The sequence below is a fragment of the Dermacentor andersoni genome, chromosome 6 (assembly GCF_023375885.2).
Source record: "Dermacentor andersoni chromosome 6, qqDerAnde1_hic_scaffold, whole genome shotgun sequence".
In the NCBI taxonomy this organism is placed as follows: domain Eukaryota; kingdom Metazoa; phylum Arthropoda; class Arachnida; order Ixodida; family Ixodidae; genus Dermacentor; species Dermacentor andersoni.
In genome coordinates this window covers 112,449,176-112,574,494 of record NC_092819.1, presented here as the reverse complement: position 1 = coordinate 112,574,494, position 125,319 = coordinate 112,449,176, and the positions used below count along the sequence as shown (strand labels likewise).

Sequence of the window (125,319 nt, the reverse complement as noted above, 5' to 3'; positions counted from 1 at the left end):
GCGGATTTTAATTACACAAGGGTTATGCGTAGACTTAGATTAGACTTAGATCATGGATATATTGCAATCAACTGTTGCTTGAGCACAACATGCGTGGAACCGTGATGTCATTGGCGCCTTCGAGAACGTATCTTATGTATTTGAGTCAAAATAGCGGCATCATTAACAGTTTGGTCCTTCCTTACATTGCTTTCGCCTCTACGGTTATGTATGTGTGTCTGTTTCGAAACAAAAGTTATGGATGAAAGCGCGGAGTCTGTCAGCTCCTGTTCTCCTGTTTTCCTTCAGTCTATTCGAATCGCATGCCGTTATCACGTACAGGCACTTTAGAGGGAAATTAAAGATAAAAATTATTTCTTCTGCATCAGTAAATTACCTTTCTATGACACCAAAAACACCATTCTTAACACGATAAGACGCTTGGTAAACCAGAAAAAACGCAAGAACGAAAGACGGGTGGTGACGCCTCCTTGAAACCCCGCACCTGGTCGCTGTGACGTCATGGATTTTGATGGCATCTTCTAGGGCCTACTTAATTATGTAGCGGTACAGACAGACCACATTGTGTTCCAAAGGAACCAAATATTAAACATGGCAAGTTTCGGGAACCTTTACGCAGCCAACGCGGCCCAAATGTGAAAACATACTTTGGAATCCCTGAGGTCACACTGACGTACCAGCGTCGGCGTTTCGGCGCGAAATTCAAATACTGATATTTCGAAGAAGGTGACTAACTTGACGGCGATGAATGGAACTTAAATGGAATATTCGAAAGAGCAGACATCTTGGCGCCGCTGAAAGCCGAACCCACAACCGTCCGCACGACACTTCCGATGATCTGCCAGTTGAGCTAGAATGGCGCTTGTCTTCCCATCTACCCTCTCGCGTACTTATGCTGCAAAGGCTGCAAAAGGCCACGAAAGCTCTACTGTGATTTCTGAAGGCTATTGGGCTGGGCGACTGACTGTGGTACGGAGCAGACCACTGTTGAACCTGCTGGCGTAGTGAAACTTATATGTCTATTCTTCTCTTAGTATCTGCTTAATATCTGCTTAATAGCTGCTGAACTGGTAGCCCTGCGTGCGGCTCTTCATTCATTCAGGAGGAACCACCCCACGCATGGTCAGTCTTCTGTGATTCCAAGGCAGCCCTACAGAGTGTACTCTCAGCACTGCGCCATGGATCACATGAGCAGCTCGTCGCAGAGATCAGAGAAGTCCGCCATCGACTAGTTGACGAAGGACACGATATAATATATCAGTCGTTGTCTAGTCACTGTAGCATACATGGTAATGATCGAGCAGACGCAGCTGCCCGATCTGCCCCTGACGGCGTCGAGTGCGTTGCCATTCCTCTTTCGAGAGCCCACGCAGCGAAAAGCTTTCCGCACTTGCGCGTGACCTGACATTAGCCCAATGGAATTCATCCGATTTCACAAGTGCACGCCTTAATACCCTGGACCCTAATTTACAGCTCCATATTCCACCCGAGCTTCGACGACGTGACTGCACCCTTCTAGTCCGTCTATGGCTTGGAGTAGCATTTTCAGATGCCTACTCTTTCCTTATCGGAATGGCCAGCAGCCCACTTCGTGACTTCTGCGGGTGCAATGAAACAATCGAGCATCTTCTTTGACAGTGCTCTCGTTTTAACCCACAGAGACCGGTCCTCTCAGCCACCCTAGGCAAACTGGACAAGAGCCCAATGTCAGAAAACAAGATCCTTGGAAACTGGGCTACGCGAACATCAGCGTGATCTGCTATGAAGGCGCTGCTGCGATACTTGGAAAACACGGGATTTTCTGACAAATTGTGACTGTACACTGTGGGACGTAGGACTGTACGGTGACACTGCGTAAGACTAGGAACGCCTTTGCGGGCTGCATGATAGTGCCCACAGAAACAGTTCTTGTGTACGCGCGTGTGTGTGTTTAGGTTTTTCTTCTCTTCTATTTATCCTTCTCTCTCTCACCTATTGCATCCCCTTGCCCCTCCTCCAGTACAGGGTAGCCAACCGGAGATAATCTCGGTTTAACCTCCCTGTCTTTCCTTTGCCTTTGTCTCTCTCTCTTTCCTCCGCCTTCCACTTTCCTCAATGCAGAGTAGCCAACCGGGCGCTGTCAAGATTAGCCTCCCTGCGTTTCATTTGGCGTTCTTTTCTCATTCTCTTTATTTCTTGTGCATGTGCACAAAACCAAGGCCTGGGACTGTTAGCCAGTGCCACTGGGGGCCACGTCGTCACAGGTGGAACATCCTTTCCCCTATATGCTTTCCTTAGCGCAATGTCTGCTGGCTTCATATCGTCATTGCTAACTGAAAATTGCGCTCCTTGGTTCTCCTGATTCTTCTCGCTGACTGCTGTACAGCGAATGTCTAAAATATGACCCTCACGTAGCGCACCTCAACCATACTGTCCAGTTAGAATCCATTGCTCCAGTCGTGTAGGTCAGTTATTGACTCGTTGGAGATTTCTAGTATAATAAGCAATGCGCGACATATACGGTTCAAAGGACATTCCAGGCCCAGTTCGTCTCCACCTGAAGTTCTACATCAACAGCAGCTAATTTTCCATAATCCTACCTTTGCTTTCTTTCTAGTGATCACCCCTCATATGGTTCCTACTATTTCAATAACTCTTCTTCCTAACTTATATATTAACACGACAGCGTTAAGGAGCTCGTGTCGCAGAAAAGCCGGTGTCGTCGGTGTCGGTGGCGTTGGCCGTGAGCCATAAATCCCGAGAGGCACTTCATGAATAAAAAACAACTTACAAGATGGGCTGGGTGGGAATCGAACCAGGGTCTCCGGAGCTTAGAACGACAGAAAGCTGAGCTAGTTGGTAAGGATTCATTATGCAAAATAGAAGTGAGGCGTGCAGACAGGACACAAGAGTAGAGAAGTGGACAACACGAACGCCGTTGGTAAGGATTCATTATGCAAAATAGAAGTGAGGCGTGCAGACAGGACACAAGAGTAGAGAAGTGGACAACACGAACGCCGTGTTGCTCACTTCTCTACTCTTGTGTCCTGTCTGCACGCCTCACTTCTATTTTGCATAATGGTCTCCGGAGTGTGAGACGGAGACGCTACCACTCAGCCACGAGTTCGATGCTTCAAAGCGGTACAAAAGCGCCTCTAGTGAATGCGGTGTTGTCTTAGAAACGCGCCGCAGAAAGTTATACTTTGTGTATATCGGTATTTATGAGCATGTGACTTACAGAAGACGCAGTTACACGAGTAGCGAAGTACGTTTCCGCTACATTTCTTCTGCGCTTTGCGCACACGCAGAGCCATCTTGCGGCAAACACAGAAGATCCCCTCCTCGCAATGTGCGGCGATGCCCCGACACGTGGCGCGCCACTCGCCCGCTTCTCCCCTTCGGGCCATGCGGGGACCGGTGCGAGGATGCCCCACTACCCTTGCGTTTAATACGTTTTCTCGCTCTCTCCCCTTCCAACTTCACTCGTCACTGGCACCCTCGCGTTTTGGCGACGTGGCTCCTCTTTCCGCTCACAGCGCGATTCCTTGGTGCAGCGTCCGATTCGGGACGCCTCTGACCTGATCGCTGCGCCGTAGCGCGTCTGGTGGGAAAGCGTCCCCAGCGATGTGTGCCGAGCTGCTTCCGAGGAGTCATGCGTCTGCGTGGTGCTCCCAAGCGAGATAGAGGACGATACCATCGAGGCGTCAGCCCGGCTTTCCGTGCTGATCACGACGTTTGGCTCGCGTAGATAATTTCTCCCTCCGAGACACCGAGTTGTTTGGTTCGTTCCGCTTGCTCAGGCGCACGTTTCGTTGCCGCGCCGAACGCTGCGTTGCACGGCGTTCACCGCGTGATTGGTGGGTGCAAAGTCCGATGCAGGGCGCCTCACAAGTGATCGCTGCGCCGTAGCGCAATGTCTTACACCCCTTGGCGGGTCGACGGGAACGCTATCGCGTTCCACTCTTGAAGGCGAAGCTTAAGCGTCCTCCAATGTTATATCAACAACTGTTTGATAAGTCTACTGCAGGAAGTAAATTCGTGTAGTTAACCGAACTAGTTCTGTGTATCTTCTTTAATACCCTTCTGCCTGGCAAAAGGCCAATGCCTTATCTTCAGGAAGTCTTTACTACCCGGTTGTCCCAAAATAAATGAGATAGCTGCCTCCGACAAAACAGATGGCAAAGCCTCTACCAAACAGGCAAATTTAAAAGTAGTACCAATTTTACTATAGGAAACAACGTCGGCGCAACTATTTGCCACTGAGGCACACCAGTATGACATGCTTAAAGTTACAGGTATCCTTCGCAATGAATTATTTGAATCCGGTCAGGAAATGTTTATTGAACCCAGTAACTGAATGTTTCTAGGTTGGCTAGTATTGCCTTACGTATACGTCAAGTTAAAAGAGACGTCCTACGTATCGCGAGCTCACGACCAGCACAGGCAGTCACGAGCAGCACAAATTCACGGTCAATAAGAAGTGCGTCAGTTCGTATTTATCGAGACCTTAAGTGAGACGATCGGTTCTTTTGAGTGCATGTGAATTCCATCGTTATAAAATGTCCTAGAGTGAACTTAACTGAACACGACATACTATCTAATATGACCACAGCAGAAGACCATGTTCCCTTGATAAAATAATTTGTTTACATTTGTTACAAAGTAATAACGCGAATTCACCGGGGAACATGTAAATAATCGATAACAGAATTATCGCAATGATGGCAGTGCAACCGAGAAAGTAAGTGCTCCTATAGGGCTAGGCCGCCATGCACGTGTAACGACGCTGTGTATTAAGCGGTACACAAAAGAAGTACAATTTAACCACTCAAACGCTAAAACAAGGCATATGTAGGAAGGTCGCAGAAAACTTCCCACGCATGAGCTGATGCTGTTCGGTAACCGCTTCGTGTAACCATCTACAAATTTCCCTGCAATGAAAAATACTGCTACACTCGGTAAAAAGATTGTAGATGTGCTCGCGTCGGCCCCGTGTTCGTGAAATGATTTTGCAGCATTTACTTGCGAATTGTGGCCTAATTTTTGCACCAGTCGATCCGTGAACACAGCAGGACTCCGTAGACACCTCATTCTCAGGTGGGACACTCCGTTTTCCTGTGCTACGAACATGTTTGTGAATCGCCCACGTCGCCGCCGCGCGTGCACGCCAGGTGCACCGGCTGCGAGGCGCGCACTCGCGCGAGCTCCGTTTCGGCGATCAAGTTCTCTGCCCCAGCAACGAGCATGGATCTCGAAGTGACCGCCGAGATGGGCTGGCGAACAACTCGCCTTCGCCAAACGGCGAAGCTGAGTGACGACTCTTCACCCCAAACGGACTCCACCCAAACCTCAAGCACTCGTTCTCGCTCCAAGACCAGGCCACCAGTCAAAGCACAAGATCTCAAGGCTGGACGCATACCTCCGCTACCTTCCAACCAAATCAAGAGTATCATTCTCCCAAAGGGACCCCTCAACATCGCCAAAATTGGTTGTCCTACCGTGACTACAGCCGTATTCTAAGCCGCGCAGCTCAGCCCAGCAGATATTCAACAAGACACCGTGTGCCCCAACAAAACATTGTCGTTGTCAGTACGCCAAGTCTGCAGAACGCCGACCGGTATGTCTGCATAAAATCTATTCAAATCAATGGCGTCACGCACGATGTTAACGCGTATGAGGCGGCCGCCGAAAACACCACGAAGAGAGCCATCCGCAGAATCTCCCTCTCCGATACCCCACAGCAAATCAACGCGAATATCGTCAATACCCGCAACCCCCTCGCACTAGCCGCAAAACACATTGGAACGACAACAACCGTTGTTATCACCTTCAGTGGCCCCGACGTACCATATCTGATGCGTTACGGAGCCACCCTAATCCCATGCTCATTATACAGCAAGCAAATAGAAATTTCCTACCAATGCGGCCGCCTGGGACACCGCATGGATGTCTGCCCTTTTCCCAATAACAAGATCTGCCGAGATTGCGGAGTCCGCAACCCACCTCCCGATCACACGTGTAACCCCAAATGCTCATTGTGCGGCGGCCCTCATCTAACGACGGACAAATCGTGTACAGTTCTCTACAAGACACCATACGTTATTCGCAAACGCATTGGGGAACGCCGAGCTGCAATGCAAGCCATCCTTCAAGAAAACGACTTCCCGCGCTTGAACTCAAAGCCCCGCTCTACATCCTGGTCTCCATCACGCTCGAGGCATCATTGTTTCCGGACCCCTTCACGTTCGAGACAGTGCCATTCCCGATCCAGATCCACCTCTACTCCACCCGCCAACTCCAACCGCCAAGGTGAGCTTCGCAGAAGCCCTTACGGACGCCTCGCGATAGGGTCGCAACGCACCTTCCCCATAGCCCACGAACACCAAGTATAACGCAGAAATAGCTCACCTCAAAAAAGAAAATGCAATTATGCGCGACCGAATTCACAGACTCTCGCAAGAGGCTCGCGATCTTAAACAATCCAAGACACCCGCTCCTACACCGCCCGCCGAAGCGCCCCTCTCCTCTAGCCGCGACGTTCCACTGACACTGGCCCTCAAAAAGCTGGCCCTCCAAGAGGGAGCCGCGGGTGCGCTCAGAGGTTAGGGACATGCTAGTCTCACTTCAAAGCACGATGGACACACTCTAGAACGCAGACAACACTAATCCATACAAAACGCGCTTCTCGCCCTGGCACAGCGCGTCACAAACATTGAAACCCACCTACAAACTCTCCCCATGCCCGCTCCTCCTGCCCACGAAACCCCGGCACTGCCCATGATGGCTTCCCCAATCCCCATCATGGCCCACACTAACAGTGATACACTTATCTGGCAGTGGAACTGCCGAGGTTATCTCCGCAAACAACCAGTCATCCGTCAACACCTTCGTACCCTCACCCGGCAACCGGACGTCATCATGATTCAGGAAACCCATATCGATTCGGTCACCCTACCACGTTACCAACCTTTCATCCCGTCACATGCTTCTGGTCGCCTCTGCACTTTCGTCCGCAAGAGATTTAGCGCCATTGAACACAATCTCCACTACCGAAGCATCGAACACCTTCTCGGTGAACTTGTACCCGCCTGGAAACGTAAGAAAAGTATTTTTCTCCTTAATGTGTACAGCCACCCCTCTGCCAAAGCTCGAAGCCGTTTTCTCACCCTCTTCAAGAAGGCCTTCAAGGTAGCTGGCACCAACCACTTCGTTATCGGTGGAGACTTCAACCTCCCCTACACGGTATGGGGATATGGCTACTCGAAGACGGCGGCTCAAAACCTCTGGAAATACTCCCAGGACCTCGGCCTCACTTTCATTACAGACCCCACGTTCCCCACACGCCTCGGTAACTCCACTTCCCGCGACACGACCCCTGACCTGACATTTACCAAGAACGTCACCAACGCCCAACGGAGCAACACACAACGTGATCTCGGTAGTGACCATTCCATCATTGCCAGACGTATCCCTCGGATAGCTCAGTTACCACCAAACCCCGTGAGTTCACCTGGGTTGACTGGGATGCATTTCGCAAGCATCGATCCGCTGACCAGCACGCAAAACGCATAGCGGACATTGATGCATGGACCCGAAATCTCCACTCCGATACCAAGGCAACCACGCACACCGTTACCACCGATGCTCCCGTCGAGCGCATGGACAGCAGACTGGCCCGTCTCCTTGCGGCTAAAACATCCATCCTATCCCGCTGGAAAGGGCAACGTCTCAACAGGCGCCTCCGCGCTAAAATAGCCCTCCTCAACAAGGAAATCGAAGCTCATTGCCTCACTCTGAGCTGTCAACCGTCGATTGAACTGTGCAATACTGCTGACGGACACATCCACCGTCCCTGTTCTCGGAAGCTTCTCAAACACCTCCTCGATAGTCAAGTCACCCTCTCTTCCCAACAAGATCGCCTCACTAAACTTCTCTATGCAGAAACGAAGAAACAGGGCCGCGCCCAAGCCTTAGGCTACCTCACTAACAAGTGTCTCCCCGTGGGCCCAATGCAACCTCCCGGCTCCTACACCGGGGCCCCCAACCCCCCACTGGACGAAGACTCTAATGTCGCTGAGATCCAAGCCACCCTGTATAAATTAAACAGCCGCTCTGCCCCTGGCCCCGATGGGGTCACTAACACAGCCCTCCGTAACCTGGGTGATGCCTCCGTCACCAACCTCAGATTATATCAATGACTTCTGGCGTGATGGTGCCGTTCCCCCAGCCTGGAAAACAGCAAAGGTCATCCTTATTCCCAAACCTGGCAAACCTTCTAGCCTCGATCATCTTCGCCCCATCTCACTAACCTCATGTGTGCGAAAGGTTAGAGAGCACGCTTTCCTCACCCGAATTAACACCCACCTGGAAGACACCGTAGCGCATCCTCACTCGGTCATTGGCTTCCGGACCCACCTGTCGACCCAAGACGTCATGCTACAACTTAAGCACCTTCTACTAGAAGGTAGTGCAATAGAAGTCGGTGGTAACTGCGTTAGACAGGATATCAGTAAGCTATCCCATGAGACGAAAGATCTTACCAAGAAACACCAATGTATGAAAGCATATAACCCTACAGCTAGAATAGAACTGGCAGAACTTTCCAAGTTAATGAAGAAGCGTAACACAGCTGACATAAGAAAGTATAATATGGATAGAATTGAACATGCTCTCAGGAACGGAGGAAGCCTAAAAACAGTGAAGGAACTAGGAATAGACAAGAATCAGATGTATGCGTTAGGAGACAGCCGGCAATATTATTACTAATATGGATGGGATAGTTCAAGTGGCTGAGGAGTTCTATAGACATTTATACAGTAACAGTGGCACCGATGACGATAATGGAAGAGAGAATAGTCTAGAGGAATTTGAAATCCCACAAGTAACGCCAGAAGGAGTAAAGAAAGGCTTGGGAACTATGCAAAGAGGGAAGGCAGCTGGGGAGGATCAGGTAACAGCATATTTGTTGAAGGATGGTGGCCAGATTGTTCTAGAAAAACCGGCCAACCTGTATAGGCAATGCCTCATGACCTCGAGCGTACCGGAATCTTGGAAGAATGGTAACATAATCCTAATCCATATACGCCAAAGACTTGAAAAATTATAGACCGATCGACCTACTGCCCGTTGCCTACAAAGTATTCACCTAGGTAATCGCAAATAGAATCAGCAACACCTTAGACTTCTGTCAACTAAAGGACCAGGCAGGATTCCGTAAAGGCTACTCAACAATAGACCCTATTCACACTATCAATCAGGTGATAGAGAAATATGCGGAATATAACCAATCCTTATATATAGCTTTCATTGATTACGAGAAAGCGTTTGATTCAGTCGAAACCTCAGCAGTCATGCAGGCAAAACGGAATCAGGGTGTAGACGAGCCGTATGTAAAAATACTGAACGATATCTATAGCGGCTCCACAGCCACCGTAGTCCTCCACAAAGAAAGCAACAAAATCCCAATAAAGAGAGGCGTCAGGCTGGGAAATACAATCTCTCCAATGCTATTCACAGCGTGTTTACAAGAGGTATTCAGAGAACTGGATTGGGAAGAATTAGCGATAAGAGTTAATGGAGAATACCTTAGTAACTTGCGATTCGCTAATGATATTGCCTTGCTTAGTATCTCAGGGGAACAATTGAAATGCGTGCTCACTGACCTGGAGAGGCAAATCAGAAAAATCAGAAGGGTGGGTCTAAAAATTAATCTGCAGAAAACGAAAGTAATGTTTAGCGGTCTAGGAAGAGAACAGCAGTTTACGATAGGCAGCGAGGCACTGGAAGTGGTAAGGGAATACATCTACTTAGGACAGGTAGTGACCGCGGATCCGAATCATGAGAATGCAATAATCAGAAGAATAGGAATGGGCTGGGGTGCGTTTGGCAGGCATTCTCAGATCATGAACAGCAGGTTGCTATTATCCCTCAAGAGAAAAGTGTATAACAGCTGTGTATTACCAGTCCTCACGGCCGGGGCAGAAACCTGGAGGCTTACGAAAAGGGTTCTACTTAAGTTGGGGACGACGTAACGAGCTATGGAAAGAAGAATGATAGGTGTAACAGGGTAGATGTAAGGGATAGGAACAGAGCAGATTGGGTGAGGGAACAAACTCAAGTTAATGACATCTTAGTTGAAATCAAGAAAAAGAAATGGCCATGGGCAGGACATGTAATGAGGAGGGAAGATCACCGATGGTCATTAAGGGTTACGGACTTGATTCCAAGGGAAGGGAAGCGTAGCAGGGGGCGGCAGAGATTTAGGTGGGGTGATGATATTAAGAAGTTTGCAGGGACAACATGGCCCCAATTAGTACATGACTGGGGTAGTGGAGAAGTATGGGAGAGGCCTTTGCCCTGCAGTGGGCGTAACCAGGCTTGCGATGATTATGAGGATGATGATGATGACTAGAAGGTAGAACACGTACTACTAAAGCTAAACTAGGCTTCGACCTCGAAAAAGTCTTAAGCCTTTGACAGCATAGCGCATCCCACCATTCTTGACCGCATCTCACACCATAATCTCAGTGCGCATGCTTATAATTACGTCAGAGACTTTCTCTCTAATTGCACGGCCTTCCTTTCGGTGGGGGATCTCCGCTCCGACGCCGACTCTGGGCAGCGTGGGAACCCCCCAGGGCTCCGTTATCTCCCCAATGCTCGTTAATCTCGTCATGATCGATCTTGCCAAGCAGATCCTGCAAGTGGACGGTGTCACCCACACCATCTACGCTGATGATATAACCATCTGGGCCCACCAAGGCAGTGAGGGCCAAATAGAAACGGCACTACAATCCGCCATTGAAACAGTTGCGACCTATTTCCAAGGCACGGGACTTTGCTGCTCCCCTGCGAAGTCCGAACTCCTCCTCTACAGGCCTACTCTCCTTGGCCGCCGTCCGAAATACTCCTCTGCTAAACGCCATTACGAAGGCAATGCGCTTCATCTCACGGATGGCAGCCCCATACCCCTCGTCACTAATATCTATGTGCTCGGCATGCTCATAGAGGCGAACGAAGCGAATGACATGGCCCTCGCCAAAATCTAGATGAATACAGACAACACCACGAGACTTTTGAAGCGGGTCTCCAACAGCCGTGAGGTTATGAAAGAGGAGAATCTCCTCCGATTAATCCAGTCATTTGTAATTTGTGACATCACCGACGTTGTTTCGTATCTAAACTGGCACAAGGCTGAACAAACCAAGCTCAACATCATCCTACACGGTGTCTATAAACAAGCCATCGGCCTCTCCCGTTGCACCAGCACTGACCTCCTCCTTCAACTAATCGTCCATAACACACGGGACGAGCTCATCGAGGCCCAACGCCGCTCTCAGCTGGAGAGACTCACTCTCACAGCGACGGGCCGCCTTATTCTCACCTCGCTCGGTATCACCTACCACCATCAACACGGCCATAAACACCAGATACCCTCCACCATACGAGCCTAGATTCACGCCGAACCTATCCCCAGAAACATGCACCCCGAATACAACCCGCACGCCGCACAGCACGTGCCACGACTCTCACCAAATCCCTTGCTCGCCACGACCGTGTGAGTTTCGTCGACGCCGCCGAATATCCCCACGGTACCCGCTTTGCAGCCGTCACCACGCGTGAAGGCTCTCTCCACCATGCTATCATCCTAGTATTCCCCCACACGTTGAGGAAGCTGAAGAAGTAGCCATCGCGCTAGCCACACTGGATCTACATCGCCTCTGACTCCCGCTCCGCCGTTGTCAACTATATCAACGGCCGTATTTCAAACCAAGCCTCGCGCATCTTGCAACAAGCCCCCCGCTCAACCGATCATCAGGTTACACTCACCTGGTTACCAGCTCACGTAGGCACCATCCACCCGCACCTCCCCAACCTCAACGAGGTTACCCACTCCCTAGCGCGAGACCTAGTTAACCGCCCGGGTGACGGGGAGGCTGCCCCCACCGGTAGAGATCGCCTGACACACTACAATGATCTTATGAAGTCCTTCTGCTTAGAGCGTAGAGCCTCCCCGGCCCACACAACAAACTATCCCGAGCGCAGGGTACAACTCTCCGCCTGCTACAAACCAATACTTACCCCTCGTTACGACGTTACAAGATATACCCAGACATTTACCCCTATCCCACGTGCCATATCTGCAAGACACAGCCAGCCACACTTCCACACATGCTTTCGGACTCTACACAACAATACCCCGACACTAACCCCACGACCCTCTCCTCGAGATGGCACGCTGCCCCGCGTAGCTCCAACCTTGACGACCAACTCTGGGAGACCCAGCAAGCCTGCGAGGCTGCGAAGAGGCAACACCTCGACGTCCCTACGTGGGAGGCATAAGCCCAGCTACCACCTCTTGCTGGTTTTAATAAAGTTTATTAAGAAATTGAAGTACGTATGGGGGCGTAGCCCTAAAGGCGTGCTTCTTTCCCTGGTTACATTGTCGTTGTCTTCGTCATACCTGTATTGCTCAATCCCCGGTGAAATGCACACTTATATTTACTTCCAGCTATGTGTAAACTGTATTCCAAATTTTGCCATATACGTGTTTAATACCGCTTCGCCACTCTTTCAGTCTTCTGTAGGCTTTCAAGAAACTAAACTATATTGCTGGAAGAAGAGAGCAGAGACAACACCTGTCCATTAGGCCGACTGTTCTATTCTGTGCCTCGCCGTCTTCCCTTCGTGCTCGCTTGCGAGCTTCCTCGGCCAAGTGCACTTCGTCGTCACACTCGGCCACGCTGCATGCTTTTGGCGCGGCCTCAACCACACAACTTAGCATGCAGGAAACTTAACCAGGGAATGTAGTCGTCACTGGTGAGCCGTCCAGCGCGCATCCAGCTTCTCTGGCGGGCGGCACTGGCTGGTGCGCGCTAGTGCAGGTCTCGCCGGCGATTGTGCCGCTGCTCAGCATTGTCTATTTGAGCCGAATTTGAGGAGATTCTCCTAAAGGGTGCTCCGTTGGTTACTGTGTGTGGTGAGACTGCTACCACTGTTCACCGCTTCTTCTCAGGTTTTCGAGGACTATCACAGGAAGAGTTGGAGAGGCTGTCCACCGATGGTGATGCTCTGAATGACTGAACGGCACAGTCGGAGCCATTCTGAAGCGGCGCTGCCGTGCTTGCCACATGGCTGGAACTAGCAGCAACTGACTGTATAGCGCACCATGCCGGCCTCGCTTCTTGTCAAGCCTTCAGGGGCTGTTGTCGGAACAAGAAGATGGCGACACATTGTCTGAGGATGTATATCGGAACATACTGAGCAGCACGGGTGTCAGGGCCATCGGCTACCCTTCGTTGCGGTCGCCACCATGCCTTGGGCGCCGCATTGACTCTGAAGGGAGCACCTTGGCACTCGCGTAGATGCTGCGCTTAACGGACAGCGCCGAGAGGTGCAGCAGGAGGATTCTCGGAATTAGGGGGCCGTGGTAATGGATGGTTCTTGTAAATGGCCTCGTCGGCCGCTGACGTTTGCTGGAACGTCAAACTCTGCCCTGTGGGAGCAGGAATCGTAACTCAAGGACTACCACAACCACTGCTGCTGGGACCACGAGGGGTTGGTGCTGGTTGCTGCTGAACACTAGAAGATACCGAAGTGCTGCTACTGCTCCCTTCGTGCAGTGGTGGCTTCGGGAAACAGGCATCATACAGTGAAGGCTGTCTTGTGATGCCTCCGTTACGAGTTGTTATAACTGCCACTACGGAAGACGAGGACGACGACGCCACCGGGTAGAGGGTGCCTGCACGCGGCTGCTACTGCAGCCCAGGGAGTAGGAGTACAGAGCTCTGGGTCATTCGGTACAAGCCCTGGTCCGGATCTCGCTACTTGACACGCAAGTCGAACGCCGCCTCGTAGGTGTGCCGCTGGCGGGCCATCTCATCGGAATACGGGGGCCCTTCCCCCCCCTTCCCCCTTGCGGCAGGGGTCGTGTGTGCCGGAGTTGGGCTCTCGTTGCGCTGCTCTTCGGTCCTCAGCAGCCGCAGAGCCACGGCGGCTGGGTCAGTGGCCTAAGCGTCGCTGTACTGCACATCGCTCGTGTCTTCGTCGCATGTCTCTGCTGCCGACTCTGCTTCCGATGTAGCTTCATCCGCTGTCTTGGAGGCCTCGCTGACGGGTTCGCTATGGATGGCGGAGGACGCCGACGTGGAGCTTGAACCGGAGGCCTGCGACTGATGCGATGGCGGCTGGGGCTCCACTTGCTGCCACTGTTGCTGAACCATTGGTTCTCGGCCGCGATCTTCGAAGACTACGAGCCGCAGCTGGTGCTCGGGGAAGTAGGGACCATGTAGGCATGAGGAAGCGGGCTGAAAGCAGCTATCAGAGCTACACTCCATTCAAGCCAGGACCCCCTGCTTAATGCCTGCGTAGTTGTCCCATGCCTTGGTGGCGCGGCAAAGTCGTTGTGCTGCAACCAGCCATGTTTTTGCTCTCGCCAAACACGACGATAACCCAAGGCATTGATAGCGTGAACCCAAAGGATGCGCATTAATGAAAACAACTATGTAACGCGTCATGAAATTTTTAATACACAAAGATCCAATCAAAAAAATATTTTCCTGGCGACACGTCAGTTGAGAAGATATAAGGCAATATGTATAGAGATTACACAATATATAATAATTTCTGAATACAAATGACCAGAATTATTAGCATAAACCAATGTAACTCCATAACGCAACAGTTTAATTGCTTGTCAAAGCATGCGTTATGTCATTGGTTTCATTTATTTCCCGGCGGCGGAATAAAGGATTAGTGAGCAATAAGTTCCAGGCGCGCAAGTAGCCGTATTAGCGAATAAATTAATCGATGAATAGTACAACGCGATATCTCAAAAGCACGAAAGGACACGAGAGCAAGTAGGAAAAGTGTGTATTGCGTTTCTCGAGCAGCTAATGCCACAAATGACGATTAAAAATTAATACGGAAAAATGCGCAGCATAGACTAGGGAGTTTTACAAATAACGCAACCAAGCGTCTTTGCCAACCCGAAAGGCCTCACCCTGCTTGCGCTGTAATGTACCTCGTTTTCGTTCCTTTGTATAACTTTCTGTGTTGCTTTCTAAGCGAGATGGTTTGCTTTGACTTGTAAGTTGGCGTCTTTCTCTTTCCTAATAATGACATGAGCTCGTTGTCTGATGTGTTCCTTTCACCATCAGTTTAAAAGTGTTCATTCGGGCACTTGATCTGGCAATGAACTTGTCGACAATCTTATTGAAATGGCTTTCGTGGGAGAGTAGTTTGTGTTCGCGCAAAAATGGCAGATGGTTCAAACGAGCTTGACCAGTCGTCGACCGCAAGTGCGTTTTCAGCCGCTGAAGATAAGAAAAGGAACTCTCGGGTGTTCTCGACGAGTCCGGTATGCTCAACGTAATTTTTTTAGCTTGGCTATTTCCGGCAAAACGTTTCGCAAGTATTTGTCCATGTCTCCCGATAACACATGCAGGACGTCCTCGAATGTGTGCAATGGTTCCGAGTTTTTCTGGCTTACAATGTCAATCGCATACCTCGGTACGAAATCAGGCGTCCTGTTTCAAAGCCGTCGCCGTTGAACTTTGTTATACAGGGTGTCCCAGCGATCAGGCACCAATAAGTTAAAAATATGCACATATTTAGAAATATTTTTTCCCAATGCTCAATGTGTGACATATGCTGCCCCATCCCATGTAGATACCTGTTAACGAAGACAGCACGGTGTCAAGTACTTTGTAGTACCTCTGGCGGTACGCGTCTTTCGCTGATCGGAACACGTGAGCTAAGTACAAGCGCTGCTCCGCATGGCTGTTGTTGGCGCCTAGGGCGCAACCACTGATTGATGCGAAGGCGTTCGTCATAACCACCAGCTGTTCTGCCAGAATGGCGATGGCTTGGACAAGATCACCACTAGAGTCGTGCCCTAGAGCCGCCTAGGAGGCGTGGACGCATTCCCCGGGTAGGTGCTTGCGACGGTGATAGGGTTGCCGGCTCGATAACCGAGGAAGCGTGTACCGCATCCTGGGACAGGAGGGACCTGGCAGATCGAAGAACCGCGAGGACACACTTAAGGATGCAACGCCTTACGGCAGGTTCGTTGTCATATAGACTGAGTCATTGCAAAGGAGAGAACAGAGACAACACCCGTTCACTGGGCCGGCTGTGCTATTTTCTGTCTCGTAGTCTTCCCTTCGCACTCGCTTGCGAGTGCCCACGGCCTAATGCACTTCGTCTTCACCGTAATCGATTCGATGTATTAAATCTGGGTATTCCATTCGAAAATTCTACTAGTCTAATACGCCTGCAAAGTTTAAAATATTTGTAAATCATTGTCTTGCACAGTGTTGATACTGGATAACACTTTATGTTGAGCTAAGCATGCTCAAGGGTCCGCACATCGATCAGACAGCGCCCAAATTGCCATCCTCGCCTTATGGCTGGTCTCCCCAACGCTAAATCATGAAGGTCATGAGCAGTCGCATGGCATCTGCTCAAGGTCACCAATCGTGCTGCTCAACGCTTCAACGCTCTGTAACCACAATAAGATGGGGGAAATGAAATGCTTAGTGCCAAAACGCCCTGGAAACTCCCAGCTCACCACTCGTGCGAGAGGCAAAGTGGCAGCAAGCAGGCGAGCAAGCACGCGAGACATGAAACACTGCAGAACCCTTCTCGGGATGACTGTCGATAGTCGTGCGATTAGCATTCGAGCAATGTAGCCACAGGTCGTATTTCTAAAGTCAAGTTCGTTCATAGCCACAGGTTTATCGGTAGTTGTCATTGTGAGACTTCCGTTGCGTCAGGAAAAACGACGAAGTGTCTTCTTGGCAGAGCACTTGTTTTTGTTCTCTGTGAATTTTTGGTGAAATCTTCGCATTTCGAGGTGCCTCGCCTCCCCGTCTTGCGGCAATGGACGCGGAGCATGCCAGAGGCCCGCCTGGCCGAAGGAAGAACCGCAAGGAAGCGAGTTGGCTCCCCCAGTGACACCGAAGACACCGAGCTGTACTTTATGTCGGAAGGCGACTCATCCGACGAGAGCTTCATACCCTTCCGTAGTAAGAGGGCGAAGAGAAAGATCGTCAACACAGCGCCGTCAACTCCTGCAAGTACAACGACTATGAAGTCAAGGCCTGCGCGCTGGCCAGATGTCATCTTTATGCCCGAAGAACCCTCAAGCAACCTGCGCTTGCTGAACAGGCAAGCCCCATCCAATTTTCTAGAATATGTGGTGCCGGATCAAATTAAAGACATCAGAATAAATCCACGCAAGAATATACTTGCCATAGACGTGTACAACGCGAGTGCGCTTGGAAAACTTCAGGAAATCACGGAGCTAGGCAGAATCAAAATGCGCCTCTTTATCCCGATCGACGGTACATCCATAGCTGGTGTAATTTACGACATTGACATTGCCATTCCCAATGATTACTTACCTAGCCTCATCAAGCCGGCAAACGAGGGCATGATCATTTCGCAAGTGCGCCGCCTTGGAAATACGGGCTGCGTAGAAGTAATTTTCAAGCGGGATTGTATACCATACCACGTTAAAGTCGGACATTTCCAACATCCAGTTCGACCTTTCCTCTAGAAGCCGCTTCAATGTCATCAGTGTTTCAGGCTAGGACACGTCAAGGGCATGTATCCCAACTCGCTAATGTGTCCCCATTGCGCTGAACCTCATGCAGAAGAGAGCTGCGGTGCCACGGTTCTGAAGTGTGCCAACTGTAGCGGCTTCGTCGAAAGACTGTCCCCGCATCAAGAAGGAGCGCGCGGTTCTCAAGCAAATGGCCAAAGACAATTCGGCCCACAGAGAGGGAGCCGAAGTAGTCCGGCGTCGGCGTCGGCACCATCGTACGTCTTCAAAGAAGGCGCATGCGCGAAGTGATAGTACCCACTCCACTGCGGCACCACTTAGTCGGACCACGAAAGGGCCCACCACTTCCACGAAGGAAGTAGATAAGACTCTTTCTTTAGAGAAATTGCCTATACGCCACCGAGCCGCTCCCTTGCTAAGGAACCTCAGAAGGTCGCGGCCCCACCGGAGCCTTCTCCGGCCATGGATGATTCACCTAAAACAGATCGTCAAGTCATCTCGCTGCTACGTTCCCTCATGGAAGCCATCTGAGCGATCTTAGTGGACATTGGGACAACGCCTGCTCGAAGCGCACTCAAAGTGCTGGACGCCTTAAGCCCAGTGCATGAATCCCTCAACTAAAAAGATGGCTACCCATACCCCCAGTGGCGTAGCTACGTCGTCTGGCACCCGGGGCCCATAGGTCTTCTGTCACCCCCCCCCCCCCCTGGGTGTAGCCGGTGGAAAGAGGGGTGTCTTCAGACGTATATGACGCCCCCCCCCCCCCCCTTCACAGGCCCCTTGCACCCGGGGCCCACGGCCCCCCGGCCCCCCCTATTGCTACGCCACTGCATACCCCATCCTTCTGAAAAGAAGTCAAGGCAGCGTCCGTGATCCAGTGGAACGCCAGAGAGCTAAAATCACGTCTTTCAGATTTTCGTCAGTCTGTGTACACCAATGTGTTTCCACTCATCGTTATATGTGAGCCCAACTTGTCGAAACCAATCAGACTGTCAGGGTACAAAATTATCATATCTTCAACAAATGGTGCATGCAGCAAAATCATTGTTTTTGTTCATCGTGAACTCACCAATGTTTTGCAACCAATTGCGCCCCACGACGACAATCAATATATATGCATCACATTTAAAAAGAACAAACTCTTGTTTACTCTCATAGAAGTGTATATATCGCCTTCAAGCAATTTCGATACTAAAAGATTAGCGGATATCTTGAGTGTTTGTCCCGCCACAGGGGTCATCATAGGAGATTTCAATGCACACCATCCAGCATGGGGAAGTACAAGGACAAATGCAATAGGACGAAGATTCGCAAGCATCGCCTACAACTATGGCCTTACTCTCCTCAACGATGGTAGCCCCACCTTTCTTTGAGGCGTGACATACGGCAGCTGCCTCGACCTTGCTTTCGTCTCCAGCTCTCTCGCCAGATGTGTGAAGTGGTTACCAGATATTGAGACACGTGGAAGGGATCACATTCCCAGCTATCTGAACATCAAAAGCTTGTCATCTAAATCTGGTCCACGGAATACCATTCGGACGATTCAATGGGCCAACTTCAATTCTGATATGGAAGATGCCTGCCGCGAGGGCCTACCCTCTGGGTTAGAGCAAGCAATTAAAAATACGACGCAAAACATCACTCGCATGATGACGATCTCTTCCACGCGAAACGACTTCGACATGGAATTAGAGTGACTTAGAGCACTTCGTCGTCGGGCGGAACGTCGATATCGGCGTACAAAATCAATCCATGACCTTAGGGCTGCCAGGAGGATGCAAAAGAAGATTCAGCGTCGTATGGATAGATTGGCGTCGGAATGTTGGCCAACGTTTTGTCAGACGCTAGACCCCCGCAAGCCACTGTCTCACATTTGGAAAACGGTGCAAGGTCTGCGTTGCCTTCCAGAACAGCATTTTCCATTCAAGGCGCGAGCGCTTTTCCAAGGACGGCAAAACATCGATATCGCAGAAGACTTTTGTGCGCGGATGGCAGACCAAGCGACTCGTCCAGATCCTCCAGCCCGACGTGACGTCCTTCATTCCCGTGATTGACACATGGACCTTTCTTTTACAATTGAGGAGCTCGAGGTCGAGCTAACGCCGACGGTGGCGCTAGCTTTTCCAGTGGTAGAGCTTGCCCCCAATCATGTCCCCAATATTCAAGGAGAAAAAGCCCCCACAGCGCCTGCGCACAAACGGCTGGCGATCCCTCAAATGAACGTCTCGTCGGATAATCACGTTTGCCAACAATAAAGAAAGGCTTTATGGGTCAGAATGAAGACAAATCGTAATTGTCATATCACTGGCGCCCGCGCAGTAAGAAAGCAGGTCGTTTTCTAATACACTTTTAAGCAAAATTACACCCTTTTGCCACACAAAGATAATCGTCATCTGTCATGGGCATGCCCGTTATCAGCATGCAGAGCATTCTCGACAGGAAAGTAGCGAGCGCAGCGTTTTCAAGGAAGGAAACACAAGCAAGTGTGGGGATGCGCGACTCTCACGCATCCCCTGATATGCTGTTTTCCCGCACGGCTCGCGTGGCCTGGCGCCCGCGGCGCTCGGAGTGGTACAAGCGCGGTGCGAGAGATGGCGCGACCGTCGCGGCGGGGTTACTCGGGCGCCGAGGGACAAGGCGCTGGCTCTTTCCCGGCGGGTCGGGCGACAACGTGGACATTCCGCGCGCGCTGCGACCATGCTTCTGCGAGACCGCCTCGCGTGGCCGCCTTCGAACGCACGACCGTTGGCGTGACCGAACACGCGAACGACCAGGCGTTGGGATCCAGCATGGGGCGAACATATTCGCTCGCAATGCGGTCGCGGTAAGTCGGACTTCTAGATTTGTCGCGCGCCCATCGACATGTTTTGGGGATAGCAACTCGGCTAGCAGGCATTGATCTATGAAAGGTGCAATAAATGCCCTTGTGATTGTTTGCACTACTGTGTTGTCGTTCCTTTGTCCCCAAGAGTACGGAGGAGGAACCACTTATCTCCCACATCTGGCGCCCAACGTGGGGCTCTTGGGGCATCGGACGATAATTTTAAGTGTTGCTTCGTTCAAGACCTTTGTTTGAACCGAAGCGTAGGCCTAGCGTGGATTTTGATCGCTAGCGTCGGCGGCGTGCTTTCTTGAGCGAGGCGGCGGTGGCTGTAGTGTGTTTGAACATGTCAATATGCTAAGCCTTTTCGCAAGTGTTTTCTTTAATGACATTCGTCAGTACGAGAGCCACGTGGTCTGCATCCTGGGAGAGCGAGGCTGAGCGCCCGCGGAGCAGTGGCAAGCCTGAAGCGAGTGAGTACGGAAGCCTCGTGGGTGGTCCGAATTTCTTGTGTAAATAGCTTTTTCTATCTCTTTGACTCGGATGAAGTCGCGGCTCTGGGAGCCGGGTGGCCGCGGGCCACGGGTGCCACGACGGGCTGACTGGTATTGCGGCCTGGCACCGGGCGCTCCGACACCGTCTGGGACGGTGGGCGCAGTCAACTCGGATGCTGTGTGCACCGAGCGGAGTAGGACCACCTCACAGAGCTAACGTCTCCTCGCGGCTGCCTGTTTTGCGCTCATTTTGAGTGTTGTTTTTGGATGCCGGTTGTTGTCAGAGTAGCGACGCTTTAGGCCTAAGGCTTTACGAAGCTGCCTGTCGCACGTGGAGGGACACAACCTGGTGGACCGTGGCGTTGAGGTGTTGCAAGTTGCTTCCCTCATTCTAGTTAGCCTCGCACGAATTGAAATTACTCGTTCGACTCAAGAAAGCGAGCTTCGTTCACGTGAACTTAGCATCTGAGTAGCTGCCCGATCTTTTGCTAGCCGAGTTGAATATCGTACCACGTGGGCGATGCGCATGCAGAATTCCTCTCCCTTGCACTACTTTAGTGTTTGCCGAGTGTTTTGAGTGTACGCAGCGTGATTGGAGTCACCCCTGGCTGGCTGTCACCTGCACATCGTCTGCGCTGCTGCCCCGGACTACGATCGAGTCACCCCGGGCGATGGTGATGCTGTGGCCAGTTCGGCGCAGCGACTTCGGCGGCCTCCTGCATCCAGCTCACAACCCTCGGCGGCGGACGAAGGAGCCAGCGGTCACCGACAGCTACGGCGGCTCTTGCCAGCAGGGCGCGTCGGCGCGAGCGACGCTTGCTCGTACCGACTACTGCGTCGTCGTCTCCGGAGTCCTGGCCTGGGATCGTGCCGTCGAGTCGCAAAGCTGCTGCGGTGACCGGCGGACGCCAGCGGTGTACCCCAAGGACAGTCGGCTCGCATGTTATGGACAGCGTGTGGACATTTCCCCGGCGCGGCCACTGTTGCATGTACCACATTGTTCGCGAAGCACGTGTTGATGTTAGACTGTGTGAAATGTTTCGCCGGAATATGTAGTGATTTAAGGTTGGGGGGATGTGGGGATGCGCGACTCTCACGCATCCCCTGATATGCTGTTTTCCCGCACGGCTCGCGTGGCCTGGCGCCCGCGGCGCTCGGAGTGGTACAAGCGCGGTGCGAGAGATGGCGCGACCGTCGCGGCGGGGTTACTCGGGCGCCGAGGGACAAGGCGCTGGCTCTTTCCCGGCGGGTCGGGCGACAACGTGGACATTCCGCGCGCGCTGCGACCATGCTTCTGCGAGACCGCCTCGCGTGGCCGCCTTCGAACGCACGACCGTTGGCGTGACCGAACACGCGAACGACCAGGCGTTGGGATCCAGCATGGGGCGAACATCATCATCATCATCATCATCAGCCTGATTACGCCCACTGCAGGGCAAAGGCCTCTCCCATACTTCTCCAACTACCCCGGTCATGTACTAATTGTGGCCATGTTGACCCTCCAAACTTCCTAATCTCATCTGCCCACCTAACTTTCTGTCGCCCCCTGCTACGCTTCCCTTCCCTCGGAATCCAGTCCGTAACCCTTAATGACCATCGGTTATCTTCCCTCCTCATTACATGTCCTGCCCATGCCCATTTCTTTTTCTTGATTTCAACTAAGATGTCATTAACGCGCGTTTGTTCCCTCACCCAATCTGCTCTTTTCTTATCCCTTAACGTTACACCTATCATTCTTCTTTCCATAGCTCGTTGCGTCGTCCTCAATTTAAGTAGAACCCTTTTCGTAAGCCTCCAGGTTTCTGCCCCGTACGTGAGTACTGGTAAGACACAGCTGTTATACACTTTTCTCTTGAGGGATAATGGCAACCTGCTGTTCATGATCTGCGAATGCCTGCCAAACGCACCCCAGCCCATTCTTATTCTTCTGATTATTTCACTCTCATGATCTGGATCAGCAGTCACTACCTGTCCTAAGTAGATGTATTCTCTTACCACTTCCAGTGCCTCGCTACCTATCGTAAACGGCGATAGGTAGCGGCGAACATATTCGCTCGCAATGCGGCCGCGGTAAGTCGGACTTCTAGATTTGTCGCGCGCCCATCGGCATGTTTTGGGGATAGCAACTCGGCTAGCAGGCATTGATCTATGAAAGGTGCAATAAATGCCCTTGTGATTGTTTGCACTACTGTGTTGTCGTTCCTTTGTCCCCAAGAGTACGGAGGAGGAACCACTTATCTCCCACACAAGACAGATGACAATTATCGTTGTGTGGCAAATATACACCACCAAGGGTGTACACTTGTTTCAGGGTGTCGGTGCCTGGAGATCAGCGTCACTGACACGCTATTTAATTTTCGTGTGGATTCAAGGCCGCCCACAGCCAAAGCAGTACTGCACGCCGTAGCACCTACGACGACTTTTGTGAAGCTGATTTTGGGCAACATATGACTGTCGAGCTTCAATGTTGCAAATGCAATATCGCCTCTAAAATCGCTGATTAAAACTTTATAAAAAAAATTATGCAGATCCCACGCACTGTAGGAATCGATGCAAGCGAAGCTTTCCGTGCTGAATGCTTTGATTGACGATAATTAGCAGTGATGTTTACGGCTAAAGCTTAATTTCTTTAACGTTTACACTAACACGAGTGGTGAGTTGACGTTAAACGTTACCTTGCGTGCACCAGGGCTGTTTGTCTGCGTAGTACATAGAACACGCAGCGAGTGGTATTTGCTTAAGGCGTTGTTGTGCGTCATATTTCATAACCTCTGAGAGGGTTGAGCATTGTCATTGCCTATCATGGCACATCCCACCGTGGCAGAAGCATTAAACTTGAATTGGATTATGGGACTGGTACGTACCAGAACCACCGTCGGTTCATGAGGCACGCCGTAGTTGCGGACTCCGGATTTATTTTGATACCTTGATGTGCACGTGCGTTTTCTATTTTGCCCTCGTCGAAGTGCGGCTTCCGCGGTTGGGTTCAAATCCGCGACCTCTAGCGCTGCTTCTGCACGCCCTGCGTTGTTTGTCAACTTGACATATTTGCATTGTGCTTACTTTTCAGAAATAGCTGCAACGTACTGTACCATACCTTGAACTTTAGCTTATATCCAGTTTCCCCGCAACCGCTGTCGTGTTTATAGTAGTAGCGTTTCATTGCGTACTCACGTCGCCTTTCTCCGATCCCCCCCCCCCCCCCCTCACCCTTGTATGGGAACTGCGAGCTATGGGGGCACTCCTTTCGCGTCTCCGACGGTTCCACCCATTCTCTGCATCCTCTCCCCCTCCTCTATGCCATTCTATCTGCGCGGTAGCCAAGACAGCTGTGCTGGCGCTGAAACATCAACCCCCCTACCCTCCCCGGAAAATTTTCTGGGATATCCTCGCCTTCCTGACTACATACAGGGGGGAGGGGGGGAGGCTCTTATACACTCTTATATGCTTGCGAGTGCAAGCATATAAGAGTGTGAACGACGCTTCGAACAAACATGAATTTGAACTTTCCCGCTTGTACCATCGACTCTCGCTTGTTTTCTCGATGGCAGTCCTGCCTGCCTTCATAGATCATGACAAGCCCCACAGCAGCCAGCGTCGGTCGCAGCCAAAACGAGCCAAAACACGCGGGCCGCGGGCTCTTCATGCACTCCGAAGAGCGCGAAGACGAAGAGCCAGCTTTTGCAAATTTTGTCTTTGTGTGCAGTGATCGCGTTTGCTCGTGCTCACGTATGTGAACCTAAGTTGTGGATAATCATAGAGGACCAAGTTACATGTGGACTTCATAATTTGGAACTACTGCTTCTTTTCCTCACCTGCGATGTCGGACTCCGACCTAGGCGACCAAGTCGCGAGCGCGAGCTCTTCGACAAAACATACCCGACATCCTCGGCTAGTGTATCCGTCCGATCACTCGGATGACTCTCCCGACGACATCGTAAGCTCTACAACTTCGTCATCTTCCACTTGCGCGCTGCATTTGTTCTGTGCGCTTTAAGAACCACGCTAGCAGTATCTTGTAGTAACTGACTTGAAATGGATGTTTCTCCCAAACTTTGATCTTTTATGACTGAATCACTGTTTTGTAAGAATATCGAAGACCTTGGAAAGAGTTCCTCTCGAACGTGCGCTCTTTTCATTTCTTTAACTTGGCACGCATTCAACGCCTTTCGCACGAGCGAATAAACACAAAACAAACGGACCCCGCACATGTGTCAGCGAAGAGCGCCTGTTGCCGCTGTTGCCTGCGACACAGCGTCCTCGCGCGAGCGGTGCATACGTCGTCGAACTGCTAATCTCTCGGCGACCTAATCAGTGCCTGCGCGCTTGAACGAGCCCAGCTGCGGTGTTGGAGGCGTCACGCGAGGCGTTTTCTCCTTTGTACATACCTGTAGCGGCTCCACGCTGGGAGATACGACTCATGTTAAGCGAGCTGGTATCCGCGCGAAAATGGTAACAGTCATCTTGTATCCTTTCGCGAAAGCTCGCTTTTCGCTTGTTGATGTGCACGGGCTACGCCGGCACTAATGTTGTGCGGCACCTTTTGAACAGCGGAATCCAGTGAAGCAGGCGCAGAGTGAGCGTCCATCAAAAGTAGCGCGACCTGTGTTTCAGCGTCGTAAAGCATGATCGACCGTCGCGCGTCCTTGCATTTAAATGTTTCCTTACGCCGTTCTGTGGAACGCTGTAAAGATCCACCATTGCATTTAATGCTTTCCAGAGAGATGGGACATCTCGCGTTGTTTGCGCTCAGTTCCGGTTTCAGTACAGGCGCTACGTGCGGCGTTCTTCGGAATTGGCTCACTTGATGTGAGCGATCTGGGCGCTTAAAATCGCTTGCTTTGACAGAGGTGGTAAGTTCGACAGTCAAGTACTTATTAAAGCCTTCCATTTATGATGGCACTTTAAATATTGCAAATCGTTTCTGTGGAACTCTGTGGAGGTAGTTTAATGAAAGGGAGAAGTTATCCAATCCGCAATTTTCATCAGAGAAGTTAAACCCGTTAAGATTATTGTGACTCTCTTCTATTGTATGTTTGTGATTCCCTTATATTGAGAAACAAAATTTATGCTGATACAGTATTTTGTGAATTTATTAAAGCATGGGGTGTGCCGCAGCTTTTAGGGCATGTTTCCTTTCTTTAGGGCTTTTTTTTAATAATCTTTCTCTATGCAATAATGTCCACAGATGCAACTTACTCAACTGGGCAAAGTTAAGACTTAAAGTTGCAGAATGGCTTAATTTTTGGGAAAGAACGAGTTGAGCTTCAACTCTTAGCATAGCCATTAGGCAGTCGTAACAGTGATCTGTACTGAATCAACCAGCTCCGTAAATGGGACCTGACATATATTGCAGCCAAAGCTGTTCTCACGATTGAGTTTCTGTACACATACATACTTTGCACTTCAAATCAAATGGCCTCCTAAATCAGTTCCTCCAAGCATGGTTCATAATGCTTGGATTCCTTGAGAGTGTTGAATATGGTTTATGTGTGAATCACTGTAATAGTCTGCTGTTGGCCGTTGTCAGATAAGGAGAGCGCATGAGACGTTTGGCAAGGAAACAGCAATGACATGACCATGTGACATTGCATCCTATGGATTTATTCAGACCAAATCGAAAATATGACACAGGGTTTTATTCAACAGGATGCATCTTTTCGAATTCTTCGGTGCACTCCAACGTTGGAAACCTCAGTACCACCCGTCGTGGTAGCGTAGTAGCTATGGCAGTCGCTACTAAGCCTGAAAGTGCAGGATCGAATCTTGACCGCGGCAGCCGCACTTTGGTGGGGGTGAAATGCAAAAGCACTCGTGTACTATGCATTCGATGCACATTTAAGTTTGCTCTGCAGTCCCTCACTACGACCTGCCTCATAATCAAATCGTGTGGTTTTGGCATGTAAAACCACAGAATTTAATTTTGAAGCAAAGCTTTCTTTGCCTCTTTCTTCGACTTTTCCACTGCTGCTGCTGCGGTTCTGTCTTGCATGCCCCATCGGGGGTGGTCGAGAACACCTGGGCACAGCAGGTGGTCTGTGAGACCTTTTCGACAAGAACTCCTTGGCCATCGACACAATGCCCTCTTGACAGCTGTAATTCTGCGTGAGGCCCCCGCAAAAGTATTTCAGAAGCTGCAGTGCTCACCTTTGTACTCATGCACAGCAGCCCACAGGGGAAATAGGAAAAGAGAAAGAAGAGACCTAGAATGCGTAAAGCCAACACCGTGACGAAACGGGGAACCGACAGCATGGGAGGATTGTGGGAAAAGAGAAAGGTAGCATCAGAAAGCATGCTTCATTTGGTGCTTTGCCAATACAAAAAAAGAATGCCAGTAAAGGATATGGCAAGAGTTGCGGACGAACTGTAAACGTTTAAACTCAAAGTACGGTATAGCACATCTGCTATTTCTAAAGGATAAGCACCGTACAAAGTTTGACTATTCAGACAGCTGACACGGGTCATGCCTGTGCAAAGCCGCATTGAAGCACTGCATAGTCAAGATGACAATACGCAAGTGGCCTTCCAGCAAATTAACACTTCAGCTACAATGACGCGGTGATCTTTGTGAGGGAATGACTGTGCTAATGTTCTCGCCGGCTATGAACACAACAATACCTCAACTAAACACAACTCGCTGTGTGTTCCGTGTACTACGTGAACAAACACAAGTGGTGGACGCAAGGTAGCATCTAACATCAGATCACGACTATCGTAGGCTGTCAACATCACTGCCAAATATTCTGAATGAATGTAAACAGCACAGAAAGCTTCGCTTACATCGATTCCCACAGTGCGTGGGATCTGCATAATTTATTCTTCTACACAACAATACTAGAGCAAGGCTCGCAGATAGTGCAGACTTAGCAAGCTATATACCCCCTGTGCGGAGTGAATTGGAAAGCCTTTCACATCAAATCTTGTCTACAATGGTAGGCGCTAAATTTCATAAGTGAAATTATGCTTCGTTGTGTTATAGACAAACAAAGGTGGTGCACGCAAGGTAGCATCTAACGTCACATCACGGCTGTTGTATGCCATCAACACGATGGGCAAATATCGTCAATATGTATGTATATAATATATAATAAGATATCATCAGAAAACTTCCCTTACATCAATCACCAAGGTGTGTGAGATCTGCACAATCTTTTTTTTTTCAACCTCAATACTGTATGCACCTGTTTTCAGTGATCAACTACAGGCGAGATAAAGATAACCTCACATGCAATTATTATGCATAAAATAAAAAAGGATGTCAAAACACTCACGAAGGTGCAGGCAGGGAAAAAATAATGCAGGATCTGTAGGCACGTGCCAAACTGCATTCTTGCGCGCCCTGATGAAGCGAGTGCCTGTGTCGAGACATAGCACAGCGCATGCACGTCCTTTAATGCCCATGCGGCTGCCAATATGCCCACTTCTAGCTAGCCCGCTGTCGAAATTGCGATGATGTACGACAGTACAATGCACTCTTTGCCGGTTGAAAAGGCAGTTTGCCATGGGCTAGCAGATCCCGTATTATTTTGATCCTTCCTTTACATTCTTGTTTAAATAAGCTTTCCTTTTTTTCTTCCAGAACATCTTCCATTCTTTAGTAGCTTGGCAAAGTCCTGCATTAGCTCTTTTTTTTTTTTCTGTTTATGACATTGTGCCCAGAAACTGGTGGGGGATGAAAGCATCGAGAAATAATGCAGATTTTTTTTCTTTTCAGAAAAGTGTTTGGCAGCTATAAGGTTAAACCATTTTTCGTGACAGTTTATAGAGTGGACACTGCAGCTCGCATGGTGGTTCATGATCACTGAAATTGCGGCTGACCCTCTAATTCCTACCTCCCCCCATTTCTTCCCGTCCCATAGGACGAAACGTCGAGCGTCGGGAGCGCATCAACGGCAGACAACACGTCGCGCAGCGACACGCCCACAAACCAAGGTCGCCGAGGCCGCCGTCGCAAAAGCAAGTCAAAGCGCTGCAAGCTGGCCTACAAGTGTTCCACATTTGTCAAGGTGAGAACAGCCACAACAGAGAAAGCGTGAGAAAAAAAAGAGATCTTTAATGAAAGAAAGGGGGAGTGGTCAGCTGATGAAGCTTAAGTGCTTGTCCGACGGGCAAATTTAATGACACTTTGAATAAATTGGTGTTAGTGTCATTTTGAAGGCTGTCGCACGAGAAAGCGTAGTGACACTGACAGCAGAGGGGTGCACCCAGAGTGTGTTCAACAAATACATAATTCAGCTTGTTTGTTTTACTTCCAGCATTTATAGCACTTAAAAAGCACAGACTGAGCAGCATTCAGGCAAACTACTTCGAAGTTCAGCTTCGTTTCTGTTCAAGCACATATCTGTTAAGATCACCTAGCTTCCTCAAGAGGTGCATAGTCATGGCAACAACAGTCAACAGAAATGGAATGAAATGTAGAGCATAATATTTTTTGCAGCACCATTATTCTGACAGTGTGTGTCTCAATTGACGAAAAAAAAAAGATTTCGGGCTTCCCATGCTTAATTTCAGCAGCTGCCGCTATTGCATCTTGCTCTGCATTTATTGCAGTGCATTAGAAAACAGCAGTGGTATACAATGCTGTTGCTTTCTAAGCAGTTTCCATGGATGCCATAAGAACTGTTTAGAAGCTTGGAATTGATATACTCCATGGAAACTTCATGACACAACAAAAACTTCGCAGTTATGATCTTTGTCCTGGTACTAATAGAAGAAAAAGAAGCGCTTTTATTTTTGTAATGTACAGAAAATCGAAATAATAATCATTTCAGATTCTTTCTGTAACACTCAAATGTCACTGTTACTGCGAGTCATACTTTGTTTTCCCATGTAGCACTAAGCTGCCAAAAATGGCACTCCACAAATTGCAGTGCATGCACTCAAAGTGACACCGAATTCACGATTCTAGCTGCACTCTTAAGTTTCTGGCTTGCTACTCCATGTAGTGGGGAGGTGAATGGAGAAGGAAAAAGGGATACAAGATGGTGTCAATAACTAGTGGAGAGAGCTGTTTACAGTGTGCCACAAAAGCTTACAGGACATGGGGCCCATAGCAAATGTGAACGTGTGCTCAGTTTGGGGATGGCGCTTCAAATTTAATTCATTCTTTGCCGCGCTATGCTCCGAAATTTTGACCAAAAATGGCCAAATTATTTTTGAAGACCCCAGTTGCCAACATGTCTTACCCCCTCAGAAAAAATAATGCTTCTGCCTACGCTGTGCCATGAATTATGTGCTACCCTCTACCAAAAGCACGACTAACTGCTGAGACAAAACAAGGCTTGTCTATGGCATTGCTAGGAAATGCAAAGCACCAAGCTAAGCTCATCCTTGGCCGGTTTCACCTGAAATGCATGAACAAACCCAGCTCGGGGAAGGCATGGAAACAGTTAATGAACCACGATGCAGGTCATGTAAACTACTACAGTCATAAACCTTCAGTTTGAGGTTATGTGCCCATGCTTTAGCTTTCTCGCGAATACCTTGTCCTGTCATCTTTTTTTGAACAAGTGCACTCATACTATGTACAGCGCTTTGTATAAGTATGCGCTATGTACATACTAGGAACAAACATGGTTTCGGATGCATGAAAAACACAGCCATCACTGTCATCTGCCTCTCTGAATGGCCGAAAACAACCATGCTAAAGAAAGCATGTTGTGCATACTATGAGCATAAATGCACCGACTATGGTGGAGCAGTCTCAACAGATCTACAGGGCCACCACAAGGTCTGCTCTTGACCTGACATTGGAACATATGCCATGCACTCTCCCAAAACTGCCGTTGGAACGTAGTCAATCAGAAAGAGCTGAACATATTGCTCTGGAAGTTCCCTGAACCTGCCACTGGAAATTAGCCCCAGATAATTGAGATGCCAGCACCTGGCATTGTAGTTTTTCTGACGTCATGAAAAGTAAATGGATTCCACACCAGTGTGACCTCAGCATTCCTGATGACTGCAAACCATACCAGTGACGCAATATGACATTACCTTTGACAAGTGCAAACATCTGGTAAATTGGTGGGATTTGGCTTCCTAAAGCTGTGCTGTAGAATACAAGAGGTGCCATAGTGAAGAGCTTGAGAATTACTGGGTTCTTTAATGGGCACTGCGATCTTAATGCACAAATGTTCTTGCATTGTGCTACCATTGAAATGCAGCTGCCATAGCCAGGACTCAATCCCATGGCTTCGTGCTCATAAGCTAAATGAAAAAAACCACTGAGCCCTGATGGTTGGAGAAAGCATTTGCTTGTCACTGCTTAAGTAGTTCAGCAAATAAATTTTGATTGAACGGCACTGGTTATCATGTCAGTGCTTAAAGTAGCTATGTTAGTACTTCATGGTCAAATTGTACAAACAGATGGAAGGTTAGGAAAGGACCCACACAAAAGTGCTTACTCACTACAGAAGCTTTAATTTGATAAGGTGATGCAACACTCCAGAGCCTTTAATTAACAGCAATCTCCACTGATGTGTGTGCAGTTCATGCCACATCCTTTCTCGGGTAAATAGCAGTCACCAACAATCAGCAGGGGGGCCATGCACTCAAAATTTATATGTGTGCTCCATTGGCGGAAAGCTTTCATTTTTCCAGGGAGGGGGGGTGGGGGGCTGGCCAGCTTTCCTAACACAATATATATATATATATATATATATATATATATATATATATATATTTCTTGCACTTGAACAAACTTCGTGTGACCTCAAAGAATTATTCACTGAAGTGACAGCCTTATACGGGAATTTACAAGACCTCATAGTAGGAGACAGTTCAATTTCACAGCCTGAGTTCTCTTGCACCACCAAGAATCTGGTGTCTCCCCATGGCGTAATCGGAGGACGGATGCATTAACATCTCTGCCTCGATTAAAACAGCACGCACCGATGTGGCTGAAGGGGTCGCATTAGCCCTAGCAGTGGCGCACGCGGCTGCGGATTCTACCATTACAGAGATCTGCACCGATTCCCAAAGGGCTTACCATTACTTCCTTCAGGGCGTAGCACCTAAGACGGTCACACACATTCTGCAAAACATTCCTTCGCTTCCCCACCAGGTGACTATCACGTGGGTACCTGGGCATGAGTGTGTCTCCGGGAACGAGCGCGTTAATGCGCATGTCCGAGGTCTTTCCCTCCGGACCCTGGACGACCAGCCACCAAACCCCATGGAAAAACCAGGAGAGGGTATCTGCACCTACCACCAGATTACCACGTATTACAGGAATGGTAGACGAGATTTACCTCCCCCTCACCATTCCCCTACCGCCCATCAGAGTTCAATCTGCCACCAGATCCAGACTAAAGCATTTATTTCTTCCTATCTGGCACATGTATTTTACCCTGGTCTTCATCATCCACAATGTACCACCTGCTGAACACCCCGGGTAGATCTTTTCTGTGTTTGTGGAGCTGCCCTACGCCCATGGTGGTAGAGCCTATTCCCAACCCTTCCTTTTCCTCTTGGGAGGCCGCTCTTCGGGCCACTTGCTTGGATGACCAGCTCTGGCTGGTGGACCATGCTTGCCTAGAGATGTTGGCCAGGGGGCTTCCGGACGTCTAGCGGCCCAACGACATTTAAATTGATACAATAAAGTTTTATTCTCCTCCTCCTTCCTTCCTGTAATTGTCGTGTACTTCGCTATCACTAATACTGCTTTGCCCTTCCAGCAAAACTGCTTCCTCTCTCTCTTTCTCTTTTTTTTTTCTTTTTCTGTGAGTCTGAGTATAAGCGCTGCTGCGCATGACTGCTGTTGATTCTGATTTCGAGTGAATCCGGCTTGCCCTCATTTCGGTTACTGAGTGAATTATGCAGTGTTCTCCAATTGCCATGCACCAAGGCTTTAAAAGAGAGCAGTTGCGTTACTCTAAGAAAACCTAATGCACATTGTTTCCAGTACAGTGGAGTACCCGCCTGTAATTCTTTCGTTATTGAGATTTAATTCAGTAATTGCAATTGAGTATCTAACTCAATAATTACTCTCCTGATTAGGAAAGTGTCAATAAGGCATTTGTAGGCACCCCCAAATGATATCTAACTGCAGTGTTTTCAGCGGCGTACTAATTGCGTACAATTTTTTCGGACTGGCAATGAAACCTCACGAAATATGAAAAATACCACGTGACTGTGCTCTCGCCCGCATCCATAAACTAGCGCCCTAAAATAAGCTCATTGAAAGCAACTGCATTGCCTATCACAGACCCGAAGAGACAGGACATCACTTAGGAAAGGAGCACCAATAGCAGGTTTCGTGGCTTTGCAGCGATTCCTTCCTCTCATTTCTATGTCACACTTATTATCCGTCTCTGAAGGCTGACTGATCATATTGATAACAAAACCCCCTTGATAATTCAGCCGAAGCACTGCTCTGACCACGCACGAAATGCGAAAAGCAACGTAATAGGCATGCAATGTTTCAAAATCCCGGCTTTGTTCATACCACATTGACAGAGTGCACACACAGCTATATTTCGTTCCAGAAACTTGCTTCAGACGAAAGCCAAATTAAAGTGACGTTCTTATATTTTATGAGAGTGTATGCGTGCTGCAAAAACAGGTTCGTGGCCAGGAAGCGACCAACGCGTAGAGAAAAGGCAAAACCGATGCATTCAAAAGCGTAAATATACCACTTCTAAATGAGGCCATTTGTCAATTGGAACGTCTGCACAAAAGAGAAAAAGAACATCAGGTTTCAGTGTGTCTTTATTCTCTATGAATTCGAAACTGCCATTGAAGACCGGCTGCTGTCTAGACGACATGTCCGAGTAGGTCTCCTTCTACAACTACGCAGTACTGAGTCCGCTTCATAACATCTTCAGTGGCTTTCTTGATGACTGACGCTGGAAATCTGCGACAGAGATCCGTTATCCTGGCCTTGAGCTAATCTGACATCCATTTTGATCATGTAAGCACAATATTTCATATAACTGCATAGAAAGAAACCAAGTGGAGAGAGGTCAGGTAACCTACCCAGCTAATTTGCAGGCCTGCACCTTCCGATCTGTTGCGCATGAACAGTCGCATCCAGCCAGTTTCGTGCTCGGCTGCTGTGTGGTGGTGCTGCATCTTGCTGATACCACAGAAGTGGAAGATGTGGCAGCGGGACTTCGCTGAGAAACTCATCCAGAACTCCATCAAGGATTTCATCCATGTTACTCTGTCCAGTCAGTGTGTGATCAAAGAAGCTGGGACCGATTAGCACCGGCACAAATTCCACACCACACATTTAACGACGACTGGTTATGATGCTGATTGCGCTTTGCCCAGTGTGGATTGGAGTCACTCCAATAGTGTGCATTATGCTAACTTACCTGGGCGTTTCTGTGAAAATTCGCTTCATCTGTACACGGGATGTTCCTCAAAAAGTTCAGTGACTTATCGGCTTTTGTGAGGACCCAGTTTGAGAAATCTAGACAATTCTACAGGTCCTTATCTTCTAAGCATTGGTGCTGGTTTAGGTGGTACGGATGAAAGGCCGAGTCATTTAGAATCCTCCAAACTGATGACTTGGAAATTGGTCGATTTGTCTCAGGTTTTCATAATTTCTGGTGATAGTACAGTCAAACCCGGCTATATCGAACTCGCAAAAAAACGCCTATCAGTTCGATATAGAGCATAATTCGATATAAGCCTGCTAAATAATTGGATTTCATAAAAGCACATATGATTTATAAAATCACTTTATTGATGAAACTAGCTTAGTTTCGCATAAATTAGTCCTGCATTTTCTTCTGCTTGGGCAATTTCGCTGCCTGCGACGCACGCACTTCCCCACGTTGTCTAAGGAGTCCGAGCAGCTGAGGCCGCAACCTTCCGCATTTGCGCAGAAGCACCGGACTAATGCGAGTGCACCAATCACTTCGGAGGATGTGGGCAAAGGACCGTAGTTGCTTTCCTCAACGTGCCTAATTTCATTTGTGCTTGGTACGATGTCGGCGATGTAGTCTTCGTTTCGGGATCTACCGTCGTCGCGACACCATCATCTGCACTCACAAACTCGTCCACCGTTGATTCAAATGTCCCGGAAATTTTGACAGCTCGCTCCAAACTTCGGCAACACCGGCAACGGCTTCGTCGCATTCATCAGAATTTACAGTCATCACCGAGCACGCGGAAACCGGCACGTATGAAGAACGCCTCGTACACGGCCGTGCGTACGTGTCGGGCGCCATGGGCACCGGGTTGCGAGTCTGACCACTTTAGCCCTAATCGTGCTGAGAGTGCTCCTCGGAATCTTGCATGCTGCGGGGATATCGCGTTCGACGCGATTTATGATTTCGATCTTCACGACGAAAGGCGAATTCTGCCGCTTCATCACGGCAACACTGCGGGAGAAGGCCCACAAGACGCAAACACGATAAACCAGAGAAGCAGCCAGACAACTCGCACTTTCGCCATCTTGCACGAAGAGCGCACAAGAGCCTATGATTGGCTGTCTGAGCAAGCGCTGTAGGCGGGCCAGGATCATTTTTTGCTGGGGAGTGTCGATAGATAGTGATCTAAAGAAAGGGGAGAGAGAAGGAGATTCTTGTTGATGGGAAGGAAAGGTTGGAGAAGAAAGTGCAGCGCAGTAACTGTCTCTCAGCAGAGGACACCTCAACCGCGCTGCACAGGGGGTAGGGAATGAAAGTCGAGGGAGAGAAAGTGCACCAGAAATAGCAGCACGCCGCGGAAATGCGATGGAGCTAAAGGCGGTCGGCGAGGCCGACAGCCTCGGCGAATGTCAGGAGCGCACGTAGTAGTGTCCTGTGTCGTGAAGGGCATAAAGAAAGGAAGGACGCTTGATTCTGCAACCCGTGCGGGAGCACGGCGAAGCGTCGTCGAGGGAGTGGGAAGTGAAAGATGATAGAGAAAGAGGGAGGATAATAGACTTCACTATGCGCGACAGGGGGAGTGGCGACGGCTCGCCTGAACAGCCCTTGCAGCGCGGTCACGGTAGGGAGAGCGGTTGGATGGAGCCGCGCCGTCGGGTTTCCCCGCTACCGCGAGGGAAAGCCAAATTCTGGGGGCACTTTTCCGCCGCTTGACGTTCGATATATCGGGAGTCACTGCAATATTTGTTCGATGTAAGCGTAATTTTTGCTATATATACTCATTGTAACTATACCACGACCAGAAATTGTTCGATATATAGAATAATTCGATGTAAACGGGTTCGATATAGTCGGGTTCGACTATAGATGCATTCAGTCTACCGCCACACTTCCATAACTGATATACAGGTTGTTTCACATAACTTGAGCCAAAGCTTTAAAAATGAAAGGCACTCCGGACGTGCGTTGAACCAAATGCATAATGTTGGCACTGGCCTAGAGTTACTCCGGCAATATTTTATTTTACCCTTAACTAATGGATTAGTTATGTTCAATTAGTTAGTTAGCGGTAAGAGGGAAAATAGAGGAATTCCGGGTCAAGCTACAGAACAGGTATTCGGATTTAACTCAAGAAGAGGACCTTAGTTTTGAAGATATGAACGACAATCTTATGGGCATCATTAAGGAGTGTGCAATAGAAGTCAGTGGTAACTCCGTTAGACAGGATGCCAGTGAGCTATTGCAGGAGACAAAAGATCTGATCAAGAAACGCCAATGTATGAAAGCCTCTAACCCTATAGCTAGAATACAACTGGCAGAACTTTCCAAGTTAATCAACAAGCGTAAGACAGCTGACATAAGGAAGTATAATATGGATAGAATTGAACAAGCTCTCAGGAACGGAGGAAGCCTAAAAGCAGAGAAGAAGAAACTAGGAATTGGCAAGAATCAGATGTATGCGTTAAGAGACAAAGCCGGCAATATCATTACTAATATGGATGAGATAGTTCAGGTGGCTGAGGAGTTCTATAGAGATCTATACAGTACGAGTGGAACCCACGATGATAATGGAAGAGAGAATAATCTAGAGGAATTCGAAATCCCACAAGTAACGCCGGAAGATGTAAGGAAATCCTTGGGAGCTATGCAAAGGGGGACGGCAGCTGGGGAGGATCAGGTAACAACAGATTTGTTGAAGAATGGTGGGCAGATTGTTCTAGAAAAACTGGCCACCCTCTATACGCAATGCCCCATGACCTCGAGTGTACTGGAATCTTGGAAGAACGCCAACATAATCCTAATCCATAAGGAAGGGGACGCCAAAGACTTGAAAAATTATAGACCAATCAGCTTACTGTTTGTTGCCTACAAAGTATTTACTAAGGTAATCGCAAATAGAATCAGGAACACCTTAGACTTCTGTCAACCAAAGGACAAGGCAGGATTTTGTAGAGGCTACTCAACAATAGACCATATTCACACTATCAATCAGGTGATAGAGAAATGTGGGGAATATAACCAACCCTTATATATAGCTTTCATTAATTACGAGAAAGCATTTGATTCAGTCGAAACCTCAGCAGTCATGGAGGCATTACGGAATCAGGGTGTAGACGAGCCATATGTAAAAATACTGAAAGATATCTATAGCGGCTCCACAGCCACCGTAGTCCTCCATAAAGAAAGCAACAAAATCCCAATAAAGAAAGGTGTCAGGCAGGGAGATACGATCTCTCCAGTGCTATTCACAGCGTGTTTACAGAAGGTATTCAGATACCTGGATTGGGAAGAATTGGGGATAAAAGTTAATGGAGAATACCTTAGTAACTTGCGATTCGCTGATGATATTGCCTTGCTTAGTAGCTCAGGAGACCAATTGCAATGCATGCTCACTGAACTGGAGAGGCAAAGCAGAAGGGTGGGTCTAAAAATTATTCTGCAGAAAACTAAAGTAATGTTTAACAGTCTCGGAAGAGAACAGCAGTTTAAGATAGGTAGCGAGGCACTGGAAGTGGTAAGGGAATACATCTACTTAGGACAGGTAGATCCGGATCATGAGACTGAAATAATCAGAAGAATAAGGATGGGCTGGGGGGGCGTTTGGCAGGCATTCTCAGATCATGAGCAGCAGGTTGCCATTATGCCTCAAGAGAAAAGTGTATAACAGCTGAGTCTTACCAGTGCTCACGTACGGGGCAGAAACCTGGAGGCTTACGAAAAGGGTTCTACTTAAAATGAGGACGACGCAACGAGCTATGGAAAGAAGAATGATAGGTGTAACATTAAGGGATAAGAAAAGAGCAGATTGGGTGAGGGAACAAACACGGGTTAATGACACCTTAGTTGAAATCAAGAAAAAGAAATGGGCATGGGCAGTACATGTAATGAGGAGGGAAGATAACTGATGGTCATTAAGGGTTACGGACTGGATTCCAAGGGAAGGGAAGCATAGCAGGGGGTGGCAGGAAGTTAGGTGGGCGGATGAGATCAAGAAGTTTGCAGGGACGACATGGCCACAATTAGTACATGACCGGGGTAGTTGGAGAAGTATGGGAGAGGCCTTTGCCCTGCAGTGGGGGTAACCAGGCTGATGATGATGATGTTCAATTAATCAACTTTTTAAGTATTGGCTGCTGACCCGAACTGTGATATGCAAAGTTGTAGAGCACCTTGAGGAACCTCTCAATAAATTGTTTCCAACACGATATAGCTCACTTGGCCCTTTTTTCCGCATTCCAAAGAAAGCCCGCAAAATATGAAAAAATACCACGTGACGGGGCGCTTGTGCACTGTTATTGTGCTGCTATCAAGTGTGCGATGGATGAACAAGGCCTGCTGCAGCGAGACTGGCCCGCGTAAGGGTGTTATGCCTGGTGTGGGTATCTGGGCATGTGGCTTTTATCGCATGTCTATATGACTATCGCATGACATGACTATCATATAACAGTTAAGCTATTTCAACGCTGGCATCCAGATACGCGTCCAAGCTCAATGATGATTATGCGTGCATATGAAACGCTGAGATAGACTGGGACTTTTATGAAGACATGACATAAATCTTCAATCCTGGGTGAGGACGTGGAGACAGATATTCTGTCAAAAGTTTTCTTCAGACCCACATGTAAGTGTTCAAAGTGTAGATGCTGAAGCTGGAGTGTCAAAATCTGCAGCATGAAGAGGCAACTTCATCCGTACCACATGCAGCTGCACCTGATGTTGGAGCCCCACGATTTCCGAAATCGAACGGACTTTGCAAACTGGATTATAATCAAGATTGAAGGGGACCCAGGTTTTGTGAACAAAATACTCTGAACCGATGAAGCTACCTTCTCAGGTAATGCCAAGTGCACATCCACAACGCTCACTATTGGAGTGACAAAAACCCTCATTATGTTTTGAAGACACATCACCAATATCAGTGGTCGGTTGATGTGGGGTGTGGAATTTACGGTGAAACTATCATTGGCCCCTTATTTTTTGATAACACACTTACAGGCGACACATACAGGCGACAGATTTTCTTCGCGAAGTTCCATTGGCTAGGATCAAGGATATTTGGTATCAGCATGATGGTGCTCCCGCGCACGGCAGCAGCAAAGTTTGCAAATGGCTGCATGAAGTATTCCCACAGCAGTGGATTAGATGGCATGGGCCCGTTGCTTGGCCAGCACAGTCGCGAGATTTAACTCCCCTCGATTTCTTTCTCTGGGGCTACATCAAGGATCAAATATATCGGACACTAACCACATCAGAGAACCTAACAGAAAAAATAGGACAAGTCTGCAACTCCATTTCTGATACCATGATCAAGAATGCCTCAGAAAATGTGCCTATGAGATGCCAAATGTGTAATGCAGCAAATGGTGACCTCTTCGAAGAGGCATTATTATCAAAGGGCGCTTATTGGATTGAAGGTCACTGGAAAATTATTCCAGCCCTAACGCCGCCAGACTGCCAGCACTTGCCCATTTCAAGCATAAAAAAATAAAGCTATGTTCTTGTTCTCTTTCTTCTCCTTAGACGCTTTATCGCTGCAGCACCACTCGGCCAGTAGCACGCATTTGTGCCGTCATGAGATAAAAGCCACATGCCCAGATACCTCCACCAGACATAATGCCCTGTCGCAGGCCAGTCTCGCTGCAGCCGACTTTATTTTTCCATTACACGTTGAGAGCAGCACAATAACAGTGCGCAATCGCCCCGTCACATGGTATTTTTTTCATATTTCGTGAGCTTTCATTGGAACGCGGAAGAAAGGACCACATGAGATGTATCGTGTTGGAAACAATTTAGTGAGAGGTTTCTCAAGGGGCTCTACAACTTTACGTATCACACTTGGGGTCTGCAGCCAATACTTCAAAAGTTGATTAATTAAACATTACTAATCTGTGAGTTAAGGGGAAAATAAAATATAGCCTGAGTAACTCTAGGCCAGTGCCAACATTATGCATTTGGTTCAACTCGCATCCGGAGTGCCTGTCATTTTTAAAACTTTGGCACAAGTGATGCGGGACAATCTATATATTTGCGGCGTTCCTCTTGTTGCCATTTGCAGCTCCCAAGGCAAAGATCATGTTTATCTTCTGTTCATTAGAGAGACATGGCGACTGGGACAAAACAAAATGCACCTTTAGACCTTTGCACTGATATCAATTCGCTTTTGTGGCGATAGGTTTTCTCTAAAAGAAAAAAGAGAAAAATACCATCCGTGCACTTTATCTATGCCAAGACAGTCATCACAGCTTGTTTCCAACTAACACCAAACGCGACATGTTACTTCAGCCAGGGCTTAAACGAGAAGAAAGGGGGTTAACCGTGGGGCCCGATTTTTTATTAGTCATATCATAAGAAGCCAACAAACACTGACACCAAGGACAACATAGGGGAAATTACTTGTGCTTAATAAATGAAATAAAAAAACTATAAATTAATGGTAATTGAAGTGGATAAAACAACAACTTGCCGCAAGTGGGAACCGAACCCACAACCTTTGCATTTCGCGTGCGATGCTCTACCAATTGAGCTACCGCGGCGCCGTTTTCCCATCCACTTTCTTGGGTATTTATGTGCCCTAGTAGAACCCTGGGAGTGTTAGCCAGCGCCACCACTCAGAGACCTTGGTGGCGGACGTGGAACGTCCTTGGTGTCAGTGTTTGTTGGCTTCTTATGATTCAGCCAGGGCTTGGCAGATAAGGAACTAGCTCAATCACATTGTTTTTCTTTATTTCCTTTATTTCTTTCTGGCTAACTCGGAAGGATCCTGTACAAGGGCGCTGCTTTATGATGCGGGTAGGAGTGCAGTCACGTGGTATTTTCCGTATTTCACGGGGTTTATTTATCAGTTGGGAGATTTAGTACACAGTTTGTATGTCACTGAAAACTGCAGTTAGATGTCCCTTGTTTGTGCCTACAAATGCCTCATTGACACTTTGATAATTATTCGATTTATTCAAAAGAACCTTACAGGCCCTAGGGCAGGGCATAAAGTAAGGGGGGCATATTAAACAGTAAAGGTATAAAGTGCAAATTTCCAACAGGATCAGTGCTATAAAAAGATTACTGTGTTACACAATATTGAAGGCACTAGGAATACAAAGCAATATCTGAAGGCACACGAACACTTGTTACTGTTAACAGTGCAAAGGAATACCGTTTATGAAAATGACATACAACATGGCAAAAATGCACGATAACATACACTAGATTGGTCACTCGTGAACGGTATTAAATGGGAAAAGCATGAGTAACTGAGAGCGGAACGTGTCGGGATTAGATATGGAGGCTATGTTATCGGGGAGGTCATTCCAGAGACGAATGGCACGTGGTAGTGCAGATGAATTAAATGCATTTGTTTTGCCGTATATGCGCATGAAACTGAACTGATTATGTAATCTGCGTGAAAAAGAGTGGGGTGTTTGTAGTTGTAACCAGGTTCGTTTATTAGTGTAAATATATTTGTGGAATAAGCAGAGAAGAGCGATGTTGCGGCGGATATCTAAAGGCGGCAACAGTAGGTCTAGTTTAATTTGTGTAATGCTTGAGTTTATGCTGTAGTTACGGGATATGAACCGGGCTGCTCTGTTTTGTATCATTTCCATCATATTTATTAGATAATTTTGATGAGGAGACCAAATTGGGGAGGCGAATTCTAACTGCGGCAAAATGAATGTTTGGAAAGCGAGTTTTCGAATGTTTGGCGGGGAATTTCGCAAGTTGCGTCGTAGATAGCCAAGAGAACGTGATGCTTTCGCGCATGTAGAAGTGATGTGTGGGGCCCATGAAAGATTATCTGTAAGAACAACACCAAGGTACTTATATGATGAAGTGTGGGTAAGCATAGTGTTATTAAGGTGATACGAATATTTAGAATTTACACATTTTCTACTGAAGCACATCACCTCGCACTTTGTAAAGTTTAGTGTCATGAGCCATTTGTTACACCAGTTAGCGATAAGGTTAAGATCTGCTTGAAGTTTCAAGTGATCGTCAGTCGTGTGAATAGGACGATAGATTATGCAGTCATCGGCAAAAAGGCGCATGCAGGAAGTAATCTGGGTGGGTAAGTCGTTAATGTAGATTAAGAAGAGTAAGGGGCCGAGGACGCTGCCTTGTGGCACACCAGAGCTAACAGAAGAAGACGGGGAAGAGAAATTGTTAACAACAGTAAACTGTTTTCGAAAAGAAAGAAAATTACGAATCCAGGATAATGTTAAAGAGTCAAGTCGTAGGGCAGATAATTTAGAAATTAGGCGACAGTGGGGCACGCGGTCAAAAGCTTTAGAAATACAATTAGAATAATATGTCTTGAGTTAGATAATTATTTGCAGTTACCTAATTTAATCTCAGTAACGAAAACATTACCAGCAGCTACTCCACTGTACTGGAAACAATATGCGCTAGGTTTTCTCCGTGTAATGCATTGCTCTTTTTTTTAAATCTTGGTGCATGACAGGTAATTGGGACACCCTGTATATATATTTATGACCTCTGCATGCAAGAGACAATGCTTCCATCCCTAATAAATGTAGTGAATTATTAGAAGCATTTTTTCTTTCATGAGTTGTTGGCATTGCTTACTGAAAAAAGAAGCAATGCTAAGACCCATATCGTTCATATGCATTTCACATGCCGTTGATAAAAGACTCTGTTGAAGGGGTCACTGAAGTCTAGTTTCTTTCCATGGTCAAAAAAGCATGCAAAGCAGTTTGAAGCGAGGTGAACATACAGAAACATATTCATTCTCTAGGCATAAGCTATTTATACCTTTCGATATATTTGTTAATTGGCTACCTCCTTCTCTTTCAAAAATATAATAAACATTACCCTCTCCATATATTTGAATATATTGTTTATGTGTATGGCGTTTACAGTGGAAATTTAAAACAATCTTAAAGTGAGAAAATAGAGATGAGGCAGCCACTGCTGATGCTTCTAATGCGCTTGTCCTTCTAATGTCGGGATTTGCAGAAATAATGCGAAAGTGTGAATTAAAAGCTGCGCACGTTCGCGCCAACAGTGAAGCAATAAGCTATTAGCCACAATAATATTTTAAGTGGAAAGGTCGAGGCAACTCAAAAGAAATCTCAGGTTATGTGGGTGACAAAACTCTGGTCATGACACTTTAGGTGTGTGTGGGGAAGGGGGGGATGTTGGCATCGGCGCAGACACGCTTCTACAGTTATCATTCGAGCCGCCTAATGTAGCAGCTTGTCTGTTGTGCTTATTTAGGTGTTTTTCTAACCTTCTGTGGTGGGCGCAGTACGTCTAGAATCACAGTTTCCTGCGCCAATGTGGTTGTACGCAGCTGACGGCCTCACATCGTTACGTAACTTCCCAAATAACAATACGAGTCGGTTGTGGCACTTAACTTCTTAGAGCAGTAAATGAGGCATCCAGAAGTACTGTGATTGTTCCGCAAATATATATTTCTGTATAATTCTTCCAGAGCTAATTCAAGAAACGCCACTGTAGTCGGATACAACTTAAGTGTGCAATGAAGCCCCGCTCACGCCCTCATAACCGCCAGCCACTGTTCCTCCGCGAGGCTGCAAATAATTCGTACTTGAAACTTTTTCTGTTACCCAAATGAGGCAGTAAATACAAAAATAAAATTATTAGTGCGTAATTTTATACCTTTTCCCTGGCCTATTTCAGTGGAATGGCGAATGCCTAATTCTTTATTGAACTGAAATACCTAACATGCTGGCGTCGCCATAACTATTTGTTGTGAAGTTTCACTTCAGTTGGCAGTGAAGTTTCATGAGTAAAATGAGTGCAGCAATGAAATTAACTGCACCGCAGACTTTTGAAGAGTGAAATGCTCAGACTCCATGCATTTGGTCCATGTCTGTTGCACATCTCGTTGCTTCTGCAGATGAAAAGACTCTTCAAGAACAGCAGACAGTAGGTATCAAGTACGAGGCATTTTGAAAAAGCCGCGTAACGACGATTTTGTTTGCTTCTGTGATTGGCTGGCGCAGTAACCCAACTTCGCGCGATCCGTGTGCCTTTGTTGCTAACTGCTGCTTCTTCAAGTTCTATTCTACCAAAGTAGTCTTTATATTACACTTTTACTTCTTTACTTGTTCTTGGCAGTGTTCTTCCTGCGCTTCTTTCCTGCATGAGTCCATTTGATGTGGTTCTTTGTTTGCCAAGTAAAGGAGAGGTGTATCGCACAGGCGTACCTGTAAAATACACCTTATTTCATTTCTCTTTTGTGGGTTTACTCGTTTTTAGGGCGAATGGTGGGCGTTATCTACATGTGTACTAGTAAAAGGTACCCCCCTCATTTGCATAGAAAAGTTTCTTTGGGCTGCCCCCCCCCCCCCCCCCCGAAAAAAAATCCCGGGTACGTGCCTGCATCGGCAGAAGGGGGCTCAGGCCCCGGAGCCTCCCGTAGTCGGCACCTATGGTGTGCTCCCATTATGAACCATTTATGAGTAAAGTGTGACTTCTAACTGACCTGTCCAGTTTTCTGTATTGGTCAATGTTAGTTTAGATAGTTTGAGATGTCCAAATGAGCTTGTTGTTTGTTGTGTTCATCCATAGAAGTAAATCAACTTTGTCTTGTCACCTATGTTCTTTCGCCTCTCAATAGTGGAAAGTAGCGTGTAGGCAGTCTAGTTTATGATGTTCAAGAATCCAAGAATGATTATGAATATGTGCTACTTCCTGATTAAGTGTAGCCAACCAAGCAACTGCTCATTTACTTGTTAGGAATTCAAAGAACTTGTGATTAAAGAAAGAAGTAGCATTGTTAATTTTAAAAGAGTGCTCTTTCATAATATTGTTTTCCTGTCATAGATCACTCAGTGGTCGGATGAACCTTGCATACACTGATCACTTGTATTTGGCCGTCCAGGAGGACCATGGCCAGCCCCTTTTTGGAGTCCAGTTTAACCCGCACCTCAAGGGTGGCCTGTACATCTTTGCCGCTGTTGGCAGCAACAGGGTGAGTGTTATGCATTTAACCCTTGAGGAATGTGTATTACAGTCAAAGGTCAATTTTTCGGACTACCTGGGGGCCGCGGAAACGTCCGAAAAATCGGGCAGTCCAAAAAAAAAATTAATCTATGCCATTTATTTCCCCAAAGGGCTCAAATCGCCACAGGCAACTCTTACATAGCTCTGAAGGCCTGCCAGTACACTTAATAGGTGAATCGGTGTTCGTACTGTGACATGAGATGGCGGGTACACACGTGTGTAATTAAGGAATACATACTGTGTCCAGTGAACATTGCCCATTCCCACTCTTGATATGCTTCACCGCAATATTTATTGTACGCTTCACCGCGCAACACTGCTTTATTGAGGCGAAGGTGACTTTCAGAAACCAGCACTGTGCAATGCATCGCTCTTTTCGAGTTTCGAAGCCATTGGCGAGGGTCACAAAGGTGGAGACAGCGTGATTGCTGGTAGCGGGTAATCCTTTCAGTGAAAAACATGGCACCGAACAGCAAGAAGCTTGGGCACGAATGTCGAAGTAAGTAGACCTAGTGTTGACGCGGTAGTGGCTAGGGCTGCCAGAGGATCTGTGTGCGAGAGCTCCTATTCGTGAAGACGGGATAATCGAAATGGCGGTGGTGGTGGCTTCGGTAACATCGTTTCGGACCAGCGGTCATGGCAAAAAATCCAGAAAATCATACTTTGAATTTATCAGGTGCTGCAAAGGCATCAGAAAAATCGGGCGTCCAGAAAATTGGTCGTTGACTGTATCTACCTTATAGTAATGTACACATTTCTTATCTTCATTTATGTACTACATTTTAGCAACTCGAGCATAATTCTGAACATTGTACTATCTTGTATATTGTTCGTTGTGTTTTTACTAGATGGGAACGTCGTTTCTGTTAATTGTACAGTAGACATCCATTAATTTGACTAGTTAATTCAATCCCGAGCGAAAGTCCCGGCTAGCGCCCATTCATTTCTATGGACTGTTTCATTATTTCGATGCTAAAATTGGCCTTCTCTAGATAATTCAGATTTTACCAGTCAGCATGCACGTGCCTGACCCCTATGGTGATCCCCTTTAGTCTGTCTCGGCAGAGCTTAGGGGACTGGATGCGTTTCATGCACATCAAACCTCCTGTGGAAAATGCCTATTTTCGGCCTGCCCTAGGAATATTTTCAAGCAATGACCGAAGATCACGATGTCTCATTACAGTAAATACCCGATTTTAACGCACAGCTTTTCATTTCTTTTTTTTTTGGAAAATTGGGCTGGAAATTGCCTGCGTAGTGCAGTCCGATACAAAAACGAAACAGCGTTCTCTGCGTTTGTATGCTTTACCGCATAACCTAGCTGTACTGCGGCGAAGCTGACTTAAGACAATCGGCCACCATTGTGCAACACACGAGACCCTTGTCCATTTCTTTGATAAAAATCGGGTGCACATTAGATTTCGACGTTGTTTAGGCTTTAGTGTCATTCTACGTTGGTCTTCTACTTTTAATACTTAGAAAGCAGACATGTACTTCATTCGGAAGTGCATTACAATCGGCAACATGCTGCCAAATGAATCAGCGGTGTTTTTGCGTATTTTTCTGCATGTAGTTTAATTTTATCCCCTGGATAATTTGATCAGTTTTGTCAATCCTGTCGGGGTCGAATTAACGTAGGTAGATTGTATCTTAAAAAATATTTGACATTTGCCTCCGAACATGCCACAGATGTGTACATATGCCCATCCGGCAGTATTGTAGCAGTAGCACCTGTGTATAATTTAGTTTCCGCATATCCCTTTCACCCCAAAACACTGTATTTGCCTTTGGTGAAACCTACAGCAGGTTGAAAGCAAAGTATTTTTGTGCAAGTTTTTTTTTTGTTAATGCACTTACGTCTGCATCATTCTTGATTCACATTTGAGTTTTTATATGGTGCACAGATGGGTCAGTCAAACTAGATTTATAAGAAGTTAAAAAGAATTCTTAAAGTAAAGCTGTTGGGGGGCCTAACAGCAAGCATAAAGAATACACATGCAAGCATCACATACAGATTGCAAGCGAAATGAAAATAAATCCCATTAGTTATGTACTCCTCTACATCTAAGCAAAATCAATCGAACGTTGAAATTAGCACTAAACATTTCTTTTTGTTCTACATTTTGCTATTTTGTTTATTAAAAGGCTGTTTGTAACAAATTTTACACAGTTATCAAACAAACCTGCATAGACAATTACATGATTTCGTATTAGGGAGAAGCAAGTTCCAATGGATATGGCAGTGAAAATGTCAGTAAATTTTCTTTTGATTTCACTCTTGGTGACTGCTGCATCTCTTGTTGTTTTTTCAAACATCCACATGTCTTCCTGCTTTAAGGTGACTTTGTACGAGTGCCTGGAGAATGGAAGCATCAAGCTTCTGCAGTCATACTGCGATCCTGATGTATCCTTTGCCTCTGTGTTCCACCATGAAGTGTGCAGGCTTGGTCCTTTTTTCTGCAGCCCACTAAGCAGGTGCGACCATGTCCAATGACAGCTTGCAAAAGAAAGAAACAGTGCATACTGTACATTGGGAACTGTAGCGAACTGGGGGAATGGGTATCAGCTCATTTGTAGCATGTGCTCCCTCTTTTCATTTTACTAGTTTTACAGCGAAGCTGTTACCCTATAGTTGGTTGGGATTTTTCATGTGTGCTTGCGCGACCTTTGCTGAGGCAAAAATGTGGGCTACCTTGGAGACAGTGAAAACAAGCGGGAAGCACATGGTGTCCTGCTTCTCCAAGAGGCATCAAGTGGCATCATCACTTGATGAAGACAACATCTTGTGAGGTCACATTTGATGTGATGACGTCGTCAGATTACGTCTTCAGATGATATCGTCACGTGACAATGCCATCATCACCTAACAATGCTGGGCATAATGATGTCATGCAACCTTCGTTCTGATTACATCATCACATGACATTTGACGTAATTACTTAATCACATTACGTCATCATGGGCCGATCCTGGAGACAGTGCCAAGAAGTGGGAAGTGCACATGTGCTGTGTCTCCAAGAGTCATTGCATGACGTCATCAGGGGACATCACTTGACGATGATGTCGTCACATGATGCTATCAGGGGATATTGTGACGTGACGGTGCCATTGTCACGTAACTTTTGATGTGATGTCATCACGCAACCTTTGGGGCTATGTCATCAAGGGACGTTTGGGGTGATGACGTAATATGTTTCGTCATTGTGGGCTGTTCCCGGAGACAGTGCAAAGAAGCAGAAAGTGCGCAGTAGGCTGCTTCTTCAAGAGGCATCACATGACGTCATTGCGCGACATCACGTTTGACGTGATGGTATCATCACATCACATCATCAGGCGATATTGTGATGTGATGATGGTGTTATCACATAATGTAACATTTGACTTGATTATGTCATCATGCTACCTTCGGTGTGATAATGTCATCACGCAGTGTTTGAGGTGATGACATAATCATGTTTGGTCATCATGTCAGGTGTGACGTCACCACTTGGTCACATGGGTTTTGGTGCCATTAGATGTTGAATGCGGGATTTTTCACTTCATGGGCCATATAATGATTTTGTATTTATAAAGAGTACACCCCTCAGCAGTTAGTTGCAGTGGCAGTTTTCCGCAGTGCTGGACATCCACTTTGCAGGGCCGAGATGGCGAGTCATTTTTTTAAATTTACAAATGCTTCTCAGGTGCCTTACAGTGGAGCATTGTATGAGAGTGAAATACAGTAGAACCTCAATATACATAATCCCGTTTTGTATGATTCTTTGGCACCGACGTCATCTAGTAAAAAAAGAAATGACCCTATAGAGCTACGCTATTTTGTGTGTGGGTAATACGTTCCCGGAAAACACAATCTTTTTCCACTGACGTTCAGTACATCAAACTGGGATTGTAGGATACATTTTCTGGCTGCTGCAGTGCAGTCCAGTTATAACGATATAATTAACGATATAACGATATACAACGATGACCAATTATCTCTATATCTGGGCTGTCGTAAAAGAAGAAAGAATCGACTGAGCATATCTTGATAGTTCCAAAACCAAATTTGCCACTTGTGCTAAAAATTCGACGTTGTAGTAAGTAGGCAGCGAAAAATAAAACATTTATTTGTACTTCTAAACAGCCTGTCAAGCATTAGGCACACTAAAATGGAAATCTGCACTTGGTTTCACAGGAATTTCAGGTTCACAACCCCGGTGTGCATCGCGTCCAGCTGCTGCGTGAACACTGGCAGCAGTAATTTAGCTTGCACGAAATTAATGAGTGGCTTGATCAGGGTCGGTGTCAAAGACGGACCATTGTCAATCTTATCACTGCTGCTGCTGTCATTGAATCCGTCACACAACACCACCGTCTGTCGTGACAATGATCGCTCCATCAGATATCTCTTCACAGAACGAGGCAGCGCTATCTGCACTTAGAAACTCCTCTGACGGAGCACCACTTGTTTCGTCAGGGGCGATGTGCCCCCAGAGCTCGGTAATATCCGCAGCTTCCACCGTGTTGGTTTCACTATCATGGAGGGTTTTGCCCTGGCACACAAGGCCCACCTTTTCCGTTGATTGGTATGGCCCCTGGATGCAGCCGTCACGATCGCGGCACTTCTACGCGAGCTAGTACTTCTTTGTGTCTATCAAAATTGGCTGCTTCGTCTCAAGCGACAGTGCTTTGTTCGCACCACCTTCTACCCTTCGGCACCATCTTCTTCGGGGCTGCTTCCGTGGCGCATTTCCACGCTCGCTTAGAAGGTGTAGGAAGGGCGTGTGCAGCTTCGCCTTTCTTTAATTATTATGCTCTTGCTCTTCTCTGGATGCATGGAGCAAGATCGCGGGTGACGCGGACGCAAAGTGATTGGCACCATCTTGTGGCTCGCTGCACCAACTACCAATGCTCTCTGTGGCTTTTTGCAACCGGCACGCAGCGGGACGCAGTGTGCGGTAATGGCGGCAGATATGAACTCGTGTAGGCAAATTTTAGCCCCGTCTCTTCATAGTTCGTTTAAGGGGAACTTAGCAAGGCAAATGTCAGGATTATTCTGCATGGAAAGCGTTATCCAGAAGGCAAAATTTTGATTGGTGAATAAGCTATTGTTTGCGGGGATCAGAGTGCCTTCCCGTGCCTCATCCCCCAGCTCGTGCATTGTGCTTATCTCGATCTCCGGGAATTTTTTTCAACATGGTGGATGTGGCTAGTGCGCTGAAGATAATTTTCCGCATAAACCATGCTTCTCCCTCCGGAGGTCGAATTGCTGTGCGAGCAAGTGTCACCGAGACGTGCCCTCATTGGCCTCTCGAGTGGCGGCCCCCGGGCGCCCTCTTTACCCGAGCTCTCTTTCACTGAGGGCTTTATCTCCACAGCAGATACTCACAGGCCTGCAACGAGTTGGTTACGTGGGACCTTTGCTTCCGTGACTTCTCGTTCTCACGCTTGGTGGACCACTTCCCGGTTAGCCCTAGCACAGCGGGCGTGTGTACGCGATCGGCCTTGTGGTGAGCCTTTTCCCATAAGCACCGTGACTGTCACACTGTGCTGTATATTGCGTGAATGAAACTGTGTTTGTTGCCAATCTGACTCTGGAGCCATCTCTGCGCCATGTTGTAGAGCCAATGACCCCTGCCGCAGTGCCTTTGTGCATTGCAGTGGAGGAGCGTCGTGCCTTTTCCTGACCATCACTCGTAGAATGAGCCTCGCGCAAACCCATCTCCACATAACAGGCACCCAACGTGGGGCTCGAACCCATGACCAGCTAGCTCAGTCAGTAGAGCACGAGACTCTTAAACTCAAGGTCACTGTACATCGCAGGTCGTCGCATGTTGCATTCAAAGCTATCGCCTCCAGCCCTATCATGATAAGCATCTTTGTTTATCTATCCCTTTCGCAGTGCATCTGGCTTAGTCTCGTTGGAAGCTACTCACACTTTTAATACACGATAACCCAAACACACGACCATTTCATGCAGCAGATGGCATGAAGTGAGTTGATGCTTACTTTATGATGCCTCCGAAATTTCTCCGTTGGGCATTGCACTTTGCGCTGTGCAATGCCCAGTGGAGAATTTTTGGGTCAATGACACGTGTGTCAACGTTACCCACAGCTGTCGGCTTAGTGCTGAGGCCTAAGCCTAACCTAACTAGGCCTAACCAGCTTCGAAAGTGTAGCATGCGACGCTTCATAAACGACAATTGCAAAATACACCATTTTGTTACGTTTTATTTCGCATCGCTTTGATTCGCACAAAAATGAAGGTAGGCTGTTATTTGCACCATCCAGAAGCGCGTGATGAGGTTGAGCCATCTCACATGCAATGCAGTGACAGCCAGACGTAGGCTCAGAGTTGAACTTGCCTCATACCACTGCTCTTGCTTGTGCTATTGGTTTTGCAGTGATCGACTCTTGTCACGAACCATTTTATTAAGAAATCATTGTAGTCTACCAATCAGTGTTTTATGTGAAAAACTAGCCAATTCTTGTGTCACCCGTGGTGGCAACACGCTCAACCTGAGCGGTTGTCATGGTGGGGAGCTGGCCGGCTGGCTACCTCACGTTGTGCAGACCGTTAGTCTTGCCATTCGTGCACAACAAGCGTTCAGAAAATGGCGGACAGCAAGGTGCCATGGCGCGTATTACAGTAAAACCTTGTTAATTCAGATTTTACGGCACCAAAAAAAAAAATGGCAGAAAGAAGCGAATGTTCAATTATCGACGGTATCAAGGAAACAATAAACATATGCCTACCATGTCAACACGCTTTTATTTACTGAATGAATCAGCAAATCCTGTTTCTATTTTGCCCAAAAGCATTGCGGAAGCTGCAATTCTGGTCATCTCGTGACTTATTAGCGCTCACAGTAATGAAGGCCTTGCGACTTTTTTCACAGTGTGGCCGCGGCGTGCTTCTCCCGACTCCCGATTATTTTTTGCCAGTGAGCTGGGCGCAAAACAGATCATTCGTCCATCGCGATGTAGCCGGTGCTCTTCATTCTGGACATCTTCACGTTGGGTAAAAATGAAACTGCTGTTTGCCTCAACCGCTGTGAATGAAACTGTGGCAGCTATCGACATGATTATAGATGAAGACTACGCAGTTGTGAAGGCTCGTGGCCGACGTGCTCGCCGAGTCAGAATGAAACTACTGCTTGCGGCAACCACTACGGATGAACCCAGAGAAGCTATCGACACGATCATGAATGGTAACTATGCAGTTGTGAAGGCACGTGGCCAGTGCGTTGTTATGCACGGCAGAATTAGGCATGAAGCGTTCCGGCGTGGCTGTCATTTATGTACGATTTTCGCTTATGACTATGGCAATGCGGACTCTGCCAATTCGTTTTGGTTAGATGCTAGCATAGTTCTTTTTCTTTTGCGGCGCTCCACGCTCGCCAAGCTCTGAAAGTTGTCTGAATTAACCGATGTGTGACAAAGTATATCCGAATTAATGAGTTTGATTGAATTAAATAATGCGTACGCCCGCCAGGACCAGAGGATGACTCTGAATTATTTGGTTTTACGATTTAATGGTGGTCGAATTAATGAGGTTATACTGTAGTACGGTTTCCACGTAAACATGTTTATGGTAATTTTGATGTTTTCATTGTTCTTGCAATTGCTTTCAGGTTAGATGCAGTATATAAACCCTTTCACTCTTTACAAACATAGGCCCAGGACGGTTCCCAGTTTTGCTCATTGTCGTAGCCCGCTAAATTTAGTAAGCAAGAAAGGCATTGGCTGCGATATTGGCTACCAAGAGTGCATTAAAATCTAAGCCCGCAGATTTTCAACACTTTTCCTCTGTACATAAGTACAATTTTACAAGTGAATGTTGCCCTAAGTTACACGAAAATTTTTATGTACTTGTCTTGAGGCGTAATGCGCATGTCTTTTATCTGAAAACTTAAAAATAGGCTTTCCGCCAGTAAAACAACTTAAAAACGCAGTTTGTATTCTGGCATAATAGAATGATAAGGCCCGTGACTGGAAGTTACTTGGGGGCACATTCTCGCTGCAGTTATCGCACGAGTGAAACTGTCTATATGAAGCTTTACCATTTTTCAACATACCGTGTCTCCAATTTTGAATGGAAAGGACTTCAGGTGTAACGGATCTTTCTCGCTGGATTATTATGGTCCGTTGCAATGAGCGTCGACTGTATTTCAGTCTCAATGAGAGATCAAAAATGCACTAGGGTGAGAAATCTAACCTTTAAAGTTGCATAATGTAGTAGGAACAAAATTAAATCTGGCAAGTTGCAGCAAAACTGCAAATACAACAGGCGTAGTACTACGTTTGCTTGACACAAAATCAAGAGCACTGAAGTATCGCTATGTGGATGAATGCGAAAGCATTGCGACATCTCTCCGATGACGTCTCAGCCTCATTCGCATACTTGCGTGGATGTCCAAAGGAACCGGGCGCAGCTACTTTCTGAGAAGTCGAAGGTTCGTCCATCGGAGCACACAACATAAATCACCGAGATGACCGCACCAACTGGCAGCACCGCCACGCACCACACTATAGTCTGGCCACACAGTTGCTGTTTCCCGGCAGCTGCACATTATGCAATCGTAATTTTTACCGGGATATGGTATGTCCAAGGGCAAGAATTTGGTTCTTTTCTTTTTTTTCCCCCACACGGCTGCTGCTGCCGCATTCACACAGCCCCACACGACTGCCGGATTTTCCGCTTCGGGAGTGACATAATGCTTTCGCATTAATAAATGCAATCTTGGACAAAAATTTAATGAAAACAAAGTGAAGGTGGCAAGAGAATAGTTGCTAGCAGGTGTTAGCACTCGATCTGAGGCAAACATTTGCAAAGATGACTTCAAGACTTCAGCTTTTGGAAATTCATTGCAATCGTTCACTGTCCTCGGAAAATATTTAATGCTTAAAGCAGTCACTGAGTGTTGGAAAAGGTGTTGCTAGAATGTGGTGCTGTCTTGTGGCATATCTGGAGGAAAACTATATTAGTATTTCCTTATTATTTTATTTACTATACCTTCGGGCAAAAGTCATTGCAGAGGTAAGGGGTTACAGCAGACAAAGTATGCTTGAACAAAAGTGTAGTGAGTTAAAAAATAAGTTACAATGACTTCTGATTATATGCTATTGACTAATCCTTTCTAGTAAACGAAACATAGGTGGCACTGCGCTCAACCAATGCGAGCCGCAGTTCCCCACTTCTGAAGAGTAAGCACATGTGACCAATTAAGTCGTGCATTGGTTCACTGAGTTTCGAGAAAAAGCCAGCCCTGCGTGCACGCATCCGACCGCTGCAGGCAGATGTGCCTATGGTCTGGTGACAGCAAGGGCCATGCCACAGCAGTGTTCAGGGTTCATGTTGGTTGCCAACATGAACCCTGTTGTTGGTTGTTGGTTCATGTTGATTGCCAACAGCTCCAAGGGGCTCAGATTCTTGGTGCCACTTGCCTCGGAAATGAAAGGTTTCTTCGAAGAGCATTGAGATCCTCGTGATGTGCCTCATGCAACTGGTTGCTGGAGGCACTTCTGTACTCTTTACGTGTTGCGCCCATTGGGCATCATTAGCCCGCTAGCTATGATTTGAAATGCAGGTTTCGAGACTTTCCGCGCCGCTCACGGACACACTGCGCTATCTGACTTGAAGGAGAACTATTCTTCTGTTTCCTAAGCACTTCGCGTTTTTTCCCCAGGCAGTAATTTTTGAATGCACTCTGAAGTTTTCTCATTCGTCAAAGTAGAAAGCAAAAATGGCCACTGGTTATCAATGATTTGAAACACCACTATCAAGACCTTCCGCGTCGCTCACGGACCCTCTGCGCCATAGGACGTGAAGGAGGAGAACTGTATTTTTGTTCTCTAAGCACTTTGCTTTTTCCCCCACCAGGCGTTAATTTTTGAAAGCATTTCGAAGTTCGGCGATCATCAAAGCCGAAAGTAAGAATGGCCACTTCCAGGAGCAGCGCGAGCACTTTGTAAGATTGCAGGTCTCGCAATTCCGCTGCGTTTACGGCTGATTTTATCCACGGATCGAGCAGCAGTGAGTTTGAAGATGCTACCTTTTTCATGGACTGTAACTCTGAGAGCGACGATAACGCAAGCCAGCCCGAAACATCAGCTGCCGCAGCTCGTCACGCCAAACTGTAGTGCTTGCACTTAAATTTTTGTTGTGGAATACCTGTCCATAGTGTTCACCTCGGGAACAACCGGGTCTCCGAAAGCTGCCGTCCTCAGTCATCACAACTTCGTCAACAACATCGTGGCCTTCCACTACAGGTCCAACTTATCGCACGTAACTATCGTAGATATTTGAGGCTTTTCTGCACGCCGGACTGTATCTAAACGATCCGATTCGGTGACACCTCCATTTGTTATTTTGAAAATTCATTATGAGAATTTATTTCTAATTTTTAGAAGGTGTTTCCTGTCAAAGTTACAGAATATTATAATTGGAACTTTGAATAATAAGCGGCCTTAGCTGGAATACACACATTTATCGCGTAGGTACTAGTACAAACCATAAGTTATTCTTCATTCGTAGAACACTGAAATTATCGCATCCAGGAGGTCGTCTCCTTACATATAAGTCCATTATTGTACGCACGTTACACTACGCCGCTATTATCTGGGACTTATTCACAAAGACGCACATTGAAAAGCTGGAGAGCTTTCGAAATAGCATGGTCCACTTTATTTAGAGTCGCTGTGGCCGCAATTCCATAAATAACCTTATAAGAGCGGCCTTACGCTTTATATAAGAGAAATCCTTACTTATGTTTAAAATTCTTTGATTACACAATCACAGCTCATTTCAGGATGAATCTGTCTTAAGTTATTTCTTTCTCGTCAGGGTACACTACATGTCAACGGCACGACCGAGCCAAACACGTAGTAGCTTTTATCGCGATAACAGTTATATGGACAATGCTGGAGCCTTTCTACCGCTGCCGTCGGCTTCACAGCGCCGCTGTCACCGTGGGGTTCCGTATAAAGTCCAATGACGATTATATCGTTGCCGTGCACTGTATGCTCTATGTGCGAGTGAAAGCGTGCGAAGGTGAGTCGACTAAGGCAGCTCAATCTCGCGCACCCAAAGGAGGAAAGCTCGGAGGAAGCGCGCTGTCTCCCTTCACGCGCAAGGCACCAGGATGATGATGATGATGATGCATTTACTGGGCCCGAAATAAATCGGTGGTGCACGCAGGCACCAAACGGGGTGGTTCCCTAGTTACGGGACCCATATGTTCCCAGCAGCTCCTGCGAGCTGAATCGGTAGGGCGGGGCTAAATAACAAGGTCTCCGATTGCTCAAGGGGTTGGGGATTGGGAGTGTTGGTGGGAAGGGGAGGAGGGGGGGTGCTGAGTTCTGTGCACTCTGCCAAGACGTGCGGCAGGGTGCCTTTTTCTCTCCTGCAAAAAGGACAGAGCATATCGTATTCCGCAGGGTACATGCGTTTCATCAGTAGGGGATGCGCGAGCTATCCCGCTTGCGCTCGACGCAGGATCGTCTGTTGTGTTTGGCGATTTTAGGGTGCGGTTTTGGCAGTCTGCACCTTTCCTCTCGGTACATCCGCGTAATGTCTCGGAAGCTGGTAACCGGGTGCGGTAGCTTTCCGGCTCGTGCTCGGCCCGGATTGACACTTCTCGGGCATGATAGTCGGCGATGGTGTTGCCTGCTACTTGCAAGTGAGCCGGGACCCACACGGAGCTCCATGGCTTTTCCCAGATGCTTGCGCTTGGATAGAATGGCTCAGGCCGCGGAGGAGATTACCCACCTGCGGAAGCTTCTGTAGGGTGTCTTTGAGTCTGTGACCACGGTGTCCACGCTCGGCTGTGCGAGTGCGAGGGCCACGGCCGTTTCTTCGGCAACTGCGGAGCCTGTTGTCTTCAGGGACGCGCTGACGATCAGCCTGTCTTTTGACGTAACCACCACCGCTGCACGGTTACTGTGTTTTCGGAGCGAGGCGTCCACGTAGAGGACCCTGGGGTTCTCTCCCAGCTTCCGGGCTATGGCTTTGGCTCGCGCGGTACACCTCTCGTCGTCCTTGCCCGGCGTCATATTCCGGGGAAGGGGTTTGGTTTGAATGGTCGTCTTCCAGTCTTTTGGAAGGGCCATCTTGATAAGTACTGGCTCGATCTGCCATCTATCTTGCGTAGGGCGGCTCGTCCGTGTTCCCTGTGACTGAGCCGGATTCTCTGATTAGAGAGGTGGGCTTCGATGAGCTCCTGCACCGTGTTGTGGGTGCCCATGTCTAGCAGCCTTTGCGTGGACGAGTATATGGGCATGCCCAGTGCTTGCTTCGTTGCCTTACGAAGCATCGTGTATAAAATGTGCGTTTAGGATTCGCTTTCGTCAGCTGGATATACGGGGTGGAGTAGGCAGCCCGCGGCACGACGAACGCGCGTACCAGGCGCATGGCATCGTCCTCTCTAAGGCCTCGGTTTCTGTTAGATACCCTCCCAATCATACCAAGTATCTGTTCGTTTGTAGTCTTGATCTTTGTTATGGCGGCGTGTGCCTTCGCGTCGCTCTGAAGTAGTAGGCCGAGAATCCTAATCTGCTGGGTTGGCTTGATGGCCGTTCCAGCGACGGTGATCACGTTTGGCGGCAGCTCCTGCTTGGATTTTCCCGGTTGGATCATCAGCAGCTCTGATTTCTGGGGAGCGCAGCTCAGTCCGGACGACTTTGCGTACTCGTGCGCGGTCGTTGCCGCCCGCTGCAAGACCTCCTCCATCCAGGCATGGGATCCGGCTCGGGCCGTCCACACCGTAATATGGTCGGCGTAGAACGCGTGGTCCACGCCTTCGGTTTGCTTGAGTAGATCGGGCAGGGGCAGGAGGGCCGGATTGAAGAGCAGGGGTGACAAGATCGATCCCTGAGGGTTGACCCTATCGCCGAGCTCAACAGGGTCCGACTTCTCCTCCCCTATCCTGATGGTCGCCGTTCGGTCTGAGCGAAAATCTTTTATGTAGCCGAATGTCTTTCGGCCACACCTGGTCTTGTTCAGATTCTGCAACACGCTCGCGTGGGACACGTTGTCAAGCGCTCCCTTCAGGTCGAGGGCGAGTATCGCGCGCCGCGCGTGCCTCGTTGCTGTCTTGACGACCAGTTCGTGGAGTTGGATCATCACGTCTTGGGTGCTGAGATGTTGCTTGAAGCTGTACATCGTCTCCGGTATCTGATCCGTTTCTTCGAGGTTCTTCTGCAGCCGGCGAAGGACCATGCACTCCATCACCTTCCCCAAGCAGGACGTAAGGGAGATGGGCGGCATGCTGTCTGTCGTGAGGGCCTTGCCGGGCTTTGGAATGAAGTGGACCTCAGCGTCTTTCCATTCCTTCGGCAACGGCAAGCTCACCCAGGCTTCGTTGATGTGCTCTAGGAGGCCGCGAGCCACTGTACCGCTCATGTTACGGAGTAATTTGTAAGTTATGGTGTCCCTGCCGGGTGCACTTCTCTTGTTACTGTCATCTATCGCTGTCCACAGTTCCGTCATGGTAAACGGCCCATATAGTTCTTCGTTGTCGGGCCCTTCGTACCTCTCGGGCACCAGGTACTGGCCCTTCTCTGTCTTTAGGTACTTGGCCTTCATGTCTTCCAGCAGCCTGCGGCCGTCTCCCTTGTACATGTTCAATACTTTGGTCGCAGTTCAATGTTCACATGTTCACATGTTCAATACTTTGGTCGCAATACATTGGTCTCAGATTTGCTACTCAGCGGTTAGATCAGATGCCTCGAGAGACACCACGTCTTCCACGTCGAGAGCTTGCCCTGCAGGCCGTAGCAGGTCTTCGTCCAATTTTCCTTACATAGTTTGGCTGCATACTCGGCGACCTGTTTTTTCAAGACTGCTATGCGCTTGGCGATATTCGAGTGCTGATTGCTGTGCTATCGTTTGTTACCGAAGCTTTCCCTCAAGTCTAAATATTTTAAGGCAGTTTGTCGTGTGCGTATCATGGCTACGCACGCTTATATCGCATTCCGTTTCTCTACCACGGGTGCGCTTTAAAACCACGGCGCTGCAGTTTTTGCTTTTCTCTTCTTTCTTCTTCTCCGCCCTTAAACTGGCTCTCTTAACTGTACTACACGCAGAGACAAAGAAACAGCGCGCGCATGCGATCCCATAGATGAGATGAATATATATATATATATATATATATATATATATATATATATATATATATATATATATATATATAGAAAACCATCAGTCATAGCTCTCGTAGTATAGCCCTCTGGGCCGTTTCCCTTTTTTTTCGAAAGTAGTCCTATTGGGGTTATTGTGATTACACGAGGGTATTTCGCCCTCATCAGCAGCAGTCCTTGGTATAGTTATTCTGGCGGCTAGCTTCCCACGCTATGCGTGCCGCCATCGCACCTGGTTAAGCTTTTCCTAGACGCTAGAGTTATGCTTTGTCCGCGCAGCCTTGAGCGATCGGAGGGCGCGTTTCCCCCTCTTGGCCGGCGGAGAAGCGAGGCTTCGTTCCGGCCGCGAAGCTCTCCACATCTCTGTAAGGTGCCTTGTGGATGTCTCGTGCTGAAGACGCCCTCTCGGTGAGCGCATATTTCACCCCTCATCTTTTAAGAGGTTCAATACATGCAAGCATTTGTCTAGCAAACCAGATTTTTTTCAAGGGAATTTTCCACGTCTCAGTGATTTCTCTCGTCGTATTCGAGTGCTGATTGCCGTGTTATAGTTTGTTGACGAAGCTTTCCCTCAAGTCTAAATATTTTAAGGCAGTTTTCCTAGCCTCTAAAGCCGCTCGAGTTCGCTCTTCTCCTTGAGCGGCCATTTTTCCTAGAAAGTATGCCTTCCAACTACTCCGCCCTTAAACTGGCTCTCTCAACTACTACACGCAGAGACAAAGCAACAGCGCGCGCATTAGATCCCATAGATGAGATGAATATTTACAATTAGTATTAGGGTTATAATTATATTCGAGTGCTGATTGCCGTGCTATCGTTTGCTAACGAAGCTTTCCCTCAAGTCTAAATATTTTAAGGCAGTTTGTCGTGTGCGTATCATGACTACGCACGCTTATATCGCATTCCGTTTCTCTACCACGGGTGCGCTTTAAAACCACGGCGCTGCAGTTTTTGCTTTTCTCTTCTTTCTTCTTCTCCGCCCTTAAACTGGCTCTCTTAACTGTACTACACGCGGAGACAAAGAAACAGCGCGCGCATTGGATCCCATAGATGAGATGAATATTTACAATTATTATTAGAGTTATAATTATATTCGAGTGCTGATTGCCGTGCTATCGTTTGCTAACGAAGCTTTCCCTCAAGTCTAAATATTTTAAGGCAGTTTGTCGTGTGCGTATCATGACTACGCACGCTTATATCGCATTCCGTTTCTCTACCACGGGTGCGCTTTAAAACCACGGTGCTGCAGTTTTTGCTTTTCTCTTCTTTCTTCTTCTCCGCCCTTAAACTGGCTCTCTTAACTGTACTACACGCAGAGACAAAGAAACAGCGCGCGCATTAGATCCCATGGATGAGATGAATATTTACAATTATTATTAGAGTTATAATTATATTCGAGTGCTGATTGCCGTGCTATCGTTTGCTAACGAAGCTTTCCCTCAAGTCTAAATATTTTAAGGCAGTTTGTCGTGTGCGTATCATGACTACGCACGCTTATATCGCATTCCGTTTCTCTACCACGGGTGCGCTTTAGGACCACGGCGCTGCAGTTTTTGCTTTTCTCTTCTTTCTTCTTCTCCGCCCTTAAACTGGCTCTCTTAACTGTACTACACGCAGAGACAAAGAAACAGCGCGCGCATTAGATCCCATAGATGAGATAAATATTTACAATTATTATTAGAGTTATAATTATATTCGAGTGCTGATTGCCGTGCTGTCGTTTGCTAACGAAGCTTTCCCTCAAGTCTAAATATTTTAAGGCAGTTTGTCGTGTGCGTATCATGACTACGCACGCTTATATCGCATTCCGTTTCTCTACCACGGGTGCGCTTTAAAACCACGGCGCTGCAGTTTTTGCTTTTCTCTTCTTTCTTCTTCTCCGCCCTTGGGCTGGCTCTCTTAACTGTACTACACGCAGAGACAAAGAAACAGCGCGCGCATTAGATCCCATAGATGAGATGAATATTTACAATTATTATTAGAGTTATAATTATATTCGAGTGCTGATTGCCGTGCTATCGTTTGCTAACGAAGCTTTCCCTCAAGTCTAAATATTTTGGGGCAGTTTGTCGTGTGCGTATCATGGCCGCGCACGCTTATATCGCCTTCCGTTTCTCTACCACGGGATGCGCTTTAAAACCACGGCGCTGTAATTTTGCTTCAGAGACTTTCCTTCCCTCCCTTCTTCTCCACCCTTAAACTGGCTCTCTTGGCTACTACACACAGAGCAAAGCAGCAGCGAGCGCATTAGATCCCATAGATGAGATGAATATTTACAATTAGTATTAGGGTTATGGTTGTATTCGAGTGCTGATTGCTGTGCTATCGTTTGTTACCGAAGCTTTCCCTCAGGTCTAAATATTTTGGGGCGGTTTGTCGTGTGTGTGTCATGGCTACGCACGCTTATATCGCATTCCGTTTCTATACCACGGGTGCGCTTTAAAACCACGGCGCTGCAGTTTTTGCTTTTCTCTTCTTTCTTCTTCTCCGCCCTTGGGCTGGCTCTCTTAACTGTACTACACGCAGAGACAAAGAAACAGCGCGCGCATGCGATCCCATAGATGAGATGAATATATATATATATATATATATATATATATATATATATATATATATATATATATATATATATATATTGAAAACCATCAGTCATAGCTCTCGTGGTATAGCCCTCTGGGCCGTTTCCCTTTTTTTTTCGAAGGTAGTCCTATTGGGGTTATTATAATTACACGAGGGTATTTCGCCCTCATCAGCAGCAGTCCTTGGTATGGTTATTCTGGCGGCTAGCTTCCCACGCTATGCGTGCCGCCATTGCACCTGGTTGGGCTTTTCCTAGACGCTAGAGTTATGCTTTGTCCGCGCAACCTTGAGCGATCGGAAAGCGCGTTTCCCCCTCTTGGCCGGCGGAGAGGGGAGGCTTCGTTCCGGCCGCGAAGCTCTCCACATCTCTGTGGGGTGCCTTGTGGATGTCTCGTGCTGAGGATGCCCTCTCGGTGAGCGCATATTTCACCCCTCATCTTTTAAGAGGTTCAATACATACAAGCATTTGTCTAGCAAACCAGATTTTTTTCAAGGGAATTTTCCACGTCTCAGTAATTTCTCTCGTCGTATTCGAGTGCTGATTGCCGTGTTATAGTTTGTTAACGAAGCTTTCCCTCAAGTCTAAATATTTTAAGGCAGTTTTCCTAGCCTCTAAAGCCGCTCGAGTTCGCTCTTCTCCTTGAGCGGCCATTTTTCCTAGAAAGTATGCCTTCCAACTATCGCGGACAACATGAGTCTCTTTCCACGTAAGTGTGAGGCGCGGAGCAGGAGCTGTGGCGCTTGAAAGTAGCCTGGGGCCTGGCGAACCAACCGACTGAGCTATCTTTCCGGGCAACATCGAAGGGTCACGAGTTCAAATCACCTGTTATGTTCCTTTTTTTTTTTCGCCCCTTTTTCTTTCTTTTTTTTTTCTTTCTTTTAATGTCTTTTCCTTTATTTTATCACTGTACAAGAACCCTCCTAAAAAAAAATATATATATATATATATCTTCAAATATGTATGGCCTCACACTCACATGTGCAGGTCATAAATACCAGGTTCTCTAGCCGAGTGCCATCCATGCGATATAACCGAGCTCAGATTGGTCCACCTTGACTGACCAAGTAGGGCACCACTGTAGGTTAAATGGGAAATACAACTCCTGCGGGACCCGCCGTGGTTGCTCAGTGGTTATGGTGTTATACTGCTGAGCACGAGGTTGCAGGATCGGACCCCGACCACGGCGGCCGCGTTTCGATGGGGGCGAAATGCGAAAACACCCATGTACTTAGAATTAGGTGCACGTTAAAGAACCCCAGGTGGTCGAAATTTTCGGAGTCCTCCACTACGGCGTGCATAATCAGAAAGTGGTTTTGTCACGTAAAAACCCCATAAATTAATTTTTAATTTAACTCCTACGGGGACGGTAGAGTATCCGTCTCCAGTGCAAGAGGACCGTGATTCAAATCCCGGTGCCGCGCTATTCTCCACCGGAAAATACAAAAAAAAAAAAAAACGTGTGTTGAGAAAATTGCACAAACAGGCCTGGAGTGCGGCCTGATCCCGGTGACCAGAGCCGGTAACGCACTCTCTCACCAGAGCAGGATTGGCCACCCTGGTGCAGTACTTGGCCACAACCTCCTATATGAATACAACAATCGAACCCCGGCCCTCAGTCCCCAGCAGCCGCGAAGCAACTGACCACGGCGGCGGTCAGATCTGTGACGCTGCAGAGGGTGCTAAGAATACCTGGCTCCGGACAGGCCGCCATTGGAATCTGAACCTGGCAACGTTTAACGTTAGAACGCTATCTAGTGAGGCGAGTCTAGCAGTGTTATTGGAGGAATTAGAGGGTAGTAAATGGGATATAATAGGGCTCAGTGAGGTTAGGAGGACAAAAGAAGCATATACAGTGCTAAAAAGCGGGCATGTACTGTGTTACCGGGCTTAGCGGAGAGACGAGAACTAGGAGTCGGATTCCTGATTAATAAGGAAATAGCTGGTAACATACAGGAATTCTATAGCATTAACGAGAGGGTGGCATGCCTTGTTGTGAAACTTAATAAGAGGTACAAAATGAAGGTTGTACAGGTCTACGCTCCTACATCTAGTCATGATGACCAGGAAGTCGAAAGCTTTTATGAAGACGTAGAATCGGCGATGGGTAAAGTCAAAACAAAATACACTATACTGATGGGCGACTTCAATGCTAGGGTAGGCAAGAAGCAGGCTGGAGACAAGTCAGTGGGGGAATATGGCATAGGCTCTAGGAATAGCAGAGGAGAGTTATTAGTAGAGTTTGCAGAACAGAATAATATGCGTATAATGAATACCTATTTCCGCAAGCGGGTTAGCCGAAAGTGGACGTGGAGGAGCCCGAATGGTGAGACTAGAAATGAAATCGACTTCATACTCTGCGCGAACCCTGGCATCATTCAAGATGTAGACGTGCTCGGCAAGGTACGCTGCAGTGACCACAGGATGGTAAGAACTCGAATTAGCCTAGACTTGAGGAGGGAACGAAAGAAACTGGTACACAAGAAGCCAATCAATGAGTTAGCGGTAAGAGGGAAACTAGAGGAATTCCGGATCAAACTACAGAACAGGTATTCGGCTTTAACTCAGGAAGAGGACCTTAGTGTTGAAGCAATGAACGACAATCTCATGGGCATCATTAAGGAGTGCGCAATAGAAGTCGGTGGTAACGCCGTTAGACAGGAAACCAGTAAGCTATCGCAGGAGACGAAAGATCTGATCAAGAAACGCCAATGTATGAAAGCCTCTAATCCTACAGCTAGAATAGAACTGGCAGAACTTTCTAAGTTAATCAACAAGCGTAAGACAGCGGACATCAGGAACTATAATATGGATAGAATTGAACAGGCTCTCAGGAACGCAGGAAGCCTAAAAACAGTGAAGAAGAAACTAGGAATAGGCAAGAATCAGATGTGTGCGTTAAGAGACAAAGCCGGCAATATCGTTACTAATATGGACGAGATAGTTCAAGTGGCTGAGGAGTTCTATAGAGATTTATACAGTACCAGTGGCACCCACGACGATAGTGGAAGAGAGAATAGCCTAGAGGAATTCGAAATCCCACAGGTAACGCCAGAAGAAGTAAAGAAAGCCTTAGGAGCTATGCAAAGGGGGAAGGCAGCTGGGGAGGATCAGGTAACAGCAGATTTGTTGAAGGATGGTGGTCAGATTGTTCTAGAGAAACTGGCCACCCTGTATACGCAATGCCTCATAACCTCGAGCGTACCGGAATCTTGGAAGAACGCTAACATAATCCTAATCCATAAGAAAGGGGACGCCAAAGACTTGAAAAATTATAGACCGATCAGCTTACTGTCCGTTGCCTACAAAGTATTTACTAAGGTAATCGCAAATAGAATCAGGAACACCTTAGACTTCTGTCAACCAAAGGACCAGGCAGGATTCCGTAAAGGCTACTCAACAATAGACCATATTCACACTATCAATCAAGTGATAGAGAAATGTGCAGCATATAACCAACCCTTATATATAGCTTTCATTGATTACGAGAAAGCGTTTGATTCAGTCGAAACCTCAGCAGTCATGGAGGCATTACGGAATCAGGGTGTAGATGAGCCATATGTAAAAATACTGGAAGATATCTATAGCGGCTCCACAGCCACCGTAGTCCTCCACAAAGAAAGCAACAAAATCCCTATAAAGAAAGGCGTCAGACAGGGAGATACGATATCTCCAATGCTATTCACAGCATGTTTACAGGAGGTATTCAGAGGCCTGGAGTGGGAAGAATTGGGGATAAAAGTTGATGGAGAATACCTTAGCAACTTGCGATTCGCTGATGATATTGCCTTGCTTAGTAACTCAGGAGACCAATTGCAATGCATGCTCACTGACCTGGAGAGGCAAAGCAGAAGGGTGGGTCTGAAAATTAATCTGCAGAAAACTAAAGTATTGTTTAACAGTCTCGGAAGAGAACAGCAGTTTACGATAGGTAGCGAAACACTGGAAGTGGTAAGGGAATACATCTACTTAGGGCAGGTAGTGACCACGGATCCGGATCATGAGACTGAAATAACCAGAAGAATAAGAATGGGTTGGGGTGCGTTTGGCAGGCATTCTCAAATCATGAACAGTAGGTTGCCACTATCCCTCAAAAGGAAAGTGTACAACAGCTGTGTGTTACCAGTACTCACATATGGGGCAGAAACCTGGAGGCTTACGAAAAGGGTTCTGCTGAAATTGAGAACGACGCAACGAGCTATGGAAAGAAGAATGATGGGTGTAACGTTAAGGGATAAGAAAAGAGCAGATTGGGTGAGGCAACAAACGCGGGTAAACGACATCTTAGTTGAAATCAAGAAAAAGAAATGGGCACGGGCCGGACATGTAATGAGGAGGGAAGATAACCGATGGTCACTAAGAGCTACGGACTGGATTCCAAGAGAAGGGAAGCGTAGCAGGGGGCGGCAGAGAGTTAGGTGGGCAGATGACATTAAGACGTTTGCAGGGACAACATGGCCACAATTAGTACATGACCGGGGTAGTTGGAGAAGTATGGGAGAGGCCTTTGCCCTGCAGTGGGCGTAACTAGGCTGATGATGATGATGACCTGTCCAATGAAAAATTTAGATTTTTTCGGAGGCAGTGCCTATTGGACTGCAATACATTTTGTATATCTCATAATTTTTTTGTACATTTTTTTCTATGTAAATACAAGTGTGTCTTTACTAACTTTGTTTAATTTTATCCCACAATCTTGATTTTGACAATCTGTATCTTTTTTATGACACGCATCCTGTTAATAAAATGTTTATGTGTGAAAAGTGCATTCATTCTGCCTTTTGTTTATGTGTTACATAAAATATTGAGTGCAGTAGTTCCCGCAGAAAAAGAAAATCTAGCATAACCTACAAAAAATACCTATTTTCCCTATGGTAGGGAAAGAGTTAACATGTATTCGCGGGTCTCTTTCACGTTCAGAAAAACACTTTTATGTAGCACGTATTGAGCAACAGAAAGCTCTATTGGGAGTTTTTTATGTTGCTCTACAATTTTATCATTGACACTTTTCATCTAATTATAATGTTCGAGCATTTTATATTTAGGACTAATTACTCTTAGTGCATGATTATTGGGACACCCTGTATATTCAGTTAGCCGAAATGTCAGGTACAGTTGCTTAGATCAGACACACAGGCTAGGCTGATAGTTCTAGTATAGATCCATGTGTGGTCCCCTCCGGGTCTCAATTGTTCTTGGTGGCATGCACGCTTTGGCCAGAGTCTTGGCTTGGTTGGACGGCAGTTGGCAAGACAGTGTGCCCATCCTGCACAATCGCACGGTTGCTTACTGGCGATGGTGCAACACATATGTAGATAATTTATTGTTGTTCTTGTTCCTTGTATTGGCAGGGCAAGTTGTCGAAGGGGCATCAAGAAAAGCTGCAGTTTCACCCATAGGCGAAGCATCGATTGCGATAGCAAATTGTTAGATAACTATAGGAAGTAGGGATAGTAGTTTTATCGGCTGTATGAACTTGTAAACATTTGTCGATTTACTAAATTAACAAGCGTGGTGTCACGTGAGCACAGGTAAACATGAACACATCACACCTGATGACGGCAGGAACTCTCTCTGAAAACACTGGAGCGAGAAATCACAGCAGCAGCAATGAGCGATTTGACCTCCCTGCATCTGTCGATTCAATGCGAACAAAACGTTGAAAGCACAGCGCATACGACGCTACCAGCACTATGCGCACTCTGCAAACATTACAGATCACTTTGAAGATGAGGCCTGCACTGTAAGCAGCCGCAAGAGAATAACCTTCTCACCTTACCCCCGTGCCTCACACGTTGCAGAAGAGGGCATGCTTCCTCGCTTGCACCCGCGAGATTGAGCTGCATTTGCCGGCTTACTCATGCATGCTTCCACTCGCACATGTAGCATACGGAGCGCGGCGACAATTTATTGCCCCTGGAATTCATACAGAACCTCATGGCGGCGCCAACGGCAGAAAGGTGCCTGGAGTATCCATATAATTGGTATCGCAATAAAATCTGCAGGATACCCGTTGCTGGCCTGACAGAGACACCGCATTTGTGTTTTTTTCACATAGACCTGATTGCGATTCTTGTGGCCCCTGATAGATTTGTGTATGCTTATAACGAATATAGAATTCAACGAAGGTATTTTTGTGTCCAATGAGATTTTGCTATAATGAGGTTCGACGGTATCCTTTTGCACAAAAGGCCATTTTCCTTGACCTGTGACCTTTAAGTCCGAGGAGAACTTCTACACCTGTGCCTGGTCATACGACGACGTCACAGGGCATCCACTGCTTGCTGTTGCGGGGTCACGAGGTGTCATTCGCATCATTAGCCCAGCTGCCATGAAGTGCATCAAGGTTTGTTTGAAGAGTTGTAGTATGATTGAGACTATATAGTACTGGTCATCTGAGGATCAGATGGGACAAAACACATAGTAAACTATGCTTTAGTGAACTTGTTTATTTCAAGCGATATTAGGTACTAAATTCAGTTCTACTTTACTACTGAATTAGTTGTATGGACGTATACCTTCCTGCCATACTACTTTGCGGGAAATGTTCAGCCACCATCTGTGTCACTTTCAGTGTTGTGGCATCATGGGAATGCCAAGGTATAAGAGGTTTGGCCTGTTTTGGATGTGGCTTGGTCTAAAACGTGTTCATCGTCATGTGCATTAAACATTCTTGAAATGGAATTCTGATGTCTTGTTTCTAATGTAAGGAATTCTACGTTGAATTTTACTCATAAACTCAACTGACTAAATATACATGCATAATAGAAACTTGCATATATTGAACACAGATCTCCTGATCTGTCCATCAGGCCTGTCAGCACAGTTCACGATTGGTTTTATTTTCAATTCACGGGCATCGCTATTTTGTGCGGCTACACAAATAATTTCTCAGTTATGTGTGCAAAGACCTCCAATTAACATGGCCATAAAACACAAAATGTATACAACCATTTCCACGTATATGAATCAACTGTGTATCACGCATTTGGTGGTTACAGGTATAAAATGGCAGCATTAGTCGCTCAAGATGGGATCAATCAAACACTGGCGTAAAATGTATGTGTGTGTGTGTGTGTGTGTGTGTATATATATATATATATATGTATATATATATATATTGCCGCTAGGTGTCGCGAGCCAGCACTGAGAAAGAAGGACTGGAGCGTGCGCTCGGCAAGGGGCAGGCGCTGATAAAGAAGTAGAGGCTGAGGACGCTGGCTTGAGTTTTTTGTACGCCATCTTGTACAACTGTCCGTATCGCCGACGCCGGGTACATCTTCAATTGTCTTTTTGTGACAAAACTCGTGGAGGTGCAGGGTACGGTTCATCCGATGCCACAAATCACTCCTGGTAGCAGGAGTACCAGCCCTATACTAGTGAACTAGCTGTCCCGTTCACCGGGCCAGCAGGAGAATCCGAGGATTGCCTCCGGAGCTTGATCATCTCTCCACAACAACATCAATGTCCCCACTGACCAGTATGAAAGGAACGTCGACGTCTCTATCGACCATTATGCAAGGTACGGCCACAACGGCAACTCAGTACCTGCTGCAAAATCTCCGAGTGCTGAAAGTGTTCCATGGGGATATCTTCGAGGATGTAGAAGACTGGTTAACCCAGTTTGAGCGCGTTGCCGAGATAAACGAATGGAGTGACGCGGTGAAGTTGAGAAATGTCTACTTCAGCTTGGAGGACAGTGCTCGCACTTGGTACGAGAACCGAGAAGGGCTCCTCAAATCGTGGCTCGAGTTCCACCGTGTCTTGCTGGAGACACACCAAAGCTGATCGCCACGAACGAGCCGAATGGGCACTCCAATCCCACATTCATCTACCAAATGAGAGCGTAACGTCATATGTAGAAGATATGACGCGCCTCTTCCGTCGGGTGGACCTTACCATGTCAGAGGGAAAGAAGCTGTGCCATCTAATGCGGGGAGTTAAAGAACAGCTATTTGCTGGCCTTGTTCGAAGCCTGCCGAAGACCGTGGCTGAATTCTTAACCGAAGCCACCACGATAGAAAAGATGCTACACCAGCGCTCAGCTTTCTATGAAAGGCAGTTGAACGCTACTTCACCTTCAGACCATCGCTTAGCTACGTATGACAGGCATGCGATGCTGCTTCACTGACGGATGTGGTTGCCTTTGGAAACTTGGATGTTCTCCGAGACCTTATCCGCTCTGTGGTGCGTGATGAGCTTCAACAGCTCAGCTGCCCGCCTCATCCCACGCTGGGTTCCATTTCTGCCCTCGTGAGAAGTGAAGTGCAGCAAGCAATTCAAGGTCCCGTTCCAAGCAGCAATGCGTCGTCTGTGACAGCACAGTTGCAGCGGCCATCGTATGAGGAAGTTTTGGGGCGAGTCCCTGTTCGCGCTCTGACCCATTTCGTCCCTGCCACGTCTTACGCCGTGTCATACATCTCACCGCTCCCATCAGTGCAACCGATCCAATGTATGGCGGATTGGCGCCTGCTCGAAAGGAAATCTGACGTCTGGCGTACCGCGGACAGAAGGCCTCTGTGCTATCACTGGAGAAGCCGGTCGCGTATACCACGAGTGCCCATACCGCCGCCTCGGACTGCAAGGTTTTGCTGCGGATTCACCAAGGCCCAGATATGGCAAAAGGGTTAGGGCGATTGAATAATAGCTGAACCAGCGGAGTATGCCACTGTTCCCACGGCGGCAGTCGTGCGCGCCGTCCCCCAGGCGATCTTCCCCAGCTCGTAGAAGCCTTCCAATGGCAGCGCAGAGACGATCGCCAAGCCCTCGCCGGGAAAACGAAGAGCAGTGACCTTCGGGGGCGAGGCAGCTGATAATCGCCCTTCCGAAGACCCCCCATCGACATTAGCATGGTCTATTCAGCACGATTCAGTGACAACAGCAGCCGAACTCAGCGACAGACTCTCGCTAGACATACCTGTTGTGCTCGACGGCCACCACATTAGTGCGTTATTGGACACGGGTGCCGACTACTCAATCTTGTGTGGAAAACTAGTGACGGAACTTAGAAAAGTTATCATGCCTTGGTCTGGAACACAAATTCATACTGCTGGTGGGCATATCGTAACACCGTTGGGCATGTGCACAATTGAAGTACAAATTCGTGTACATTTCCAGCCAGCTGCCTTATACTCCGCAATCGTTCTCGGGACTTCATCTTGGGCGTCGAGCTTCTGCCAGAGTATGGTGCCATTATAGACCTCCGGAAGTGCACAGTGACTTTTTCGACAGAGAGAGCAGCGAACAGCCTCGACAATTGCCGACGTAACGCGATTCGGGTTTACGCCGACAGTGTAACTTCACCACCACGCGCAAGTGTCCTGGTAGCAGTCGTATGCGACGATCTGCGTGATGGCGAAGCTATTGCAGAGGGCAATTCCTCCCTTATGCCAACTCATGGTGTATGTGCAGCCCGCAATCTCATTATGCTTCAAGGTGGACATTCTGCACTCCTCGGGACGAACTTCAGCCAGGAACATCGGCACCTATTTCGTCGTACTACTATCGCTTTTGCTGAGCCCATAGCAGACGTTGCTGAATGCTTTGTGTCTATGACAAAGGACAACCCAGCTCAGACACTCAGCAATATCGACATAAATTCAGACCTTTCGGACGAAAAGCAGAAAGCGCTGCGCGAATTGCTACTTTGGTTCAAGGAGTGCTTCGCATCTTCTTCTAAGGTACGCCAGACACCCATCACAAGACACCGAATAATCACGTATGACGATTCTCGTCCCATACGACAACTGCCTTATCGCGCATCGGTGGAGCGCAATGTGATTAATGCGCAAGTGAAAGAAATGCTTGACGATGACGTCGTACAACCATCCCAAAGCCCTTGGTTGTCACCGGTAGTCCTCGTCAAAAGGAAAGAGGGAACGCTTCAGTTCTGTGTTGACTATAGAAAGTTAAATAACATCACAAAAACAGACGTTTATCGGCTTACGTGGATCGATGATTCGTTAGATCGACTGCAGCGAACCAGGTATTTTTCATCCATAGATCTTCTCCACCCTTAAACTGGCTCTCTTGGCTACTACACACAGAGCAAAGCAGCAGCGAGCGCATTAGATCCCATAGATGAGATGAATATTTACAATTAGTATTAGGGTTATGGTTGTATTCGAGTGCTGATTGCTGTGCTATCGTTTGTTACCGAAGCTTTCCCTCAGGTCTAAATATTTTGGGGCGGTTTGTCGTGTGCGTGTCATGGCTACGCACGCTTATATCGCATTCCGTTTCTATACCACGGGTGCGCTTTAAAACCACGGCGCTGCAGTTTTTGCTTTTCTCTTCTTTCTTCTTCTCCGCCCTTGGGCTGGCTCTCTTAACTGTACTACACGCAGAGACAAAGAAACAGCGCGCGCATGCGATCCCATAGATGAGATGAATATATATATATATATATATATATATATATATATATATATATATATATATATATATATATATATATATATATATATATATATTGAAAACCATCAGTCATAGCTCTCGTGGTATAGCCCTCTGGGCCGTTTCCCTTTTTTTTTCGAAGGTAGTCCTATTGGGGTTATTATAATTACACGAGGGTATTTCGCCCTCATCAGCAGCAGTCCTTGGTATGGTTATTCTGGCGGCTAGCTTCCCACGCTATGCGTGCCGCCATTGCACCTGGTTGGGCTTTTCCTAGACGCTAGAGTTATGCTTTGTCCGCGCAACCTTGAGCGATCGGAAAGCGCGTTTCCCCCTCTTGGCCGGCGGAGAGGGGAGGCTTCGTTCCGGCCGCGAAGCTCTCCACATCTCTGTGGGGTGCCTTGTGGATGTCTCGTGCTGAGGATGCCCTCTCGGTGAGCGCATATTTCACCCCTCATCTTTTAAGAGGTTCAATACATACAAGCATTTGTCTAGCAAACCAGATTTTTTTCAAGGGAATTTTCCACGTCTCAGTAATTTCTCTCGTCGTATTCGAGTGCTGATTGCCGTGTTATAGTTTGTTAACGAAGCTTTCCCTCAAGTCTAAATATTTTAAGGCAGTTTTCCTAGCCTCTAAAGCCGCTCGAGTTCGCTCTTCTCCTTGAGCGGCCATTTTTCCTAGAAAGTATGCCTTCCAACTATCGCGGACAACATGAGTCTCTTTCCACGTAAGTGTGAGGCGCGGAGCAGGAGCTGTGGCGCTTGAAAGTAGCCTGGGGCCTGGCGAACCAACCGACTGAGCTATCTTTCCGGGCAACATCGAAGGGTCACGAGTTCAAATCACCTGTTATGTTCCTTTTTTTTTTTCGCCCCTTTTTCTTTCTTTTTTTTTTCTTTCTTTTAATGTCTTTTCCTTTATTTTATCACTGTACAAGAACCCTCCTAAAAAAAAATATATATATATATATATCTTCAAATATGTATGGCCTCACACTCACATGTGCAGGTCATAAATACCAGGTTCTCTAGCCGAGTGCCATCCATGCGATATAACCGAGCTCAGATTGGTCCACCTTGACTGACCAAGTAGGGCACCACTGTAGGTTAAATGGGAAATACAACTCCTGCGGGACCCGCCGTGGTTGCTCAGTGGTTATGGTGTTATACTGCTGAGCACGAGGTTGCAGGATCGGACCCCGACCACGGCGGCCGCGTTTCGATGGGGGCGAAATGCGAAAACACCCATGTACTTAGAATTAGGTGCACGTTAAAGAACCCCAGGTGGTCGAAATTTTCGGAGTCCTCCACTACGGCGTGCATAATCAGAAAGTGGTTTTGTCACGTAAAAACCCCATAAATTAATTTTTAATTTAACTCCTACGGGGACGGTAGAGTATCCGTCTCCAGTGCAAGAGGACCGTGATTCAAATCCCGGTGCCGCGCTATTCTCCACCGGAAAATACAAAAAAAAAAAAAAACGTGTGTTGAGAAAATTGCACAAACAGGCCTGGAGTGCGGCCTGATCCCGGTGACCAGAGCCGGTAACGCACTCTCTCACCAGAGCAGGATTGGCCACCCTGGTGCAGTACTTGGCCACAACCTCCTATATGAATACAACAATCGAACCCCGGCCCTCAGTCCCCAGCAGCCGCGAAGCAACTGACCACGGCGGCGGTCAGATCTGTGACGCTGCAGAGGGTGCTAAGAATACCTGGCTCCGGACAGGCCGCCATTGGAATCTGAACCTGGCAACGTTTAACGTTAGAACGCTATCTAGTGAGGCGAGTCTAGCAGTGTTATTGGAGGAATTAGAGGGTAGTAAATGGGATATAATAGGGCTCAGTGAGGTTAGGAGGACAAAAGAAGCATATACAGTGCTAAAAAGCGGGCATGTACTGTGTTACCGGGCTTAGCGGAGAGACGAGAACTAGGAGTCGGATTCCTGATTAATAAGGAAATAGCTGGTAACATACAGGAATTCTATAGCATTAACGAGAGGGTGGCATGCCTTGTTGTGAAACTTAATAAGAGGTACAAAATGAAGGTTGTACAGGTCTACGCTCCTACATCTAGTCATGATGACCAGGAAGTCGAAAGCTTTTATGAAGACGTAGAATCGGCGATGGGTAAAGTCAAAACAAAATACACTATACTGATGGGCGACTTCAATGCTAGGGTAGGCAAGAAGCAGGCTGGAGACAAGTCAGTGGGGGAATATGGCATAGGCTCTAGGAATAGCAGAGGAGAGTTATTAGTAGAGTTTGCAGAACAGAATAATATGCGTATAATGAATACCTATTTCCGCAAGCGGGTTAGCCGAAAGTGGACGTGGAGGAGCCCGAATGGTGAGACTAGAAATGAAATCGACTTCATACTCTGCGCGAACCCTGGCATCATTCAAGATGTAGACGTGCTCGGCAAGGTACGCTGCAGTGACCACAGGATGGTAAGAACTCGAATTAGCCTAGACTTGAGGAGGGAACGAAAGAAACTGGTACACAAGAAGCCAATCAATGAGTTAGCGGTAAGAGGGAAACTAGAGGAATTCCGGATCAAACTACAGAACAGGTATTCGGCTTTAACTCAGGAAGAGGACCTTAGTGTTGAAGCAATGAACGACAATCTCATGGGCATCATTAAGGAGTGCGCAATAGAAGTCGGTGGTAACGCCGTTAGACAGGAAACCAGTAAGCTATCGCAGGAGACGAAAGATCTGATCAAGAAACGCCAATGTATGAAAGCCTCTAATCCTACAGCTAGAATAGAACTGGCAGAACTTTCTAAGTTAATCAACAAGCGTAAGACAGCGGACATCAGGAACTATAATATGGATAGAATTGAACAGGCTCTCAGGAACGCAGGAAGCCTAAAAACAGTGAAGAAGAAACTAGGAATAGGCAAGAATCAGATGTGTGCGTTAAGAGACAAAGCCGGCAATATCGTTACTAATATGGACGAGATAGTTCAAGTGGCTGAGGAGTTCTATAGAGATTTATACAGTACCAGTGGCACCCACGACGATAGTGGAAGAGAGAATAGCCTAGAGGAATTCGAAATCCCACAGGTAACGCCAGAAGAAGTAAAGAAAGCCTTAGGAGCTATGCAAAGGGGGAAGGCAGCTGGGGAGGATCAGGTAACAGCAGATTTGTTGAAGGATGGTGGTCAGATTGTTCTAGAGAAACTGGCCACCCTGTATACGCAATGCCTCATAACCTCGAGCGTACCGGAATCTTGGAAGAACGCTAACATAATCCTAATCCATAAGAAAGGGGACGCCAAAGACTTGAAAAATTATAGACCGATCAGCTTACTGTCCGTTGCCTACAAAGTATTTACTAAGGTAATCGCAAATAGAATCAGGAACACCTTAGACTTCTGTCAACCAAAGGACCAGGCAGGATTCCGTAAAGGCTACTCAACAATAGACCATATTCACACTATCAATCAAGTGATAGAGAAATGTGCAGCATATAACCAACCCTTATATATAGCTTTCATTGATTACGAGAAAGCGTTTGATTCAGTCGAAACCTCAGCAGTCATGGAGGCATTACGGAATCAGGGTGTAGATGAGCCATATGTAAAAATACTGGAAGATATCTATAGCGGCTCCACAGCCACCGTAGTCCTCCACAAAGAAAGCAACAAAATCCCTATAAAGAAAGGCGTCAGACAGGGAGATACGATATCTCCAATGCTATTCACAGCATGTTTACAGGAGGTATTCAGAGGCCTGGAGTGGGAAGAATTGGGGATAAAAGTTGATGGAGAATACCTTAGCAACTTGCGATTCGCTGATGATATTGCCTTGCTTAGTAACTCAGGAGACCAATTGCAATGCATGCTCACTGACCTGGAGAGGCAAAGCAGAAGGGTGGGTCTGAAAATTAATCTGCAGAAAACTAAAGTATTGTTTAACAGTCTCGGAAGAGAACAGCAGTTTACGATAGGTAGCGAAACACTGGAAGTGGTAAGGGAATACATCTACTTAGGGCAGGTAGTGACCACGGATCCGGATCATGAGACTGAAATAACCAGAAGAATAAGAATGGGTTGGGGTGCGTTTGGCAGGCATTCTCAAATCATGAACAGTAGGTTGCCACTATCCCTCAAAAGGAAAGTGTACAACAGCTGTGTGTTACCAGTACTCACATATGGGGCAGAAACCTGGAGGCTTACGAAAAGGGTTCTGCTGAAATTGAGAACGACGCAACGAGCTATGGAAAGAAGAATGATGGGTGTAACGTTAAGGGATAAGAAAAGAGCAGATTGGGTGAGGCAACAAACGCGGGTAAACGACATCTTAGTTGAAATCAAGAAAAAGAAATGGGCACGGGCCGGACATGTAATGAGGAGGGAAGATAACCGATGGTCACTAAGAGCTACGGACTGGATTCCAAGAGAAGGGAAGCGTAGCAGGGGGCGGCAGAGAGTTAGGTGGGCAGATGACATTAAGACGTTTGCAGGGACAACATGGCCACAATTAGTACATGACCGGGGTAGTTGGAGAAGTATGGGAGAGGCCTTTGCCCTGCAGTGGGCGTAACTAGGCTGATGATGATGATGACCTGTCCAATGAAAAATTTAGATTTTTTCGGAGGCAGTGCCTATTGGACTGCAATACATTTTGTATATCTCATAATTTTTTTGTACATTTTTTTCTATGTAAATACAAGTGTGTCTTTACTAACTTTGTTTAATTTTATCCCACAATCTTGATTTTGACAATCTGTATCTTTTTTATGACACGCATCCTGTTAATAAAATGTTTATGTGTGAAAAGTGCATTCATTCTGCCTTTTGTTTATGTGTTACATAAAATATTGAGTGCAGTAGTTCCCGCAGAAAAAGAAAATCTAGCATAACCTACAAAAAATACCTATTTTCCCTATGGTAGGGAAAGAGTTAACATGTATTCGCGGGTCTCTTTCACGTTCAGAAAAACACTTTTATGTAGCACGTATTGAGCAACAGAAAGCTCTATTGGGAGTTTTTTATGTTGCTCTACAATTTTATCATTGACACTTTTCATCTAATTATAATGTTCGAGCATTTTATATTTAGGACTAATTACTCTTAGTGCATGATTATTGGGACACCCTGTATATTCAGTTAGCCGAAATGTCAGGTACAGTTGCTTAGATCAGACACACAGGCTAGGCTGATAGTTCTAGTATAGATCCATGTGTGGTCCCCTCCGGGTCTCAATTGTTCTTGGTGGCATGCACGCTTTGGCCAGAGTCTTGGCTTGGTTGGACGGCAGTTGGCAAGACAGTGTGCCCATCCTGCACAATCGCACGGTTGCTTACTGGCGATGGTGCAACACATATGTAGATAATTTATTGTTGTTCTTGTTCCTTGTATTGGCAGGGCAAGTTGTCGAAGGGGCATCAAGAAAAGCTGCAGTTTCACCCATAGGCGAAGCATCGATTGCGATAGCAAATTGTTAGATAACTATAGGAAGTAGGGATAGTAGTTTTATCGGCTGTATGAACTTGTAAACATTTGTCGATTTACTAAATTAACAAGCGTGGTGTCACGTGAGCACAGGTAAACATGAACACATCACACCTGATGACGGCAGGAACTCTCTCTGAAAACACTGGAGCGAGAAATCACAGCAGCAGCAATGAGCGATTTGACCTCCCTGCATCTGTCGATTCAATGCGAACAAAACGTTGAAAGCACAGCGCATACGACGCTACCAGCACTATGCGCACTCTGCAAACATTACAGATCACTTTGAAGATGAGGCCTGCACTGTAAGCAGCCGCAAGAGAATAACCTTCTCACCTTACCCCCGTGCCTCACACGTTGCAGAAGAGGGCATGCTTCCTCGCTTGCACCCGCGAGATTGAGCTGCATTTGCCGGCTTACTCATGCATGCTTCCACTCGCACATGTAGCATACGGAGCGCGGCGACAATTTATTGCCCCTGGAATTCATACAGAACCTCATGGCGGCGCCAACGGCAGAAAGGTGCCTGGAGTATCCATATAATTGGTATCGCAATAAAATCTGCAGGATACCCGTTGCTGGCCTGACAGAGACACCGCATTTGTGTTTTTTTCACATAGACCTGATTGCGATTCTTGTGGCCCCTGATAGATTTGTGTATGCTTATAACGAATATAGAATTCAACGAAGGTATTTTTGTGTCCAATGAGATTTTGCTATAATGAGGTTCGACGGTATCCTTTTGCACAAAAGGCCATTTTCCTTGACCTGTGACCTTTAAGTCCGAGGAGAACTTCTACACCTGTGCCTGGTCATACGACGACGTCACAGGGCATCCACTGCTTGCTGTTGCGGGGTCACGAGGTGTCATTCGCATCATTAGCCCAGCTGCCATGAAGTGCATCAAGGTTTGTTTGAAGAGTTGTAGTATGATTGAGACTATATAGTACTGGTCATCTGAGGATCAGATGGGACAAAACACATAGTAAACTATGCTTTAGTGAACTTGTTTATTTCAAGCGATATTAGGTACTAAATTCAGTTCTACTTTACTACTGAATTAGTTGTATGGACGTATACCTTCCTGCCATACTACTTTGCGGGAAATGTTCAGCCACCATCTGTGTCACTTTCAGTGTTGTGGCATCATGGGAATGCCAAGGTATAAGAGGTTTGGCCTGTTTTGGATGTGGCTTGGTCTAAAACGTGTTCATCGTCATGTGCATTAAACATTCTTGAAATGGAATTCTGATGTCTTGTTTCTAATGTAAGGAATTCTACGTTGAATTTTACTCATAAACTCAACTGACTAAATATACATGCATAATAGAAACTTGCATATATTGAACACAGATCTCCTGATCTGTCCATCAGGCCTGTCAGCACAGTTCACGATTGGTTTTATTTTCAATTCACGGGCATCGCTATTTTGTGCGGCTACACAAATAATTTCTCAGTTATGTGTGCAAAGACCTCCAATTAACATGGCCATAAAACACAAAATGTATACAACCATTTCCACGTATATGAATCAACTGTGTATCACGCATTTGGTGGTTACAGGTATAAAATGGCAGCATTAGTCGCTCAAGATGGGATCAATCAAACACTGGCGTAAAATGTATGTGTGTGTGTGTGTGTGTGTGTGTATATATATATATATATATGTATATATATATATATTGCCGCTAGGTGTCGCGAGCCAGCACTGAGAAAGAAGGACTGGAGCGTGCGCTCGGCAAGGGGCAGGCGCTGATAAAGAAGTAGAGGCTGAGGACGCTGGCTTGAGTTTTTTGTACGCCATCTTGTACAACTGTCCGTATCGCCGACGCCGGGTACATCTTCAATTGTCTTTTTGTGACAAAACTCGTGGAGGTGCAGGGTACGGTTCATCCGATGCCACAAATCACTCCTGGTAGCAGGAGTACCAGCCCTATACTAGTGAACTAGCTGTCCCGTTCACCGGGCCAGCAGGAGAATCCGAGGATTGCCTCCGGAGCTTGATCATCTCTCCACAACAACATCAATGTCCCCACTGACCAGTATGAAAGGAACGTCGACGTCTCTATCGACCATTATGCAAGGTACGGCCACAACGGCAACTCAGTACCTGCTGCAAAATCTCCGAGTGCTGAAAGTGTTCCATGGGGATATCTTCGAGGATGTAGAAGACTGGTTAACCCAGTTTGAGCGCGTTGCCGAGATAAACGAATGGAGTGACGCGGTGAAGTTGAGAAATGTCTACTTCAGCTTGGAGGACAGTGCTCGCACTTGGTACGAGAACCGAGAAGGGCTCCTCAAATCGTGGCTCGAGTTCCACCGTGTCTTGCTGGAGACACACCAAAGCTGATCGCCACGAACGAGCCGAATGGGCACTCCAATCCCACATTCATCTACCAAATGAGAGCGTAACGTCATATGTAGAAGATATGACGCGCCTCTTCCGTCGGGTGGACCTTACCATGTCAGAGGGAAAGAAGCTGTGCCATCTAATGCGGGGAGTTAAAGAACAGCTATTTGCTGGCCTTGTTCGAAGCCTGCCGAAGACCGTGGCTGAATTCTTAACCGAAGCCACCACGATAGAAAAGATGCTACACCAGCGCTCAGCTTTCTATGAAAGGCAGTTGAACGCTACTTCACCTTCAGACCATCGCTTAGCTACGTATGACAGGCATGCGATGCTGCTTCACTGACGGATGTGGTTGCCTTTGGAAACTTGGATGTTCTCCGAGACCTTATCCGCTCTGTGGTGCGTGATGAGCTTCAACAGCTCAGCTGCCCGCCTCATCCCACGCTGGGTTCCATTTCTGCCCTCGTGAGAAGTGAAGTGCAGCAAGCAATTCAAGGTCCCGTTCCAAGCAGCAATGCGTCGTCTGTGACAGCACAGTTGCAGCGGCCATCGTATGAGGAAGTTTTGGGGCGAGTCCCTGTTCGCGCTCTGACCCATTTCGTCCCTGCCACGTCTTACGCCGTGTCATACATCTCACCGCTCCCATCAGTGCAACCGATCCAATGTATGGCGGATTGGCGCCTGCTCGAAAGGAAATCTGACGTCTGGCGTACCGCGGACAGAAGGCCTCTGTGCTATCACTGGAGAAGCCGGTCGCGTATACCACGAGTGCCCATACCGCCGCCTCGGACTGCAAGGTTTTGCTGCGGATTCACCAAGGCCCAGATATGGCAAAAGGGTTAGGGCGATTGAATAATAGCTGAACCAGCGGAGTATGCCACTGTTCCCACGGCGGCAGTCGTGCGCGCCGTCCCCCAGGCGATCTTCCCCAGCTCGTAGAAGCCTTCCAATGGCAGCGCAGAGACGATCGCCAAGCCCTCGCCGGGAAAACGAAGAGCAGTGACCTTCGGGGGCGAGGCAGCTGATAATCGCCCTTCCGAAGACCCCCCATCGACATTAGCATGGTCTATTCAGCACGATTCAGTGACAACAGCAGCCGAACTCAGCGACAGACTCTCGCTAGACATACCTGTTGTGCTCGACGGCCACCACATTAGTGCGTTATTGGACACGGGTGCCGACTACTCAATCTTGTGTGGAAAACTAGTGACGGAACTTAGAAAAGTTATCATGCCTTGGTCTGGAACACAAATTCATACTGCTGGTGGGCATATCGTAACACCGTTGGGCATGTGCACAATTGAAGTACAAATTCGTGTACATTTCCAGCCAGCTGCCTTATACTCCGCAATCGTTCTCGGGACTTCATCTTGGGCGTCGAGCTTCTGCCAGAGTATGGTGCCATTATAGACCTCCGGAAGTGCACAGTGACTTTTTCGACAGAGAGAGCAGCGAACAGCCTCGACAATTGCCGACGTAACGCGATTCGGGTTTACGCCGACAGTGTAACTTCACCACCACGCGCAAGTGTCCTGGTAGCAGTCGTATGCGACGATCTGCGTGATGGCGAAGCTATTGCAGAGGGCAATTCCTCCCTTATGCCAACTCATGGTGTATGTGCAGCCCGCAATCTCATTATGCTTCAAGGTGGACATTCTGCACTCCTCGGGACGAACTTCAGCCAGGAACATCGGCACCTATTTCGTCGTACTACTATCGCTTTTGCTGAGCCCATAGCAGACGTTGCTGAATGCTTTGTGTCTATGACAAAGGACAACCCAGCTCAGACACTCAGCAATATCGACATAAATTCAGACCTTTCGGACGAAAAGCAGAAAGCGCTGCGCGAATTGCTACTTTGGTTCAAGGAGTGCTTCGCATCTTCTTCTAAGGTACGCCAGACACCCATCACAAGACACCGAATAATCACGTATGACGATTCTCGTCCCATACGACAACTGCCTTATCGCGCATCGGTGGAGCGCAATGTGATTAATGCGCAAGTGAAAGAAATGCTTGACGATGACGTCGTACAACCATCCCAAAGCCCTTGGTTGTCACCGGTAGTCCTCGTCAAAAGGAAAGAGGGAACGCTTCAGTTCTGTGTTGACTATAGAAAGTTAAATAACATCACAAAAACAGACGTTTATCGGCTTACGTGGATCGATGATTCGTTAGATCGACTGCAGCGAACCAGGTATTTTTCATCCATAGATCTAAAGATTGGATATTGGCAAATCGAAGTTGACGAACGAGATCGCGAAAAAAACTACTTTTGTTACCCCAGATGGACTGTACGAATTTAACGTACTTCCATTTGGCCTGTGTTCTGCACCGGCCACATTCCAGAGAATGATGGACACTGTTCTGATTGGTCTGAAGTGGCACATTTGTTTAGTATACTTAGATGACGTCGTCGTGTTTGCGATGACCTTCGAAGAACATCTGAAGCGATTAGAGGCGGTACTTGAGGCACTCCGGTCTGCTAATTACACACTAAAGCCAGAAATGTGTCACTTCGGTTACGAAGAGCTGAAGTTTCTCAGGCATGTCGTAAACGCTGACGGCGTCCAGCCTGACCCAGACAAAACATCTGCTGTTTCTGCTTTTCCGACTCCTCGTGACAAGAAAGCAGTATGCCGCTTTCTCGGCCTGTGAGCGTACTATCGTCACTTCATCGCTAATTTCTCCAGGATCGCCAAACCACTTATACGCCTCACGCGAGAAGACACACCATTTGTTTGGACAGATGAGCAGGACACAGCTTTCACCATGTTATGGCAGCGCCTGCAGGAATCACCCGTCCTCGCTCACTTTGACGAAGACGATGACACCGAGGTGTTTACCGACGCAAGCACCATCGGTCTTGGCGCTGTACTCGTTCAACACCAGGAAGGCGTTGGGCAAGTGATCGCTTACGCCAGTCGCACCCTTTCACGCGCCGAAACAACTACTCTACCCCCAAGAAAGAGTGTCTAGCGGTTGTGTGGGCCATCATGAAATTTCAGCGTTATCTCTACAGTCGCCCTTTCAAGGTGCTGACAGACCACTATTCCTTGTGTTGGTTAGCCAACTTACGACACCCGTCCGGGCGACGTCAACATGCAGAGGAAGCTTGTCAACTCGCGCGCATACGCATCACGAAGCAGCAGAGTACAGACGCACGACGCTACAACCTTCGACATCGGCAAGTCGAGTACCAGCCAGGTGACCAAGTCTGGGTGTGGACTCCAATCCGTCGCCAGGGGTTGTCTGAGAAGCTGCTTAGTAGATACTTTGGACTCTACAAAGTGATATGCTGCGTTATTGAAGTGAACTATGAGGTCATTCCCGACGGTGCCACGTCGCCTCGGCGTCGACAGCACCACTCAGAGATAATGCATGTTATTCACCTCAAACCATATTTCGCGCATTAAGGCGGCGCCAAACTGATCTCATACGACTTCCACACTTCCACTTTCTTTTAGTAAGCATCATAGTTTAGTAAGCATCGGGTCGATGCTTTCTTTTGGCGGGGGGTAATGCCGCTAGGTGTCATGAGCCAGCGCTGAGAAAGCAGTGACTGGAGTGCGCGCTCGTCAAGGGGCGGGCGCTGAAGAAGTAGAGGCTGAGGATGCTGGCTTGAGTTTTTTGTGTGCCATCTTGTACAACTGCCTGTCTCGCCGACACCGGGTACATCTTCAATTGTCTTTTCGTGACAATATATATATATATATATGACTGCACATCTGTCTTGAGACTGATTTGGCGCCATTGGTAAAAGGTTAACTGTAACTTACCAGGCACTTTGCACAGTGCCAGGTATACAGAAAAGTGCAGCTTGCTGAGGTTTGTTGTCCAGAGCAAAATGCAGCTGTGATTGAAACGAAAGCAGCTGTAAAAGCGCAATCTTCAAACACTGCATAATAACCATAGCTTGTTGGGCTAGTCGGCTTGTAGTCACAACACTTCAGCTTTCTAGATGAGGTGCAAGAAAGCTATCAATTGAATGCTTTATTTAGGATATTTTTTTAAATAGTGACAGTAGAAATAAAAAATAAAAAATCACGAAAGGTTATCCTGTCATTCATTACCAAGCTTCTTGGCCCGGCATTACGAAAGGTGATGGGAAGGCATTATGGGATTTTTCTTTCAGTCCTTACTACAAGTCATACGTGGCTGTAATGAAATGGGGTTAAACAAACTAATGGGTATCATGAGTAATCTTAATGTCTCTTGAAATTATCATAGAAACTGATGCATTTAAGATCTCATTTCAGCAAAGCAGATATTTTCGTAAATGGATAAACAAACCTTGTTTTGGCTCATGATAAAGATTTGCTGATCTTTTCAGGTCAATTATGCCGGAATGTTCTTTTGGCTGAAATTAGGCTTTTGCATTGGCTTCAGCTTACCCACTACAACTTCCTGCTCCCCACCCACACATAGACAACACTTATAGTGAAATAATTTTGGCTTCCCCTTAACCTTTGTTATAGCAAGGTTTCACTAAAAAAAAGAAAGGCTGATCTTCAATTACAGCACTCATTTTCCAGTCATTGTGTCTGTGTGTCTATCTATCCCTGTGTCCTGGGTTTGGACACTGCAGTTTTGTGACTTCATCATCATCATCATCATCAGCCTGGTTACGCCCACTGCAGGGCAAAGGCCTCTCCCATACTTCTCCAACTGCCCCGGTCATGTGCTAATTGTGGCCATGTTGACCCTCCAAACTTCCTAATCTCATCTGCCCACCTAACTTTCTGTCGCCCCCTGCTACGCTTCCCTTCCCTCGGAATCCAGTCCGTAACCCTTAATGACCATCGGTTATCTTCCCTCCTCATTACATGTCCTGCCCATGCCCATTTCTTTTCCTTGATTTCAACTAAGATGTCATTAACGCGCGTTTGTTCCCTCACCCAATCTGCTCTTTTCTTATCCCTTAATGTTACACCTATCATTCTTCTTTCCATAGCCCGTTGCGTCGTCCTCAATTTAAGTAGAACCCTTTTCGTAAGCCTCCAGGTTTCTGCCCCGTACGTGAGTACTGGTAAGACACAGCTGTTATAAACTTTTCTCTTGAGGGATAATGGCAACCTGCTGTTCATGATCTCAGAATACCTGCCAAACGCACCCCAGCCCATTCTTATTCTTCCGATTATTTCACTCTCATGATCCGGATCAGCAGTCACTACCTGTCCTAAGTAGATGTATTCCCTTACCACTTCCAGTGCCTCGCTACCTATCGTAAACTGCTGTTCCCTTCCGAGACTGTTAAACATTACCTTAGTTTTCTGCAGATTAATTTTTAGTCCCACCCTTCTGCTCTGCCTCTCCATGTCAGTGAGCATGCATTGCAGTTGGTCCCCTGAGTTACTAAGCAAGGCAATATCATCAGCGAAGCGCAAGTTACTAAGGTATTCTCCATTTACTCTTATCCCCAATTCTTCCCAATCCAGGTCTCTGAATACCTCCTGTAAACATGCTGTGAATAGCATTGGAGAGATCGTATCTCCCTGCCTGACGCCTTTCTTTATAGGGATTTTGTTGCTTTCTTTATGGAGGACTACAGTGGCTGTGGAGCCGCTATAGATATCTTTCAGTATTTTTACGTACGGCTCGTCTACACCCTGATTCCGCAATGCCTCCATGACTGCTGAGGTTTCGACTGAATCAAACGCTTTCTCATAATCAATGAAAGCTACATATAATGGTTGGTTATATTCCGCACATTTCTCTATCACCTGATTGATAGTGTGAATATGATCTATTGTTGAGTAGCCTTTACGGAATCCTGCCTGGTCCTTTGGTTGACGGAAGTCTAAGGTGTTCCTGATTCTATTTGCAATTGCCTTAGTAAATACTTTCTAGGCAACGGACAGTAAGCTGATCGGTCTATAATTTTTCAAGTCTTTGGCGTCCCCTTTCTTATGGATTAGGATTATGTTAGCGTTCTTCCAAGATTCCGGTACGCTCGAGGTCATGAGGCATTGTGTATACAGGGTGGCCAGTTTTTCTAGAACAATCTGCCCACCGTCCTTCAACAAATCTGCTGTTACCTGATCCTCCCCAGCTGCCGTCCCCCTTTGCATAGCTCCCAAGGATTTCCTTACATCTTCCGGCGTTACTTGTGGGATTTCGAATTCCTCTAGATTATTCTCTCTTCCATTATCATCGTGGGTTCCACTCGTACTGTATAGATCTCTATAGAACTCCTCAGCCACCTGAACTATCTCATCCATATTAGTAATGATATTGCCGGCTTTGTCTCTTAACGCATACATCTGATTCTTGCCAATTCCTAGTTTCTTCTTCTCTGCTTTTAGGCTTCCTCCGTTCCTGAGAGCTTGTTCAATTCTATCCATATTATACTTCCTTATGTCAGCTGTCTTACGCTTGTTGATTAACTTCGAAAGTTCTGCCAGTTCTATTCTGGCTGTAGGGTTAGAGGCTTTCATACATTGGCGTTTCTTGATCAGATCTTTCGTCTCCTGCGACAGCTTACTGGTATCCTGTCTAACAGAGTTACCGCCGACTTCTATTGCACACTCCTTAATGATGCCCACAAGATTGTCGTTCATTGCTTCAACACTAAGGTCCTCTTCCTGAGTTAAAGCCGAATACCTGTTCTGTAGCTTGATCTGGAATTCCTCTATTTTCCCTCTTACCGCTAACTCATTGATCGGCTTCTTATGTACCAGTTTCTTCCGTTCCCTCCTCAAGTCTAGGCTAATTCGAGTTCTTACCATCCTGTGGTCACTGCAGCGCACCTTACGGAGCACGTCCACATCTTGTATGATGCCAGGGTTAGCGCAGAGTATGAGGTCTATTTAATTTCTAGTCTCGCCGTTTGGGCTCCTCCACGTTCACTTTCGGCTATCCCGCTTGCGGAAGAAGGTATTCATTATCCGCATATTATTCTGTTCCGCAAACTCTACTAATAACTCTCCCCTGCCATTCCTAGTGCTTATGCCGTATTCCCCCACTGCCTTGTCTCCAGCCTGCTTCTTGCCTACTTTGGCATTGAGATCGCCCATCAGTATAGTGTATTTTGTTTTCACTCTACCCATCGCCGATTCCACATCTTCATAGAAGCTTTCGACTTCCTGGTCATCATGACTGGATGTAGGGGCGTAGACCTGTAGTACCTCTTATTAAGTTTCAGAACAAGACATGCCACCCTCTCGTTAATGCTATAGAGTTCCTGTATGTTACCAGCTATACTCTTATTAATCAGGAATCCGACTCCTAGTTCTCGTCTCTCCGCTAAGCCCCGGTAGCACAGGACGTGCCCGCTTCTGAGCACTGTATATGCTTCTTTTGGCCTCCTAACTTCACTGAGCCCTATTATATCCCATTTACTGCCCTCTAATTCTTCCAATAGCACTGCTAGACTCGCCTCACTAGATAACGTTCTAGCGTTAAACGTTGCCAGGTTCATATTCCGATGGCGGCCTGTCCGGTGACAGGGATTCTTAGCACCCTCTGCAGCGTCGCAGGTCTGACCGCCGCCGTGGTCAGTTGCTTCGCAGCTGCTGGGGACTGAGGGCCGGGGTTTGATTGTTGTGTTCATATAGGAGGTTGTGGCCAAGTACTGCACCAGGGTGGCCAATCCTGCTCTGGTGAGGGAGTGCGTTACCGGTTCTGGTCACCGGGATCAGGCCACACTCCAGGCCTGTTTATGCAATTTTATCAACTCGCGGATTTTTTTTTTTTTAAACCCGGTGGAAAATTGCGCGGCACCGGGATTCGAACCACAGACCTCTTGCACGCGAGGCGGGTGTTCTACCTCTACGCCACCGCTGCACCCTTATTGTGACTTGCAATAATATAAATATAATTGCTGTTAGTAGCGTGTCGACTCTAAGCCCAGGTGTGTTAACTAATACTTTTCAAAGGCCCACCTGACTGCTTGAGCTTATAATGCAAGGCAACTGCAGTGTGTAAAGATACTGTGCTGGTGTCTAACATTGGAGACAACTCTGCCAGCACACATACCATGTACAAGCTGTGCTTGCACACTGTATTGATAAAGAAAAGGATTTGCATTTACCTAATGCCATGAACTTGACAATGCAGTGTTGTTCAAAATACTGCCTGCGTCTGTGCCCATTTATATGCAGCACTATATTGGCCACGGGAATGCCATCAACGAGCTCAAATTTCATCCCCATGATGTCAACCTTCTGCTGTCTGTCAGTAAAGGTGAGACCCCTTTGTGACTTATGACTAGAGGCTGGGCATTTCACAAGATTAATATTTAGAAACTGCTGCGATATGACTTGGCCTATAAATTTAGGTGCATAGATGTGCTTATTTCATCAGTTCGATAGATCTCATGCATGGCGTAAACTTGGTGTGAATTTCAAGGGAATTTTTTTGGAATCTTGAGAATGCACCCAGTTCTAGCTCTCACTTCAGGGAACCAGCTTTTAACAAAGCTGTTTTAGCCTTGCAAATAGCACAGTGTTTTCCAATTCACTTCTACGGGTAACCACAAAATGATTGCCATGCACTGAATTTACCTGACATGGTTTGTGTTAAAAGAGAAGTATCTCACTGCACACATACCATTTCTAGCTTGCTTTTTATAACAAAGAAATGCCTGCATAGTCTTGAACAATCATAAAAGACTTTTGCTTTTCTCAAAGCAACACTGTTATTTTGAAGCTGCTGTGTCCATTTAAGTCTTTTTGTGGGGAACACATAAGAACATAGTATTGTAGACAAGTCAGCACCACTGCCATAGCACTATTTTGAAGTTAAGCATTTAATGTGTTGCAAGAACAAAAAAATAAACTTCCATTTAGGTAATTTTGCTTTGCTAAGCTCCTTACACCATGTGGTGTCATTGTGTAGTAGCGCAGAGCAACAAACAAGCTCAAGCCACCTTCAGGCCTCTATTGACTGTCATAGCTTCTTTAGAGACATTGAGCTTGTTTTCCAAATTTGCAACAAGTAAACGTTTGAGGAGCTCAGACTGCCTATATGGGGATGGTTTATTTATTTATTGTACAGTTAAATCTTGATGTAACTAACTTCAATATAGCGCAATTCTCAATATAACAAGGCATTTAACTTTTCATAACCTCTTGTCCATAGAACGCCACGTATTTAGAAACTCATCATAATGAAGTAAATAAACGCACACATGCTACCTGAAGGCATAAATGTTGTCTTCACATGGTACACGTAATGCGAAAACGAGGGTTCATAGCCCACCTGCGGCCAGTTGTTTTTTCATGCCCTTTCATTTCCATTTATTCGTCATTTCTTTTATTCAACTAGAAAAGTAATTTCCCCTCTGTTGTCCTTGATGTCTTGGTTTGTTGGCTTCTTACGATATGATTGATAACAATCGAGCCTCTCGGTTCCCTTTCTTCTTACTCATTACATAACAAGGGTCTGGAATCCGGCAACATTGATGCCTTCAGGTAGCATGTGTGGATATGTTGACCAGTTGCCTTCACCCAAAAAGATCACGTACTCGTGATGCTTGCACCAGAAAGGATGTTCCACATCTGTCGCGAAGGCTTGTGAGTGGTGGTGCTGGATAACACTCCCACGGTTAGTTCTAGTAGTAAAACAGGGGGAGGGGGGGTAAGCTGGCGTGCATCTCAGCCGTGGCTTTGCACGGCTGTAAGCACGGCCGAGTGCATACGCAGCCGCGCACCCTGCTTTAGAAGTAATCTGCTGCGTATGCAAAGAGTGGGCATGCCAATACGGCGGGGCACCATGTAAGCCGTCTTACCGCGCATTTAGAATTCGAGGTTGCGTAACCTCGAATCTTGGTGACCTCTTGGAGCGAAAGGCAGACGAAGCATTCGCTACCCACTGCAGGCGCTTTTCCTGATAGCATCGGTCCAGTGTGGGCGATGCTATCAGCCACCGGGGCGAAGTTCACATGAAAGCATGGCTGGCTTTACTTAAACCGTACTGCCGAGAAGATATCATCAACATGTACGTCATGAAGCCGTATCATTTGTCACCGACTCCCAAATTTATCAAAATGGACTGTTTTCTCATTCAAATGAGCTTTTTTCGATTGCCTAATAATTCAGAAAATTCTGCGGCCCATTTTCATGTAAGAAAAATCGATCGGCGACCGTACTTATTTGCCTAAAAGGTAGAATTTCAATAGAACGAAATTTCAATATTGTGTGTCAATATTGGTCTCTATTAGGTGACCCCATTTCACAGTCTAAGAAACGTTATAGCCCAGCGCAGAATGCCCCTGCATGTATAGGAAGTTTCTCAAATGTTATCGGTGGTTCTATCCGCTGTCTTGTCACTGAACCTTGTGTAATCTGATTGCTTGTATGCATGATATGAATTGGGTAGAACTTTCTGGAAGACACGTGGCACCAGTGATTATTCTGAAACCTTTGATGACTTATGTATAAAAGCCGATGCGCTTGCCCTGCACATCAGATTTCGCCGATCACCAACTGTGTTCACAACTGTCGTTGTGCTTAAAGTGTAACTTGCTTTCGTGGGCACAGGTTCACCCAAATAAAAAGCTAGTTTCTGCATTCACAGTTTTGCTACTGTGTTCTTTACCATCACTACTACATGACAATATAACAAAGGAATTTGCTGATTTCACTGATTTTGTTATATCAAGGTTTAGCTGTATCATCAGTTTATACATATTTTATAGTGTGCTGGGGCATGCATGGCAAAAGAAAACAAGAATAAAAGCACAATACTGTATAAATTATACATTTCAAGTAAAAATATTTGAGAAATATGTATTCATAGAGGAGCTGCAGGCCTGAAAGGACATTTTGAAAAGAAACAGGGTCAGCTATAGTATTTGCTGTGGCAGCAGACAATTTATTCCAGTTTCTTGTGGTTCTGGGAACAAACGATTGTGAGCCTGCAGTGGTTTTAAAATATGGCTCATTGACTTTGTGGGCATGATCAAATTTGTGGAAGTAAAATAGGGTTGGAAGTCTAAAAAAAACTAATGAAGAGCAGGTTTATAGAAACACACCTTGTGACAAAGACAGATGTCTAACTGTCATGCAACCTTTTTGCCATTCCTTCCAGACCACACTTTACGACTGTGGAATGTCAAGACAGACCAGTGCATCGCCGTGTTCGGCGGAGTCGAGGGACACCGGGACGAAGTCCTGAGTGCGGTATGTGAATCTACTTTTCTTTTTTTTGTCTTTAGGCTTGCCTTCAGAGTTTCTTTATCTGCCGATCTGTGCATCAAGTTCCACAAGGTCTGTACTGTTTTAGAATAACATTCTCACATGAATCTTTTTAAATCAGTGTGTCTACCAACTGGGAAAGCCGGGAATTCTCGGGGATTTTGAATAGTCTTGAAATACTCGGGGAAAACTCAGGGAAGTTGTGCTTCTATCAGGGAAAATTAGCTGTGATGTTATTGAAAGGGAACAAAAGTCACGCTAATGCTGAACAGAGAGGAATCATAACGAATTGTCTTTGACGCCCTGTCGTCAGCTGGAGGAGTTTCCAGTACAGTCAACGACCAATTTTCCGGACGCCCGATTTTTCGGCCATGCTCGGTAATGTGGACAGCTTCGCGGCACCACCACGTACCCCATAGAGCCAAAGTGTAAGAATGTCTGAAATTTAGTGCACAACAACACTTTGCCATCCGATATTCAGGACTTTTTGCCAAGACTGCAGTTCCAAAACAGCAATAATCAGAGCCACCACCGCTGCCATTTTAATTATCTCGCCACTTCGAACCGGCACTGTTGCATGCAAGTCTGCTGGTAGCAGTAGCCACCACTGCGGCAACACTAGGCCTAGCTGCTTCGACATTCCGTGCCGTGTTTTTCATTGAAATAATTTGCCACTGTCAGCAATGACGTCGACTCTGCCTTTGTAATCCTCATGATTTGATTCAAAGCTCGGGATGCACGGCGCGTTGAATACCGGTTCCCGAAAGTTAGCTTCGCCTCAATACGGCAATATTACGCGGTGAAGCATATGCAAAATATGGCAGTGAAGCTTAGCAAGCGCAAGAAGGGACAATTGTCACGGGACACAGTATGTATTCCTTGATTATACACGCGTCCACCCGCCATCTCCTGTCACAGTACGAGCACTGATATGACTAATAAGTATTCCGGCAGGCCTCTTCGAATGTGCGTCTGGTGATTTGAGCCCTTAACGGCAGTAAAAGACATGCATTCATTTTTTTCTAACTGCCTGAATTTTCGGACATTAAAACGACGCAAATAGACTTCACCACGAAGACCCTCTAGTGTGTGCTGCTGAAAATGGAGCTCATATGGAGCCCCTCCTCCAGCTTAGGCTTGTGACTTCCTTTCTTTTCCTGGATTTTGTGTACCTTTTCCTTTCGGTGCAGACCCTGACTAGCCAGATTTAATTCTTATAGCCAGTAATGCGGCATGGGAACATTGTAGTAAGCAGTTTATTTTACCATAGAACATGCACACAAGTTCACAGTGCCAGGGCTGCTCATGGGTGCGTCTGGGTACCTAAAACCAGATGTACCCATGTAGCATCTGGGTAATGCTACAAGTGGATTTGAGTGCACTTCTTTCTGTCTAATTAAAATGTTTGTCAGTCTGTCCCCTTTGCTTTTTACGTCAATTTTTGCAAATAAGTCATACAATGCATCTAAACAGGCAGATATTGATGTTGCATTGACAGATTATTGAGGTGTGCATTGTTCAAAAATACACACTCCACAGCCTTCACAGTTTGCCTGCACACCATCCCTAACAAGCCCCCAATTTCTTCTAAATATAAGCTACATGAATTATCTACATCTCCCAGGACAGTGTGAAAATATGCCTAATAACGTTTTTGTCTGCTTCTAATTCCAATGACAGCTTAGCTGTAAAAATTTTTGTCGTCAACAGCTCAGTCAGCATCTTCAGATTCCATTATCCATACTAAGATGGCCCATAGGCATAAAGGGTGATTAAAGAAGGCATGTTTTGAATACGGTTGTTTGCAGGACTTCGACCTGTTGGGCCAGAAAATCATGTCCTGTGGCATGGACCATTCCCTGAAGCTCTGGAAGCTGGACACGGAACAATTCCACAAGGCCATCCGGGAATCTCACGTCTACTGCCCCTCCAAGTCACAAAGGTTGCTTTTCTTTTTTTTTTAAATTTCTGCTTTCCTATTATTTGTCTACATTGCATAATCCTTTCCATCTTCCTCATTCTTTTTTTTTTTACAGTTGTGTCATTCCTTGCCTACGTTGCATCAGACTGTCTCAACAGTAATGTGCATATTCATTTCAGTAGCAGAAAAAGAATGTGCTTTTGACATGGACTTGCCACTGTTGCTCAGTGCCTATAGCATCCTGCTTCCAAGCATGAGGTCATGGGTTCGATTTCCAGCTATGTCAGCCACGTTCCAGTGCAAGCGAGATACAAAAGTGTTAGTGTGCTGCCCGTTGGGTATACAGTCGATCCCGTATATATCGAACTCGAAGGGGATCGCGAAATAGTTTGATATATCAATAATTCGAAATAGAAAATATGCATGTCAAAAGCTTCTCTAACAACTCCACACATCTCAAGGCAGTTTCCAGATGTCGTGACTAACGAGAACTTACCGATGTGTGCCTCCAAGGTGCGTAAAAAAACAAAGACACAGCGCAATGACCAGAGCACTTTATTTCGGAAGAAAGAAATCTGTGACCTTTGCTTGCTTTTACTTCTGCACCATCAAGTTCATTAAGCTGTCCTCAAGCTTATTGACAGTGTCCAAATGAGAAAGGCCAGCTCCTTCCATTGTGCCACAACAGCGGCGAATGATGCTGAAAGCTGATGCAAGTTCAGCTGCAGTGCATTGTGGTTGGTCCTCTTTGTCGGAACCTTCGCCGCTGCTCGAGTCTGCGTCCCCGTCACCCATGATGTCAGCCAATATCTCCACATCAGCACGATCCGCTACAGCTTGCACGCTATCGTCAGCGCTGATGAAATCCCGTGCTGTAATGCCGCCTAGGAGGGCACCTGGGAATGCCGAGAGCTCGCGAAATTCGCTGCCCAGGCATCCAGCGTCATCGTCTTCACTGTCTAGACATCCGTCGTCTGCAGCTACCACAAAGCCTGCTTTGCGGAAGCAGTTCACAATTGTGCTTTTCTTCACATCATTCCGAGCACCAGCCAGCATTTAAATGGCTCCGAGGAGGTCCACCTTGAGTTCAATTCCTAATCGAAGGTTGATTAGGAAGGAGCCTCTGCACCAGTCGTCGTCTGTACCCAACCTTAAATGCTTTAACAATTCCTTGGTCGAGAGGCTGAAGTTTTGCCGTTCTGCTTGGCGGCAGAAACTTGAGGGTGATCTGCTTTAATGGGCAGACGACATGACGGGCCGAACAATTGTCAAGAAGAAGACAAACTTTGTGGCCAGACTTCTCCAGTTCGGCATCCCACACCTGTAGCCACTCAACGAAAAAATCGCGTGTCATCCAAGTTTTCTTATTGGACGCATATCGAACCGGGAGGCCTTTCGCATTCTTAAAGCAGTGTGGCGACCTGCTCTTTCCGATAACAAGTGGCTGTAGTTTGCATGTCCCATCCATATTTGCTGCAAGCAAAATCGATACGCGCACTTTGCTGTTCTTTCCACCATGGCATGCAGTGCCCTTCAGATGCAGAGTCTTGTTTGGCAGCATTTGCCAAAACAGTGCCGTCTCATCTACGTTGAATATTTGCGACGGCGAAAAGCTGTTGCAAATATTTGGCCACTCTTCGGACAACCACTTCTCTATGTGACTTGTGCTAGTTGCCTCGCTTTCGCCCGAAAGGGTCTTTCCAACAATGCTGTAGCGACTCTTAAATCGCTGCTGCCAACCAGTGCCACCAGTGAAGCTTTCTTCTCCGAAGGCCACAGAAAACCATTTGGCCTTCTCTGTGAGCATTGGGTCGTCAACAGGTATGTTCTTGGCATGTGTCTCCAAAAACCAGGCGTGCAATGCCTTCTCGATCTTGTCAAAGGTTGGGATGCGCACACGACACGCTCCAGGGCAACTGGACTGCACTGCCTTCAGCTTAACATCGGATTTGTTCTTGAGGATTGTACTCAGGGTGTTGTGAGGAATTCGGAACGCCGCGGCGACCGACGACTTTTTCTCGCCAGCCTCCATCCAACGAATGATGGCTGCCTTTGTAGAAAAATCCAAATTCTTGCATTTTTTCGCGGCCATGGCTCCGGAACACGTGCCAAAAGCGGAAAGAAAAACGCACTGCACCACATGAGTCTCAAGACTTGACGTTGGCCTCGTGAATAAAAGGAACAAAGCGAATCGAAAGATGCACCGCTCCGCGTCTCCGCACTACCACAAGCCCAAGCTGCACTGACCTCATTTGTCTCGCTGCGCCAGCAGTGTCAGCCAACCAAAACACAGGAAACAGGCGCCTGCAGTCAGCGTGGTTTCGCCCTCCCGCTTCCCTTTCACACCCAATCGCACTCCAAGTGCTCCTCGTCACGTGCCTTTTACCCACACGCCCCTTTTTCAGAGTGTAAGACGGCGTGCATGAGATCGCGGGAACATCGCGAGAGCTTCGAGAGGAGGAGCGCACTTGCGGGGTGGGATGCGATGGGAGAAACGCCCTTGCAGGGGTGGGGTATGGTGAGAGAAGCACACTTGCCGGGGCGCAGCTCAGCAAGGAGTTTGATACATCGATATGCCGGTGCACGGGAGTTCTATATACGCGAACACTAGCGCTATAGTTTTGCATGGGATTCCCAATGGGATTTTTCAACTGTTCGATATAGGCAATAATTCGATATATCCGGGATCGACTGTACATTTGAGATTCCCAACACCTTCCACAATGACATCCCTCATGGCTGAATGTGCAGCGTTTGAACCATTGTACATTATAATTTGATTGAATTTTATATTGGTGCATGGCTAGGTTCTTCCTTAAGAAAAATAAATGTTTGCGACATCTTTCAGCTTGGAAATTTGCAGAACATTTAGAAGTCAATGTAGACATAACTGAAGCTCATGGACCCTCATAATCCAGCAAGAAATATGTATAGTAGAATCTTAGTGATCACACCTGATAGGAATTCCGGGGTGATACGAATTTTTCAAAAGTCCAGCTACAAGTCAGTTAGCTTATAATATGCTAAACATTTTGACATTGTGAACCACTACTCGCTCTCTGACAGATGATACAAACCATCAAGCCCCCAAGCGATCACGAGTGGAGCTGGTGTGAGGTCCCAGTGCCCCAGTAGCTCCAGACACTGGTGCTTGTCGGGCCAGCAGAGCAACCGCGCCGATGCACTGGTCTCATTCCTATTGCCATGGCGACCTATGTTACTCCGCCTCGACTCCACCTCCGTGCGTCCCCTGCTCCCAAAGAAAAAGCTTTCCCCTTTGTGCAATATCTGGAACTTGTTGGAAGTTTTCAAACGCCTTGCAACTTTATCAGAAGCTGGCCATTGCACATGACCCAGTCTTGCTGCATCAGCAAGATCAGCGGCATTCACTTCCATGGGTAGCCTTATCTCTGTATTACACGCCTTCTATCGTCTTCCACGCCCAATGACAATTTGAAACATTAATACCTTTGTGCCCGTCAAATCGCACTGTATGAAGTAGATTTGCCGCCGCAAAGAAACGTAAACAGGTTTCCTTGTGCAAATCACGTCCTTATCACAATCAGGCAGCAGCTAGGACGTAGCAACGGAAGAAACTCGAGATAACCAGGCAGATCTTGAAATGGCAGCCTCGGAAGATGCGAAATGCACAGCTCGCTCCTGCCAAAATTTTTATGAAACAAGCGCACCAGCTATTCAAATTCGTGTCCGCCAGTAGCAGTGCTTCCTGCACTCCATGTGATTGCAGTGACGAATTACGACACTAGTTCCCCTCTTTGCACTCGCTTCTGTTGCTTTTATTTATGCATGGAGAAATACAGCTATTTCTGATGTCATGTTCACAGCGAAAAGGTTTTGAACATGACAACCTGACAACATGACAACCGTGACAATAACAACATGGACATCTTATGTTCCTAGTGAACGTCAGTGTGTATCAGAACGTCTGAAATTTCGGACGCAAGAACTCTTCGCCGTCCAATTTTCCAGACGTTTTGCCGTGACCGCAGGTCTGAAACGCCATTAGTCAAAGCCACCACCGCTGCCATTTTGATTACCTCGCCACCTCGAACCGGCACTCTCGCACGCAGAACCACTGGCAGCAGTAGCCACCACTGTGGCAATGCTAGGCCTAGCTGCTTCGACATTCGCTATAAAGCTTCTTGCCATTGGGTGCCGTGTTTTTTATTGAAAGAATTCGCTGCTGTCAACAGTGGCACGTACTCCGCCTTTGTGGTCCTCGCAATTGGCTTAGAAGCTTGAAAAGCATGTAGCATTGCATAATGCCGGTTCCCGAAAGTCAGCTTCGCCTCTGTACAGAATTTTACTTAGTGAAGCATAGGTAAAAGTATTGCAGTGAAGCATAACAAACGTGGGAAGGGGCTATGCCAAGGGACACAGTATGTATTCCTTAATTATACACCCATGCACTCGGTATTTCCTGTCACAGTACGAGCACTGATATGCCTTATACGTGTATCGACAGGCCTTCAGAGCGTTTTCAAATGTGCCTGTGGCGGTTTGAGCCCTTAAGGGCAGTGAATGACATGCATTTTCTTTCCAACTGGGCAATTTTTCGGACGCTTTTGCGGCCCCTAGGGCGTTTGAAAAATCGTACGTGGACTGTGCAACTGACCAAGAAGATGCTTCAAATGGTCGGTGAGGCGAACGAGTGGGGGAAGGAGGACAAGAACGGAAAGAACCTACGAACTGAGGAATGAACAGGAAAGGAAGCGTGCTGCCGCCATTTTGAAGGAGCTTGACCTCAAAAAACAAAGTGTTGGCTGATGTCGAGATGCAGGTGTCTCTCATCCAAACCAAAATAAACTCTTTAAAGCAGGGAAACACAACACTGAGGCGATGTGCACGGGATGAGAGTATGCCAGGACAGTTGAGGTTGACTTACGAGCTGTTTAGAGAGAATCTCAATTGTGACAATGTTCGGGCCTCATACCACTGAGCTTGCTATCAGTTGATAGAAATAGCTCATATTCGAAAATATTTGCTTCTGTATACATCTCCTTTTTATTCGTGTTAGGGAATGTCCGACTCAATATGCTTACTAGAGAGTGACAGCATCTGGCGATATGGTTTCAGCCCATCTTGACATAAAACATAGTTCTGAATCACTCAGGGAATTTTGCAAAGGCACTCAGGGAAAACCTGGAAAACTCAGGGAATTTGGAAATTTCAGCTTGGTAGACACCCTGTTAACACTTTCCTGCCTGCTGGAAAAGCAGCTGTTTTTGCGTAGTCTTATAAATGCTATTTTTTCCTGTCACAGAGCATGCGCGATACTAAAGTGTCAAATTGAAGAGGAATAAATTCTGTTTTCGACTGTACTATTGCCAAACAACGTTTTATTAAAAAGAATTAAAAAAACATCCAGAAAAATATATTGTAGAAAAGAAAAGGTACAAAAGAACGTCAGTGTTGCGTCGCACAGGAAATAAAACCTTAATAAAGTTCCGAATATACATTTTCAACAACATGTACCTGTGCAATATTTCAGCAAATATCATCTTTCTATGTCAAAATTTTCTTAAGATATGAAACAAAACGTTAGCCCTAGTGACTAGCCCAAGTGCAATGCCAAGGTCAACTCTTGGCCGTCTTATTGCATTAAACGACTTTCTATGCGCCCGACGGCAAAGGGTCCCAATCGAAGGTTGTTACCACCCTACCAATGAGAATCGTGACCTTTAGAACAAGCAGGATATCGATGCACAGCTGCTTTGAAATGGTTTGGCGAGTAAAGTGAAACTTCTTTTGGAAATCGGACAAACCAAAGTTGTCTTTCGCATCACTTCTGCTTCCAAAGTCGAAAAACTCGTGTTGCATTATAATTGGTAAAAATGCAACATTTCGGTGTATGAATGGCGTGCAGCGCTGACACCATCTTGGAAACTGTGAATGCTCATCACGCCAACCAGGCCCCTGTTTCGGAGGCATTTACATATCTGTGCACAGCAGAAAATGAAAACCAAAAACCAAAACTGGCTAAATAGTTCCTAAATAACCCAATGGCGCCAGCTTCCGAGAGCGCTCAGAAGGTGGTAATATACGAATTTGCAGTCATCGTTAGCTGGCTATCAAAGAGACTAGGTGCAGACAGGAAAGTGTTAACTTTCATTATCAGAGCTTTTTCACTCGAGCGTTCCTTGTGGCACTGACAGAAGTCCAGTTATGTTTTGATGCTGCAAGGATGGTTCTGTCTGCTGCGGTTTGCTGTTGTATGCATACATTGCTTCTTTCTGCAGTGTAGCTAGAGAGCCGTTCGGCCGCAGGCAGTGCACTTCCCGGTAGCGAAGGCTTTTTTAACGTGAACTGAGGCATCCACGAGAACGCTTTCTTTCTGTTTTTGTTTTAAGCATGGCTTGCTTGTGTAGTAGGACAGGTTCAATTTACTAGACTAGCTTCAGTTGTAAAACTCTCTGCCCTCGCGCTTACGGCCGCTGTCGCCACTTCAGTGACAGCCCCCAGATGCCAGCACGGTTCTATTGAACTTTACTGCAGACGCCTCGCCACAGCCTTGAGCTCGGGCGGACGGGCAGCTTGCGCGCGTTTCACGCTCGCTGGCGTTCCCCCTTGTCCGAATTAGTGATACCATGAGAAAGCGGTATCCACCTACAGCAATAAGATTGATCAGGCCAGTTGCTTCATACTGAAAGAAGGGTAAACTGCACGAAAGGAAGAAATGTATAGAGCGAAGCGCAGAAGCTGCGTTTCTAAATGTCGTGTGTTTCTTTCTGTCAGCTTGACATTTCGCGCAGTTTAGGCTTAGGAGCCTGAAGATCTGGCCAAAGTGCGTGATTGTAGGAGAATCTTCATCCCCACCGAAGCTTCTCACCACACCAAAGAAGTGCTACAAAGAGAAAGATGAGGTCAGTCTTTGAACACACAAGCCAAAAAAAAAAAAAAAGTCATCGGCTCTTCCACTACGTGAAGATGGTGAACTAGGGAAGCTGAAATGTGTGGCCCCTGTGTTTATCACTGGGTTAATCCTGAGGGTTAACTAAAGTATTGGTCAATTATGAGGTTGCACACACAATCAGCTGCGACGGACAGAATGATGTCGCTGACGGTATGCCTGCAGTCCGCCGTTGTCGCTTGCATTCGATGTCTCGAGTTTGCTCGGCGGTGTGGTTAGCAGCCTTCGTCCGCCATTTGCCGATTGTGATTCGTCGAAATTAAATTTCTGCAAAATTAAATCTGTTCATTACGTAAGACAATGAGTGGCTCACACCCCCTTAAGCAATGGCTTGTACCCCCATAAAGACGGCCTCCCCATTACGACGACAGAAGAGAAGTGAAATTCTACACTAATGATGAACGGCAACGGAGCCAGCTGTGGAAGACGATGACAACAAGGAACGTGGGATCAGTGGCACGAGCGCATGCCGTGGATTTTGCAGAGAGTTCCCGGTCGGCACGAGGAATCGCTCTATTCCATGCCGAGCGAAGTGTCGCATTGCTGGGAGCACAGAAAAAGTGGCGCGCCGAACTGTCGACATCGTTCCGATAGCCGCCTATGCAGCCAGGTACGCAGCACGTTGGCATCGTCTGCTGATATTCTTAACAAAGTCGGCGAAGGATACTGTTTCGCGGATGACGTGCTTGCTGAAATTTGCTGTGAACAACAAACCACAGAATACACCAATGCTGCGCCGCCTGCTTAGTCTGGCCCGCCCACGTAGCCAGCTAGTGAGGAAGTGAAGCTGGGCACAACTGCAGTGCTATGAAGGCGCGGGCGGGTGGCGGTTGCGGGCAACGGCGCCGAGTTTGAAAACTGAAGGTAAGTTTGAAAACAGGTTTTGATTAGGTGTGTGTAAATACCGAATAGTAGATTTCGAATTGAATAACAAAAGCAAAGCTGAATATTGAATCAATACCAAATATCATGACATGTCTCACAAAATTTAATGCTTACAAATTTTGGGCAAGAAAATATGGGGCTGCGGGAGTCTTCTAGCATTGCATAACAAGAGTGCAGCAAGCTATCAATAACTTAGGTGCATAGAAATCAAGATATACAGTACAGTCTGCTCTTATTAAAGGGAACACCAAATTAATATGCCAGTGCTGGTTACAGCTGTATTCTATATATGAAGGTCTGGAAACATTTTCCTTATCAAAAGAATTTCTGTGGATATAACCAAGTACTTTTTTCCTCTGAAACTGATGAATTAGTGACATTCTGTCATACTGAATACCAATGAGGCTCTCAGTTTAACACTAGACCTGTGTTTTGTGGTAATAATTTACCTATTGCATACACAGTATTGCGTTCGAGTTTTTCTCCAAAATACAGGAGCGCTGTCCCAACTTGATGGCGGGTGGGTTATCGTAAGGCCAGTCCGCGCAGCAGACAAAAGGACTACGCATCACGTGACTTGATCGCCACTCCACACGTAGCTGGCACCGACGGCAAAGAGCAGGTGCCATCCACACCATTCCATTGTCAGGTTCAGAGTGATTTGGTACCTGTCAGAGATTATGAAATTTGGAAGGTCATGGAAAGCTCACACTACGCTCCTCCACCTCCCCCCCTCAATTTTCGTTCATCCCCTCTCCGCGCAAATGCATGTGAGCAGAGCAGGTCATGACACTTCCGCGCCTGCTGCTGTGTAAATTGAAAGCTAGTATTGTGTTCGGTTGCTCGAAGCTACAAGAAGAGACCAACGTGTGTCTAAGAACGGTGTCAGGAACGTGAGGCCGCCATAAGGTGTGTCGCGAAGATGATGGCCGTGAACAGTAGTGTTGCCATCTCTTGCACTCGCTTTCTTTTGTAGGGCGGTTTGTCAGCTTTCTAAGTGTTGGGCAGCTGCTGCAAATAAATCTGCGTTGTTTTGGCACCAAACTGTCACTTTAGTTTCAGACGCCCGTTGAAGCAATGACGCTTAGGCCTAATGGCCTAGGCAGTGTGGCCACGACGAAAGGGTAACGGGCCGCAAGCCTGCCGCAGAATGCTTGCTGCTCTTCAGTGATCAGTCCAGAGATGGCGCGTTGGAGTCAGATTGACCGTTGTTAAAGCGGCGCAAGCTTCATCGCCACATATCCAACACAACCTGCGTACGTGCTTTTGCACTTTACAAAATACATGCTGCTTTTGCTGCCATTCCTTCTGTCCGCTTCGTATTACCATTTGAAATGATCCATTTGACCTAAACGAAACCTTGTACCGACAGAGGCGGCCTCAGCTGGCCCGATGCTGTTCCGCGAATTGTGACGATTGGGTGCTGTGTGTGCGATTCCTGCATCGGGCCGATGTCGAGGAGTGTTCACAGCAACAAAGTTCGCTGCTGCGTCAGCTGCGACGGCCCATCCCCAGTGCTCGTAGCGCTCTTTTTGCACCAAAAATGAAGTGAACTGCTTGCTTGGGGGCATCGAGTACGAGGGGCTTTGCAGAGCACGTGACATGTGGCACTGCATGGGTTCTACGCTGAATATATTGAATATTTGAAAAATGTGACAGAAGATACTCGATAACTTAATTATTTAGACATTGACTATTCGATTCTACTTGATGATATTCGAGTATTCGCACACACCTGCAAGAAATCATTCGTTATGCCATCACAGCTGCTCTCTGTGGCTGTACGTCTTTCTGGTGTCACCAAAAACATGCAACTGCTTTGTTGCATGGGTTGGCCGGTTGCTTGGCAGACCCCTTGGTCCGTCCGCTAACGCTTTGCAAAGCCCCAAACCATGCTGGATAGCAAAATGCTTCACATGACATTGATTTGCACAGTGTGTGGTATCTGCATAATTTTTGTTTCTCAGTCATCAAACCCTTCTTCTCATCAGATTTTCTCCTCAGACTGCATGTACTTGTCAGACTTACGCTCCCCTGTCTTTCTTCTTATTCCAGGCCATTTCCTACAGTCCGGCAACACTATCCCGACTTCACCACTCGTGACATTCATCGAAACTACGTCGACTGCGTCCGCTGGCTGGGGAACTTTGTCCTGTCCAAGGTATGGATGTTGTCAGCAGTAGCGGCAGCATGAGCTTCATTACTGTTGTTGTCGCATACGAACTTCACTAAGGTTCGAATATGTATGCATTTGGAGTAGCTGTGATAACAAGGTGAGCACAAAATAAAAACTCAATATGGCCACCCATGATGCAGGGTGTCCCAGCTATTATGCACTAAGTCTTAAAAAAAGCAAAGCCTTCTATACGGATGAAATCAACTGAATGTTGTTATCAGCAACTTGAAGAAGCATCCGGTATTCTTTGTTATTTATAATTACATAGTTTGTAATGATGAAAACTAATTTTAGACTTATTACACTTACAGTGGCGGTCAACAGTCAATGCTAGTTTAAAACACATTGAAAAACATTAACTTAAATTGTTTGCGAGCGTTGTTCCCAGCATGACCACCTTTCCCGCACTTAAAAAAAAGCTCACGAAATAATAAAAAGTGTCTACCCCACGGCCCCACTTGGAGGCAGCAGCAGCTGCTCTCAAGTGTGATGCAAAGGAACTAAATGCTCCTCGATGCCTCATAAGTTGCATTGCTTGACAGGGTGTTTATCTTGGTATGGCTACAAAATTCCTGGTAACGGTGAGTCTGAGTGCATGGCCATTTTTAACAGCAGTAACCAGACTGCCAAAGTCAAGTTATCAAAAATCACAGTGTAAGCTGTTGATCTGTCATAAACTTATAAATTTGTCAAATGTATGAGTGAAACAGTTCACTGAATTAGTTCACTGAATGTTTTGAGATCTTCAGTGTACGAGCAGGAAAGCTGATGGGCTTTTTTAAAGATTTTCCGGCGCTTCTTTCCAATGTGCAAAGAGCATTGTAAGAGACAGCACACTTCTAACAAATGAAATTGATGTTTCCAATTGTGTTTTGAAACATAGTGTCTTCATATTTGTTGTGACTATTATAATCAACCCTTTAAGTGCCGTGGACGAGCCTTACTCAGTTGCAATATTTTTTTGCAATAAGTGCCATCGATGAGTCTGTCTTGTCCACATTTTTGGGCACTCTTTCGACGTGCCAGCAACGGGCAGGGCTGGCAGGATCCTATTTCGCTGCTAGGTGGTCTACAGATTCAGATTCTGTTTGTCTATGTTCGCCCAGCAGAAATATTAAAAATGCCGGCTTCCAGTCACATGTTCAGTTCAGTTCAGTTGTTTATTTTTCACCACACACACACACACAATAGAAGTACACAAGGTGAAAAAATGGTGACCGGAAAAAAAGCTGCATTATAGCAACTTGACGGAGCTCCGGCCACCATGAACAAGCAACAAACAGGTGCAAACACTGCCTCACAAAAAAAGAAATGTGGTAATATGCACAGCAGTTAGGAGGGTAGCAAACTGGACTCAGTGTGGTTAAGCTCCCTGCCTTTCCTTCTTCCCTTCCCTTCTCTCTCACACTACAATATGCAAAACAAGATGCAGTGAAACCTCGTTAAACCGTAGTTGGCCGGAACTCGGAAAAAGTACGTGCTAAACAGTAGTACGAAATAGCATGTGATCGCCCACTTATGTGTCAAAAACGGAACACGGAGTGCGATGAAAGGGATAAAAGACATGCAGTATTTATTCACTTCGCGCTACAAAAATGTTAATTTCGTTTGATGCCGCGGCGGTCTAACAGCTACGACCGTGGCCTCAAACTTACTGAAGCTGCGAGCCAGCTTTTCAGCCAGCCCCCTCTTCTTGGCAAACACTCGCATGGCAGATTCCTCGTTGGCATTGTATATTTGCCGTGCTCGGTCATGGTAGCGTTGCAGAAGTCGCGGGCGCCTATTTCATTGCGGGGTGCTGTTCTCGTCGCGACGATTGCATTCATGAGGCTAACGTAACGTGCAGCTTCTGCCACTGTCAGTCCTGAATCGCCCGTGCTGTTGCTTCCCATGTCCTCCTCATCACTGTCGCTAGGTGACACTTCGGCAACAGCAGAGGCAACGATGGCGAAAAGTTGAACCTCGTAGCCAGCATCTCTTCGCGGTTGCAGCAGCGCTGCCAAGCAACTTCTTCACATTTCAAATGCCAGACACCGTAGTCAACAGTAGACCCATGTCGCGTGCCAGCACCGACTTCTTCGTGTCACGTTCGATAGCACGAACAATGTCTAATTTTTCTTCTATGCTGAGCACCCGACGTCCTTTTTTTAGCCGAGCTTCGACAATAATGCAAGTCCTTGCTTGCATGACGCCACAACATTCTCTGGCACGGCACCGAAATGATGTTGATGTTGATGTGACTTCACGCACAAACACACAAGGCGCATGAATGCCGTTGTGATCTCTGAGGCTTGTTGTTCTGCCGTGCCGCCCGATGGAGATGACGTACTACCGCGTTTGGGCGACAAAAAGTGGAAACACTAGGTGTTAACTGATATGTACGCAGTAAGCCGGTACGGTTTGTGCGGATACAAAACACATTATGTTCAATGGCCGCTGAGTCGGGGATTTGACTTTACTACTTCTAAAACGGAGCTACTGTTTAGTGGGTATGGTTTAACGAGTTTTTACTTTATCTTGGAAGGCAGATCCCAGAAACTGGGATAGCATGAATACTAAAATGTCATGCTGAAAAGAAAATATAAACACCATATTTTCACTGATTGGAAAACAAACTAAAGTGGGCATCATAAAAGCAGATAAAAACAGTGTGATAACACAGCAGTCTATTGTTTGTCGCAGCTAAAATAAATTTCATTTAAATATACAAGTATGCAGGAAATGTAAAAAGCAATCAGATCATAAATTCAAGACATCGTTCATAGGTATACAGTTAAAAAAAAGAAGCACAGGCAACTTGTATACGTTCGAAAATGAATGACATTGATAGGAGTATGGCGAGACCTTTTTTTTTGTAACGTAACTAATTCCAAAAATGCCGCTAGATTACCTTGTGCTGAATTTTTATAATTCCGGGTTAGCTTATGGTAATATAGTTGAAATGCTCTGACTATCCTATTTTTCCTTTAAGTAGTTTGCATTATAGGGAAAATCTATTGCCCGTACTGCCTATTTTTGCAAAACCATAAGGTTGTTTAAATTATTTACTGTTGTGTTTCCCCACATTATCCCGCAATAACTGAGTTGAGAATGGAATAGAGAATTGTATAAAATTTGTTTAATTTTAAAAGGCAGAAAGTACCGATGCCTGCTTATAATTCCAACAGATTTCCAACCTTTAGAGCAGATTGAGTCAACATGATCGTTTCAGGACATATGTTCCGTAAATACTACCACTAGCATTCTCACCGACCTTTCAAGCTACCGTATATAGGCCCAGAACAATTGTGTTTGGTACGGTTATGGGTGTATTTCAAGTCTGATATAAGACACACTTTGTTTTGGATTCATTTAGCAGAAGGCTATTCCTTTCAGACCAATTCTTTAGTTCATGACAGAGTACACCTTGTTGTTTTGTTATGTTAATTAAATGCTTCCGATGAACAAACACTCCAATCGTCGGCATAAATGACAAAGTTGCATTTGGTATTTATGTTAACAAATCATTTATGTAATAAGAGAAGAGAATGGGGCCAAGGATGCTACTGTGTGGCACTCCTGTAGTAACTAGTCTAACGTTAGATGTGCATTCATTAATGTCAATAAAGTACTTACATTATTCTAAGTACGATTGGATAAGTTCAAGTATACTTCCTCGAAACCCGTATTGTTCTAATTTAAAGAGCAGTAGAGTGTGATTAACGCGATCGGATGGCTTTGCTAAAGTCTAGGTATACTGTATTCCCAAAGTCATCATTCTTTCTTTGATGTTATTTAAGATTGTCTCCTTTTGTACCATTAATGCAGATTGTGTGGAATGATTTTTTCTAAAACTGGGCTGGCAGTCTGTAATTAAATTAAATTCGTGTGAAAAACGGTCCATTTTAATGTTAATTACTTTTTTGAGACATTTTGAGAATATGGGTAGCATCGATAACGGGCTGTAGTTGCTAACCATATCCTTGTCCCCTCCTTTGTGAATCACCGTTACTCTCGCTACTTGCATGTTTTTAGGAAATACACTAGTTGATAGAACCAAATTATAGATATGGCTTAGTACAGGCACAATAAGGTCTAATACGTGCTTTATCGGTGTGATTTCAAGGCCATCGCATCTTTGTTGTGACTGTTTTTAAGTCCGCTGAAGATTGAGACAACCTCCAATACATAGGTTGGTGTTGGAAACAGCGTCTGCACAGCACATGTTTATTTATTTATTCAAAAATACCCCCAAAGGCCCTCATTACGAGCGTATTACGTGAGGTGTTACGTTGCCGACTGCATCACTGCTTGTACGTTTGTTTCCGTCTCCCGCCAGCTCTACAAAGTAATCATTCATTTGATCTGCTAGTTCTTTTCCTTTCAAAACTATGCCATCAACAACAGCGGTTTGCACTTGTGTAGCATTTGTTTTCCTGTTTAAAATGTCGTTTAATTTCCACACCATTTACTTCTGCGGAGACAGTCATTATCAAAGATGCGAAGGAAATAATCTTTGTTTGCTGTACTTTCTCTTTGTTTATTTTATTTCTGAAAGTCTTGTACTGATTCCAATCACTTTGATCCCACGTTCGAAGAAATAATTGGTAAAGCTTGTTCTTTTTTCGAATGCGCCAAAGAACACCTTTACTAATCCATGGTTCGTGCGATTTATTGCTTGGCCAAAAGTTCTTCATTGGGAATGAGTGAAAATACTGCGTCTTAAAGATCTTCATAAATTCTTCATATGACAGATTAGCGTCCTGATGAGTAAAAATGCTTGACCAGTCTACGATCTGAATCTTCTCTCTAAATGTTTCCAGTGTGTCTTCAGATATAAGGGATTTGTGGTTTCACAATACTTGTTAAACTAGAGATAGGAGCGTCTGTTTATGAATGTAAATATCGACGTGTGATCGCTGATATCACAGCTTAAAATACCAGATATGCTGTGGTCCATGAAGATATTCATGATAAACATGTCAAGCAATGATGGCGTTGTAGCAGTGACACGTGTTAGCAAGGTAATTACATTGTGAAACTCATTGTGCTGAAATGTTCCCGAGAATTCTGTTGTAGGCGCAGATTGATTCAAAATATCGATGTTAAAATATCTGCCAATAACTAAAGTGTATCCCATTTCATTTGTGTAGGAAAGAACACCATCAAAGAAATCCAGAAATGCACGCACGCGTCCTGCAGGGGGAAGATAAATGACTCCAAAACTTTTTCGCGTTACCAAATGCACAATACTTTATAATCATCTGTTACTAAAACATTCCATCATTTCAAAGCCAGACATTGCCGTCAGAATAGAAACAGTGCCCCCTTTACTTTCTGTGCGGTTCAAGAAGAAATGTGTAAATCCATCTGGTACATAAAATTCAGAGTCGTTTTGGACCATGTTTTAGTAAACATTAGTATATCAAATTTAAGTTTGCAGGAAGCGAGTAGTGTAGAGAAATCATCTCGAAATCATCTAGTGTAGTAGTTTAAGCCATTGTGTAATATTTGTGTTGCCACTGAATTTGCCAATATCTTGGGGAAGAACGTAGTCACTAGCCATTACAAAAGATCAACATATGGTTGCACATGCCTTTTTTCATGTGCGTATGATGCAGTGTCCGTAAAGCAGATTTTGTCAACGTCACTTGTGGCTGATGCGTATTATCTGCGATTTCTCGGTTCGTCGGGCAAAAATGATGCCGTTCTTGACCCAGACAAACTTCCACTCATGTTCGCGTTTGCACGCACTAGCCATCCCAAGAAGCTTTTTTATTGCAGGGCAGAGATGCTCATTTATGCAGATCGGGTCATGACACTGAGAGCTGAGCAAATAGTTCTTTAGCCTCTTCTTACATGCTTTTTCAAGAAATTGGTCCCGTTTTTCATAGCGCTGAAACTGAACAACAATATTCGTTTTGGCATCTTTCGTTAGTACTCGGTGACACACGTCCACATCCCTGTGCAATACAGCTTCACCAATGGCCTCGCCTATTTTTCGAAGTATATCTGCAAGGTTCTTGTTCGGTTCCGGCGGGATGCCTTTGATTTCTACTTTGTTCCTCATGTATTGCTCAGGCTTCAGTAGCTCATCCTGGCTTGTAGTAAAATCTTTCTGTAATGTGAAAACCTTGTGCCGAGGCTCTTCGTTTTCTTTTTTCAACGCTTAGTTTTCTCTGGCTGTGCCTTCAAGGCGGCCGTTTGCTTCATCAAGACATTTGCTCATGAGATCCATGCTCTTCTTTTATTTCATCTATTTGAGTACAAACGCTTCTCTCAAGGAATCCTTGAAAAGCCTTATCTCGGCCTTCAGTTCATCTTTCAGTTCTAGTATTAGTTTCGCTACTTCCTTACTCATTTCAAGAATCAAAAGTAAAACGTCAAACAACAGACACTGGGCAGTAGTGACAGCGATACAGATAAGGTATCAATTGAAATCTTCTGAAATGTTTGCGTAGCACTAACCTGCAATGCACGGAAAATGATGCCTAGGCCAGTGTTCGCAGCACTGTCACTGCCGCCAGTAGCTTTATACATGCTGAAGGTGACCACGTGGGTAGACACCGGTCGCGCGCTAGCGTTCCCGTCAGTAGTACAATGACGAATCCGTATGCGCAGTGCTTCCCGTCGTTGTCAGTTTTGCGTCGCCGTCGGATACACGTGCCTGGTCCAGATCTGGCCCCTGCAGTGCACAGAAAATGATGCTTAGGGCAGTGTTCGCAGCGCTGTCACTGCTGTCAGTCTGCTGTTGTGCATTTCACGAAAACACGACTTTCATTTAATTGAGCCATCAAGCTTTCAAAATGGTTTAATTCGGCACGGAAGCATTGACAGTGATGGCAGTCTTTTCAGTGCTATAGACGCATCCAGTGACTCTGATGTCGCCGACTATGAAGATAGTTTTGATACGGTGCGGCATCGAACGAATTTGGATGGATGAAACCTTGCGCCAGTGCCTCTTCGTTTTACATTTGTTTATTTTCAGACAAATGTTCTGAATTTACTACCCCATCTCATATACAATAGAACCTCGTTCATACATTGTGGGAAACAAATGCGAGAAAGGATGTACTAACTGGGTAAGCATACAATCCCAAGTCACGAAACAATTTGGCAGACTCAACTGTAGTTGACACCTGTGCAATTCTCGAAGTGTTGTGCGAGTAGTAGCAGCATGAGACGCTGAAGCGCACCGAGTTCATGGGGCCCGAGCAGCTCGAGATGCGCATTAGCTGTCATTCTTGCGGCTTCCAGAAGCTTATGTTTTACATTCCCGGCCTGGGTCACCAGCTTGTTCGAGCGGGTTATTTTAGTGGTAAGTTTGACGTGCCCACTCTGTGAAAATCATTGCAGGCCAAGATGCTTACGGATGTCAAGCTTGTGGGGCCCAAACGACCAGAGATGCACATTGTTGTTTTTCTATTGCGTAGCGTTTTAAGACGGCGACGGAAAACCTATGCAAAATCGAGCTGGTCGGTGGTGCCAGAATACAATGCCTACAATGTTGCCAGAGTAAAACATGAAGCTCACTTTGCATCGCTTGTAGCACGGAATGGTGGCGCGTTTGGGTCATCACCTATTAAAAGCTTCCAGTATGCTTCCAACAGCACTACGCTTCATGTTCTGTGAAACAGATAGGTGAAGATGCTTATCGCAGTAAGGTTCGCGGCGACAGCTGGGAAGGTGGCGTGCAACAACCAGGCAGGAGTTTTGCTGGAAACAGCAGTACAGTGAAGCCTTGATATAATGAACCACAATTTAACAAAACCCATTGTGTAACAAACTATTTCTGTTCCCCGATCTTAGTTCCATAGAAAGCATGAGTTCTATTTTTTCGCAATTTAACAAAGTAACTTCAAGACATTGTTTTGATTTAACAAAGTTTTGGGCCATTTCAAACATTTACTTAAAGCTTTCAGGACTATAAATCTAGCGAAAACCTATAAAAATGTTGTCTGAGGCAGAAGTAATCATTTGCATATGTCTTTCTGCATAAAGGGTTCGAGCAGTGAAAATTCCATCATGCTAACAGGATAATCGGGTTGCTTGAAGTGCGTGTAGGAATGTGGTATGCAGGAAACACTGCCGCATGATCTGTCTCATTGATAAGGAACTTGGAACTTGGGGAGGCTACAGGCTGTGCGGCAGGTCAAAGTAGCAGTGGCCGATCTCAAAGGCCACGTCTTTGTATGTTGAAGGCACCAAAGGCAATATTTAGAGCTGGAAATATGTATTGTCTGCCATGTCAGAACCCAGTGATAGTTTTGTCAGTGGAAGAGGTGAGGGGGTTGAGTGTGCAGAACATAATCAAGCATGGGCTAGAAGAGGCCTTGAAGGTGGGCTAGGGCTAGAGAGGGGCTGTCCCCCAGCCATGGCAGCACTCAGCTATTCGTGCGGCAGAGTGCATACACCATCTGCACCGTATGTGGAAGTAATCTGTGGCGGGTGCAAAGTATGGGCGAGCCAACATAGCTGGTGGCAGCATGTGCACTGCCCTCCCATGCACTTAATGCTGGAGGTCACGTAATCTCAAGTTTTTTGGAGACGCATTGAAGCGACAGGCAGCAAACACCTTTGCTTCTCTCTGTTTGCACTCATCGCGCCAGTATTGTGACAGCAAGTGTCTGCGGTCATCGAGTAAGATCTGGTTGTGTTTGGCAGTGCACGCGTGGCACCATGCTTAGTAATTTAATTAGTAAGTGAATGTTTACTTGCATAAGTTTGTCCTGGGCTTCTTAATTAAAGAACGTATAACATGCAGCAAACAACACTGAACTTGACAGTGAAAAGGCACCCAATATTTACCGTCAGCGACAACCGTGTGCGGCTGTGCTGAGTGATGTTATGTGTAGTCCTCGATTTTACCTGCTACACAGATAGGCCTTAACAAGCTGACGATTACTCGCACAGACTACCTGCCATAAAGGTGAAAATTTTCCTTCTGTTTTCTGGAAGAAATGTGGAAAGCAAAGCTTCTAAGCAATACAAGATGGCCATGAAAGGGCCCCTGACCAGATCTGGCCATTTTGAGCTGACAAGCGCACGACTTATAATGCGTGCTAACGATCGTGTCTGCAAACTAGTAGAACCACTACGTGCCACAAAAAGAGCTGAAATTTCAAACTAAATGCTGTGTGCCCTTCTCCTCGGGGGCACCATACTCCCAGCTGGAGAGTCGAGGTCAGTCGCACAAGTACGCCTACTTAAATGGCAGTGCTGGGACATCACTCACAGTGACACCTGACTTCGAGAATTATTCAACACAACATCAGTTGTTTCTTTGATCTGCTGCTTCAGCAGACAAATTAATGTTTAGAGAAATAATAAAACACACAAACCGAATGTCTGCATGTGCTTGTTTTACTTCGTACCGTACAAGAGAGATATACAGTTAAACCTCGATATAACGAAGTTGGCAAAATCGGCATTTTGCTTCGTTATATTGAAATTTCATTCTATTAAATTTGACTTTTTATGCAAATAAGTAGAGTCGCCGATTGATTTTTCTTGCACAGAAAGGGGCCGCAGAATTGTCGGGCAATTGACAAAAGCAAAGTTGAATGAGAAAATGATTCATTTCGGTAAATTTAGACGATGAATGATGCGGTTTCACGCCACGTACGTCGATGATATCTGCAGTTAAAACTGCCAGATGTTTTAGTGATTTCGAATTGTACGTTTTTCCAGTTTGTATGTTTCTCTCGCATCTTTAATGTGATAGTGTTAAGGACCACGTGTCGCAGAAAATGTGGTGTGGGCGGCGTTGTCCGTGAGGGAAAAATCATCCCGAACGACGCATGCCCTCCGTGTGGCGCATAGGCATTACTGAACTAATTGAATTTCTCAAAGTAAAATGCATCACAGAATTCGTAAAGTACGACTTACAGCGTACAGACGTGATAGCGTCGCATTGTAATTTGAATGTACAAGAAAACATCATTCTGTTACGCAGAAACTCAAACACAAACCCATTTTTCAGCTGCTGTTTGAGGTTTGACGCAGCTGTGCTTTACCTCCAGGATCAGCCCACGCAAGAGGCCGCATTTCTACCAGAAAGCTCGCCTTTGTGCATAGTGTTCGCCACCAACGCTTCCCGGTAAACGTTAAGGTCACATAAGCTGGAGTTGACAGGAAGCGTAAGAAGCAGTCAGGGATCTTTGAATGCTATCGCGTTCCATTCTTAAAGGTGAAGCTTAGGCATCCTCCACTATTTTTCTAAAATTTGTGAACTAGGTTTTACTGTATACATGTCGATTCCTAGGTAACTAAGTTTCTGATAGCTGGTGACATTCTTGCTAAGCAATATGAGTAGACTCCTGAGTATGTGCAGCACCGTGTTTTCTTGCACAAAATTTGTAAGTATAAAACTTCTTGATAAATTTTCCGATAATCAATATTAGATTAGATATTCTACTTTTTCTTGTTGATTTGATATTTGATTCAGTATCTACTATTCCATATTCAGACAGTCCTACTTTCTTCTTTAACAGGACGCTTAAGGCAAATACTAAGTCAACGTGGACTGTTTAAGGGGGGACGCGGGTTTTACATCGCGAAAAATGGCAAAAAAATCGATTTTTTTTGAAAATAACATTTTAAGTTTCTATAACCCTTTTTCTATCTAATACCCAAATATCATCACTGTAAACCACCTAGAAGTGCTCTAAAAAACTCGTTTTATTAGCCAAGGTGGCGAAAAATCTCGCGGAAATCAAGAAAGAACAGCGTTTTTCACGCCACAATATCTCCGGAACGGCACGACCGAGCGCCGCCATCTTGGTCTCGTTGGAAAGCGCATTTCTCCGTCTTCAAATCTGCCGCTCAGCGATCTCCTCCATACAGAAACAAGCGCACAAAAAGCAAACGATTGAAGGTCGTGCCGGAGCCTGCGATTGGCCGCGCCCGCCACGTGACTCCAGCGCGGTTCGCCATTGGTCCGGCGCTCGCGTCGTCTGCTCGGCTCTTTGCACCTCGCGAGTTTGATGTCTCCACCCGCCGTAATCTCGACGTATCAAAACGGGCGCTACGCGGACATCGCAGTAGCGTGGCCGATCCCTACGCTTGTGGACGTTTCAGACTCGCGGCTAAGCATTCCGAGCATCGGCGACGCGGACTTCGCGACCAAGATCCACGCGCGGAATCCTCGGACATGCGGCTAAGCCTTTCAGCACTCGGTGTTTCGAATTCGTGACAAATTCGTATCGCGCACGCAATCCTCGGAAACGCGGCGAAACATTTCGCGCATAGGGAGTCTCCGACTCGGCGATCATGCATATCGCGCGCGGACTTCTCGGACCGTCACCTAACCATTTTGTGCATCGGCGCCTCCGACTGCGCGAACAAGCGCATCGAGTGTTGACTCCTCGAGCCCGTGACTAGGAATTTCGCGCGTCGGCACGTAGGACTGCGCGAATGAGCGCGTCGAGTGTCGACTCCTCGAGCCCGCGACTAGGCATTTCGCGCGGCGGCACCTCGGACTGCACGAATAAGCGCATCGAGGGTCGACTCCTCGAGCCCGCGACTAGGCATTTCGCGCGTCGGCACCTTGAACTGCGCGACTAAGCACATCGCGCGTCGGCTCCTTGTATCTGCAGCTATGCATTTCGCACATCGGCACTTCGGACTCGCAACCAAGCACATTGCGCGTTCACTCTATTATCATATTGTCACGATAGCTCGTAACAATATCAATCATACCACCCCTTCATAAAGAGAACCTCATCATGAGCTCTGTTCACTAGGCCCCTTGGGCTGGCACACACCTGGCTGCAGAAGTGATCGAGGCATCATACAAAAGTAAAATTCTGGAAAGCATCTAGCAGCTGCATATCTATCACTGGCTCTCTGATCCTAAGTTCCACAGCCACTGTCAGGTGAAAATGACTTGGAAGGCTACTTACACTCAGAGCCTTCATTCAGTAACATGGTCAATTCTACCAAATGAAAAAAAAAATGCCTCACTGATTGTAATGGAGACTGCTATCAATCAGGCAGCCTGCATGTACAACACTGGAACTATATTCATGCCCACACAGAGTTCTGCACTTCGGTTTGAAACCCAGACACCATGCTCTTTGTAGAGCATGGTGCCTAATAGAGTTTCTTGTGCTAGTTCAGTGGCCAGTGTGCTATTATTTTGAGAGTGTGCAGTCACACATTTAGTATGGCCATTCTTACAAAACATAGAGCTTCAAAATGGTGCAATTTGTATTGCTGTAGATTCACTTCAGCAAAAGCTACATTTGTTTGAAACTTCAAATGCGTTTATTTCAGTTCGATGTTTTTGCACACTGTACTCCGCCTTACGGGTGTTTTTTCTGGGTTGTTTTTGGCCAAAAATGACAAGGGTAGTATCATTTTATTCGTATTGAAATGATCTGGGGGGTGATGCTATTTTTATTACTCTTGCACCATCATGAAAATTACATTCAGGTATAGTAATCGCTGCTAATTAGAAAAAAATTTTCATAATAAATGCAAGATTGTTTTCTTGTCCACAAAATGCTTCCAAATGAATAAAGATAGCATCACCCCCTACAGTAGGTCTTTAGCAATGGTGTCATGCATTTAGTTTTTGGTTTAGCAAGACGGAATCATCAAAAAGCCCCGTAACGAGTTTGAAATTAATTTGACTTCAGACCTCAATATTTTTTGAACTGCTACAGCTATCAAAAATCTGATTACAGATCTGAAATCAGCACGAAAAATTACCCCAGACAGTGGAGTTTGCTAAAGATTCACCCGAAAATAAGAAAAAAATTTTTAAGACCCACTTCCCCCCTTAAACACCATTCCAGAAACCTCGCAACGCTTGTTTCGTGCCAAGAAAAGACTTAATTTACGAGAAAATGGCATCTGAAGGGTCCGAATACGTCTATCGCAATGCAAGTCTCCCACCATACGACAGGGGAGTGGGGATGTTGCATACGCTTCACTGCCCTTTGCTACCGTTGGCGAGTAAAATGGCGCCCGAGAGATGGTGGCATGTTTTTGTTAACAAAACGTAAACGTGCAGCCTTGGAGAATATGAGCCAAGGCACAGTGGTGGATTCGCCGCTGGAGCTGCTTTTGGTCAAGTGGCGTGGACCGTTCAGGTATCCCACAACATCACATTGAAGCAGAATTCTCTCCTACTTGCAGTTTGTGCGAGTTTCATGAGCCAGCAATACCAGTGCAGCTCTACACAATAATGAAAGTACTGAAACACGAAAGCACAGGCGGCTTAGTGTCAAGCGAAAATGAAACCTTTTGACCGCCCACATCGTTGTTAAGGGTAATGTCAATGAGTTCTTTTTCCTAAAAATAAAGTAGAATTGGACAAGTAGCATTTTCTTTAGTCTTATAATGCAATACAATGATGTTTTTATAACGAGTGATTGAGGGCTAGTGACAAAATTCAAATGTGGAGCGTCTTTGTCGTCGGGCAAGTACTTGAATGTCCCAGGGGGTCTCTAATCGTGTCCTGCATTTACCTCAGTTTCTTTATTACTAAGGCTGTGATCGAAATGATATTGATGCCATAGAGGTTCTCGAGCACTAATCTATCACTTTAGTTTGACTTAAAATTTGCCTTTAGTGCCCCTTTAACAGTGTGCATGATACCTGGGACATCTGTTCGCTGTATCAGATGTTTCACATAACTTGAATCAAGGAATACAGAAAGGGGGTAAACTTCACCTGGGTGAAACCATCGGCGTATTGTTTGCAGTTGAGTGGCGCTCCTCAGAGTATGTTTTTACATTCCGCTTAACTAGTTATTAACTGAGATGAATTATTAAAAACATTTCCGTACTCCCTGTAGGGCCAAGTGTGTTTCACTACGTTGTCGAGGGAGTTTTCAGAAGCACCCGATCCAGTTTTTTGTGGCAGTGTACCTCGTGCATGGTGCTTCCATGTGGCTTAAAGGGCCCCTCACCGGGTCTGGCCATATTGATCTGGAAAGCCCAGTGCGTACAATATGTACTCACTATTGTGTCTGCCAGGAATTACATCGCTGTGCGCTGGGGAAAGAGCATAAGTTTCAACCTAAGCGCCGTTTGCCCTTCTCCTCACGGGTGCCACGCTCCCAGCAGGAGGGTTGACGTATGTGTGCAAGTGTGCCTACGTACACTGTGACGTTTGCGCTGTGACGTCGCTCATAGTGACACGTTACTTCGATAATTATGAAAGGCAACATCTTTTATTTGTGAAATACTTTGCATCAGAAGAGAAATTAAAGTTTAGAGAAATAATAAAACTCACAAAACAAACGTCTGCGTGCTTTTGTTTTACTGTGCCCCAAAGCAAGAGAGATGTACTTCCATTCTGCCTGCTTGTTCCCACGTCATTCGGTCGCATGTGCAGACAACGTAACTATGACATTTTCTACTGTGTTCCAGCACGTGATCATGCTCTGTGATCCGCTGGTCAGGTGTTCTTGTGCACAGCAAGCAAAATCATGGGCCGTGCGAAACTAGAGAAATGCAACAGCTCGTGCACAAAAATGTCAGCGGAAGTGCACCGCACAGAAAAAAAAAGAAGAAAGTGAGGCCCGTGACGTATACGTCACACTATCCGCCTCCAGCTCCTGTATGAGAGAATGCAGGGAAAAGAATTTCGCATGGTTGATGGCACAAGTGGAGAGAGTGACTATGTTGGTGATGATGCTGACCTCCTGAAATCATGAGTTCAGGACACTGAAATATTTCTATCTCGGCTATTGATGAATCAATAAAAAAAATTCTTGCACTAGAACGCTCCCTAGAGGGCATGTAACAACTTCCAGCATATAACCGAAATTTGCTATGTAGTCAGACGAGGGGTCCTTTAAGGAAGCCTGCAAAATATTGAAAAAAGAACAACACGTGACTGTGCTCATCCGCTATTCTATTGCAGCACATTCAGCCATTTTTCGAAAGAGCGAAGCGTGGTTGACTGCATGCTTTTAGTATACTTATTTGCTTCTGCTGTGTTGAACATATTAGTGTTTTGTGACGGTGAAATGAAGATAGGTTTGTAGACAGTGCTGACGTTCGTGCATTGCTCATGTTTTTTGCTCGCATCTGGGGAACGTTACAGGTGCCACCCACTGTGCATCATGTTTTGAGATTATGGTGCTAATAGTTATAGTGCTTCTTTATGATGCTGCACCGTGCGAGGCCTTGTGCTAGCTGTCCTCATTTGTTTTGCAGTCATGCGAGAACTGCATTGTGTGCTGGAAGCCTGGCCTGTTGGAGCAGCTGGATGTTCGGCACACAGACACCAACGTGACAGTGTTGCATCGATTCGAGTATCGCGAGTGCAACATCTGGTTCATGCGCTTCTCCATGGACTTTGAGCAGAAGGCGAGTGCTGCTGCTTGAGTTTTTCTTACAGTTGATCTCATTCATGTTCTTTGTGATGCTCACTCATCATTTTTTATTTCCCTCTCTCCCTCTTGCAGATTCTTGCACTTGGTAACCAGGTGGGCAAGACGTACGTCTGGGACATTGATGTGGACGACCCCACAACTTGCAGGTTGGTTATTATAGACAGTTTTAGCTTAGCGTCACTTATGGTCTGCTTCCCTAATATTTCATCTACTCAGGCACAGTAGAGAAATGCGTTCATGTTTTTCAGCAGAAGGGGAAGGGAACTCTTACACCTTTCATTGCCGACGTGAGCTTTGTGTGCATGCGTATTAGTGTTCTTGCGAAGTGGCCATGTGCAAATTGTTAGGAGACACGGGCCTGAGCAGAGCTTGCGGTAAACACCAAGCTAAATGTGTCTAGGTATCATCTGCCTGCAGTCTTTTCAATGGGCTAAGCATTTTCAGTGTACTATGTTGAAGTGAGGCGATCGTGGGCACAGTTACCATATTCACCAAAATCTAATGTGCACCGTTTTTTTCACAGAAGGTGGGTCCGAAAATTGCCTGCACGTTAAAATCAGATATGAAGCCAAAACCGTGTTTGCAGTGTTTGGCAACAGCCTACAGTCAGAGCTGTCAGACGCAGCATCATTGCCATCACAAAATGCCAACAGGGCACAATATTGTGATGATTGCTGTCAATTCATTTTGGGCCAACATGCACATTTACTCGTAAGGACCCTACTCTTTGGCACAACTGCTGTGGATGGAACCATGGCCACTATCAACGTGATTACTAATGCTTCTGAGGGAACACAGGCAATGTGGTGTCATGCGCAGTGTATGCACAAGAATAAAGGCAATAATAAAGGCAATAAAGGCATGAAGCAATCCTGCCATTCCTGCACGGTGATGATTATGGTGATGCGGACTTCACCTCTACCTTTTGGTTGTACGCTGGACCCGCTTTTGCTCTTTTGCATTTTATCTTTGCAGTGCTCTGTATTTCCTGTGCTCCAACGATTGTCCGAATTAACCTGTGTGCAGCCAAATACGCCTGAATGAATTTGATCCCATTAAATAATGCATATGCCTGCCGGGACCAGAGCACGAGCCTGAATTATAGGATTTTCCGAATTAACAGAGTTTTACTGTAGCCAGACTCTTCTAGAAAGCTATTTGCTTTATTAATCCTTCGAGGGTAAACTTTTTCTCCAGAAGCAACCCCACCAGAGTTGGCTTTCCTTATTGCAGATTTAAAATCTTCAGAGTGGCCCATTTAAAAAAAATTTTCTCCAATTTTTTTAAGTATCATAAAGTGTAAAGAAATATTTTCCGTAGGTAAACATGCATTGTTCATTCACGAATGCAGATGGACTTGCAGAAATACTTATAATAAGAATAAAACAGTAGATACACAGGAATACACATATATCCTGATTCAGCACTTGGGCAGTAGTCTGCATCGAAGGAATCACTACTCGACTAACTTTCAAGAGCAGTCGGCTCACATGTCACTGGCGTAATCAAACTGTTTATGTCATCATCATCATCAGCCTGGTTACGCCCACTGCAGGGCAAAGGCCTCTCCCATACTTCTCCAACAACCCCAGTTGCCGACGCACCAGCATAAAGAAGACGTGGAATTAAAGCCAGAAGTGTACACGGCATAAAAAAAAATCTTGTATCCACACAAGGTGGCAGCACTTGCTGGGCAATGGAGAGTTGAAAAATGTGACCATTTTTCAAACGTACAGACGGCATCGTAAATATGCGGCATCGACCGTTTGGGACTTGTTTGCGCCATTGTACATTTACGTGTTTGACCCTCGAAGGGTTGGAGGTATGATGCACTTGATGGCACATATTTGTTAAAGTGAGGACATGTAGGTAGCATTTATTATTTCATTGCTTAATTCTGTAGAGAATGCAGCCACGAACCTTCTAACACCCGAATTGATTCTGGAAAAACATACGCAATTTCCAAATTTTTTTAGTTGTCATAACTTTTTCTATCATTCTGCTTCTGAACATGTATTACTTACTGCTTTCTGATTAGAAATAAAACAAAATTTTAAAGAAAGGTGCTCTCGAGGGCAGCTCTTCTTGAATGTCGAGCGTAACTCGTATTTGGCAGTGGGATCAGCGCACCATTGGGCTGAACAAGCGTCTTGTCATTGGCGATATTGGTACAACCTCCAATGACAAGCACAACTTGCGATTGAGGGTTGGTTGAAGGGTTAAACAGCACATTTGTAATGGTAGTAAAGGTGGCTTTATATATGCGCCGACATGTCATATCTGTGTTGTCTCCAGTGGCAGAGTGCTACTGCCACGCTCCTGTTCCGCCGGAGCTTTCTACCCCTGCCGCCACATGGGGAGAGGTTGGCAGGAGAAGAGAAGGGCTGTCCTTGCTGAGTGCTCCACCACAGTATCTGAACCTTCAGATGCCATTAAGCTCACACATGACAGAAAGTGTGTCTCAAAGAGCTAGTTGACGCTCGGCCATGAACGTGCCTCGCTATTTGGTACCAGCACCTTTGTATCAAAAGTCCGATCACCGACTGGTTACGAGCGGCCAAGCACGAAAATGGGCGAAGGAGGCAAAGAAAGCTATTCACTTTAATAAGATGTGCTTTAGAACTGGGTAAGGGCAGTGATAGTTTATTGTGAGGTTAATTTTTATGTCAGGTTGGTGTATTCTCCTTCGCCATGTAGAGTCCTGGCTTTTGGAAAAATGTTCACTCTGCCAACAGCAGGCCGAAAATCAGTATTTTGTGCAGGAGACAACATTTCTTCAACACATCCACTGACTGTTCCCTAGCACTACCAAGGCAGGTGCTGCAATTTTTGGGGTCACCACTGGGGACAGGCGCATTCTCATGTACCAGTCGAGTTCCAGGCTCCCAGCCAGCCGTCAGTTTCAAGAGTGAAGTGATGAAATTGTTGGTCCATGTACTTCATTTCATACATGGCAGGCAACATTATGAAGGCTAGAGAGACTCTTTCACTGCTTGCATTCATAACCAAAAAAAAGTGTCACATATGAAAGATTAGGCATGCGTGATGTAATTCAGTGCAAAATTAAATCTTACGCTTTTATGTTGCAAAATTTGACATATTTGTTACATCAAAGGCATGGCTGATCTGACCTTATTATCACAAAACAAGCAGAGCGACACGTTTATAAGACCAGTGGCCACAGCGCGTCACTTGTGCTTGTGATCAAAACATAGTACGCCACTTCATGTAAACTTGTGTCCACAAGTTGTAGTTGTATTATATGAAGTCACTATTCCATAGAAAGCGTTGCAGATTAGAAACATCTGCACTGCAAAACACCCGGAGTGAGCCTTCTATAGAGGCACTATTTGTGCAGTGTTGCCTGCTTTGTAGGAAACCAGGGTGTCTACCAACCGGGAAAACCGGGAATTCTCGGGGATTTTGAGTAGTCTGGAAAAACTCGGGGAAAACTCTGGAATTTGTGCCTCTATCAGGGAAAATTAGCTGCAATTTTATTGAAAGGGTCGAAAGTCGCGGTAATGCTGGCTCGAGTACAGACAGGAATCGTAATGAATCGTCCTTGACGCCCTGTCGTCGGCTGGAGGAGTTGCCAGTGTACAGTCAACGACCGACTTCCTGGATTCCCAATAATTTGGATGGCTTCACGGCACCGCCACGTACCCACGTACCCATAGAGTCAGTGCATCAGAACCTCTGAAATTTTTGGACACAAGAACTCTTCGCCGTCCGATTTTCCAGATGTTTTGCCGTGACCGCAGATCGGAAACAGTATCAATCAAAGCCACCACCACTGCCATTTGATTACCTCGCCGCCTCGAACCGGCGCTCTTGCACACAGATCCGCTAGCAGCCGTAGCCACTACTGCGGCAACATTAGGCCTAACTGCTTTGACGTTCGCTATGAAGCTTCTTGCTGTTGGGTGCCATGTTTTTTATTGAAAGAAATCGCTGCTGTCAGCAATGGCATGGACTCTTTGTGGTCCTCGCGATTGGCATAGAAGCTTGGAAAGCACGTTGCGTTGCACAGTGCCGGTTCCCGAAAGTCAGCTTCTCGATACAGAAATCTTGCTTAATGAAGCATACGCAAAAGTATTGCAGTGAAACATAACAAGCGTGGGAAGGGCCTATTGCCATGGGACACAGTATGTTTTCGTTAATTATAAACGCGTGGACCCGGTATTTCCTGTCACAGTACGAGCACCGATATGCCTAATGCGTGTACACACAGGCCTTCAGAGCGTTTTTGAATGTGCCTGTGGTGGTTTGAGCCCCTAAGGGCAGTAAGTGACATGCATTTATTTTTCCCACTAGCCTATTTTTCGGACGTTTTCGCGGCCCCTAGGGAGTTGGAAAAATCGGACGTAGGCTGTGCAACACACCAAGAAGATCCTTCAAATTGTCCGTGGGACGAACGAGTGGCGGGAGGAGGACAAGAACAGAAAGGACCTACGCATTCAGGAATGAACGGGAAAGGAAGTGTGCTGCCGCCGTTTTGAAGGAGCTTGAGCTCAAAAAACAAAGTGTTGGCTGATGCCGAGATGCAGGTGACCCTCATCCAAACCAAAATAAACTCTTTAAAGCAGTGAAACACAGCACTAAGGCGTCGTGCCCAGGCTGCCAGTATGTCAGGACAGTTGAGGTTGACTTATGAGCTGTTGAGAGAGAATCTAAATTGTGACAAAGTTCGGGCTTATACCACTGAGCTTGCTATCAATTGATCGAAATAGTTCATATTCGAAAATATTTGCTTCTGTATGCATCTCCTTTTTATTCGTATTTGAGAATGTCCAACTCCATTTGAAATTTTTTTTGATGACATTTTATCTGCTGTGCATGTTTTAACCCCTCCCTTCTATTCTCTTTTTGAATAACATAAACACTACTCCTTAGTATTCAAATTGAATTGATGTGTTTTTTATTATTATTTTTTTCATATGTTTATTAAAGAGTGACAGCATCGGGAGATATGGTTTCAGGCCGTCTTGACATAAAACATAGTTGTGCATCACTCAGGGAATGGTGCAAAGGCACCCAGGGCAAACCTGGAAAACTCAGGGAACTTGGAAATGTCAACTTGGTAGACACCCTGGAAACGCAGTATTGATGTGTATTGGCTGGAACCTTTTGCTGAGTTCAAGTTGGCCAGTGTCAAATTAATAGGTATTTGAAGAAACTGACCACAAATGCAAACTCGTACCCATTGCGTAGTTTCATCCCACTTCTAGGAGCATGCCAGCTTCTCCTTTTATAAAGATAGACAAGTGCAGTGGCGTTATTTTATCTTGCCGTTTGTTAGTCGTCGTCCACCTGGTGGTGACACTGTGCGCCCTACTTTTCAGGAGCACAGTGCTGACTCATCCCAAGTGCACAAGTCCCGTCCGGCAGACGAACCTCAACCGGGATGGCAGCATCCTGCTTTGCATTTGTGACGACGCCACCATCTGGCGTTGGGACCGTGTCACCCGCTGACCGTGCCGCTGCACCCTATTTATACAGTTGCCAGAGCCCGGTGCGGTTAGACCGGGCGAATGTGACAGAAATGTGCTGGCTGGCTAGCTAATTCATTTCGTGTGTGGCATGCAGCTTACACAGACTGTTGAATGTTAGTATAAATGTGAGGCACCAGGTGTACGTGGTTCTCCCATGTGAACCACTGGCTCATTTAGGCTTAATTCCTATGTGAAGCTGGCACATTGCGGAGAATACATGTCTAGGTGCATTACTTGCATGTTTTGTTCGGAATAAACCAGAAGCACATGTTGTCTGTGGCAAGGCCAAAAAGAAAGAACAGCAGAGACCAGCAATCTTTTTTTTTTTCGACTCTGGACGTGTTTACAGCGACAGCAGCATTCACCATTAGTGAAGACCACCAATCATGTTGTTTACTTCATTACTTCAGAAATAAATATATTGTGGACGAAATGACACCACAAAGAAGACGCAGCAATGGAGCGCTCCTTGTTCTGAAGATTACTAGCCAGCCCAACACCATGTCATTTTGGAATCGTTTTTACTCGGCTTTTCCCTCAACTTGTTGCTCTCATTTACTACGGAAGAATGGTCAAGAAGCCAGCATTTGTGAGGTTGTTGGCTAGGGAGCTGTAGTAGAAGAATGTAACCATTTAAATTTTAAAACGAGGAAAACCAAAGGATCTCAAAAATTAATAATGTTTAAATGATGATTATAAATTGTGACATTGGAGAAATGAAAGTGTTGTTTACATAAATAATATGCGACCTCATCTTTTTTTCTTTTATGTATGCCACTTCCTTTCTGCAGGCTATATTAATGCATGTTATGAAATTTGAATTACATGTAAAGACTTTAGCCAATCTCAGACTCCCCATATGTAAGTAGACCAGTTTTATTTAGTTCAAATCTGTCAATTAATACAACCTTATGTTTACAGCTGTTTAGTAAAGCTTTTTATTTTCCATTTCCATTTTTGTCTGTCCTCGCCATAAGTGACAGATACTTCTGACCCATTCTAGGGACGACACGGGCGAGTCAAGCACCCAGGGATGGTGGTATTAAACTGCGTGCATAGTAAAATTGCATCTGTGTACAAAATACTGTTTTTACTCACGTAACGAATGCACCCCCTTACTTTCCCAATCAAAAAGTGAGCTTTTCTTTTCCTCACATAATTATCGCACCCAAAACTTGCTGCCGTAAAGTAGAAGACACACGGTACGATCCGGTGCTCGATTATTTTTTCTTTATTAGCACATAAACATACAATCAAATATTTTATCAGTCCTCCAAAGCAAAGATGCTTTTGAATGCTCTGGCCCGAATGACAGTCTTGTGCTCTAAGAACAGAGGAAACAATAGGGAGAGAGAAAAGAAATAAAAAGTACAATAGCAAAATTA

The 125,319-nt window shown here is 46.4% G+C and overlaps 1 protein-coding gene across 1 annotated transcript; it reads left to right on the top strand.

Annotated features, from left to right (window-relative positions):
• The first annotated feature begins 24,467 nt into the window (after window positions 1-24,467).
• Window positions 24,468-124,388, top strand: LOC126522282 (polycomb protein eed-like). Its single transcript, XM_050171003.3, has 12 exons — window positions 24,468-24,797; window positions 28,720-28,866; window positions 45,041-45,130; window positions 47,501-47,566; window positions 68,079-68,204; window positions 88,163-88,244; window positions 91,092-91,183; window positions 93,007-93,140; window positions 102,991-103,096; window positions 118,264-118,416; window positions 118,515-118,588; window positions 123,785-124,388. Exons 1-12 carry the CDS (start codon window positions 24,681-24,683, stop codon window positions 123,912-123,914), a joined length of 1,317 nt encoding a protein of 438 aa, XP_050026960.1. The 5' UTR covers window positions 24,468-24,680; the 3' UTR covers window positions 123,915-124,388.
• The last annotated feature ends 931 nt before the right edge of the window (window positions 124,389-125,319 follow it).

Coding starts and splice junctions, on each gene's coding strand:
- LOC126522282 (XM_050171003.3), top strand. CDS start 24,681: ATGTCGGACTCCGACCTAGGCGACCAAGTCGCGAGCGCGAGCTCTTCG. Junction 24,798..28,719: donor ATGACTCTCCCGACGACATC/GTAAGCTCTACA, acceptor CCCGTCCCATAG/GACGAAACGTCGAGCGTCGG. Junction 93,141..102,990: donor TGCCCCTCCAAGTCACAAAG/GTTGCTTTTCTT, acceptor TTCTTATTCCAG/GCCATTTCCTACAGTCCGGC.